General features: G+C 50.9%; 6 protein-coding genes across 9 annotated transcripts; 2 read left to right on the forward strand and 4 right to left on the reverse strand.

Moving 5' to 3' along the window:
- Nucleotides 1-19,782: 19,782 nt before the first annotated feature.
- Nucleotides 19,783-30,568, reverse strand: LOC310647454 (ras-related protein Rab-11A-like). The gene is made up of 5 exons (XM_083374754.1): nucleotides 30,393-30,568; nucleotides 24,119-24,314; nucleotides 23,388-23,581; nucleotides 22,210-22,290; nucleotides 19,783-21,076 (listed from the first exon to the last, which is right to left on the reverse strand). The coding sequence occupies exons 1-5, from the start codon at nucleotides 30,430-30,432 to the stop codon at nucleotides 20,934-20,936; spliced, it is 654 nt and encodes a 217-aa protein (XP_083230880.1). The 5' UTR covers nucleotides 30,433-30,568; the 3' UTR covers nucleotides 19,783-20,933.
- Nucleotides 30,569-33,002: 2,434 nt separating this feature from the next.
- Nucleotides 33,003-42,154, reverse strand: RAB25 (RAB25, member RAS oncogene family). Its single transcript, XM_083374137.1, has 5 exons — nucleotides 42,066-42,154; nucleotides 36,791-36,986; nucleotides 35,159-35,352; nucleotides 34,554-34,634; nucleotides 33,003-33,557 (listed from the first exon to the last, which is right to left on the reverse strand). Exons 1-5 carry the CDS (start codon nucleotides 42,112-42,114, stop codon nucleotides 33,421-33,423), a joined length of 657 nt encoding a protein of 218 aa, XP_083230263.1. The 5' UTR covers nucleotides 42,115-42,154; the 3' UTR covers nucleotides 33,003-33,420.
- A 4,407-nt stretch (nucleotides 42,155-46,561) lies between these two features.
- Nucleotides 46,562-50,922, reverse strand: LAMTOR2 (late endosomal/lysosomal adaptor, MAPK and MTOR activator 2). Its single transcript, XM_083374345.1, has 4 exons — nucleotides 50,599-50,922; nucleotides 49,299-49,461; nucleotides 47,816-47,905; nucleotides 46,562-46,755 (listed from the first exon to the last, which is right to left on the reverse strand). The coding sequence occupies exons 1-4, from the start codon at nucleotides 50,664-50,666 to the stop codon at nucleotides 46,699-46,701; spliced, it is 378 nt and encodes a 125-aa protein (XP_083230471.1). The 5' UTR covers nucleotides 50,667-50,922; the 3' UTR covers nucleotides 46,562-46,698.
- Nucleotides 50,923-51,014: 92 nt separating this feature from the next.
- On the forward strand, nucleotides 51,015-62,793 carry UBQLN4 (ubiquilin 4). Of its 4 annotated transcripts, none has more exons than XM_083374416.1 (11): nucleotides 51,015-51,224; nucleotides 51,319-51,470; nucleotides 52,299-52,543; nucleotides 55,357-55,619; nucleotides 56,953-57,111; nucleotides 58,043-58,265; nucleotides 58,953-59,092; nucleotides 60,514-60,597; nucleotides 60,826-60,941; nucleotides 61,071-61,248; nucleotides 62,073-62,793. In XM_083374416.1, the coding sequence occupies exons 1-11, from the start codon at nucleotides 51,048-51,050 to the stop codon at nucleotides 62,226-62,228; spliced, it is 1,893 nt and encodes a 630-aa protein (XP_083230542.1). In that variant the 5' UTR covers nucleotides 51,015-51,047; the 3' UTR covers nucleotides 62,229-62,793. The 4 variants fall into 4 exon arrangements, with proteins under 4 accessions (XP_083230542.1, XP_083230545.1, XP_083230544.1 ...); XM_083374419.1 differs by having other exon boundaries at nucleotides 58,163-58,265; nucleotides 62,073-62,635; XM_083374417.1 differs by having other exon boundaries at nucleotides 51,016-51,224; nucleotides 62,076-62,635.
- Nucleotides 62,677-70,051, reverse strand: NAXE (NAD(P)HX epimerase). The gene is made up of 6 exons (XM_083374426.1): nucleotides 69,844-70,051; nucleotides 69,043-69,151; nucleotides 66,128-66,238; nucleotides 65,758-65,871; nucleotides 65,193-65,340; nucleotides 62,677-64,154 (listed from the first exon to the last, which is right to left on the reverse strand). The coding sequence occupies exons 1-6, from the start codon at nucleotides 69,978-69,980 to the stop codon at nucleotides 63,952-63,954; spliced, it is 822 nt and encodes a 273-aa protein (XP_083230552.1). The 5' UTR covers nucleotides 69,981-70,051; the 3' UTR covers nucleotides 62,677-63,951.
- Nucleotides 70,052-71,398: 1,347 nt separating this feature from the next.
- IQGAP3 (IQ motif containing GTPase activating protein 3) lies at nucleotides 71,399-98,451 on the forward strand. Its single transcript, XM_083374087.1, has 37 exons — nucleotides 71,399-71,481; nucleotides 72,410-72,566; nucleotides 72,959-73,036; nucleotides 73,121-73,197; nucleotides 73,984-74,051; nucleotides 74,515-74,628; nucleotides 74,712-74,890; nucleotides 75,293-75,380; nucleotides 76,485-76,648; nucleotides 77,730-77,817; nucleotides 77,983-78,146; nucleotides 78,523-78,683; nucleotides 79,225-79,349; nucleotides 79,909-80,072; nucleotides 81,429-81,523; nucleotides 81,651-81,817; nucleotides 81,929-82,074; nucleotides 82,430-82,600; nucleotides 83,173-83,256; nucleotides 83,369-83,440; nucleotides 84,138-84,207; nucleotides 84,500-84,708; nucleotides 85,642-85,794; nucleotides 86,466-86,629; nucleotides 87,410-87,634; nucleotides 88,097-88,237; nucleotides 88,889-88,973; nucleotides 89,612-89,844; nucleotides 90,647-90,779; nucleotides 91,345-91,447; nucleotides 92,771-92,921; nucleotides 93,894-93,981; nucleotides 94,500-94,751; nucleotides 95,111-95,277; nucleotides 95,871-95,963; nucleotides 96,224-96,332; nucleotides 97,502-98,451. Exons 1-37 carry the CDS (start codon nucleotides 71,417-71,419, stop codon nucleotides 97,613-97,615), a joined length of 4,917 nt encoding a protein of 1,638 aa, XP_083230213.1. The 5' UTR covers nucleotides 71,399-71,416; the 3' UTR covers nucleotides 97,616-98,451.
- Nucleotides 98,452-105,928: the final 7,477 nt, after the last annotated feature.

Consider the following 105,928-nt stretch of genomic DNA (forward strand, 5'->3'; position numbering starts at 1 on the left):
AGCTCCGGCAGCCTTTTTTAACCAAAAAGAGAGAGAAAGAGAAAAGGAATAGCTAAGTATATATAAAAAAGAAGAATCTTTCTAAAAGTATAAACTTTCTAATGTATTTCTTATAATCCTATAGAAAATGATAAAAAATGAATAGTAGATACTATCCGTATAAAATATAAGAAAATTGGTAATCCCAGACTGAGTGGAATGTAAAATAAACTCATAATTACAGCAAGGTTTTTGTTCTTTGTTTGCTTCGGTTTAATTTCCCAGCTGATCTTTTACTCTTTGGCTGAAATTTGATCCCCACTATTGCAACTTTCTGTCAGTCTAGCTATAATGTTATTTTTTTACAGAATGGGAAAATTATGAGATCTGATAATATGTATTTTTTAAAAAAAAGAAACCTTTTTTTTATTGTTGATCTTTTAAAGTGTATCCGTGGAACAGAATACCAGACAAATGCTAGTCTTTATACTTTTAAATTTAGACTTCCTGTACTATGCTAGGAAGCTCTCTCTTTTTTAAAAAATGCAACTGAAATAGGAGAATGAGATTGAAAGATAATTCTTGAAAGATAATTCATTGTTTTCCTTGGAAGAAAAAAAAAGTTAAGGAAGGATATTCTCGAAACTACCAAAAGAGGTTTGGAAGATTTATTAAAATGATTTCCACATATAAATCAAATAAATAAGTGTAAAGCAACATGGTAGATAGGACACGCTAGAGGAAGCCAGTTTTTGGACAGGGCTGTCTCTGGAGTAGGTGAAAGAAATCAAGTTGGCGACTTTACGGCTCACATACTTTGTATGTGTGAAATGGAAGGGCCTTTGATCATCCTATCCTGGACACTAACAGGTGGAACTTTTATACCATCTTGACTTTTTTGCCATATCCTGTGGATTTCTTGCCTCTGAATGAAAGGTTGGGCTAGTATTCTCCACCCGCTTCTGCCTGTTTTCATTCTCACTGAATATGCAGCAGCCAAAACAAATTCCCCTGGATTTAAGAGAATAATCTGGAATGAAACTGGCTCATCCCAAGTGTAACCGCATGGAAAGTCAGCTGGGCCAATAAAACCTGGAGGGCAGAGGGCAGCATGCTTAGTGTTCATTCCTCCATGCAGCAAGGGGTCTTGAATGGGCAGCTGCCTCCCCCCCATCCTTCTGGTCACTCTTTTTCCCAAATACTCTTAGCCAGGTCTCTAGAGCAAAACTGAGAAGACCTGGAAACCGGTCATCATCTATAGAAATAAAACAGGATCCCACCTGCAGAAATTCAGCACTTTTCCTTCTCTCTGATCCCATCCATCTTTTGTTCCAGATCTTTGATCATCCACATCCTTGGGAAGGAAACCTTTCTAGCCAGCCAACGGAAGCCTAACTGGCAGAGAGAGGAAGAGGCAGCATTTGGACGTGTTTAAGGGATTAGTGGGGAGGTTCAGCTGGGTGGTTGCTGGTTAAGCTCCTGCCCTGCAAAGGCCTGTAGATTAAATCTTCCAGAAAGGGAGGGTTGGGCCTCTAGCCATGGGGGGGAGGGGGCATTGCCCTTTCTCCATTTCCTCCGTCTTTCTGAGCTGGAGAGTCATAGAGTAGCTGCATCTGCTGCCTCTGCACCACAAAAGGAAGAATAAGAATTCATCACTGTCTTACATTTTTACAACAAATGATAACGTGCATAAAACAAATAGGTGTTCCTCTTGTTAGAATGATTTTGAACTAACATTTCTGTGCCCTTTTCTCATTCTGCCTGAAAACAATCCTTCCAAAATTGATGGGGAACCTGCATCTCAAGGGGGCACCTGTCCCTTTTCAGTTCTTTCCCACCCTGGATGTGGTGAGTCCATCTGAGCTTCTTTTGCCTTTGATGTTGCTGTTTGGTCACCAACTGCTCCTTTCTTGTATGTCGGATCCCTTTTCGCCTGGACTCCGACTTCTCCTGGTAATGGGCCTTTGTGAGCCTGGAGCCCTGGTACCCCCAGTACAGCCCCCCTTTTCTTAACACCGAGAGTCCCTTGCCCCTCTCTTTCTCTCTCTCTTCCGGGGGCATGTGGTGAATCCTCCCCTCTTAAAAGGGGCTTGCAAGATGAAGGTCAGCAAGCCCCCTCCCCACCAAGCCACCCTTTATTTCCATTTATTTTTACCTCATTTTGTTATTTCTGTTTGATACTTGAGCGGTAATAACAATAATGCCAGGACTGACTTTCAGGTGCTCTTTATAGTTACCTCACAAATCTCTACTGGTTTCAAGCCACTTAATCACTAGCATTTTTCCTCAAAAGGGTCTCATTTCAAGGGTGCTGAGAATTTTCTTCCAAATCTTGAACGGTGGTTCTAAAGCTGCCTTTCCCAGAACTGCACTTGAGGAAAAGTCGTGTTATGGGAAACTGGTGCATCTGTATAGAATTATTTCTAACAGCAATTCTTGCTTTGGGTCAAGGCAACATGGAAGGTTTTCTTCTCTTTCCATAGAAGCAGACAGAGAGAATATTCGCTTTTCAAGAAGTAGATCAAAGATCTTGCGGAAGACTTGAGCATTGATTTCACTGTTTAATACCATTAGGATCCATTTTCTTTGAGCACTTGTAGAGAATCTTACTGGCTTCTCTTCCATTCCAACATGCAACTATCTGGAGTTTTGTCCAGCTGTGGAAAGAAAAAGAGATTTTCAAAATCTCAAAGCAATATTTCACCTTCCAGTACAACAGGGAAAACTCAGATTCCTTGTCTGTTGGGATCTCTGTGTGGTGTAAACTGACCAGGTCCAGATTCAGTGGAGGAATTAGAAATTGAGGCGAGGCAGTTTCTGAGCCAAACTGGAGCAGACAGGATTTGCTTGGGGCATTAAGCAATCAAAGTAGAAAGAGTCAAAGTCCTTCTGTTTGGAGTAAAGCTGAATAACTCAGATTTGGAAGTTACTTTTGAAATGATAGTGGCATTCAGTTCCTAGGTTAGAGGAAAGCAAGCATCTTCCTCCTGGTCACCAAGGAGAACGTTTTGTAGTGTTCTTTCAGGTCCAGGTTGACCACACAAATGGAGAGCCCTACACACTACCTCTTGTCTTCTAGAGCAGCTGATCCAACACACTTGGGGGGCAGGGAGGGGACTCTGCGCTCCGAGTGTCCTGGAACCCTTGGAGCAGAGATCTAGTTCTCCTTCCAAATGGAAGGATGATTGAACTTATCCCATGATCCCTCAGAAACAATCTTCAAAAAACATTTCTCAGGACATTTCGCTGAGAGACACACAAGAGGGATACAAAACCCATCATCTTTGGTGGACTGGAGAATAGACAGGGTCTCCCCAGTCCAGACTGGAGTCAGCCCTTTCCAAGACTTGAGATCTTGCAGGATGAGCCATCCAGACCTCTTCAAGAGATCTGGAACACACCAGGTAGGGAAGAAAGCAGCCTGACAGAGTAAATCAGTTTTCCACACTCTTCCCCCTAAATATCTGATTGTAAGCAGAAAATCTAATACTGCCATAAAAATTGAATTCTTACCAACCTCCTGAGGGGAAGGGGATCTAAGCTTCAGGTAAGCCATCTTCTCTAGGTGTCCAGGGAGGAAAGGCCTCTGCGCCTGAAGTCACATTTTCATAGGAGAAATGGGAAGTTTGCTGTTCAGTTTAGGGTGTCAAATTCACTGGTTAGGAGCGGGCTCAAATCTTGAAATTCTTTAGATTATGGGGTTTGGGCATTGATTCCATCCAGCGAGATGGAAGGTATTTCCCATAATTCCCAGCCAGAAGTTGATTGGCTGTGGATTTTGGGAGTTGTAGCCCAACATCTGAAGAACCAGAGCTGTTGTAGGTTAAATAATATTATGGACTTAAACTTTTTTTCTGTTAATATGATGTTGAAATGTTTTTCTAATTCACCAATGTATTTAATATTCATGGTTCACTTTGTATTCCTATGATCCTGGGTGATTCTAGCCCATTCTTTGTTAAAATATTGGAATTTCTTTAACATAGGAAACTTGTGGTCAATTTTGGACACTGATCATACATTCCTGGCAGGATTCACATTTTATTTTGTATTTGATTCCATCTCTCCTCTCTCTATATAAAAATCCAAAAGAAAAAAAGATAGAACGAGAAGAAGACAAAGAAGAAGAAGAAGAAGAAAAAGAAGAGAATTGTTGTTGTTGAGGCATATAGTGAAAAAAGATTTTTAAAAAGTTAAAATTTTAAAAAGAGAATAATGATGTTGCACAACTTGTAGGAAAACAAAGAAGGGAAAGGTTATTGTATTAAATGTGCTAAATTACATTAAGAACTTAATTTTATTAAAGTATTGTTACTTAAGAAACTCACAGCCGTGGACTCAGTTCATTCCTGGAGGAACTGGACATGTTTGTAAAAATAAAGCCGATTTCTGACTTTCCCTCCTGTGAGAGACACCCCTCCCCATTCCTACAGTTGACCCAATGCTAAAGAGGCCCATCTGCCTGCCGTATTCACTGCCTGCTTCCCTATAAACACACCTGGATTTTGCCCGTCAAAGGGTGGGATAACTTCTGGAACATCAGGCTCTTTGCTTCTGACTGGTTCCAAGCAGCCACTCAGCCAGACTTTTGGGCCAGTCTGGCCTTTGGGAGTGGGACTTGCAGGCCGAAGAAGGGATGGAGGGCACCAGGTTGGAGAAGTCTGTCCTCCTGTAAGGGTTCAAGGCTGCTGCAGCCCCCGAATCCCGCACTGCAGCCACGTTGGATGAAGTAACTCAGGAGGAGGATTACTGAGGGTGAAGGTTCATTATCCGAGCTTGTGGGTTGGTTTCCAAATGTTTCATTACCAGGCTAGGTAATATCTTCAGCGGAGTTTAGGGCGTGTCAGTGTTTGTGTTCTTCTGTTCATAAGGGTTTCAGATGTGGGTGTGTCAAGTGAGGGTCTTGTGTTGGGGAGGTTACATCAGACCAGGCTCATTGGAAGGCGAACTGGGGGGGGCTTGCGTGGGTTGGTTGAGGGTTGGTGCTGCCTCTGGTTGGCTGGGCGGTTGATTTGGATTCTGAGAGGTTCATGGGCTGTTTGTGGGTCGATGTGTCTGTTGATGGAATTGCTTGCCAGGCTTCGATAAGCTCGTGAGCGTGGTGGGTGGTAGTGCGGGTGATGCTTTAGGTGTTGCTCCAATCGAACCGGTGCCGTTTGATGTTGGTGTGGGTGGAGATCAGGGATTTGGGGTTGTGGCGTTTGACTGCCAGCCGGGGTTCGTGGATCCTGGTTTTTAACTGATACGATGTTTGTCCCATGTAAAAGAGGTTGCAATGGAGGGTTACTTCCTAGCTCTTCCTGCTTGGTTGCTTCAGATGGCTTCATCTTCAGCTAGGGGCATCTCCAGGACAGGTGGAGGCCTCATCGCCACTCGTTTCCTGGGCCAAATTACAGAATCCTCGGTGGGAAGGGACCTTGGAATCTTTTAGTCCAACTGCCTGCCTGTTTGCTCCCTACGGAGTCTGACCTTCTGAATGAAATTTGTTTATTATTTTATCTGCGTCTTTTATCACCATCTAAATCTGGCTGGTTTGCAGATTTATTCATTTTTTTAAAAAAGAGAGTGCTAATGCTACAAAAGCAGACAACAGTAAATCACAATAACAACAGTGGAGATTAGTTCTGCAACTGATCGCAATGGTCTTCCAGAAGATCCAGGTTTCACCAGCTGGGTTTCCTTGAGGAGAGCTTAAAGTCCAGGAGATTTCTTAAGATGTGAGTCTCCTCTCTCCCCTTAAGAGTCTAATTCAGGGGTCCCCCAACCTCCGGTCCATGGACCGGTAACAGGCCGCGGCATGCCAGCAACCACTCCACACAAACAAGCAAAGCTCCCATCCGTGGGATGCAGGCAGCACACAAAACCACGCGTACTCTCCAGTCTACAGAAAAACCTCCCTCCACGGAAACGGTCCCTGGTGCCCAAAAGGTTGGGGACCTCTGGTCTAATTAATAACTACTCTATTTTGCTTTGGTTGAGTCTGTTTTTAACCCATCTAGACCCAAACAGCCAGCAGACACCATAAGAAATTCCATCTCCTCCCCCGGGCCCAGAATGGAGATGCACCACTGAGTAACCTCATCGTGTTGATGATACCTGCCCCAAAGGTTTCCTGGTTAAATAAAATGGGGGTGGGGGGAGAGAACTAAATTGCCAGTTGCTCCTTAATGGGGCAGCTAAACACCTGACCTCTCCACCAGTTGCTCCCACCTTCTCAGGCAGGAATAAAAACACTGGAATGGTGACCCCAATTCCTAACTCTAGCAGGGATCCAAAAGGCTAGTCAACCACAGTCTACCTTCTTGAGAGCTGCTGAGAGATCTAGGACGACAAGGATGGTGGCTCTAGGGCAGGGGTCTCCAAACCTGACAACTTTAAGACTTGTGGACTTTAACTCCCAGAATTCTCCAGCTAGCATGGTTGAAGTCCACAAGTCTTGAAGTTGCCAAGTCTGGAGAAACCTGCTCTAGGGTGTTCTGGTTGATCTGTTCAATTGTTCTCTCAAATCCTTCTGCACTGAGCAGAATCCCTAGACAGCCATCTCCTTTTCTCCAGATCCCATCACAGGTCATTCATGAGAATGCCAAGCTTCCATGGGTCCCGGTAAGCCATATCCACTCCAGAAAGGGGTGTTTGGATTGCTGTTCTCCAGTTGCCCAGGATCCAAGAGGGTTGGTGGACCAGGGCCTGATTCAGGCTTCTAGAACCTTCCCCCCCATCACAAAAGCACAGGTATTTGAGGAGCGGGATCTCATCCTCCTCAGCCTTCTCTTAAGCTAATTGTCTCAGCCCTCTTTGGACAACGTGTCCTCAGCTAAAGCTACTCCATTCTCTTCTGATGAATGCAGCGGTCTCCTCAAGTTCTGCTCACCACAGCAGAACTGTGATCAAAGCTCATTCCTGCAGAAGGCTGACTTGTCTCATCCCCAGCCCTTTGGGGAGGGATAGTATAGTATAGTATTTAGTAGTAGTATGAAGAATCTTCCATGCCTCATTGACAGTGATGGTTCCTGCTGGCTACAGTCGTGGCCTCCTCCCTTTGGGGAGCTACAAACTGCTGCCTGTGGTTCTTGCACTTGGGCTGTCCAAGAAATTGGATGCCAGGCTGCACAGAGGTGATCCACAAACCCTTTCCTGCCTAACCCAACACCCTCTCCTCATACCTGTCAGCTGGAATATATGGAGTATTAGACCATGTTCAGAGGCAGCCTGAGTGACAAGACACCAGCACGAGGCACCTCAGTTCTGGGGACTGCTCACTTGGTCTTGCAGCTAGATCTTTGTTCCAGGCATCAATTGACCCTCACTCAACTTTATTTTGAACATAGGGCGGCCATGTGGGACACCAGCAAATAGTCCCAGCGCACCTTTCTGCCTGCTCCAAGACTAGAGCAGAGGTCATTAACAGACTGGAGAGGAACTGCCCTGTTAACTTTCTTGTCCTTTCTGGACCAGTTCTACTTTGGCCTGGATCAATTCCAAAGATAGAGAAGGTGATACTCAGTTTCCAAAAAGGAGACCTCCTGAAGGTTTTAGGCATCAAAGGTGATCCCAATTAGTACAAGGCAGAGCTTCATGGCAAGGAGACCCTGGTTCTCCAAAATTAGATTGAAGTCCCATCCATGGTATTTTTGGAAAAGGCTGAGGAGATTTGTGAAGGAACAGAGGGGTGGCAGGACCTTTCTCATCCAACAGAGCATGGATGCCTCTCAGCGTTTCTCTCTTGGTCAAAGTCAGTAACAACACAAAGCACTGGAGTGTGTTTCAAGACATGGCTAGCAAGTATTTCCTCTGGATAGACAAGTTCAGTTCCTTGAAGAAGCTGGTGGACCATCACAGATCCAGCTCTGTCTCCATGACCCAGTAAGCATCCTTGAGAAGGTGCTTCTGCAACCTAGATACCCTCTTTGACTTTGTCCCTCAAGAGTAAAGGAAGATGCAATTGCAGTTGCCTGGAGAATTCTGAGCATTGAACTCCACACATTTTAAACTTGCCAAGGTTGGGAAACACTGTCTTTAAAGCACTGGAGAACTGGACACAATACTCAGTGTAGGGTCTGGCCCAAACACAAACAAATTCCAAATATTTGGAAGTTGTACATTGGTTAATGCCGGCTAAAATTGCCTTTCCTTATTTTTACATTACGTTGCTGATTCATATTTGTCCGGCATTCAGCTGCCAGGCAAAATTCCCAGAATGATGTAGAATTTCTGCAAGATGGATTGCAAAATTATTTGTAAAGTAAAAGTAAAATGTGAGGCCCCCAAAATATTTTCCCAGGTTGGCCAAACATTCTGAAATGACTATTAGGATATATCTGGAGGGCATCAGTCTTGAAAAGACTGCCTCAGCAGTGGGATTGGCAGAGAGGAGTGTCGTTAAAAAAGTAAAGATGGTGGCTACAACCATGCAATTGGACCCCCACCGCCATATTTTACTTTTGTTCCAACTTTGATCGCATAGCCACCATAGTTGTAGCCACTATCTTGACTTTTTTTTTACCTCGTCCCTATAGACACCCCTCCAACCCAAACCTAACATTCCCCCCTACACTGGTGCCTCAGGAATCTTCAGCAACATTCTGAAGAATTCCTCCACCAAGGAAAAGCAGAATTACCTGCCAACATAATAGTTCATGAATGACCTTTCCTTGGCTAGTTGAGGAACATCTGATGGAAGAGTGGAGTTTTGCCAAAATCTCTCCTGCCATAGCATGACTTGACTTGACTTGGCAGAAGCCTCAACAAGACGGTTGAGCTAAAGAATTGTCATGCAGGCAAGAATGAAGCTGCGCACAACAGTCATGGCTGTCTAAACTCATCATTTCTACCTCCAGCCCTTCCCTCAAATTAGCAGAAGCTTCGTGGTCTTGAAACTGAACAACTGATGTCTGCTTAGAAATCTGATGTCTCTGGCGTGAGAGTCATGGACTCTATCTCAAAACGTACACAAGGAAACATCAAAGTGACCCACTTGGAGAACTCACAAAAAGACCCACTTGGAGACAAAAGAAGTAGCAAGGAAGGCTGATTTGCTGCTGCAAATTCACTTTTGAAATCTGGTCTCTGTTTCTGCCTGCAGGAGGCGTGAGAAGATCACTTGATGGCCCAAGTGATCTCTTTGAAGTCTTTCCCTTCTGTTCCAAGCTTCATGTTATTATTATGTTATTTAAGCCTCCAGGGGCAGCTTTAGCAGCTTGATCTACAGTTCTGATGGCTGCTTCTCAGTAGTCCTGGCTGATTAAGCCAGCTTGAGAAGGAAGTGACTGCCCATCTCCTTCTGGAGGGATGTTTCCTAGTAGTCGAAAATGTCTCCACTGATTCTATTGATCTCTGTGGCCTTGAACTCAAGCTCAAGGGCCATTCCAACAGGTATAATTCCTAATTTCTTTTTTAGAATGTTTAAATTACACATCCCTTGCCTGCATGTACCTTGTTAAAGACCCTGAGAGACACAGCAGGACCACCCCTAGCACCCTGGTCCCGTCACAGCTGGTCATCAAGAGTGATCAATGCAATGTTGGTCACAAATCCAAGATGGAGCCATCCAGTCCTATTATCCTCTCAAAAATATTCTCTAGAAACAAAATGTGGGAGGCAGGTCAATTATTATGCAAGCTGAGTGATGGTTTCTTGAGGGGGTGGCAGAAAAACCCTCCTCGCCACTGGCTGGCCCCCACCCCCACCCTAGCCAAGTATGAGAGGGTCCAATTTGCTGGCACCTAGCAGAGCTAACAACAGAGACCAGCGGCCCATTTCTTCAGGATGCACAAGTTCAAAGTAACACCAGGGAATATTGCAAGATGCGACTTCTGTCATCTTCACTGGACTTGACAGCTAGCATCTCACTCCGAGGGATTCCTATGCTCCAGACGCTTTGCAGAGAATCAGAGCAGCCACCATCTCCCACCCTCAGCGCAGGCGGAAACGGTCCCGGGACAGCTGGAAGCGGGCCCTCGCCCGGCCGCTGCTGCTCTGAAACCCTCAACCATCCGGCCACACGGAGAAGCAGGAGGAGGCGGCGGCGGCGGCAGCGATCCCTCCATCACCAGGCCTGGCTGGCAACACGCCATCTCCCTTCCGCAGCACGGCATCTGTCGGGACCGCACCGCTTCCAGAGCCGCTGCCGGCCAGGCGGGGATCGCCGGCGCCGCCGCCTGCTTCTCTGCGTGGCCGGCGGGGCAAGAGGCTCAGCGCAGCAGCGGCAGGAGCCGCCCTCGTCAGAGCTGCCGAGCAGACGGGGCCCGGGCCGGCCGTCCCGCTGCTGCCTCCACCCACACCGATGGGGCTCCGTGGCTGGTTCTCCACGATGCAGGGCCGCGCCTCTTACGATTCCACGCGGGACCTTCCTCGACCGCGCGGCCGGCCTGAAAGCGATCAGTTCGAACACCGGACACCGTTGGCAGTTGGCGAAAAAAATAACAGGTCGCCATCGGATCCCTGCCTTCTTCCGATGGAACCAAAGTCAGAGGGCGGTGGCTGAAGAGAGACGCTTTATTACGGGCCAGGCTGTTAACATTGATTTGTGCTTCAGATTGTAAGCCGCCCTGAGTCTTCGGAGAAGGGCGGGATATAAATGGGATTTTAAAAAAACAAAACAGGCAGCCTGCTCCATATTGTAAAAATAAAACAACCCCTATTTTTAAAATATTTTTAATGAAATGGAGCGGGCTGCCTGTTAATAGCCTGCCCCGTGATAAAGCGGGCAGAAGCGCAACCGTCCCGCTCTTCAACCAGCCGCCCACTAACTGGCCGAAGTTCCACGTGGTCAGAGACATCCCAGCTGGCTGCTTTCCCTCCCCCCCTCCCTCCCCATCCAGCCGCCCTTGCTCTGCTTTTCCCGGGCACGACTCACTGCAGCGCCTGCTCAGCTGGTGGCCGGCCGGCCTTCGCTGAACTGCTGGCGGCGGGCGAGGCAGGGGCTGCTTTTCACCTTCTGTGGACGGCTGTGGCAGACCCCCCCTCACCTGCCCACCCATCCTCTTCCCGCTCACTCCCCTTCGCAGTTCTGCTCACAGCCACCGAAGCGGCAGTCCGAGCGCCGGAGCTGGAAGGCATTTCTCTGCCGCCGCAGAGTTGGAGATCTTGCCCCCCCCGCCCCCCAGACGCCCCCGCTTCCCTAACCGTTTCTTTTCTAACCTTCTTTCCAGCTCCTCCGTCACTTCCCCTGCCGCCATGTGCAGTCCCAGAAGCAAAAGTTTGTGGGACTAAAAAAAAAAAAGTTCAAGCAATCATATCCAACTTATCGTGGGGGAAAAAATCTCGCAAAGTTGGAATTGATTGATTGAACTTTTTTTTTAGTCCCATAAACTTATTTTGTTTGTGGGACTGCTGGCAGGGGCAGAGGAAGCGATGGAGGACCACATTGGAGCTGGAAAGTAGGCGTCGTCGCGTGGGTCCGGTCAGGGGCGGGAGGGGGTGGCATTTCTGCCACACATCAACTGGTTCTCCAAACTTAAAAGAAATTAGCTACCGGTTCTACCGAACCGCTCTGAACCGGCTGAATCCCACCACTCACTTCAACTCCCAAATTTCCCACCCAGCCATTCCAGTCGGGAATTCAGGGAGTTGCAGTCCACAAGTCTTAAATTTGTCAAGGTTGGAGACCCATGATTTGGAATAACAGTAAAATGTTATCAATGGCTACACTTAATTATTTTTGTCAATATGGAAACCAAGTTTATTTAAGCTCCCCACCCACTAGCAGCTAATGACATTGAATAAGCAGGACCAGGCTGGGGTGGAGGACATTAAACACAAATTCCAGACCTGCTGGTGGCCACCCAGGAGGGTAGCCAAGGACCAATGTGTCCGTTGCTCTACGTCTAGTTGTCTCAAGACCAGGGATGCTGCTGCCTACCAACCAGAGGGGCAAAGAGTTGGGAAACTCCACAAGAACCTCAAGGGACTGTTCAGCAGCCCCCTGCATGCTTTCTTCCCCCCCACCCCAAAATCTATTAGTGGCTGAAGACCAGCCTCTAAGGACTGGGCAGCCTCAGCTGGAACCACAGGGTAGCTTCACGCAGCGTAGAGAAATGGGTGTGCAGGACAGAGGCCAAGTAGGCCGGGCAGCTGGTGGAGCTGGCCCACCTCCTTTGCCAGGGAAAGACCTGGTGGCTCCTCACTTTCTGACAGTTTCCCAACACAGGTTAGATGTTCTGGCAACAAGGGGGTCTCTCTCGCTTCCTGTTGGGTGGGCAAGACTTTGATGGACTTGATGGTGGTCCCGAGGCTGAACTCCGTCTCAGGCTGCTTTTCTGCATTGCTGGGATACGATCCGGTAGATTTCTGGAGGAGAAGAAAAGAGAGAGGAGCCCAAGTGGAGTTGGAGGTCCACCTCAGTCCAGAGCAGAAGCAGTCATAGGAGGAGAAGACAATCAAGGCTAAAAAATAACTCAGGTCCAGAGATCCCAGGAGATCGACCTGCACACCACTGATTTCCCTTCTGAAGGACTTACTGCATCGTTACAATTAGCTTCTGTTTTGCCCGGCATCCTGTCATCTTTTCACTGCAAAGGGAGTTGTTAAACACGGATGTCATGCCGAAGTTCTTCTCATTTCAGTCAGAATTTATTTTTTTTAATTTTTATTTTAATCCCATTTATATCCCGCCTTTCTCCGAAGACTCAAGGTGGCTTACAATTTAAGCACAAACCAATGTGCTTAGCAGTAGCCTTCATTCTATGTATATGCCTGCTTATTAGGGCTTTCACACACACCCCAAGCGGCATTATTACAAAGTCAGCTTATTGCCCCCAACAATCTGGGTCCTCATTTTACCTACCTGGGAAGGATGGAAGGCTGAGTCAACCTTGAGCCTGGTGGGACTCGAACCTGCACTAATTGCAGGCAGCTGGTGTTACTTAAGGAGGCATTAGCCCACTGCTCCACCAAGGGCTTTTCCAAAAGCTTTGATCTGGCATCCATCCAAGGGCCAAAAACCTTGAAGATCTGGCAGGGAGCTCAACCACGTTGACCAACAGCAACGCTCTGAGGCTCTCCTCCTTCACCCAAGGATGCCAGCGGTGATGCCAAGGGCTTAGCTAATGAGTGCATTCAGCAGCTTGAATTAGTCATGTGCCGAAGTCACTTCCCTTGGCCCTGCTGACTTTGGGGACTTGCAGAGTCATGGATGCAGGTCATGAAAGGACAGCTAGGGAAACATCCCATCTCCTAACCCAACGGGAATGTGCAATGTCTTTAAGGAAACACCCAAAAGGGAACATTTTTAGCTACTTCTGCTTTCTCCCTTCTTATGTACAGTGTGCCAGACTGACTGGGTGAAATCTTTATCTTGTCTGTGCCAGCTTTGCCGGGTGGATTGCTTATGTCGTCAGAAGGAATAAATACAAGGATTTCTTGTCATTCGGGCCTTCTCTCTTTTAGAGGAGCCCGCCTTTGTTCAGCTGAATAAAAACATAAAGCTTAAAGGCAACTTCTGGTTTCCTGTATTTTTTATCAAGCAGAATCTCCGAACCTGCACAGCATTTTTGGTGAGCCAGCCAGGAGAGGTGCTTAGTCGTAGGGAGGTTCAGGAAAGGGGAAGGCACCTAGTGCGCTCTGGGATTTCCTGGAGGTGTGCCCCTTCTTGGCTTTTCATTGTGGTTTTTAACAAGAACCAGTTTTTTTCTTCTTTTTGGTTGCCTTTTACTTGGTTCCTGCATACTCAGGAGGGCTGAAGTTAAGGTAAGATACAAAGATACACATTGCTTTCTTGTACAGGCTTGCCTAGGAGAGTATGTGTGTGTGTGTGTGTGTAAAAATGTGCTTGTTTCCTTGAATCATTTGACCAGAACTGGGAGGAAGGGTTTGCCTCAGCCGCACCTAGACCTCCCCTCATGTCAGGTGGACATTTAGAAAGCAAGGGGGCTTAACCTTGTACTCTCGGGCTCCTAGTGCGCTCTGGGATTTCCTGGAGGTGTGCCCCTTCTTGGCTTTTCATTGTGGTTTTTAACAAGAACCAGTTTTTTTCTTCTTTTTGGTTGCCTTTTACTTGGTTCCTGCATACTCAGGAGGGCTGAAGTTAAGGTAAGATACAAAGATACACATTGCTTTCTTGTACAGGCTTGCCTAGGAGAGTATGTGTGTGTGTGTGTGTAAAAATGTGCTTGTTTCCTTGAATCATTTGACCAGAACTGGGAGGAAGGGTTTGCCTCAGCCGCACCTAGACCTCCCCTCATGTCAGGTGGACATTTAGAAAGCAAGGGGGCTTAACCTTGTACTCTCGGGCTCCAACGGGTTGTGAGTGTTGAACTTGTGGTTGCTCTGAGGTTTGTGATTGCTCCTTATATATATTTCCCGCTGTTGACCAGGCCTAGGCATGATACTGATCTTAGCCAAAGGTCAGTGGATCTGTTGTGGTCCAACAGCTGTGCAAATGGTGTGAGTGACTTGAACACATGGGCTCAGCCCCAGGAAGACCTGTTAGAATGAATAAAAAGAAGGAATGTGCCCTGAGCCCCCTTGAGTGTGTCATAAGCTTAAAACCCATCAGGATATGAAATTGAAACTCTAATTAAGTACAATGCCCTCTGTTACCAGGACATACCCACTGTTTGGCCGACAGCAGGATCCATAAATTTGGGAGTTTTTGAAACCTTGCGAGACTATTCTTAAAGAGACATGGATCATGGTCAGCAAGGTTAATATGCACTTTTTTGGACCTTACACAAGAACAAGCAGGTGCTTAAAGACAGTGGGTTGTGGTGACCTTCCGCAGCACCAACTTTTCCTTCTTTAGCTTCTGCTCCACCACCCTATAAGGGGATCTACTCCCTCACAGGGCAGGTAGCCATTGGAAGGGGGGGCACTAATAAGGTACTGGTTCATACTGCTTCTCCACATCTAACCTTTATGCATGAGAGGACTGATTGGGTTCTTACACTGAAACCCTACACAAATATTCTGAATTGGTTCTGTCCATTATTTGAACTTATACTACTAACTGGGCAGATCTCCAAGCCATGCTGGATGTCTTTTTAACAACAAAGGAAAGGCGTCTGGTAGGAAATGCTGCTAAAAAGAAAGGAAGGTCCTTTGTCCTGCAACTTAAAAGGTTTCCAAGACATTATTGTCACTGCATTGCAGATTGCCCTCCCTAAATAGAAAATTTGGGCAAAATTTATGATGTTCATCAGTTGCCAGCTGAAAGTCCCAGTGAGTTCCTTGAGTGCCCCAGATGTTAAGTGCGAATTACAGAAGATAGAAAACTTGTTGGAAGGAGCTTATAAAGCCTACATGACGTAACCAGAAGTGATAACCAGGGGGGTTAAAAAGGATGAAAAACAAAGTATTGTCTTGCTGGCTTAAGCTCTGTAACAGTGGAAGGGGGAAGAAGTGGAACTTGTGGAAGAGGATGGTAAGGAGTGGTTGGGCCCCCTCAAGAGAGAAATGGGACAATGTCACCCAGATTCCAGGCACACACACACACCAGACCACCCACTGCAGTCTTTTGCCCTAAGACAGGACAAGTGTTGTATATGCATGACATTTGGCCACTGGAGCAGGGAATGTCTTTTATGTTCCCTTCCTAACTGTCCTATAGGGTGCTGTTCCATAACCATGCTCCAGATATAAGGGTGTGTGTGTGATTGGCTGGGGTCCTTTGTCTCCCTGCCCATATGGATGATTCTTCCTCTTCACCCCTGGTAAAGTTCAAAGCCAGAGTAAAACAATACCCTTTTTGATTGATACAGGAGCATCACATTCAGTATTAAACAAGCCCCTTGGGAACCCTTCCTCACAAACGTTTCAGCTCTTTGGGGCCAACGGCCATTCTGTGATAACTGCAATATTCAACCCTTTGGAATGCTTTATGGGTGGTACTCGCCTTACTCATCAATTTCTTTACCTTCCAGACTGCCCTATGCCCCTTTCAGTTTGTGATTTGCTTGCTAAGTTACAAGCCACCATCTTTGCTCTAATGGCTAAGCCCTTGTATCAGGCTACCACAGGAAACCGTTCACCTTATACTGTATGTGGCTGAAAGCAAAGGGGTGGCTGCTGGAGTCCATACTCAGACCCTTGGTACTTGGTCTCACCCAGTGGCCTGTTTCTCCAAACAACTTGATCTTATTGCTCAAAGATGAACGGCATGCTTTTGGGCTGCAGCAGCTGCCGTTCTCCTTTTGGAGGCTGCTGAACGATTAACTTGTGGGGCTCCTGTCACAGTGGAAACACCTCATTCCATCCAGGACTTGTTAGCATCTAAGGGGAGCCATTGGCTTATATCCTCCTGTCTGGAGCAGTATCTAATTGCTCCCCTTGACAACCCACAAGTTCATATCAAGTGCAGTGGCAGGTTCAATCCAGCAACCTTTCTTTCCCAACTGGAACAGGATGGTGATCATGATTGTGTGCAAACTATTACTGTAGTGTTTACTGGCCAGTCGGATTTAACTGACCAGCCACTAGAGGATGTGGTCCCTACATAAGACAGCAGCAGTTTTATGAGACAGGGAGAAAGGCTAGCTGGCTATGCCATGGTCACATTGGATCAGGTAGTGGAAGCAGCCGTTCTCCTTGCAGGTACTTCAGCTCAGAAAGTGGAACTCATTGCCTTGACGAGGACCTTGGAAAAGCCAGATAGAGCAGTTAATATATTTACACACAGTAAAAAAAATGGGGGTGGGTTGTGTTATACATGCACATGGGGCCTTGTGGACGGAGTGTGGTCTGCTCACTGCTCCTATTAAATATGGACAGGACATTTTAAGGCTATTGGATGCTGTTTTGCCCCCGCATTAGGTGGCTGTCATGCATGTGAGGGCCCATGTTAGGGTTCATACTAAACATGGAAGGGGAAATGCCTTGGCCAACCGTACCGCAAAGTCTGCCACTTCAGGTCCCGTCCCCTTGGTATATGGGTGGGCTTCTACCCTCACATTTGCCTGTGCTGGCTCCAACGTATATTTCACAGGATGGGCACAGAGCTTATAGACTGGGTGTTGTTTATCGTCAACGTAGGCTGGAGAAGGACAGGAAATGCCTTATCCCAAAACATGAATTATGGGCCCTCTTACGAAAATTGCATGCCAGCACTCATTGGGGTTGCAAGGCCATGGCTGAGTTTCTTATAAAGGAGTATATTTGTCCTAGGATCTATAACAAGGCTCTCACAATGATCGAGCGATGTGTGATTTGTTGATGTAATGATCCTGTGGAAATGATTAAGGTCCCCTTGGGGAGGCTTGGGGCTGGCCAGGATCCTGCTAGTTTTTGAGAGGTTGATTTTACTGAGTTGTTATGGACACAGGGTTTTAGGTACTTGCACGTTTTTGTGGGTGCTTTCTCTGGATAGAACGAGACCTTTCCCTGTCATACTAACAAGGCATGTGAGGTGGCTGAGGCCTTCCTGAAGGAAATTATTCCACTTTTTCTCCTTCCCATACCAAGGCTGTGGCTCTGACGATGGCCCCACTTTATCTCTGGCATTACCCAGCAGGTGTCTAAGGCCCTGGGGATTGTTTGGCAGCTTCATTTGGCCTACAGGCCCCAGTCTTCAACACACATGAAAAAGGCCTGTCCCTCTTTGTGATCACATATGGTCGGCCCTTTCTTTACTATTCTTCCTTATCCACTTCCCTCCCTGTTTTTGTTGTTGTTGTTGTTGTTTTGGGAGGGAGGGACCAGGCCCTCAGGGAATATATGCACTCTCTTGCTTATGATGTTTCTTCCATTTCTCAAGCTGTTCCGGCCCTCCATTATCCAGGATTGGATCATCCACTCCATCCTTTCCTTCCTGATGATTGTGTGCTTGTCACGTCCTGGTCTGATTCTGGCCCTTTGGTTGAATGCTGAAGAGGCTCCTTTGTTATTCTTCTCGCTACTCACACAGCGGTTGAGATTACTAGGCTTCGTACTGAGATTCATCACGCTTGCCTTCGCTCTTCTTCCCCAATGCCAATACTGAGGACCACTGAGTTGCTTGGAGTGTTGCCCCTGGTGCTGAGGATGACCATGGGCTGGAGCATTTGTTTCACAGACTACGTTGACCTTCTCCAGTATCCCAACCTGAAAAGATAGCTCTAAGATTTCAGCCAGATGCTCCCCAAAACACTGATGCTGGACCTAAGTTCATGCCTGAAAAGCCTAAGGAGGTACAGATGTCCTTCCCCATCTATCCTAGTATCATGGAGGGGCAGAATAGTTCCCAATTTCCAGCCCCTCTTTAGGAATTTAGGGTTCCAACACCCATATGCAGAATGCACCGGCTTTGGCTAAACTCTTGAATGTAATGGACTGTTGGATTTCCACCCACATACCCACAACTGGCACCCATGGATTGGTTATGGAAACTACACCTCTGGGAGCCTCTACGTTCAGCTTGATCCTTGTCACAAGGGGCTGGGCACTTCCTGGGTTTGGGGGCAGGAAAGCTGCAGATTGCTCAACTATTCAGCACCCTGCAGCAGCTTGCCTTAGTCATTTTAATTCTTCTTCCAGATAAGTTAGGGATTTATGCACCTTGCATGGTCACATGGAAAGTGAGTACTAGCATGTGGGATGGATGGCATAAATGTCATCAGACCTTTGGTCTTGACTACAAAAAAGACCCCTCTGCTGTTGGTAGCCTGTTTGCAGCAATGGAACTTATAGCTTATATGTCTGGTGTTTGAGCTTCTACGCCTGAGCGGTTAGAAGGCAAACAAGGCATTTATCTGGCTAACCACCCAGACTGGTGGTTCCTTTGTGGTCTGTTTGCCTACAAGTCATTGCCAGCTTACTAGTCAGGTACATGTACTGTAGGAATGATCTTTTCCTCAGTTTGTATCATCTGACATAATGACTGGAACTGTCGCATCCAGAGTCAACGGGACGAGGACCACCTTGAGCATAAAGAACATATTGAACACCATCCTGTAGCTCACGGCCTAGCAAATGCCATTGCACGAGCAGTAATCTCGGCCATGGGGGTTGGTTTCAATTGTAAATCGTTTATAGAATTAGGTGACTGGACAGAGGAAATCTTTAACCACACCATACAGGCATTTACACAATTCAATAAGAAACAGGGAGAAATAAGGGAAGTAGTGTTACAGGAGCAGTGTGTGCTTTGGTCCACTTAGATTTTTTTCACTGATTATCAAGTTAATATTAGTCACACTATCCATGTCACCCTCCTGTGGTCATGTGACCTGGTGCTTGGTAACCAGGCTGCATTTAAAGCTCTTTGTAGCGTCCTGCAGTCATGTGACCACATTTTATGACAGTTTTGCAAAAAAGCCTGCATTTACTTATGATGTCAAGTAATATTCCCCTGGCCTGGTCCTGCTTGTCCAGTGCCATTAGCTGCTGCTGGGTGGGGAGCTTAAATAAACTTGGTTTCCATATCGACAAAAATAAAGAAAATTAAGTCTGGCTATTGATGACATTTTACCATTCTAAATCACGGCTCTCCAACTCTGGCAACTTTAAGACTTGTGGACTTGCTGTGCAGGTTACATGACCACAGGAGGGTGACTGTGGGAACTTTGAATCTGGGCCATAAGTACCCCCCTTCCTGATACTGATGTAGTAACCTCAAATGGTCAGTAAGCAACCAATCATAAGTCAAGGACTACCAGTATCCCACTCTCCCCTCCCCCAGGTGTTTCTTCTGAGGATGCCTAAACATGGACCAGCTTCCTCCTCACCATCTCCAACATCCAAACATCAGGAAAAGTGTTTGCTTCAAAAGGGTGATGAGGAGAGCCCTGATTCAATTATCATCAGAACATTGTTATTGGATACCTTTTAAACACAAACGCAAAATCTGAAAGATGACATTAAAAACAAATTCCAGACCCCCACATTGTACACATTAAAATTCCTGTGTTTTATTATTTACACAAGTGGAGCAAGACCACCATAAATCTCTGGTGGGAAGGCTTTGGAGAACATCCATTAATGTCCTCTGAGGGTCATGACCATTTGTGGATTCTCACAAGGCAGCCATCAAAATGGGCTCTCTGCTGGACCATACAAGAATCTGTTTGTCCAGACACAAGTTCTGTAAGAATTCCAGAAGAGTAACGCTCCCTTTCTAGAACTGCCGCAGAGAATATTGGTAAGGCAGAAAGATAAGAAGAACCCAATTCTAGAAGAGGGAAAAGGAGGAGAGGTAGATTGTTGGGAATGTCTGATAGTGAGACTCAAGTCCACGTCAGCAACTGGCAATGAGGACCTGATTTCCTGGGACAGTCCTACGTCCAAGAGGATATTCCTCAACCTTAAATACCAGCAGTTAGAAGTCAAGTTGCATTTTTACAACAGGCACACACACAATCACCAAGGAAACCTCACTTCTTACAGGCTCAGGGGAGTGTCCAGTTGAGGCAGACCTGCAGGACAGGTTCTTCCTTGGTGGGTGCTGGTAGCTAAACCCACCTGCACGGTTTGCCCTGGGAATCAGAAGACTCCCTTGGCAGCCCCAGGGACTTTTAAAGTCATCCAAAGGACTTGGGATCATGTGGGAAAGTGGACTGTTTTAAAGATGCATCCGTCCCCCAAAATAGCCTTGGCAGAAGCCATAAGAGCGGAGACGCCTTGGTCTGTTGGTGGCCACCCAGGAGTGAGAACCCTCAAGGACCAACGTGTCCGTGGCTCTCCCTCAAGTTGTCTCAAGACCAGGGATGCTGCTGCCTACCAACCAGAGGGGCAAAGAGTTGGGAAACTCCACAAGAACCTCAAGGGACTGTTCAGCAGCCCCCTTCATGCTTTCTCCCCTCCACCCCAAACTCTGCCAGTCGCTTCCTAGGAGACTGAAGACTAGCTTCTAAGGGGAATCCAGGACTGGGCAGCCTCCGGGGGGCTCAGCTGGAACCAAGGGGTTGCTTCAAGCCCTGTGGAGAAATGGGTGTGCAGGACGGAAGGCAAGTAGGCTGGGCACCTGGTGGAGGGGGCCCCCCTCTCCTTCACCAGGGAAAGACCTGGTGGTTTCTGGGTGGCCTCCTCACTTTCTAACCCACCAGAGGTTAGATGTTCTGGCAACAAGGGGTCTCTCTCGTTTCTTGTTGGGTGGGCAAGACTTTGATGGGCTCAATGGTGGTCCCGTGGCTAAACTCTGTCTCAGGTTGCCCTCCTGCAAGTTGTCGCTGGGATACAATCCGGTAGATTTCTGGAGGAGAAGAAAAGAGAGAGGAGCCCAAGTGGAGTTGGAGGTCCACCTCAGTCCAGAGCAGAAGCAGTCATAGGGGGAGAAGACAATCAAGGCTAAAAAATAACTCAGGTCCAGAAATCCCAGGAGATCGACCTGCACACCAGTGATTTCCTTTCTGAAGGACACTAAGTCTGCATCGTTATAATTAGCTTCTCCATTGCCCTGCATCCTGTCATCTTCTCACTGCAAAGGGAGTCGTTAAAGACGAATGTCATGCCGAAGTGATTTCTTCTCATTTCAGTCAGAACATGGGCATTTCCAAAAGCTTTGGTCTGGCACCCATCCAAGGGTGGGGTTCAGATGACCTCCACATCTGCTGGTCTATAAAACCTCCCAGTATTGCGGTGGCCTTCCTAAAGAGAAAGTCTGAGTACTGCAGAATTAGGGAAGGGACCACCTCTCCTGAAGCCTGCAGAGGTTATGAGACCCACCTACACAGCAGGAGGAGAGGCTGCTTGCCCAGGGACACCTTCTGGCCTTGTGTGACATTTTGAAGCACAAAACAGCCTCATGAAATGCAGTCATGGAACACACAAAGGACAAAAATACAAACCAACCTGTACAAAGTTAGAGTAAGGCCAGCTTCAGGTGACCTGTTTGCACCTGCTGGGTGAATACACCCTGGGTCAAAGGCTGTCCAAGCACTCCCAAAGCTATTCTTGCCCTACTCTTAGGCACAACTTCCTCTAAAACGGTGTTTCCTGACCTCAGGAGCTTTAGGATGGATGGACTTCAACTCCCAGAGTTTCCCCCAGCCAGCATGTGGACTGGGGAATTCTGGGAGTTCAAATCCACCCGTCTTAAAGCTCCTGAGGTCGAGAAACACTGCTTTAAAGTGAAGCCTTTATGTCTGCCCAGGCATTCCTAGGAGGAGGAACGAGGTTTGTCTTGGAGCCTGCCTCCACAGCCAGGTGTTGACTTTAATATCCCCCCTGCAGGGAACTTTTGGTTAAGCTTTCTTGGTGCTCATGGCATCCAAGGTGCGTTGTAGGCCCTGTCAGCCAGGGCTGGGTCTGCCTGCCTTTTGCCACTCCCAAAGCAGAGCATAACCTGTGTCCACCCGGGTAGGTATGAAGAGAAACCATACATACCTGCCAGGATGTTTTGAAAGGCTGCCTCCACGTTGGTGGAATCCAGAGCTGATGTCTCAATGAAAGACAAGCCGTTTTTTTCTATGGCAGATGAAGACACAGAAAAAGGCATCCTCAGTCAGTGATGGTCCACACATACTCTCTGTGAAACGTTCCAGCCGGCCCTCATGTGCTCCTCAGACCTCAGCTGCCTCATCACCACCAGAAGGGCTGGGGCTCAAATCAATCTCATCCCATCTCCCACCTGTCCAAGGATGGTGCCCTCTTTGAGCAATACCAGGTTTAGGCACCAACCTCAGAGCATCAGCAGGTGGCACCTGATGATCGTCTCTTCCCAGAGCCACTGAAGCGGATTGCCTCCCTTTCAGTTAAATACTTTTTTAAAAATGCTTTTCAGATCCATTTTATGCTTTAATGTATATCATTTATCTTCTGGTTTGTTGGTCAGTCCCTTTGGGAAAGTCTCTTTTTAGCTGTAGCTTACAAATTCATAAATAAATAAAGTTAAGCTGAATGTCCTAGAATAGCCCATCATTTTGGGCTATAGTGAGGGCTGTGTGTCCGGAAGACACTGTCAACGTTCAGAATGAGGATCCAGGAATCTTAGGTGTCATTCTTTAATTAAAAAATACACATGTTTAGCTCCCTGAATCATGTTGCTGGAAATTTAGTGTCCAAATGAGGGTTTTTAAGTGAATTAATTTTGCCCCTCGCCCTAATTTAAAAATAAATGAAAAAAATCAGTGACATCTTAACCCCTCTGGGTTTCCCGCACGCTTCCAACGGCCAGCGGAAAAGGCAGCCAGACTTAAACACACTGCTCCTTCTGTACAGCAGTAACACAACACCCAAGGGAGGGGCTGCGGCCTCTGGCCGAGTCTCTGTGAACCCACTGAGAGCTGCAGGCCCAGGAAACGCCTGGCCAAAAACCTTGAAGATCCGGCAGGGAGCTCAACCACGTGGACCAACAGCAACGCTCGAGGCTCTCCTCCTTCACCCAAGGATGCAGCAGCGGTGCCAAGGGCTTAGCTAATGAGCGCATTCAGTAGCATGAATTACTCATGTGCTGAAGTCACTTCCTGTGGCGAAGCAGAACGGATGAAGGGCTCTGAGCTGGCCAGAATCTCCTTGAGTGAAGGAGAGGCTCCGGAGCCCTCTCCCTGGGCCAGGAGCCTTACCTGCAAAGCTCTTGGCCTCGTCAGTGGGCACGGCCCGCAGGTGTCGCAAGTCGCTCTTGTTGCCCACAAGCATAATGACGATGTTGCTGTCCGCGTGGTCCTGCAGCTCCTTCAGCCATTGCTCTGTGTTTTCATAGGTCAAGTGCTTGGCAATGTCATAAACTAGAAGGGCACCGACGGCCCCTCGGTAGTAGCTGCAGGGGGTGGGGGATATGAGGAGGGGGAAGAGTCACTTGCCAGCAGAACCAGACCCTCAGCAATGTCTCCCTCCCACCACCAATGGGGGGGGTGGTACTGATCCCAACATGGCCCCCATTCTGTTCCAGGCTTTGCACAGAAATCGGGGCCATTGCCAGAACAAACCTTGCAGAACCACCTTGCCAAGGCCAGAAAATTGTATCTGATTCAAGTGCCATTTCCAGCATGTCATGGACAGGTGATCCCAATTCATGATGTTTTTGCAGAAAACTTCCAGTTTCTAGTATGGCTGGCTGGGGAATTCTGGGAGTTGAAGTCCACCTGGCTTAAAGTTGCCAAGGTTGGGAAATACTAACATAGATGGATTTGTTATGTTTGCTTCAGCTCCGAAGCAGAAGCACTGAGCGCCAGGGAACCTTCGCAAGCTAATACAGATCAAGGAACCCGATTAGAGGGCGATATCCACCTGCCTAGCCAAGCTGTCCTCTCCCCTTCCCTCTTGGGCACCCAGGGGCAGCAACCAAGTCTCTTACGCGGAAGTGATGGCCCGGTAGCGCTCCTGCCCAGCTGTGTCCCAGATCTGGGCCTTCACGGTCTTGTTATCCACCTGGATGCTGCGCGTGGCAAACTCCACCCCAATGGTGCTTTTGCTCTCCAGGCTGAACTCGTTCCGGGTGAAGCGCGAAAGAAGGTTGCTCTTCCCCACACCGGAGTCCCCGATGAGGACGACTGCAAAGAGGCAAACGACTCTGTGATTAAAATACCTCAGGAGAACCCGGTGAAAAACGATGTTTCGTGCTTGCTTGGTTTTCGTTTCTGTAAGGAAGTTCATCCCATCCACATTTCTGAATTGTTTTGAGCCAAAGAACAGGCCAGGCTTTGCACCAAGCAATCTGACCTCAAAATATGCTGAGGGAGATGAAAGTTTCTACATATGATTGATGGATGGATGGACGGACGGACGGATGGATGGATGATTGGATGCTAGAGAGAGGGTAGATACATAGAAGATAGATAGATAGATAGATAGATAGATAGATAGATAGATAGATAGATAGATAGATAGATAGACAAACAGATAGATAGATAGACAGACAGACAGACAGACAGAGACAGACTTACTGATCTCAAAACGGCCATTTTAGAATAAAATAGTTCACCAGCCCAACAGAAGAGAGGGCAGCTGGGTTTATGTTCATCAATAAGTTTCAGGCTGTTTCAGAAAATATCAACAAACAACCCTGGGTTTTTAACACCTATTATTGTTACATGATGCAAAAGTTCCTTCTAGCTCAGGGGTAAGCAACCTTGGCTGTCTTATGACTTGTAGACTTCAACTCCCAGAATTCCTGAGTCAGCATGGCTGGTTCAGGAATCTGGGTACTGAAGTCCACTAGTCATAAAAGAGCCAAGGTTGCTTACCCCTGAGCTAGACAGATTTGCCCACTTGAAGACCCTGCCTCCCCTTCATCCTACACCAGTTAAGCCACACCATTTATCCAAAGAAAAGTTGCAGTTCTCACCAGCTTTATAATCAAATGTACTCGGCTTAAAGGATGCTAGCAGACTTGTCCTGAATGTTGCCCCGCCTGAAGGCAGAGACAGAACAGTAAAGGCAGCTTCACAAAGCAACTCCAGGCCTCTTTATGTAGAGAGGAGACTCTGCTCTTCCTTTTATGTTTTTTAATGTTTCATTATATGTTTCATTATAAAATAAAAATGTACACTTTTCCAACTTTTTTCAGTGCAGTAAAATATAAGAAAAACCCAGACTTCCAGTTTGCCGACGTGGCTGCCATGGATGTCTGGAAGGCGAGCTCCATCTTCCATGTCCAGTTTCGCTTCACTGGGGGACCCTGGAAAGGGCTGAAAGTCACCCAGTAGGGGTGACCAACAAGGAGAGGATCCCCGTTGGATCACGGGAGGGGGTAGTCCTTCCACTCGATCCAGGGCAGCCCTCCAAACCAGCGGACAAAAGACCGGCCATAGCAATATGGCTTGTCACTAGGCTGCAGACAGCCAAAGTCACACTTACCTCCAGGCAAATTTAAAGCAGCACGGATGAGACTGGGAGAGATCTAGTTCTCTTAAATCCTAACAATTTTTTTTACCTGTACAGGTGAAACTCAAAAAATTAGAATATCGTGCAAAAGTTCATTTATTTCAGTAATGCAACTTAAAAGGGGAAACTAATATATGAGATAGACTCATTACATGCAAAGCAAGATAGTTCAAACCGTGATTTGTCATAATTGTTATGATTATGGCGTACAGCTCATGAAAACCCCAAACCCACAATCTCAGAAAATTAGAATATTGTGAAAAGGTGCAATATTCTAGGCTCAAAGTGTCCCATTCTAATTAGCTAATTAAGCCATAACACCTGCAAAGGGTTCCTGAGCCTTTAAATGGTCTCTCAGTCTGGTTCAGTAGGAATCACAATCATGGGGAAGACTGCTGACCTGACAGTTGTGCAGAAAACTATCATTGACACCCTCCATAAGGAGGGAAAGCCTCAAATGGTAATTGCAAAAGACGTTGGATGTTCCCAAAGTGCTGTATCAAAGCACGTTAATAGAAAGTTATGTGGAAGGGAAAAGTGTGGAAGAAAAAGGTGCACAAGCAGCAGGGATGACCGCAGCCTGGAGAGGATTGTCAGGAAAAGGCCATTCAAAAGTGTTGGGGACTTTCACAAGGAGTGGACTGAGGCTGGAGTCAGTGCATCAAGAGCCACCACACACAGACGGATCCTGGACATGGGCTTCAAATGTCGTATTCCTCTTGTCAAGCCTCTCCTGAACAACAAACAACGTCAGAAGTGTCTTACCTGGGCTAAAGAAAAACAGACCTGGTCTGTTGCTCAGTGGTCCAAAGTCCTCTTTTCTGATGAGAGCAACTTTTGCATCTCATTTGGAAACCAAGGACCCAGAGTCTGGAGGAAGAATGGAGAGGCACACACTGCAAGATGCTTGAAGTCCAGTGTGAAGTTTCCACAGTCTGGGTTGATTTGGGGAGCCATGTCATCGGCTGGTGTTGGTCCACTGTGCTTCATTAAGTCCAGGGTCAACGCAGTTGTCTACCAGGAGATTTTGGAACACTTCATGCTTCCTTCCGCAGACGAGCTTTATGGAGATGCTGACTTCATTTTCCAGCAGGACTTGGCACCTGCCCACATTGCCAAAAGCACCAAAACCTGGTTCAATGACCATGGGATTACTGTGCTTGATTGGCCAGCAAACTCGCCTGACCTGAACCCCATAGAGAATCTATGGGGCATTGCCAAGAGAAAGATGAGAGACATGAGACCGAACAATGTAGAAGAGCTGAAGGCTGCTATTGAAGCATCCTGGTCTTCCATAACACCTCAGCAGTGCCACAGGCTGATAGCTTCCATGCCATACCACATTGAGGCAGTAATTGCTTCAAAAGGGGCCCAAACCAAGTACTGCATGCTTATACTTATACTTTTCAGAGGTCCAATATTGTTCTATGTACACTCCTTGTTTTACTGATTGCATGTTATATTCTAATTTTCTGAGATTGTGGATTTGGGGTTTTTCATGAGCTGTACACCATAATCATCACAATTATGACAAATTACGGCTTGAACTATCTTGCTTTGCATGTAATGAGTCTATCTCATATATTAGTTTCCCCTTTTAAGTTGCATTACTGAAATAAATGAACTTTTGCACGATATTCTAATTTTTTGAGTTTCACCTGTATAAGCTGCTTAAAGTACTTTCCTCCTGTGGAGAGAGAAGGGAGATTTTATCTCTCCCTCTAGAAACAGCGGCAACTGACTATCCAGGGGAGTTTAAAACGTTGAAAGAATAACTTGATCCTAACTGGAATTCTATTTTTTAAAGTTTGTGGATTAAAACATTTTCTATGCTTACTGAAGATCGGGGTTTTTACTTATAAAAAAGAAGCAAAACTGAAAAGATTATAAAAACATTGGATTTAAAAGAAAAGTTTAAATAGTAGGGGTGACATCCTGTGGCTAAACCTGATACTACAATTTGTTGTTGCTTAAGAGAGACTTGGCCAGCCCAGACAATAGATAAGACTTATGTAACCTTGAGACATCAGCTGTGAGAAGCCCAGCTGTGTTCCTTATCCAGTGACAAAATCTTTTTTTTTTCATTCTCTGATTGTAAAGCATTTAACCTAATACACTACTAACAGAATATGGATGAAGATCAGGAACAGATTTTCTCTATGTTGAAAGCAATTCATCAAAATATTCTTACAGCTATCGATGAAATAAGAGGTTACAGAAAAGAACAAGATGTCAGCCCAGATATACAAACTCAAACTTTGATTACAACTAAAGAATCAACTACACAAAATATAACAGAAAAGGTGGAACAATTTAAAATTATGACAGAAGATTCAATTGATCAACAAATAAAGTCAATGGAAAACCCAGAAAAGGGACTGACAATATCGAAAAAGGAAAAGACTTTCTACATAAATCAGAAGGAACCTGAGGATCAAGAAAAACAACAGATTGAAGAGAAGATAAACAGTTCAGGACAACTACATCAAGATGGAAAAATAGAGAGACGATTTGTTAGTCGTCTCAAAAAAAGGGCGATCTGGTTGTTGTTTTTTTACATCAATCTCCATAACAACACAGGGAGATTTGTTTGATGACTCAAAAGCACAGACATGTAAGATGATTTGGCAAAGAAAGAAAGCCAGAATAAGACTCAAGAAAATTGGGGTTTTGACTTACTCATGAGTAAGAATAGAATATACTCAGATGTGTACTTTGAATACTAGATATTGTTATGAGCTGAGATAAAGAAAACTTTGGTCATTTATAACTTAGAAGTATAAATATTAATAGTTAAATGTGAACATTGATTTGCTTATAAAGGTTAAATGTAAAGGTAATTAAGATATATATAAGCTAAAAATCTATCAATGAATGTAATAAATATGTTTTTATTTAGCAGTAATAATAAAAATTATTAGCATATGAGACAGTAGAGATTAAGAAAAAAAGACAGGAAGTATTAAATGTTGAAATAGAAGGAATTTTGGCTACTAAATTTAAGATATCTAGAAATTAGCAGAAAATAAGATTATATTGTATTAGTAATTAGTTGATGTAAGATGGTGAGAATTCAAATAGATAAGACGTGTATCCTGAACATTAGATCTTGTGATGAATTGTGATAAAGGGAATTGGGGTTATTTAAAACTTGGTAATTATAAATATCAAACGTTAAATATAAATATTAATGGGAAACTAAAAATTGGGAAAATTAACCAGGACATTGTCTAAAAACATTGAATGTTAAAACAACTAGGATATGTATAAATTAAAAATTATTGATAAATATAAGAAAGTTATTTTATATTTAATTGATATAAGAATTGTATTAACTTAAATATGAGACAGTAAATACGAAGGGGAAAAGAGAGGAAACATTTAATGTAATAGTTTGAGATCTGTATTAAAGATGTTTGTATGTTATTGAAGGCCCAGAGGAACGTTGTCCATGGGGTCACGATGGGTCAGACACGACTTCGCAACTAACAATGTTATTGAATTATTGACCAACTCAGCCGCCACATTGCTTTTCAAATATTTAAATGTAAAACTAGAAAACATATCTTTATCTACATCTATATCTATCTATATCTATATCTATCTATCTATATAAGAAAAACCCCACCTTAACCTTTTGTTTTCCACTTCACATTTCAAGCCATTTCTATTAACACCAAGATCATTCTACAAACTTAAAATCAAATCATTTTTTTTCAGTTTCAAGCACAAATGCAGAAGCATTTTCCAAGGAGAAACAAACTAGATAAATTCTTCTCTTTAATTAAAACCATCTCCGCTAGCTCTGTCACTTTTACAATCCACTCTTCCATTCGGCGAACAAGTGTATCTTTCCATTTTTGTGCATGCAAGACGTTCCTAAGTGACGCAGACCCTGCTCTTCCCAGGGACCTACAAAAGGGCATCTCCTCACCAAATCCCCAGGATCCTGAGCCACGGGCAGGTGAGGTGTGTGGCACGTGGCCCGTCCCACACCTGGAGCCGCCCCGAGTCCCAGCCCTGACTCACCCTCTTTGGGCAACACGAGCTCAGTTCCCAAGACCAAAGGCCTGCCTGGCTGGGGAATTCTCGGAGCTGAAACCCGCCTATCTTACAGTTGCCAAGGTGGAGAAACACTGGTATAAACAGACAAACGGGTACCAAAGGCTTTTAAACCTCAGGATAGCCGGACATGTGAAAGCAGCATCTAACTCGGGGGGGAGGGGGTGTCCAACCTGGGAACTTGAAGACCTGTGGACTCCCAGAATTCCCCAGCTAGAAAAGCTTAATCCCAGTAGTTTTCCTTCCCCCTTTCCACTCCGAACTGAACGAAAGCTGAAAGCCGATTCCCCAGCTGGCTGAGGAATTTGGGGAACTGAAGTCCACAGGTCAAGTTCCCGAGGTTGGACGCCCCTAGGTCGGCTCGGAGTTTGGGAAGGGGGTCTCCTCCCAGCCCACCTGGAGCGGTCAGCGGAGTCCCCGCGAAGGCTCCTCCGCGGGAGCGGTGCCGCTTTGAGGGCTGGTTCAATCCGGAGTGGGAAGCGGGATTCCCACGAACGGGCAGCCAGAGAAAGTTCGCCGGCTCTGCGGAACTGCCCCGGCGAAACCGGCGAATCTCTTCCGGGCCTCTGACGGCCTCGGAGCCGGGAAATGAGAAAGGAGCCGCGTTTCCACCCAGCAGGCGAGCCCGGGGGACGAAGCGCTGCTCCGGCGGGGGGGGGGCGAGCGTGCCGGCTCTCACTCACTCTTGAACAGGTAGTCGTACTCGTCGTCCTTGCCCCGCATCGCCCCGGACTTCTGCGCTGCCTCCCGACGGAGCAGGTCAGCCACACCTGCGCGTCTCTCCTCGCCCGGAAGCGCTGGCGCAGAGTTCCCGGCCCGCGAATTCCCGCGTCTGGCCGGCTTCAGGTGGGCGGTTGGAGCCAGGCTTTCCCGGCTGGGCTGGCGCCTCCCCCGTGGCGCCGATTGGCCCGGCCTCGCCCCGCAGCTTGATTGACTGCAGGCGGGTTATTGGGCTGCTCACCTGGGCAGGTAGGAGGAGGGGAGGCCGCAGAGAGAAACTTACTCAGAGGTCTGAAGCCTCCCCCATCAGCCCCAGTCTGGGCTCTCCCTGCCTGCCTTCCCCCCAGCTGCTCTTGGGAAAAGTCCTCCGTGGGGTTTACTGACAGCAAAGCTTTGCCCTTTGTGCCTTTCCAGATTCACAGGTAAAGGACCCTCGAAGGTGGAAGAACAGGTAGTCCTCAACAACCCTCTCTGTTGGAGGTACAGCAACATTGTAACAGGGATTTAGGAGCTGTCCTTGCACTTATGACAGAGGCAGCATCCTCATGGCCACACAAAATTCAGGTGCTTGGCAACAGGCATGTATTGACAACAGTTGTCGTTTCCCAGGGTCACGAGATCACCACTTGAACCTCCCTCCACTCCCCCCCCAGCTTCCAACAAGCAAAATCAATGAGGAAGCTGAATTCATTTAATGTCCATATGACTCTCTTAAGAACTGGTTGATTCACTTCACAATTGTGGCAAAAAGGTCATAAAATCAGGAGTGATTCACTCACCCAGCTTCTTTTGCTATGGCAATTCTGGTCCCAGTCGGTGACCTAAGCCGAGGGCTACCTACACTGCATTCTGTGGTGCTCAGCTGGAAGAGACCGATTATAGTTTGTGTGACTTTGACCCTTTCATGATGCATCTAATCTGTGCTTAAATCTGAGTTAAGGAAGCAACAGCTGTTTGGGGCTGGAAAAATCATTTGGGTCATTTTTCCCTAGCTCTGATAATTACACCAAATCTAATTTTTTAAACAGCAATTGATATTCACCATTCTTCTTAGGGCAGTTTGGCCTATCCTCGGAGAGTGCCTGGCTACATTAAAGGCAATCCATGGATCTTGCTGGGAGAGGATGGATTCCCGGTTAACCAATCCTTTCAAGGTCAGAACCAGAGTAAAAATCAGCACGCAACAGTTTCATGTTCTTTTCATTGCTGGGAAAATGTCTGCCTGAGTAACCTGGATTTTCCTTTGAGTGATTTTAGGGGTGCTGGCTGAGCCCTGATCTCCTGGCCTCTTGCATGATGCACATCTGAAAACAAGACTCCTTAAGAACTGGTTGCCTGCCAAATGTAAACTTACACCAACGAAACCAGTTCTAAGATACCACGTGAGGTTAATTTGATACCCAGGAGACGCATCAGACAGCTCATACTTAAGTAGTCTGCTCATTACACTGTCATGGGGCACTTTGTCAAAAGCATTCACAATCTTCCCACCATGTAATAAGGAAGTTCTTTGTGGGCAGTTGATCAGCAAGATTTCTTATTAATATTATTCCATGTTCTGGGTTTTATTATTTTTATTTTACTGGTTAAATTTGTTTGCTGCAAAGCGACGATCTTCTGGACATATCCGTGCCGACTCCTGGTGGTAACCTGCAGTGATTGTGGCACGTTTGTCCTCAGGAAGGAAGGAGCCCAACCTGGCGCACAGAGGCAGCCAGAGCACGGAGACAGTGATCCCCGGCGGAAGAAGTCAAAGGAGCAGAGCATTATGGCGTCGACCTTCAGCTGATGGGACAGGAGGAGGAATTGGCAGTCAAAATAGGCATTGCTGACTGAGGGGCTGAGAAATTTGAGGGCTTCTCTCTCCGCTGGGGTTATCAGTCTGAATTGTGTTCTTTGGGGCTGGGGGGGGGAGGACAGGGTAGGGAAGAGGTTGGAGAGGGAATGATGCTGGCCTGAGGTCCTACAGCCTCTTCCATCTGTCCTCCTGCATTGGGCAGGATGAGGTCCCCCTTTATACCTGCCTGGTACTCAGGGATGGAGGTCTTCTGGATCTGGTGGCCTCTCTGGGAGAACCCCCATTTCTTCTCATCTTGTTGAGGGGGGTCCAGGATGCCTTGCATGCCCCAGTTCCCTTCATTTTGCAAGACATGCTATTGTTTTCCCCTAAGAGAACCGTCATATTAAGCCATGTGATAAGCATATGCACTCCCTCATCCAGAGCAATTTATTTACAAATATGTTAATATATACACATTTATAAATGTACACACACAGTATGAGAGACTCCCATCCCACAAAGTCACGCGTCTTCTGGGTGGAAGATTTGGAAAAGAATCAAGTGATGTTCTCAGGCAAAAGGAATCACTGCAAGGAAGAACTCTGCCTGACGCCGAAGGCATTGAAGGAGGGCATGAGAAGCGCTTGCCGAGCCCAACCTGGTTCCCAAGTTACCACCTGGGAATGTCTACGAGGGGAGGGCTACCTGCCACTTTCAGCTTCACTTCTCTGCAAGCAAGCAAGCAAGCAAGCAAGCAATGTAGGCTTCTGACAAGGCCAATTGGTCTTGCTCAGGGGTAGGCAACCTCGGCTCTTTTATGACTCATGGACTTCAACTCCCAGAATTCCTGAGTGCTGACTCAGGAATTCTGGGAGTTGAAGTCCATGAGTCATAAAAGAGCCGAGGTTGCCTACCCCTGGTCTAGCTGCAGCCCCTAAGTGAGGAAGAAAGGGAAGAGACTAAAGGGAGATCGCCAAAGATATGCTGGTCTTCTCGTGGTCCATCCATCCTGGCCCCACTGAGCCGAAGTTGAGGTAGGCAAACCAGATCAAGAAATTCCAAAGCCCATCTATGGCTAAGTTGTTTTTAGCCTATCATGGCTTAATTTTGGCTTAATGTGAACCCAGCCATTGGGCAACCCAGGATTAAAATGCCCTCTTGGCTCAATGCAGTGCATGACCCCGACTGATGACTCCCACCCACCGGCCCCCTCAGAGGCTCACACAGCAGGCCTTCTTCTCCTCAGCAGCCGCCGAGGAGGATGCCGCGTTGGGATTTTCGGTAGAGAGCGAAATTTTGTTGTCTAGAGGGCTCTTCTGCTTCTGCTTCCGCACTTTATTGAAAATGTCTAGAAATAGGAAATGGAAAGAAAATGTGTTTTCTATCTTTTGCATCTGCAGTGAAGAGACACCATCAGTTTGCCCTCCAATAACTCAACGTAACATAAAATGCAAAACATAACAACATAACATACGTATGTAATAATACAATAATATAAATTCTGGGAGTTGAAGTCCACACAGCTTAAAGTTGCCAAGGCTGAGAAACTGGTTCAGAGGATCAGACGCTTCAGAAGGGCCTTCAGGGATGGGGGCGGGATAATCAGGTAAAGAATAAGAGGATTTGTGATCAGTGCTCTGTTTTCTATGTAGTTTGCTACATGCTGATGGGGATGGGGAACTATGAAGTGTGGACTTCAAGAATTCCTGAGCCGGCCTTAAGAATTCTTGAAGTCCACAGGTCATAAAGGGACCATAGTTCGCCACCCCGGTTTAGCCTGAGTTGTGTATCTAATCTGTTTCCTGGATTATCGAGTGAATGCTTCTCCAAGATGCATCTGACTAGAGGGGCATAAAATACATACATACATACATACATACATACATACATACATACATACATACCCTACCCCCTTGAAGAGCCTTGCAACAGGCCTGGCATTCTGAATTAAAACTCTGGGCCATCTCTGCCAATTTGTCTCTGATCCAGAAGACGTCCAGATGCCACCAAGTTCTGTTAAATAGCAGAACTCGCTTGTTTCAGCTGAGGCAGCTGAGAGAAGAAGTCTACTATGGACCAAACTCAAAACTAGGTAACATCTTGAATATTCAAACCGAGTTCCTGGCGAATTTAGGAAAGATTCCCTACAGAAGACCCCCCCCAAGACCATTGCAGTTACAGTGTCTTCTACTTCTTGCTGGGTAATCAGGTAGACATCTATCAAGCTCCATATTCTTCTTTCTGAGGCCAAGTAAATAAGACGTTGAAGACTTCCTTGTGTGGTGGCAGCCACCGTGCATCTGGTCCTCCCGAGGCACCTCTGCCCCAGATCACCCCCACCTACCTCTCAAAATGGTCTCGAATGCCAGTTCCACGTTGGTGGAGTCCAAGGCAGACGTCTCCATAAAGAGCAGCCCGTTGTTTTCTGTGACAAGGAAGACAGAAAAATCCCCTCAATGGCCAAAGAAGCAATGGAGTTTAACTGAACGGAGGTGTGAAAAGGCCACGAAAATGAAATTTGTTCCTATTTGCAGGAAGACACTGCGAAGGTGCCCGGCTCCTTCAGGGAATAGCCGCCATCTTAGAGAAGAAATGTCAACATCTCATTTTTTAAAAAAGGACTTGTATGCTTTTTTTCTTTGGATCTGTTTTTCTTCTAATGCCCATTTTAATGTGTTTTAAATCATTAAATCAGGGTGAATAAATTGCTGGGCACGTCACTTCCTTCCTCTTGCAGCTGGCAGCTGAAGACCAAGCCAACTAATTACTTCCAAACTATTTTGGGCTGATGGGGATTGTCATCCAAAGCATCCACAAGGCCTGGAGCAGCCCGTCTGGTTTTTCATCCAGAGTCAGAGCCGTGGGCCACATCCTGCCTTGAGCTCAGTGCTGCACTCACAGCCACTCAAGTCCCACTGCTCTGGGGAAGCCACAGCTGCTCCTTCCTACCAGCATACATCTTGGCCTCGTCCGTGGGCACCTCTCGGGCCTGGCCCAGATCCGTCTTGTTGCCCACCAGCATCACAACGATGGTCGCCTCTGCATGGTCATACAGCTCCTTCAACCAGCGCTCCACCACATCGTAGGTTTGGTGCTTGGTGATGTCGAACACCAAGAGGGCTCCCACCGCCCCACGATAGTATCTGTGGCAGACAATGTGGAGACAAAAGTGAGGGCAGAGGAGAAGATGAGAAGAAGGAGAACTTGGCCATTGTGGCAACGTGTCTGCTGGGAAGCTGATCCCTGGTGGGGCTCATCACCCAGAGCTTCGGCTTCTCCCTAGAGCCTCTAACTCTGCTTGGTCTCTCCAGCCACTGACTGCTCCCCAGATCAGGCCCCGAGGGCGATGTGTTGGCCAAGGCGATCGGAGGGGTGGTTGGTGGCCCTTTTTTGGCCAGGAGATGGCTTTTCCTCAGGGAGACCAAAGGCTTCAGCTGACAGCATCTGCTCCAGTGCGGAGGACAGCTGGCACAGCTGGGTCAGTGCTGTCAACAAGAGAGCCAAGGATTTGTGCGACAGCACTGAGCACGGGCGTTATTTCTGAGCATTTCTGGTGCCACAAAAGCATCACAGAGACTGAAGTAGCTGCTTACTGGGCTATTCCCATTCAGTTAAGGCACAGAAGAAGAGAAAAATACACGGACACAGAGACATCTTTGCTATCACTAAAGGAATTCTCCTTTAGTGATAGCAAAGATGTCTCTGTGTCCGTGTATTTTTCAAACATTCGTTTGCAGCTCAGGATTGAACTGTGGAGTCCTTGGCTGTTTTCTTGGAGCCGTTTCATTGCCCAACTGAGTAACATCATCAATGCTAGATAACACTGGTGATGTTATCCAGTTGGGTACATTTGCGAGAAAAGAGAACACCAAGGTCCCTACAGTTGTCCTCCTCCTCCTCCTCCTCCACTCTGCAAACCCTACTACCTTCTACCACTGGGGATGTTACCTAGTTGGATAATGAAATTTCTGCAAGAAAACCATCAAGTTCAGAGAGCACCAAGGTAACCTCTGTGCTATCTTTACTGCAATACATGGACTGAGTGTGCACACTATGCTTAACCAGGTTAGCAAAAGGCCCAAGGGTTACATGGATGTCATCCATCAAACCAGTTTATGAAAGTTCAGTATCAGATGGTGTAAACCCAGCTGCTTCAGTTTAGTTGAACTTAGAAAAAGGGCGACTCCAGTCATCCTGTATGACAGACACAGTTTCTCCTTCACACCTACAAGACGTTCCTCTATGGGTTAGATAGGGGTGGGGGAGGGGGGGATTAAAGTCAAAATGTATTGTAAAACTTTTTAAATAATAAAAAAAGACATTCCTCTAAGTTAAGACACGTCTAGATATGCCCTGATCCAACCCTGCCTGCATCCACATCCAGGCTGATCCTCCTATGACTCACTAATATACCCAACAGGTTCTGTGGGAATCACCTGTAAACACCTGATCAGGTCACTCAAAGCACCAATAAAAGTCAAAACCTGTGAGACTGAGAAAGGTGAAAGGAAGGAGACATTTGACCAGGTGAAGACCTTCCAAGCTCTCAGCCTCGGCCACCCACCCTTTGCCTCTACTTACGCCGATGTGATGGCCCGGTAGCGCTCCAGCCCGGCCGTGTCCCAGATCTGGGCCTTCACCAGGGCGTCTCCCACCAGGATGGTGCGTGTGGAGAACTCCACCCCAATCGTGGTGCGGCTGTCGTGGTTGAACTCATTGCGAGTGAAGCGTGAGAGCAGATTGGTTTTTCCCACTCCAGATTCTCCAATCAGAACCACTGGGAGGAGGAAGAAGACAACGCTGTTTAAGGCGCTGGGTGCGTTTCTCCATCACTACATGCACGTCCATTGGGTTAAGCCAGACTTGTTTTAATCGTAGATTTGGGTTTGGTTTTTTTTTAAGTCAATCACACTGGTTGACTTCAGACAGACTTCTTGATAGTTGAAGCTGGAGTGGTTGAGTTCAACCAAACAATTTGGCCAGCTGTGATTTGTACCTTCTGCAGCATCATGGCCAAATCCAGAAAACAACTGAGCCAAGGGAATGCGCGGATTCGGACAGTGAAAGAGGAAGGAGCTGTAAGAGTACCATGAGGAGCAGGGTTAGTTTCCCAGGACAGAGGAAGAATTCCCCAGAGGCAAACTGAGGTTCCCCTTGGCCTTGCAGGGGCCTCCCAAGACCCTTTGCCCAGCAGGGCTCGCAACTTGGGAGTCCTCCTAGATTCACAGCTTTCCCTAGAAGACCATATAGTAGCTGTGACTAGGGGGGCCTTCGCCCAGGTCTGCCTGGTGCGCCAGTTGCGGCCCTATCTAGACCGGGATGCCTTACGTACGGTCACTCACACGCTCGTGACCTCTCGTCTGGACTACTGCAACGCTCTCTACATGGGGCTACCCTTGAAGACCACTGAGAGGCTCCAACTGGTACAGAATGCAGCTGCGAGAGTTGTGTTGGGAGTTTCCCGACACTCCCATGTTACACCTCTGCTCCACGAGCTGCATTGGCTTCCAGTTGTCTTCCGGGTGAGATTCAGGGTGTTAGTAATGACCTACAAAGCCCTACATGGCATGGGTCCGGAATACCTTGGGGAGCACCTGCAGCCGGCGTCAACTTCCCTCCACCTAGTACGTTCCCACAGAGTGGGTGCCACCGGTCAGAGAATGCCGACTGGTGGCCCCCAGGGGGAGGGCGTTCTCTGTGGGCGTGCCAGATTTATGGAGCCATCTTCCGGCCGAGCTCCGGATGGCGCCTGACCTCTGCTCCTTCCGGCGCGATCTCAAAACCTACCTTTTTGAACAAGCTGGCCTGGCCTGATGGGATGGGGTTGGGTTTTATAAATTGGTTTTAACTTTTTAATGTGTACTAATTTATTTACAGGCATTGCTGTTTAATTACTTTTTAACTTTTGTATCCTGTTTTTTATGTATTGCCCTGTTCACCGCCCTGAGTCCTTCGGGAGAAGGGCGGTATACAAATTAAATAAATAATTAAATCAATAAATAAATCAATAAATCAATAAATAAATAAATCTTCCCCACCCACCACACTGGGGTTGAGATTGTGCAAGCGGCTAACCACATTTTAGCTAAGGGTGTGCAAATCCCGTGGATGTAGTCACTCTGTGGTTCCTGAATTGCACTATTCTGCTCCCTCGGGAAATGGGGTTGAGAAACCAAGGTTCAGTTAACCATAGGGAAGGCATTTGTGAAATGAATACACACGCACCCCCCCCCCCCAAATATTTATCTTTATAAGAGAATCTGCTGCACGCTCCTGAACAGATCTGGGTGACTCAGACATTAGTCTGAAGTTATTCTGTGGCCTCAGAAGGGCCCTGTCCTTTCAAGATTTCACGTCTAGCAACCGGGGAGGATGTGCTGAAAACCGAGTACCCCCCTCCCACTCCAACGCACATGCTAATTAGGGAAAACAAAACCTTCCCCATCTCTTTGATGAAGCAGCAACGCAAAATGGGTGAAGCTGCTTTGCTTACCCTGCTGCAGCCTTCCTCCACTGAACCCGTTGGAGATGCTGGACTACAACTCCCATCCTTCCCAGCCACCCTGGAAGCATCCGGCTGAGAAAACGGGCACATTGGGATCCCACCCTATTGCTCCCCCAGCCAGACCAGCACTGTCTGTGGGAAAGGAGCCCGTCCCGGAAGGCGAGCGCTGGCAGAGACCAGCCTGGCTGCTAAAGGCATCCCCGAGCCCGGATCCTTGTCCTTTGCAAAGGGCCACTTGCTTTTCCCAAAGGCCTCCTCCGCCAGAAACACGGACAGGCGTTCTGCTCTGGGCAAAGCTCTCCAGAGCTCATTTGGCAGCGGAGATTTCACGCCCTGAAGGCTTTGCAACTTAATTGTGGCAGGAAGGGCAAATGCAACAGGCCATAATGAGGTGACGTGCACTACCAGGCAGGGCACTCAAGGAAATGCCCTGAAGACAGCAGCCAGGGGAGACGCCATCCTCTGGTCATCCAGGGACTCGTGATTGGACTTTCTAGATCCTGATGGAGGAGGTCTGATCCAGCAGAGCCAATGCGGCTTGCTTCATCAGCAGGAGGTAGGGCCAGGAGCGGCCTTCCTGCTGGCACACAGCGGGAAGCAGCCTCCCCCGGGGGCTCCTGTGCAGTTGCTCCTCCCAACACTTTATAGGGTCCCAGGCAGGAGCACCAGCTTGCTGGAACAGGTGACTCAATCAGTCTCTCTCTCTCTCACACACACACACAGACACACACACACACACACACACACACACACACACACACAGGGAGAGAGAGAGAGAGAGAGAGAGAGAGAGAGAGAGAGAGTAGTATCTGAAAGGAAGGCAACCTACAGGATAGTCACCGTCTTCTTCCCCAGTGCTGAGGGTCTATAAGGGCTGCCCCTCCTCCACTCCTCCAAGCAGGGGGGCTGGAGCCTGCTAGGATTAGCCCAAAGCAGGGAATGACCAGCAAGGGAGGGGGGCAAAGGGGCCCTGGCCTGACTGGCAGGAACCCCAGACTGCAGTGGCCATCCGACCTCCAGGACTTTCCGGGGCTGGAGTCCTTCCAAGCGAGGTGAACCCTGAGCTGGGCCAGCAGCCGCACCCCAGGCGGCATTTCCTGGAGGAACCGGCTCCAGGGCCCCTCCTTGGGCTGAACCGCGCTTGCTTCTCCTGGCAGTTTGTTTGCCTGCCTGCTCAACGCCCAGCCTTGGGCTTGGCAGGTTTTGCTCACTTCCCTCCTGCTGAAGGCGGATGTGGGGGCTGTTCCCCTCAGATGCTGCCTGTGACCTCAGGGTTCACCGCGGGGGCTGCCAGTTGCCAGCCAGGTGAGAGTTTTTCCTTGCCCCAATGTCTGATTTAGGCCCTGGTGTGTCTCTCCAAGTCTCATCAACACTAAAAATCTCCACTGGTCAATAAAAGTACTGTAATAACAACCCAGTCAAAGGAAGTTTGCCAATAGCAAAAGGGAGATGCTCCTGAAATGTCAGCCCTTAAGAGACTTGACAAAAGAATTGTAAAATGTTAAATGGAAAACATTTGAACTGATTATCCGTTTGGGTCTAAAGACTGCTTTGACTTTTATAACACTACACCTTGGCACTGCATGGGCCAAGAGCTAAATTGCCCTGAGCCAGAATCATGGAAGACATCGAACAAAGTCATCAAATGAACACCCAGATTAAAGGAAAATTTGTCCAGATTGAAGTTGATGAAAGTGCACATCCAGCCTGTTCCTAGAAGAAAAACTTCTTTGACATCTGTTACCGCTTTTCAGTTGGCATCACCATATTTATATACACCTTTCTGCTTACGGTACATAAAAGCACTCAAGACCATGTGCAACAATAAGAGTTGAGGAAACTCCGAGTGGGGCCCAAATAAGTTGTTTCTTCTCAAGCTGGTTTCTGTTTTCATAATGGAAATGATGACTTCTTGTTCACGTCAGGAAGCTGAGGGGAGAATTCTCTTACTTCTAGAGTTGTCTCATTTGGCCCTGCTTGTCTTCTCTCTCTCTCTTTCCCCCTTCTCGCTTCCTTGAAAAACAATAATAATTGTGACTGTGTGTGGGGGGGGAGGGGACGGGGGTTACCCACCAATATCCACATCTCCTTTTTAACTTTCTAATACTGACGCTGATGCTTCCATCATGTCACTGGTGTACTCTGCAATTAATAGCACATTTTATGAGGTGGTGCAGTTAATGCAATCAGAAACTATGTACAGAGAGCAAACCCACAGATCTACTAGGTTAATGGCTGCAGTTTGTGCTTCTCTCTCTCTCCCCCTCCCCCTCCCTCTGTGTGTGTGTGTGTGTGTGTGTGTAAGAAGGCGCCTTGCAGAAAAATGCCTGGCCTCTGTGCACACAGAGGAAAAGCTCCTTTGGCTGTGGAGGGAGAAGGGGAAGGCTGGGCAGGCGTTCAAATGCCTGACTCTGCTAAGGAAGGGCTGCTCAGGGCACAAGTGGGGGGAGGAACTGCTCCCTCGCATCCTCCAAAATGTTGTGAGTGGAGCTTTCTAAAACATTCACACCTTCGGAGAGTAATGCTTCTATTCTGGGCATTTTTAATCTAAAAAAATAAATACAACTCTTCAGAAAGAAGTAGGCCAAGCCGCAAAGGCTGACAATGTGCTCAGAAGCTCAACGGAATGGGCCGAGCACATCTGGGGGTCCCAGAAGCCGCAAGGAGAAGAGGGGTCCCTTCTGGGCCCTGGCAAAGGTCGGGTCCTTCCAGGAGGAGGAGCCGCACCGGGCCCCAAGGAGGCTCCTCCTGGGGCTGCAGAGCTGCAAGGTTTCGGCCTGCGCCAAGCACCCCCACCCTGGCCAAGTCCAGCTTTTTTTCACCCCTTTTATTGGCAAAGCAATTCAGCTCAATAGGAGTTCTTACGGGGAGGAGTGAACGGGGTGAATTAATCAAAGGCCCTGAAAGTTAAGAGAGCTACAGGACACCTGAACCCCGCCGAGTTTCGCTCCTGATCAGGAAGTTTGGAAAAGCTGAAGCGGCGGGGCGGGGGCGGGGGCCCGCGGCAGGTGCGCCCGCAAATGAAACTCGCTCATTCGTCTTCCAGGGATCGGGAGGCTGAAATCCTGCAGGGGAATCTAGCGGATCCCACCTCGGGGGCCGTTTCTTGGGCGCCTGGAGAAGGCCGCCCGCGGAAGGAAGGAAGGGCGAGCGGGGCTCCGGGGCTCGTCGCGCCCGCGGGAAAGGCAGCCGCCCCCGAAGCCCCGGCGAGGCTTTCCTCCGCGCCTCCCCCGCCCGCCCGCCCGCCCCGCTTCCCGGCAACTCTCGCTAAGCGAGCCCCCCCGCCGCCCCCGCCCCGGCCGTGCCCTGCGCGGAGACCCCCCCCGCCCCCCGCGCTGCCGCCCCCCTCGCCTTTGAAGACGAAGTTGTAGTCGTCGTCCGGCGCCGCCGCCTTCGCCATGGCTGGACGCGCGCTGCGGCGGCTGCTCTGCGGGCGAGGCGAGGCGAGGCGGCGGCGGGCGGGGCGGCGCTCACCTGGGGGGGCGGGGCGGGCGGGCGCAGGTGAGGCGGGCGGGCTCCGGGGGCGCCGCGCTTGGGCGCCCAGCGCTGCCCTACCGGGCCGGGCCGAGCCCGCGGCCTCGGGGGTCGGGGAGACGGGCGGCGGCCGCCGCTTCCACGGCTCCGCCGGCGGGCTTTCGCCGGCAGCGGCTCGGGCGCCGCTAAGCGGAGCATCGCGGCCGAGGCTGGTCGGCGGCGCCTCGGCCTCCAAAGCCGGGTGGGCGAGGCGGGCTGTGGCCGAAGGAGCCCCGGCGCTCTCCGCGTGGCCGAGCCCCGTTTTCAGCCTGGCCGAGACGGCGGGGCCGGGCGGAGAGGAGTCCCGACTCGCTCCGGGCGGCCGCGGGCGGCGGGAGTGCCGAGCGGCGAGGAGGGCGAGGAGGCAGCTGAGCTCCTCCTGCGACCCGCGCCGCGGGGCTGGGTGAAGCCCCGGGCGGGGAGCGAAGCCTTCGTCGCGGGACTCGTCAGACCCAAAGGGCGCCTATGGTCGTGGTTACAACAAGCCTGCCCGGTAGGCCGGTGGGCTGACTCGGCCGCCCCGTCTCCGGCTGGGTGGGCTTCCTGTATCAGTGTGGGAACCCGGCAGAATCGTTTTACCGATTACATTGTTGTACAGATTGAATTTATAGAAAAATGTTATAAGGGGAGAAGGCATGGAAAACTCTTGTCATACCCAAAGTAACTCCCAAATAATCGGTCAGATTATCTCCTTTCGTGTCCCTTGGCTGAAGAAATGACCAATTGTCTTTCATCTCTGCCAATCTATATCCATGCTTCTCATGCCTGGCAACTTTAAGGTTTGTGGACCTCAGCTCCCAGAATGCCCCAGCCAGCCATGTTGGCGGAGAAGATTCGCTGACATCCTAGCGGTGCTAGGTGTGGCCACATCCTCCCGGGGGAAACCATTTGAGCATGATGGCCTTTCCTCTGGAAAGCAGGAATGTCCTCCTTTGCCTCAGGGGCCCTTGGAGGCCACAGGAAGCCAACTCTGAAGGGCCTCCTCTGGCAGTGGTGCCCCACGCAGGCTGGGTGCTGAGCCTCCCCGTCCATCTGGCCAGACCAGAAGGGAGGAATGCCGAGGTGGTGACCTCAGCTTGGCTGCAATGTGGAAAGGCAAGCTGAGGCCGGGCGGGCAGGCCTCCAGAGTCACCTTGTTTATTTTTCAGCTCAAAACACTTGGAGACGCTTCGGGGTGTCACAAGGTGTTGGCCGGGGACGGCATGATTAAAGCGCGACCTGCTTTATGTACAGCCTGTGGCAAAATGCATTTTAAAAAGTGGAACTTTGATTATACTGTTGTCAAGAACTGAGACGGGACTCGCCCCAAGAAGATCCCTGAACGGCAGGCGAGAGGAGACTGGCTTTCTAGGCGGGCAGACCTGCCACCCTCTTCCCCAACCTGACGCTGTCTCTGCTCTCCCGGTCGGTCCCTGGCCAGTAGAGAATGTCTTCAGCTATGGCATGGCTTTGTTCTCTTCCACGCCCAGGCTCCGTTTTCATCTAGCCTGCTGGTGGTGAACAAAAGGCAATGAAAGCATCCACGGTAATATATAGAAAAACAAAACATTCAGATTCATAGGAGTGATAAGCTAAACACTGCGTCCTCATTTGATCAGCCCAGTTGGTGGCTTCTCAAGAGTGGGAAGGGGCGAAGATCAAGTGTCTGAGCCGGTCCTTTTTAGGGTGATGCCAAGGAGAGAAGAGTTTGGATTTTGCCTGGGAAGTGGCTTGACCACGCAAGGTGAGAGGATTCAGCTGCTACTGGATAAGCTGTGCCTGATTCCGAGCAGGCCTCTCCCGGGACAGCCCTTCCACGCCCAGGAAATCCTTGGAGGGTGATCCCAGCTTACAACCCTCTGGGAACATCCAAACTTTGAGGGATTTAAATGCATCCTGGATTTAATATGGAAATCTCTGGCAAGTCGGTGCAGTTTGCCCAATCAGGAGCCGCGTGTGGCCTTTTTAAAAAAACTTTGGCAAGCACTGGAGAGTTGGGGTTCCTGCCCCCAAGCTAAGGAATTGTTGCCTACTTTGATTTTTTTCCTCAGCCTGAAATACGGATTGGTACTTGGTGTGATTGGTAAGAAGAGGGCAGGCTGGCACACCTCGTATGATTCCGTTTTTTGCCACAGCCCATGCCACCTGTGGCTGATGGGAACTAACACCCCGAGTGGCTTGGTGTACCCTAGTGAGGGCGAATGTGACCCCTGGCATCAACAGGCCACGGGGTGGCCATTCCTGAAACGCCCTCTTTGGAGACCAAGGGTTCCCAAGGATGCCATCTCGTTGCACAAAGCCCCGTTGTGGGCAAAAGGCACATTTAGCACTCCAGCTGGAAACTCTGGAAGACCTGCAAGGTCTGGAGTTAACCCTGCTTGCTGTTAGGGGGTGATGTGCCCACAGCCAAGTTTCCTTGAGCTGAGTTGTGGCGAGGTCTCTGCACCGGCAGGTTCTGCCAGTCATTTGCAGAGGTGCTCTGGGAAGCTAGAACGCAGCCTGTTGCCCGCTGCCTCTGTGCCCGGTGCTATCGCTCTTGGGGATCTCGGAATGTCACACGCAAGCTGGCGACAGTCAGCCACGTCTCTGCCCCCACTAAAGCGGGTGTGGCTGTGCATGACTGACCAAGGCTGGAAGAGATCCAGTTGACCGAGAAGCTGATCTTGGTATGACTGGGGCTGTTCGAATGGTCCCCGTTCCAGGGCTGGGCATCGTGCGCTGGCCTTGCAGAACAGGCAGTGGGCAAAGCCGTTTCCCTGAAAAGCTGACTTTGCTGGCCAAGAACACCAGTGAGCAGCTTCAGCTGGAGTGACAGCCAGTCTCCTGATCAACGCCAGCAGTTGTGCGTGCTTCTGGATGCCCCCCCCCATCGGCCAAGGCCAGGCTGAGCATCGAGAGGGGTGCCAGGCTGTTCCTGAGCTTCAGCAGATGACTGCGGGAGAGGATTTTCAGGTTTTTATTTTCCACCGTTACTGTCCTATCTTTTATGGCATTACTGTAAAGCACTTTGAGATCCAGTGTGAAAACAGAAGGCCGGTCACCCGGATTTTTAAGAAATTCTATTCGTAATCCTACATTGGAAAGTTTGAAAACTTTCGTTGCCAATAGATAAGAAGGACAATTCTCTGCTCCTTATCTCCCTTGATGGTTTAAGGGCTTATCTGAATTACCTCAGTTCTCTCCTTCTGGTCCCTGTGATGATTTCACTGCTTTGCTTCTTGTTTCAGGGGCTGGAAGAGGTTTCCGGGTAGTGAGGGAGACACCCGGAAAGCTCTTCCTATTTCTCGGTCAGCCAGAAGCTCCAGCGGAGACTTTTTGCATGGCTAGAAGCCTTTCCCAGCTTCTGGAATTGGCAGTCAAGGCTTCCGAGTGATAGGAGAGGCCCCGGTGAGGTGACTCAGGACTGCCTCGACTGGCACAACAGAACTAAGGAGGAAGGGGTGGCAGGTGCAGCTTCCCACCCAGTCTTGGCACTGGAAACCCCGTGAAACTCCCCCCTCCCCCAGGCCTCTCCCTGCAACAGACAGAAGCCAAGCCCACACCCTACCCGGGGAGGGGCCATTCACGCTCCAAGGAGCTCTGCAGGGGAACCAAGAGAGAATTGGGGAAGGGAGAATTCATCTCCTTCCAGCCATCTCCGCTCGGGGTGGTTGGTTGAAGCGGCCCAATTTGCAAGTCCAACTTTAGGACCCCTCCCACTCCCCCCTACTTGAAGGCTCCCTTCTGGTCTTTCCCAAGGCACAGCGTCGGCCAGTCCCTGGGAAAAGGGTCCTTTAGAGCAGAGATGTGCCCAGCAAGTGAGGAGGCAGATCTGAAATCAAGCGGGAGGAGCAAGGAGAAAGGAGTGGAATCATCTTCCCGAGTCTTGGGTGACACCAAGTGGTGGCCTTCGGTACTGCCTTCAAACTTAGGAACCTCATCTAAAGAGGGGCGCCTGCCCTTCCCCAGGATATATAGTCCTCAACTTATGACCAAAATTGGGACCAGAATTTCCATTGCTAAGCAAGTCGCACCTGAGTTTGTGGCCTTTTTTGGCCAGGGCTGTTAAGCAAATCCCCAGTTCTTATCTCGTATTTCTCAGAGAGGAGATCTGGGCGGTGATCATGTGCTTGTCAGAAGCCGGCTGGGAAGGTGGCAAATAGTGGGGGTGCTGCAAGGATCGTCACCTTTTCAGCCACGCTGCAACAGCGGCTGAATGAATGGCTGTAAGTCGAGGACTACCTGGGCTCCCATGTAAATGGGAGCCTGCCCCGCCAGGCTGCAGTTCCTTCTTTCTGGAACGATGGTTCCAATTCTCTCCCCTTCGGTCCGCCCTGAGGTCACCCCAGCCCCATCCATCCATCCTCAGGCGGAGAAAAGCTGCTAAGAACATCCTTTATTTCCTTTGTCGGGTCCCTCTCGTGTCTGAAAGAAGCACCCAGTCGGCGCTTGGCGCCCTTCAGGGTCTGCTGGGAGGCAGGACTCGCCAGACTGAGAGGCCGACCAGGTCCCGTCAGGAAGCAGCCACCTGGGCCAGGGGGTCTTCGAGGTACTGCACCAAGGCTTGAGCCTGCAGAGAGAAGGGAAAATGCTGGCCTGTCAAGAGAGCCCGGCTTCCACTCGGCTGCAGATCTCTGCTACAGTCCTGCTGCTGGGAAGAGAGAGAGAACGCCTATTCTAAACTTTCCTGGAGGGATTTGCCCAATTTTAAAACATGGAACGGCTACCTCCCTTTTAGTCTTATGGTGAGGGCCATGGCGGTGCAGCTGTCAGAATCCATTTATATTCCATTCCTAAATCCCTATCTGTGCAACCCTAAATCTCCCCCCTTTACTGGATTCTGCCATTCCCAAGGAGGAGAAGAGAATATGTTAATTGGCCATCCCTATCCATTAGATGCAGGGTTGTTTATTCAGCCTGCCTGGAGGCCATCATCAAAGACCAGGGAAAGAACCTTTGAACTGAGAAGAACAAAGAAAGGGGGGAGAGATTCTGGTTTGTATCTCCGGGGAGGAAGTAAATGTTGTAAAGGCATGGAAGATCCCTGTTCCCATGGAAGGTTGACACCTGATCCTTAATTGATCCGGGACTGACCAAATGGACTGAGGGGAAGGGGTTTTATTTGGGGACATTTTAAAAGTACCAATCTGCAACACAATTTCCAGATCCTGTCTAGATTTTCCACTGACAATCATGTTTTAGTAAAAGTTCCTGCTTGGACAATCCTGGCTCCAAGAGTTCTTCTTTCCTAAGACGTGGATTTTTGACAAGTGTATCGTGAGAATCCAGGAAATAGGATTAATTCCATAATCCAGTACTTAAAATAACCATGTATAAGCCTGTCGTGGAATATTACTGAAAATATTACTCCAAAGACTCTTTGAAGTCCAATTCCACATGCAGGAATAAGCCCCTCACAAAGAAGATGGGTCTAATTTATTGAACAGGAAGCCTCTTATGGACTATTTGTGTAGAAATGAACAAAATGAATCTGTGATCTACAATTTTGATGAGACAAACTATAGAAAGAGAAATAGAAGTATATTTTTACTTATAATTGCGGTGAAGAATATCAGAATCCATTTCTTTATATTTTTCCCCCCGTCTTTTCCATTTTTCTTCCCCCTTACCTTTGCTTTCAACATGCCAAAGCCCACCGTCTCCTTCGCATACATGCACAGCAGCAGGTTAGAAACTCTGGTGATTGCCACACGGCCCTCCTGGATTTTGGAAAAGAAAGGGAGCTAAGAGAAGCAATTCCCAAATGGAAAGGGGTCACCCCTGAGCACCCCTCCACTTTAGCCACTTGGGACAACTTTCACCCTGTCTCCAGTGTTTCTTTTATAAGGTGGGTTGTTGAGAAAGTGGTCACACTGCTACTTGACAGAACTCTGCAGGAAGCAGATTACTGGATCCCTTGCAGTTGCATTTCAGATCTGGGTACAGGACTGAAACAGGCATGATCACCCTCCAGCCTTCCAGAGCAGGGGTGAAATAATAATAATAAACCTTTATTGTCAAAGTACAACATGTGTACATTGAGATTAGCTGAGCCTCCCCCCCTGCTCTCTCCCCCCAACACACAGGGACAACAAACCCTCCATCCCACCACACTACGTGAACCAACTACACCACACACCGGCCTCCCAAGTCAATTCTGCATAAGATTATGTCCCATTTAAAAGCCTAACAGCCCACGGAGAAAAGCTATTTTTCAGCCTGTTGGTACGGCTGGCTATATTCCTATATCTCCTACCGGATGGTAGGAGAGTAGAGATACCGACCAGGGTGTGAGTCATCCCTGAGAATCTTCCTCACTCTTCCAAGGCAACGAGCCCTGGCGAGGTCATCCAGTGGTGTCAGGGGACAGCCCACGATGCCTTGTGCTGTGCTCACTACCCTCTGTAATACTTTCCTGTCCGCGGCTGTCAGACCAGCATACCAAACCACAATACCATACGAGAGGACGCTCTCTATAGTAGACCGGTAAAAGAGGGTCATTAGCCGTTGTTCTATCCTGTTCTTCCGCAAGACCCTGAGAAAGTGAAGCCTCTGTTGGGCCTTTCTAGCCACCTGGGTTGTGTTAACTTTCCAGGTCAGATCTTCACAGAGGTAGACTCCCAGAAATTTAAAGGAGGAAACTCTCTCTACACAGTCCTCCCCGATGTAAAGTGGGGCAGGTTCCTCCTTTTTTCTCTGGAAGTCTAACACCATCTCTTTCGTCTTGCCAATGTTTAGGTGCAAGTTGTTGTTACTACACCATATGGATAGTTTTTGTACCTCCGCCCTATATGCTGTCTCATCCCCACCTGTAATAAGACCCACCACAGTTGTATCATCTGCAAACTTGATTATCGCAGTGGATGGGTCAAATGATACACAATCATAAGTGTATAAAGAGTACATGTAGGGGCTAAGCACACAGCCCTGTGGCGTGCCGGTGCAAAGCTTCAGGGGAGTGGACAAAGCAGACCTGACCCTCACTGGGTGGCCAACTAGAGCCCTAGAATTCTGGGAGTCCACAGGTCGTTAAGGGGCCATAGTTGCTCAGCCCTGTTGCAGAGGCTTCTGAGAAGAACAGCCGGAGAGAAAATCAAATTGTAGGGCGCCTACCATGCAGTCCATCAGGATGAACTTTAAATTGTCCTCGTTGAATGCTTGGTGCCCATTCTTGTCGTAGGCCACCCATATATTGCTGGCTATGGCAGCTGTGACTCTGGCATCCGTGTCTCCGTAACCGGAATAAGCGAGAAGAGAACCCTCATTGTTCAGAAGGCTGGAGGAGGAGACAAGAATGGCAAAACAAACAGATTAGGCAATGTACAGTGTACAATGCTGCTACAGAAACGCCATGCAGTACTGTATAACTTTAACCCAGAATGCAGTGCAAGAGTGATGATGATAACTTTATTGTCACTTTGAACGTACACCAATCGGCATACATCAAAATGAAATTTCGTTGCATACAGCTCTCAAAGGGTCACCACCTCCGATATATACTCCTTGTTCGGGGCCCGCTCAAATTTCACATTGTCCATTTTAGTCTCTAGGGAGTGAACGATGGCAAACAGGACAGATGGAAATGGGGCTTTGTGTGGATTAGCCCTCAGATTCGCTTCTATTCCGACAACCTCGCCTTCTTTCCTTTTTCTGATGCTGACTCTTCCACCCCTTTCCTTAAAGAGGCCTTGCTTCTTTTTGCCCCTGGAGCACTACACTTCAGTGGGGATTCTGGGAGTGGAAGTCTACACATCTTAAAAGTTGTCTAGATTGAGAAACACCGATCCAGAGAAAAAAATGCCAATCATGAAATCTCTTTCAGAATTACAGCTAGTCCTCGACTTACAACAACCATTTAGTGACCATTCAAAGTTACAACAGCACCGGAAAAGGTGACTTATGATCTTTTTTCACATTTATGACCATTGCAGCATCCCCACGGTCACGAGATCAAAATTCAGCCCCTTGGCAACTGGTTCCTATTTACGACGGTTGCCGTTTGATCACTTTTGGTGACCTTCTGTCCAGCAAACTGAACGCAGAAGGTAGGCTTACTTAGCAACTGCCGTCATTCACTCGACAATTGGGGCAAGAACGTGAAATGGGTCAAAACTCACTTAACAAAAGTCTCACTTAGCAAAGGAAAGGTTGGGCTTCCACTGGGGGGGGGGGTAAGCCGAGGGCTACCTGTACGGCATTTACAAAAACTCTGAAGAACATAAAATGCAGAATAACTCCGACTTGCAGCCGCCTCTTCCTCTGTCGGCTCCTCGGCTGCGCCTGCCGTCCTTCCGCGTACACACGTGCAGCGCAGACCCCTTTTATCCGCCCCCCACCGCCCCGCGGCAAAGGGGCGTCTCCGCGGGGCCCAGCCAGCGCCGGTCCGGGCGGGAAGAGCAGGCCGGGGACTCACAGGGTGCTCTGGACGCCTCCCGTGTTGGCCTGGCTCAGCACCTGCGTCAAGGCCTTGGGGCGCAGCATGCTCCGCGCTCGGGAGGGCGGACGGGCAACGCTCCGGCGCCCGGCTTCCTCAGCTGACCGGGCCCGCACCCTCGCTGCACGCCGGGAGTTGTAGTTCCGGCTCTTCCCGTTCCGGTTATTCCCGCCTTTCCCCGGCGCCGCTCTATCCGCGCGCCTCTGTCCTCCGGGACAGCTGGGGCGTTCTGGGAGCTCGTCTCGCTGCTCGTCCCTCAGGCGGCCCCGGGCCCTGCGCGTAGCAGGCGGAGGAGGGACGCGGCGCTCCGGGAATAACCCCGCCCGTGAACTATGAACTCCGCCGGCGGCCCTCCGAGAGTTCCGGAGCGGCGCCCAGAGCGCCGGAAGTGCCCCGCCGGCACCGCTCTGCGCTCCCCCTCGGCCAAGATGGCGGAGCCGAGCGGCGGCGGCGCCTCCTCCTCCTCCTCGCAGCCGGGCCCGGGCGGGGGGCAAGGCGAGCCCGCGGCCACGGCCGCCGCCACGGGCGCCCTGATCCGCGTGACGGTGAAGACGCCGAAGGACAAGGAGGAGATCGTGACCGGCGAGCGCGTCTCCGTCAGGGAGGTCCGGCCGGCGGGGCGGGCGGGCGGCGGCGGGGGCGGGGGGGGGGGGGTCGCTGCGGCCTGCCTGACCCGGCCTCTCCCCTCCCCCCGCCCAGTTCAAGGAGGAGATCTCGCGGCGCTTCAAGGCCAAGCAGGAGCAGCTGGTGCTGATCTTCGCGGGGAAGATCCTGAAGGACGGCGACTCGCTGCTGCAGCACGGCGTCAAGGACGGGCTGACGGTGCACCTGGTCATCAAGACCCCGCAGAAGTGAGAGCCCCGGCCGGCCTCCCCTCCCGCCGCCAGGCGGGGCGTTCCTGCCCGGCCTCCTCCGCCCGGTTGTGCGAATCGGGTCGCGTGTTCAGCTGACACGCATCGGCGGGTGGGGGCGGGGGAGCGGGGGTGTGTGCGCGTCCTTGCCTCTGCTTCGGGCCAGGCGGAGGATGCGGCATTCGGGCTGCACTGAAAGGGCGGAAGGTCCTTTGCGGGGAGGGCCAACCTGAGCAGAGCCTCCGCCTTCCCTGCCCGGGGCTCAAGCAGCAGAACAGCCGCTGGAATGGCTCCGGTGGGCTTCTTTCTGGTTGATGACCACTTCACAAGAGTAACAGAAGAACAGAGTTGGAAGGGACCTTGGAGGTCTTCTAGTCCATCCCCCTGCTCAAGCAGGAGACCCCGTACCCTTCCGGGCAAATGGCTGTCCGGTCTCTTCTTAAAAGCCTCCAGTGATGGAGCAGCCACGGCCTCTGGAGGGAAACCCTTCCGCTGGTTAATTGTCCTGTCCGTTAGGAAGTTTCTCCTTAGTTTTAGGTTGATTGTTTTCCGTCCGTTGCTTCGGCTGTTTTCCCCTGGGAAATGATAAATACAAACCTAAGATGATGTTACCTACTTAGGGTAATGAAATGTCTGCAAGGAAACAACCAAGTTCAGAAAAGCACCAAGGATCTTTCAGAAACCTGAGTTTGACACTCCCCCCCCCGAACAGACCCCTAATTTGGAATATCTTTTACGTCCCCCATCCTGCCCCCGTTTGGGACCTCCTCTCCTTCAGCCAGGGGTTGCCTCCCCAGTGGTGATTTTCGTGTCTTGCTTGATTTGTAGGGTGCAAGAACCTCCTGGGGTGACAGCGGCTTCCCCTCCTGTCCCCTCCGCCACTGCTTTGCCTGCCCCTGGGGTAGTTCTGGCCCCTTCTGCAGCTCCTGCTTCACCTGCGACCCCCTCGCAGCCATCCACCTCCAGCAGCAGCCTTTCAGACGTGGGAAACAGCAGCTGGAGGAGCAGCCCTTTGGGAGGCCCGCCGGGCTCAGCTGGGGAAGGAACGCCCAGCGGCGCCACCTCCATCTTGTGTAAGTAGGAGATCGCTTGACTGGCAGAGCTCTTAGAAAGCAGCTCAGGGGTAGATGCTCCTTCTTGGGGTGTCTGAGTTGCCGATGTCGTCTCAGTGGCTCTACGGCGGCGTCATCCATCCAAAGACAATGATGAGGGACCGCCTTTCAAGTACCTACAGGCAGGAATGATGGATAGACGGCCAGATGTTTAGGAGATGGTTTGCCTGCTTCTCCTTAAGCTCTGCTCCAGACCAGATCTGGCTAGTCAGCCCCCAGCCTGCTGTCAGACCTGCCTCTGTCAGATCCCTTAGGCAAGAGAGACCCTCGACTCCACTTGGGTGAAGTGATGGGTTCTTTTACTAAAAGTTGCTGTCTGTAGTAAAGTCAGGCTAGAACAGGGGTCGGCAACCTGAAAAAGCAAAAGAGCCACTGGGAACCGGTTCCATCACACATAAAAAAGTGGGAGCCGCACGCGTGCATCCATACACGCGCATGCGCATAAAACACAATGTTTTGTGCATGCACAAAACGTTTTTGGCGCATGCGCGCGCATACACACGCACGGCTCCCACTTTTTTTAATGTGGACGCACCTGCACGCCAGCGGCGATGGGTCTCCGTGGTGACGGGCGCTGGGTTGTGGCGCCGCCTTCAGCCCGGGCGTCACCGGAGCCACCCCCGGGACCTCCAAACTGCCGCCCGACCTCCGCCCGAACACCAGCAGGTCTCAACACGGGTGTTCGGGCGGAGCTGCGCACGCACCTCTCCAAAGGTTTGGAGAGGTGCGCGCGCAGCTCCACCTGAACAGCGGTTTGGAGACCTGCTGGTGTTCGGGCGGAGGTCAGGCGGCAGTTTGGAGGTCCCGGGGGTGACTCCAGAGGAAAATACAGTAAATGCGTTATGCACGTTTGTTCAGTGAATCAAACCGTGACACTAAAAAAATGAGAGGTTGCGGGAGCCGAACACCCACCCCCTCCCTTAAATGCCATGTTTAAAATATATGAAACCATTAGCAGAAGCGGAGTGGTGGGAAGATATTGTAATTGCGGGATTGGCGAATTTCCCTCCGTGTAAATTGGAACTGACGTAATGTCCCCCCCCCACTCCCCTTCTCCAACTTTGCCGTCTGAACAGACGGAAGGAACCGCACGGGTCAGGCAACGGTCTGATTCTCGCGGTACTTAACCCCCCCACCTCCTGTCCCGAGTTAAGCCAACATGCTTCATCTTGTAGCTGGGCTCTTTTAAGTTAGCAGATCACGTGTATCCCAAAGCGCGGCGAAGTAGATCCCAGCAGATTTGGGATAGGATTGAGGATGGGATGATGGTAGGGGTTTTTATAAGAATCGCCGTTTCTCCCCCTCCCCCCCAGTAGACTCGCAGAAAGGATTTGAGGGGCTTATTCAACCCAGCAATGAGTTATTCGAAGCGGGAGCTGCATCGATCTCAGAGGAAGCGGAAGGGGAACAAGATTTGAGCCACCTGGCCACTACGTGAGCGGCCGAAAAGGGGAAAAAAACTCGCTCTCTCTCCGGCGGGCCAGGGAGTGGCTGGTGGTGAGGACTCCACCAATGGAGAGAGGCCGCCAACCTGACTGTAATAATCCAAGAAGTGGCGCCTGAGGAGATTCCTCAAGCGGGCCGCAAGGCTATTGACACAAACTTTCTCAACGGTGTTTATAAGCGCTTCAGGCAGAGAAATCCCGGCGCCTGAAGCATTTTATATTCTCTCTTCCTTCCACTCCGCCCGCCCCCCCCCCACACCCTCCCGACGATTTCCCCTTTTCTTATTTTTCCGTTTTTGTTAAATTAGCGATCCTTAGGACTGCTTAGGAAGCGAAGCATTGAGGTTTCCCCCTCGCCTCCCCACGTTTATGCTGCGTCTTGGGAAGAGCTGCTCTACCTCCTCTTCGGTTTAGCGCCGCTGTTTGACAGTCTTGCCCTCCCCCCCGCAAAAGCCGTTAGCCAGCGCATAAAACAAAAACGTTTTGTTTTTTGCGCGTGCGCGTGCGTGGATACACACGCGCGGTTCCACTTTTTTTTATGTGGACGCACCTGCATGCCAGCGGCGACGGGTCTCCGTGGTGACGGGCGCTGGGTTGCGGCGCCACCTTCAGCCCGGGCGCCGCCGGAACCACCCCCGGGACCTCCAAACTGCCGCCCGAACACCCGTTTGGAGACCTGCTGGTGCAGCACCAGCAGGTCTCCAAACGGGTGTTCGGGCGGAGGTGCACACGCACCTCTCCAAAGGTTTGGAGAGCGCGTGCAGCTCTCCAAACCTTTGGAGTGGTGTGCGCGCACCTCCTCCCGTTCGGAGTGGTGTGTGCGCACCGGGCGACTGGGAGCCACAGGAGATGGCTCAAAGAGCCGCATGCGGCTCCGGAGCCGTGGGTTGCCGACCCATGGTTTAGAACTAAGATTCCCACACGAAAGGTTAGGAATTTTCCCCCTCATCCCGGCCCTCCCCCCTCCCCTCCCCTTGACCAGTTCGTCTTCAGCCAATGAAGAGCTGCATGGCTGTTCTGAGAATCACTGAGAGGTCTGGGGCAATCCACATTCCACTCGGAGGGGGGCTGGCCTTGAGTGCTGGCACAAACTGGTTCTGCCTGTCTGGTCTTCCTCAACCTGCCACTCACTCCCCTCTCCCAGTTCCCCCTCACATAATCCTCTTGCCTGTTTATTGCCTGTTTGTGCCCCCTTGCCCCCTCCCTCCTAGCTTTTGATGGGAGGATGCCGGCAAGGCACCAAGCCGAAGATGGCAGAGCTGAGACCTGCTTCCTTCCTTGGAGGTCGTTGTCTGAGCTGCTGTTCCTTTCCTCCTTGCCTTCTCCCAGCCGGCTTTGGGGGCATTGCTGGGCTTGGCCACCTGGGGATGGGCTCGGCAAACTTCATGGAGCTTCAGCAGCAGATGCAGCGGCAGCTGATGTCCAATCCAGAGATGCTGTCCCAGATCATGGAGAACCCCTTGGTCCAGAGCATGATGTCCAACCCAGACTTCATGAGGCGGACGATCACGGCCAACCCCCAGATGCAGCAGCTGATGGAACGGAACCCGGAGATCAGCCACATGCTGAACAACCCTGAGCTGATGCGCCAGGTGGGCACCTTCTCCTTGGTTTCGTGGGATTGGCTGCCCTTGCAGGTGAGACCAAGGCAGGGGTGAGCAGCACGGCCTGTGAGCATCCTTCAGCTGCAACAGTTGGCAGTTCCCAACCAGTACGGGAGCTTCTCTGCGCCGTTGACTGGTTTGTGGCTCGCGGGTGGTCACATGATGCCTGCTCCTGATATGCGGAGCGTCTTTGGGGGATAACTGAAGCAGAGAGGAAGGAGGGAACATTTTCAGTAGGGCTTGCCCAGCTGATCCACCAGTCACTCCCTTGCTGGGGAGGAGGGGGGAGGGGCAGCAGAGCCTCAAGCTCACCCTTTGGCAGCCCTCAGGGTTGGAAGGCCGGTGCTGCAGACGCCCTGGCGATTCAGGTCGGCCCCGATGCCAGGCTTCCCTCCGCAGTGGGGAATTTCACCCCCTAGGAAAGTCTGGGTGATGCTGAGTCCATCTCTGGGCTGGAAGCCCTTGAGAGCCAGAGAGATCCGATTGGTTGCTGTGCCATGTGATGTGGGACAGACTGGGCGCTGGCTCAGAGTGGCGGTGATGGTTTTGTTTGTCTCTTGGACGACTTCTGCCAGGTGGACTTAGTTGGTCAGGCGGTGGGAGAAATAGGTGGTGGGGAATGTGCAGCCAAGCACTGCTTTGCGTCTCGGGGCAGAGCTTTTGTGTGGAAGCCTTCCGCGGCCTCACCCTCCTGTGTCTGGCTGGGCTTCTGCGCCTCGGGGAGTGGGATGGATGGATCAGGCTGGGTGAAGGAATTCTGCCCTGTAGGCCTCAGCCATGTTGATTGTTCCTCTTTCTTGATCTGGCTGTCCTCTGCATACTGGAAGCCTTTTCCATCTTCCCTGCTTTCTCTTCATTCCCCTCCCTCGCTGGGCAGTCCAAGATTCATGTCCTCCTGCAGACTGCTGCGGTGTGTGTTAATGAATTGTTGTTTAAGACCCTGACCAGCCATTTTTCTGTCCAGCCTATTTCCAGAAGCAGAGCAACAGGTGCAACTGCTTTTCCAAACAGGATTGTGTACCTATCCTGTCAGCTTGGACCCTAGTCTCTGAGTTTCGCTCTCCCTTGCTTGCTCATTTTTCAGTTGCTCTGCCGCCAACTCCAGAAGGTGGTTCAGTGATGTTCAATCCTTGCTTCTTGCAAGAAGTGAAGGCTGCATTTAATTAATTAAATAGCGTAATATTTATGCCACCCACCTCCCCTACCAGGTGACTCTACTTCGGCACTGCTGGCTGGCTGTTGTGCCTCATGCCACAAAAAAGGCGATGCCGAGCAAGGTGGCTCCCCGTGGTTGGCTTAGGTCCTCTGTCTCTCTCCTCAGACCATGGAGTTGGCGCGCAACCCAGCCATGATGCAAGAGATGATGCGCAACCAGGACCGGGCCCTGAGCAACTTGGAGAGTGTTCCCGGAGGGTACAGTGCTTTGCGGCGCATGTACACGGATATCCAGGAACCGATGTTCAGCGCTGCCAGGGATCAGGTGTGCATGGCTGTGCTTTGTGGAGTGCTGTTTTCAGCTGCTAATTAGAACAACAGAGTCTTAATCGTGACCAGCAGGGACTCACGACTTGGGTGAATTTTAAAGTTACACACAGTTGTTCCTTGGAGAGGATTGTATATTTGTGTATCCTTAAGAATTCAGGTGGGTGGAAATTTGGGCCGTTCTAAGAGACCTTGTTGGCTCAAATATTGGTTGTAATGAAGACCCAGTTTGTTGTAGCCTAGAATGGCCTTCCTAATGGCAAATTCACGTGTAGCCGAGCTTAGCTGCTTTCCTCGGTGGTGGTTCTCGTGATCCAGGGGAGGGCCAAGGCCTGTTTCACCTGATATTAGTTGATCTGCAAGCCTGCTCAGAAAATGGATTCTGCTTCTGCTTTACAGGGTCCGATTGCAAACAGAGATTAGCCAGATCCCACAGATTTGTAGATTTCTATAAAGAGAAAAAGGGATGCTGTGGCTCAGTGGGTTAGGATACTGAGCTTGTCGATCAGAAGGTCGGCAGTTTGGCGGGTCGAATCCCGAGTGCCGCATAATGGAGTGAGCGCCTGTTACTCGTCCCAGCTTCCGCCAACCTAGCAGTTCGAAAGCACGTAAAAATGCAAGTAGAAAAATAGGGACCGCTCTGGTGGGAAGGTAACAGCGTTCCGTGCGCCTTTGGCATCTAGTCATGCCGGCCACATGACCACAGAGACTTCCTCGGACAAGCGCTGGCTCTTCGGCTTTGAAACGGAGATGAGCACCGGCCCCTAGAGTCGGAAACGACTAGCACGCATGTGCGGGGGAACCTTTGCCGTTACCTTTATAAAGAGAAAACTTTCTGATCAGTCCTTCACCTGCTGCTCTCCCATCACAATTGCGAGGAGGCAGCACTGAGGGAGGATGCACGAGTCCTGTGCCGTTCTCTTCTCTAGTTTGGCAGCAATCCCTTCTCCGCGCTCTCTGGGAGCTCAGACACCCCAAACGCCCAGCCTGTGCGGACGGAGAACCGGGAGCCGTTGCCCAACCCTTGGAATCCTGTTCCTGCTTCTCAGGGCCAGGAGCCGGAGAACGAAGGAGGCCCTGAGCCCGTCCCAGGCCGGACCACGCCCACCGTCTCCAACCCTTTGGGGGTCAACGCAGCTGCTTTGGGATCAGGTATGGCCCTCGCCAGGAGGCAGTTGGGCAGCCTCGCCGGCCTTTCCGGCCCAGTGCCATCGCCTTTCCTTCCGAGGGGCCCCCGTGCAGCATCGTGCCTCTTGCGCTGGGGCGCTCTGCGGTTTTAGGAAAGGTGAATGGGTGACATCTGGAATACTCCTCAAGCGAAACGTCTCTTTCTCACGCAACCCAGTGTAGTTTGGGCAAAGCAGCATTCATAGACAGGCGGAAAGGTGAACCAGCTGCTGAACCAACTCTGGCCATGGCTGCTGGGACTGAAGGCCGCTGGGGGGGGCGGGGGTTGCATGGACGTGAAAACGAGTGAAACCCCTCACATGCCCCCCCCCCATTTCTAGAGAAACACTCTCCCTCCTCACAGAGCCCAGCCCCTAATGCTGCCTCAGTCCTGCTCCTCTTTCGGTATTCTGCCTCTGCCTCTGCCTGAGATTGTACGGTTTCCCGTGGCGCCCTTTATTCCGGGGGGGGGGGGGGGCTGGTAATGGTCTGTAAATGGCAGTAATGGCATTTTCTTCAGCACCTTCTGTGTGTTTCCCAGATGGGCATGACATAAACATCCATTTCCATCTCTCTTCCCCCAAATACCCTGCCCCCTCTCTGGCTTTTGTGGGGGGAATTCTTGCTCTGGCGTGACTCCCCATAGAAGACTCTCCTCTCCCAACCCCACAGGAATGTTCAGCAGCCCGGAGATGCAGGGGCTCCTCCAGCAGGTCTCAGAGAATCCTCAGCTGATGCAGAGCGCCATTTCGGCACCTTACATGCGCACAATGTTGCAGACGCTCGCCCAGAACCCGGAGGTCGCCGCTCAGGTGAGTGCAGCTCTTTCCCCCCATGGCTGGGCTGTCGAGGGAGCACCGGAGCTAGTCGGATGCTCTAAATCTCCAACACAGTTGTCCCTCTGTTGCGTTACATTTGAGATTGAGATTTATTAAATTTATATGCCACCCTTCTCCCCAAGGACTCAGGGCGGCTCACAACAATAAAAATTACAAAACATAAAGTACAAAATTTAAAAAAGAAACGATGTAATAAATAAATGACAATTTAACCCAATAAAAGCCAAATTTAAAAGCGTAGTCAGTCCAGGCCTGCTTGTTGGAACAACCAGGTCTTCAGGTCACGGCGGAAGGATTGAAGGTCAGGGGCCGTCGGCAGCTCCGGAGGCAGTTCATTCCAGAGGGTCGGCGCGCCCACAGAGAAGGCTCTCCCCCTGGGGGTCGCCAGCCGGCATTGCCTGGCTGACGGAACCCTGAGGAGGCCGACTCTGTGGGAGCGAACCAGGCGATGGGAGGTTGACATTGGCAGCAGGTGGTCTCTCAAGTACCCCGGGCCTAAGCCATGTAGGGCTTTAAAGGTAATTACCAGCATGTTGAATCACACCCGGAGGGCAACCGGAAGCCAATGCAGCTCGCGCATGAAAAGTGTAACATGGGAGTATCGAGATACTCCCATAAGCACCCGCACGGCCGCATTTTGCACCAGCTGAAGCCTCCGGGTGCACTTCAAGGGCAGCCCCATGTAGAGAGCATTACAGTAATCCAGGCGGGAAGTGACAAGGGCATGGGTGACCGTGCATAGGGCATCTCGGTCCAAAAAGGGGCACAACTGGCGCACCAGGCGAACCTGTGCGAAGGCCCCCCTGGTCGCAGCAGTTAGATGGTCTTCCAAGTTAAGCCGTGAATCCAGGAGGACACCCAAGTTGCGGGCCCTTTCTGAGGAGGGCAATAGCCCTCCCCCCATCAAAAGACATGGAACATGTTGGACAATACGAGATGCCGGTATCCACAGCCACTTGGTCTTGGAGGGGTTCAGCCTGAGTCTGTTCCTTCCCATCCAGACCCGCACCGCAGTGCAAAGTGGTTTCCTTAAGGTAAATACAGGTGGTCCTGTTTAGTGACCATTTGCAGTTACGATGGTGATAAAAACCTAACTTTGTGGCCAAGCCTCACCTTGACGACCTTCGAAGGTCTACGAAGCAAAGGAAATCTGAAGTCAGAGCGTAACACAGTTGCAGTTTCACTCAGCTTCACTTAATGACCAAGTGGCAGGTCCCAGTTACTAAACGAGGAGGCCCTGTCATAATATATTATCAGCTGTGGAATGTGAGGCTGCCATGAAGTTGGGGAGACAGCTCCACGTGCCGTGGTCCCCGCTGGTGTGTTCCTGCGAGGGTAGTTAGGGAGGAGCTTGGGCTCCACCCACTAGGCCAGACTCCTCTCTTTCCTTCCAGATGATGGTCAACGCTCCGCTCTTTTCTGGCAACCCTTCCCTCCAGGAGCAGCTGCGCCTTCAGCTGCCCGCCTTCCTACAGCAGGTGTGCCTGGGGTGAAAGCTGGTGGGGGCTGCAGATTTGAGTCTGGAGGAGAGGCCGGAATCGTAGCCCTCTGTTTCAGCCCCACTCCTCTCCCCCCTTCCCCCCCCCCCCCCCCCGTTGCAGCTCTGGGTCCAAGCACTGGACGCACAAGGAGACCTAGCCTCCTTGCCTTGGCGGCGGCCCTGAAAACACTAGCAGTTCGCTTATGGCTCTTTATTGCGCCCCCAGATGCAGAACCCCGACTCGCTCTCGATCCTGACGAACCCTCGTGCCATGCAGGCTTTGCTTCAGATCCAGCAGGGCCTCCAGACGCTGCAGACGGAGGCCCCAGGCCTCGTGCCCAGGTGGGCCTGGTTGCGGGATTCAACCCTGGGGGACAGCGTCAAAGTGGCGTCTTTCTGGCGGCGGCTGCAGACGGGCCTCCAGCTCTCTGCCTTGCTTCTTTGCTGAAGAAACGCGCTCTTGCCTTGCAGTCTGGGATCCCTTGGGCCCCCGCAGCCCCCTGCACCTTCTCCCGGAGGAACAACAGTCCCGGAGCCCCCCGTATCCGGCATCTTGGCCCCTGCCAGCGCCTCCCCAGCTGGGGACAGTAACCCCTCCCAGCAGCTCATGCAGCACATGGTCCAGCTCCTGGCCAGCGCCAACTCTCAGGTAGGCGGTGGTGGTGGCCCCTCGTGCCCCACCCGCATTTGCCCTCTTTCTCAGCCCCCACTCTTCAAGGGGGCCGGGAAGTTCCTTTCCATTTGAAGCTTGGAACGAGAGTCAGGCAGGGCACTTCACAAGCTCTTTGGCTGGCTCCCAAATCTCCTCCAGAGAGCATTTGGCCCTTCATCCCAACTTGGCTTGGTTATAGTCTGGTTTCATGTTTATGTTTCTCATGAGTTTGTGGGCTTTTAATCTGTGTTCTTATCTGTAAACTGCCAGTGTCCTTAGTGATTTGGTGGTTTGCAAATATAACAACTAGATCACCTGTGACTTCTTGGGCCTTTGGTTCAGGCATATTTCCTTCCCAGCTTCAACCATGGCCACGCTTCTGATGTAACAGAAAAGTTCCCAAAAATTCAGGGAGATATTCAGAGATGGACCTGCCTTGAAAGTAGCTCATGTTGAACTGTGTAACGTCAGCAGTTGACCACAGGAAATGTTTTGTGACATTTTCTATTATGTCATACTATTGTGATAATTTTTATTCCATAAAATGTTACATAAGGTTTACCAAATTTCAATTCCACAAGAGTTGTGGGCTCTGGATTTTGGACTCACTTTGTAAATTAGCCATTTGACCTACTTTGGTTTAAAGATGGTTCCCCGCGGTGCACCGTTTTGCCCAGTTAAAGGTTACAGATGCCGGAGTAATGTATAAATAAGAGCTTGGACAGCTGGAAGGTGATGCCACTTGGACAGCGGTTAGGAAGGATGATACACTGACACCCACCCCTGTTTGTGAACCACTCGCGAGGGTTTTCTTTTCCCAGCAGGCGCAAAGCCCAGAAGTCCGGTTCCAACAACAGCTGGAGCAGCTGAGCGCTATGGGCTTCATCAACCGCGAGGCCAACCTCCAGGCCCTCATTGCCACGGGAGGAGACATCAACGCCGCCATTGAAAGACTGTTGGGCTTCCAGGCTTCCTAACGCCACGCCAGGCGCCTCTGATGTGCTCCAGGCTCTTGGGGACCTGTCCAGGGGCGAGCCACGTTCATAGCCAGCCCTGGTCGCTGCCCATCCCTGAAGGACTGGAACCCAAATTGCTCCGATTCTGTACAGCCAGCCCAGTCTTGCATCAAATGCTTTAGACCAGGGCTGTCCAACCTTGGCCACTTAAGACTTGTGGACTGCAACTCCCAGAATTCTGGGAGTTGGACTCCAGAGGTCTTAAGGTTGTACGCCCGCTTTAGATGCTGCCTTGTGCATGGATTCCAGGCCCCATGACTGTTTTGAAGCTGTTTCTCCCCCTCCCCTTATTCCTGCCCCCACTTTGTTCTCAAAATTAGGTTCCTCCTCCTTTTAGTTCATATTAATATAACTTTAGGTAACCCAAACTCTTGTGTTCAATTAGTTTGCCCTTTGCTTAGATTTCCCCCCCCTTCCTACCCAAAGCTAAACCACAAGGAGATGCCAGCGGTGGTCCTCCTGTCCAGCGTGGGTCTCATGGAAGAGAGAAAGATGGGACAATATTATTAAATGCTAGTAAAAATAACCAGGTCTCCTGTCCTTCACAGTGACTCTCCTCTCTCAGTAGGAAGTATCCGCTGGTGTGTTTGGCAGTGGGGAACCTCACTTTGCCCTTGCCAAGATGGGTGCTGGAAGGGCCTGAAGATGGAGTTCTCCCAACACAAAGGGGTGCTTGGAAGGGCCGGACCCCACCGGGTACAATGTTCTCCTTGGTGTGTCTGAGGGGGTCAGTCTGGGCTCCTTGCTCTCTCTGATCTAGTGGCCTCTTGCTCCTCCCATCCAAAGTCCTTAGAGGCTGTTTTTGGAGGTACAGAAATGAAGAAAGGAGGAAAGCAACCTACTTTGGGGTGTCCGTCTCCTGTTTGGTTCAAGCTGCTTGAAATCGCCAAGTCTTGAAAGTTCAGCAGCCCAAACTTGCAGCTGTTTTTATCTGAACGTTTCAGTCCGGGCCTGTGGTGCCCAACGTTCATTCGGACTCACTCTGCTGCCCGTTCCCCCCTCGCAGACCGCTCGACTACCTGCTGAGCTCAGCCTGTGCTCCCTGGGCTTTGAAGAAGCAGGATGTACAAAGCTCTGTTCCACTCGGCAGAACCTGTTCTGAGTCCTCTCTTCAAAGAGATGAGAATTTGACTGCTGTTATTTTCCAATCCATCCCACTTTTGGCTGAGCCTCAGGACCGCGTTGCCTTCCTCAAAAAAGCCCATTCAGGCCTATTCAGCCGTGTCTGCTCGCCAGCATGAAGGTGGCCAGAGGCTCCTCACCCCAAGGGTCCTCGAGACGGCATTTCCTATCCCTGCCACAACCTTCTCGTGAAGAGCCCCCTCTCCACATCCTTGTAGGGCCTTCGCTTCCGCCTCTCCATCACCTTAGCAAAGACCGCTGATTTCAAAGAAGATGGAACGAGCTTTTCCCCCATCTTATTTTTATTCAAGGAAGACCAAATCCAGTTTATACAAAGCATCGACTAAGCCTCCTTGAGACACTAAGAGCTGCTCCCTTGCACATATCCGAAACGCAATCAAATTAAGCGAGCCTCTCGCTGGCTCTGGGAGCGAGATCTAATCTGTCCTCAAAGGGGGGGGGGGGAATGTCAGGATGTGGACCTGCAGAACTGCCCCCTCCAGCCACAGCCCCCCTTCCCCAGCAGATGGGCCTTGGAGTCTGGCGGTCTGCAGGGCCGGCTCTAGGGGAGGCGCAGGACAGAGTCCGTCTCTGGGTAGGGCGGCAGGTTGAGCGCGTACTTCTTCTGCAGGGCCTCGGGCACAAACCTGCCCCCCAGGAAATGGTAGCGCCCCTGGAAGTGGCGGGCCGCCTTCTTGGGTGCTGTGAGTGAAATCAGCATGTCCGGCTGCAGCCCCTCAGGATTCCCCTTCTCCACGTCCCAGCCTGGCAACCAGAGGAAAGGGCCGTGAGCGAAAGGCAGGCAGTCTGCGGGGAGCCGGCCCGACCTCCCCCCTTTGCAAAATCCCTCCCGTTTTCTCCAGATTTCAGGGGGAGGCAAAGCAGAACCAGAGAAAATGAAAAATTCAAACAACACTCGAGTGAGGTCAGAAGAGTTAAACCGCCCCCCCTTCCCCACGTTTGTTTTGGGGGGGGAGGTCTGTGGACCCCCCCTGCACAACCCAGAGCCTCTGAGGAGAAAGAGGATGCTGGTGGTCAGTACAGGATTCCATTTTGCACTTTCAAATTTGCCTAAAGCAGGGGGTCACCACCTCTTCGGCTCATCAGCTCTTCATGAAGCTTCACACTAAGATTTATTACGTGAAAATAATGAATACAACTTTAAGTAATTGTACCATGAATAATAACAGGAAATAGTCTCATTAGCCCATGAGGGGTTGATATTGACCACTTTGGAGAATCCTGCTTTAATTACCAATGTCCACTCTGAATAGTTAACCATTTGTAGTATTGGGGGGGGGGGAATAAACTGCAGCTATGAAAAAAATCCAGGCTAATGGTATTCTGACAGGCAGTTTGGTGTAGTGAAGGCAAAAGGCTAGAAACCAAGAGTTCTAGTCCCGTCTTGGCACAAAGCCAGTGGGTGACCTTGGGCCAGCCACTTTCTCTCAGCCCTAGGAAGGAGGCAGTGGCAACCCCCCTACCCCCCAAAAAAAACTTGCCAAGAATATTACAGGCAGCCTCAGAATCAGATACAATTGAATGGAAGGGGAAAAACTATTTTATCTCTTCCAAATTACAAGTCTAGAATCTGTTAAAAGCTAAATTTCTCAGCACTGGCCCAAATTCTGACTTGAATTCTCCAAAACTGCTCTCCGGCAAAATTATTTCTGGGGCTCAGCAGGGCTTATTTCTGGGAGGGAAATTTGGGTGGGGAACAGAAGAACAAAGGGCAGGAGGATGAGGTGCGACCCCCAAGAATGGACTAGCCCAGGCCTTTCGCCCCAGCTGGGCCAAACTTACCGGAAGGAATATCGATGCTGGCCACAGGGATGGTCACCTTCTGCAAGGTGCTCAGGATTGTACCGAAAGGCTCCCGCACGGCTCCCTGGAAGCTGAATCCGAAGATGGCATCCACCACCAGGCCGTAAACCTCGTCGATGAGGGCAGCCTGCGATGGAAGTCAAACGTGTGAACACAACTCAAGGCTGCAGAAGGAGAGGAGATGCTTCAGCCTAGCCGTCCCCAACTGGGGGCTCTCAATCCTGGCAGTTGAAGATGGGTGGATTTCAACTCCCAGAATCCCCCACCAGCCTTAACCAGGAGCTGTGGTGGCCCAGTGGTTAGAACGCACAGTATTGCCAGCACTTGGATTCCCACTGGCTCAAGGTTGGCTCAGCCTTCTGAGGTCGGTAAAACGAGGACCCAGATTGTTGGGGGAAAAGATGACGACTCTGGGGGATGTAAAGCGCTGTGGTCTATCAGTCTAAGTGCTGCTGCTATTAACCCTAACACACCCTTGCAGAACTGTTTCTCCACCTTGGCAGCGTGAAGATGGGTGGAACTCAACTCTTCCTTTTTGACTTACTTCAGATGGAAACTCTGTGAGGAACGGGATCTCCATCTTCTTACACTGGGTGGTCAAACCTTCAAAAAGTGGCTTGTTGGGGCGTTTGGGATAATGGAGGGTTGGTTCGTAGCCCTGCAAAGACAAGGAGGTTGATCTGTTGGTGCTGGAAGGGGTCAGTTTCGTTCCTTGATGCCTTTTGTGCAACCACAGTGTGAGAAGACTTCCTCAATGGGCAGAAGGCCATCCATCCAAACATGGCACAAACACTCCTCCATGGACAGAGCCTGGCAAGCCTGAGGGTCAGCTGCCGGGGGTGTGTGTGTGCATTGCAAGTTTTCCCTGCCAGCAGCACTTACAAACTCAACCGGGATAGGTGCAAATCACTCACAAACATTTTCAGATGACGGGCACAGACTAATCCATCTCCACCGTTGTTCCCAGGGCCGCACACGATCAGCACCGCTGGCTGGCTGATGGTGAAAGTACTGGTCGGGTATGCCTTGGGGGAAAAGAGGTTCATCCTGAGAATGACAAATTTCTTGGGAGACCCACAAACACAAAAGGGATAGCGGGAAACAGTGTCAAGATTCCTAATCTAATGACATGCAAGGGTTCTAGTCCTCATGCGTCTATACATAAGCTCCTTGAAATAGATAAAATTGTACCTAAATGCAGTTTTACGACTCCTGGACTTTGTGACCTTCAACAATAAATGGAGTTTTATACATTTGCTTCATATTCCCAGTCCCCTCACTGATGTCTACTTAAAAGGAAGGTAGTTATGCCCTCCCCCAAAAAGGATAGAAAAAAATATCAAGAAATGAAAGATGATTGAAGTTTTGGACCCCTGAAGAACTGTAACAAAACATTGCTTTCATCTTGGAACCTATTGGATTATAACGGCCACATACAAAGACTATAAAAATTATGTGAGACATTGCTGTATTGACTCTAAGATTGGTCATGTTAGATAAAGCCAATACTTGGGTAATACAATAGTTTTGACAGAATATTTAGAGGGGGGAAACAAAATGGGTGCTAAAAGTGGTAAAAAAAACATCTCCAATACTTTCCTCTGAAGCCCCCAGCCCAGTATATCAAGGAGCTGTAGGAGTGATGCTCCAACAAGAAAAAGCTAATAACTTCCAGAAGGAAATGCAATCCATGCTACAATGAATTCTAGAAGCAATTGTTTCACATAAAGATTCAAGAAGAAACTATGATGAGATTAAAAGCAATTTAGACAACATAAATGAGCAAGTCTTTAACCTAAACTTACAACTGGAAAGCCTTCAGAAAATGACTACAAACAATGAACAAGCAATTCAGAAAACAGAAGACAAATCAGAGGAAATTGATCCAAAGACGGAGGATATAAAGGAAGGAAATTACAGACTGACACAGGGAAATAAAAACCTGGAAGGCTTAGTCATAATACCGGAAATGGAACAGGCATCTTGCTTGTCAGGATTTCAGAATATACTTGAGGATAAGGAAGAAGATCTTATGGAACAGATTATAGAGCTGTTAAAAGAAATGTTAGAAATTGGGAAACAAGAAATGAAAAGAGAAGCCGAGGGAGAAGGAAAGTGGGAGTTGTTTAATGAATATAAATGGGTTGAACTCCCCTCTAAGAATAGGTAAAGGTAAAGGTTCCCCCGCACATGCGTGCTAGTCGTTTCCGACTCTAGGGCCGGTGCTCATCTCCGTTTCATAGCCGAAGAGCCAGCGCTTGTCCGAGGACGTCTCCGTGGTCATGTGGCCGGCATGACTAGACACCAAAGGCGCACGGAACGCTGTTACCTTCCCACCGTAGTGGTCCCTATTTTTCTACTTGCATTTTTACGTGCTTTCGAACTGCTAGGTGGGCAGAAGCTGGGACGAGTAACAGGCGCTCACTCTGCTACGCGGCACTCGGGATTCGACCCGCCAAACTGCCGACCTTCCGATCGACAAGTTCAGCGTCCTAACCCACTGAGCCACCGCGTCCCTCTAAGAATACTTTACCTAAATTCCCTCTCCTAATTTCAAACAATATCTATAAAAATAGAAGAAGAATTCTTTGGCGATCTAAATACACTGACTTGGAAAGCTACCTGGCAAAGGAAGAAAGCTAGAGTTAGACCAGGGGGTAGGCAACCTGACTCTTTTATGACTCATGGACTTCAACTCCCAGAATTCCTGAGTCAGCTGACTCAGGAATTCTGGGAGTTGAAGTCCATGAGTCATAAAAGAGCCAAGGTTGCCTACCCCTGAGTTAGACTGAAGAAAATAGAGGATCTGACCTATCAGATGGGGCATTATACCATCAAACTTGCGTTTGAATATGGCTAAAAGAACAGATAATCCTTAGATACAAAAAGATTATTATAACTAGAAGATGATTTATAATTAGGATAGCACACTTTTCTATGATGTGGGAAATATGAAAACATTAGGATAGCTTATATAAGGGAAGTTTTGGGTCACCCAAATGTAACTAACTTTGAGAAAACTAGAACTGATAGATATTTTGAATACTAATGGGAAACTAAAATTGAAATAAGATAGGATATTGATTTAATAAGGGGACCTTAATTGCAAATACAATTGAGATACGAGCCGGCTAGAAAAGATGTTATAAACTGATATTATTTTTATTATGTATAAAACTAGAAAGATATGATGATACTTAATCTTGCATGTATTAATAGTAGTAAGAATTGTATTTTCTCAGTGTTGGGAAAATGAAGAAATATTACTGGAATAAGAGAGGATCAAAAAAGCACTGGTCTGTGTAAGATAGATCTATATCCAGGAAGTAAACATGTATTCACTTCCAATCTCAATGTATACGTGGTTGTACTTTGACAATAAAGGTTCGTTCATTATTATTGAGTAACAAATGGACCCAGACAACACGCTGTTTACTAAGCACTTATGATTTGCAAAAACGGAAAATTAATAAAATATTTTATTAAAAAAAAGAAATGAAAGATGACTCTTTTATTTCATCCCATTGGAAACATAAATTATTTGGAGAACTTTCTTTTCAAGGAAACACTGCCCATGCACACACACACACACACACACACACAGGCCAAAAGCTCTGTAATTCCTATGCAACCCTGTGTTTGCATAGTAATATAAATACTGCATTTTTATATCATGCCATGCTGCACACAACCCTCTCCTTCACGTGAACATGGGAAGGTGCTCGGATACCAGCATCCTTCACTCCCAGCTCTGCTCTCTCACCAGACCGATGTACAAACCCAGCTTTACTGCTCAAGACTCCACAGCTGAGGCGAGCCCCCCCCTTACCTTGGCAATGGCTGTGGCACAGCTGAGACCGGCCAGCTCCATCAGCTGGTCCACGCTGAATTTGTACTCCTCAAAGAGCTCCTGGTCGATGGCCTGGGCTTCTTTCTGCCTGGAGGGGGCAGGAGGGAACTGCTGAGCCCAGGCCTCACTCCTGTTGCATCCACGTGGACGGTTCCCTGCCCACTACCCGGAGAGGCAGCTCCACGGTCCGCAAATGGACCCTGAACCCCCTTCCCCCCCCCCCCCTGGCTGCGCTGCTTGGCGCACTCTGTGCCACCTGGGCGGGCGAGGACGGGGCTGTCCGCAGCCTTCGCCCTTGTTGGGAGGTGAAAACCCAGCACGAGCTGATCCTGGCTCCAGAGGAGACTGGACGGATCGGACCTGCCCGCCTGCTCGACCAGGTCTCGGCAAGGAAACGGCTGAGAGAAAAGCCGCTGCGTCTCTCAGGATCCGGGGCGCCCTCGAAGGAGGCCCGGGGGCGCCCGGCTGGCGTTGCTCTCCTCCTCTCTGTGCGGCCCCTCCGGGCGCTAACCGGCTCCTTACGCCTTTTGCCCGCCGCCCCGAACTCCGGCCCGGGCTCGGGGCAGCGCTTCCGCGGGGAGGGGCCGCTGAGCCCCGCTCCTTTCTCGGGGGGCGTTTTCGTGCCACCGGGCTCCAGAGCCCAAACCCGCCTCTGCGACGGGGCCTTTCCCAGCCGCCGGCCCCGCTTCCTCCCTCCGCGGCTCGCCTTCCCTTCGGCGCCCTTCCCCGCCGCCCCCCGCCGGCTCCCGGGGGCCAGAGCGCCTCCTGCCCGCCGCCTACCCCAGGAACTTGAGGCCGGGCGCGGCGGCGCTCTGCATGGCGCGGGGAGGCGGCCAGAGCGCGGCGGCCGGACAGTGCCCCGCGGCCGCCGCCCTGGACAGCAGCAGCCCCAGGCCCAGCAGCCGCGGCCCGGACATGCGGCAGGCCCGCGCAGGCTCCCTGCTTCGGCCGGCGGCGGGCGTGGCTCCCGAGGGCGGCTGGAGTCTCGGGCCCGCCTGCGCCGCCGGAGAGCCCGCCCGGCCCGCCACGCCCGTCGGGAGGAGCTCCGCGGCCGGCCCAGCCAGCGCCGGGCGGCGGCGCGGGAGATTCAAACTTCGCAGGCGGCGCGAGCGGCGATGGCGCAGCGCGGCCGGGCTCCCTCCGGCTGTGAGTCTGCGGGCGGGCGGGCGGGCGGGCGGGTCTCCGCCAGGGCCGAGAGGGAGCCGGCTGCGGGAGGCGGAGGCGGCGGCGGCGGCGGCGGCGGCGGAGCCGAGCGCGGAGCTGTGCGCGCCGGTCCCTCCGCGCCAGGCTGGCTGGCGGCGCTGGGCCTGGCCGTTGCGCTCCCGGGGAGGGGGGGGGTGGAAGAAACCCGACGGAGCCTCGTTCCCCTGGCCGCGCAGGGCGGACGTTAAGCGGGCAGCCTCGTTCCCTCTCGGCCCCGGGAGGAGCGCAGCCTCTCCTGCCCTCGAGGCGCCGTTGGCGGGGAAGGGTCGGAGAGCGGACGGGGAGGTCCTCCCGGGGCTGCTGGGGGTCAGCTGGGCCCCGTACGAGAGCAGCGAAGAGGAATTCTCTTGGGCCCCGTACAAAACGCGTAGTCTAGTTAAGGCGTATAAATAACAAACTTCCTTTATTTTTTTGTATTACATTTGCAGTCTTATGGGGCCCTTGCCCCTGGTTTAGAGCAAGGTTTCTCAGCCTTGGCAAGTTTTAGAGGTGTGGACTTCAACTCCCAGAATTCCCTAGCCAGCATATAAAGAACAAATACATCTGGCTGGGGAATTCTGGGAGTTGAAGTCCACACCTCTAAAACTTGCCAAGGCTGAGAAACAATACTTTAGAAGTTGGCAGACTAAAAATAAATAAGCATGTTCTAAAGCTCAGAGTCTGGAGAAAGCTAAGATGCAAATTGTTGCATAGGCTGATGTGGCGTGAATAGTCTGTATGAAGCCTCCCGAGTCCCTGGAGGCAAGGAGAAAATGAATAGGTCCAGACACTTGCTGTGCTGTGTTTATTTGTGGCTCCCTCGGCTGTGTCTCCCTGACTGACAAAGGTTGGATTCACAAACTGTACTGGGCTAAACCCTCATCCCTCAGTTCAGAAGACCAGCCGGGCTGCCCATCCAAGGCTGAAAGCAAATTCCAAAATGGGAGCGGGATGTGGGGGAGGCATCTTGGGCCCTTCCACTTTGGTGCTCTGCCCCTGGGATGCCGTTCTTGGGGAGATCAAAGAGAACCAGCAGGATGGTTATTACATTCCTATTCTCACCAAGGAGGCGACTGGGTGACTTACAACAATTGGCCAGGGACTCCTGGAGGTTTGTCTTGGGGTGAAATTCTTTCTGGTTCCCCCAGATGAGCGTCTCACGGCGGATGAGATGGACGAGAGGCGGCGGCAGAACGTGGCCTACCAGTATCTCTGCTACTTGGAGGAAGCCAAGCGGTGAGACAGTTTTGGGGGGGGGAAGAAAAAACACCCGACTCGCTTTCTCAGGGAAGCCCTTTGTGTTTGAAAGGCTCCCCCCCCTCTCCAAAAGATCCTGAGAAGTGGTAATTTCCCTTGCAGTACGTGTGATCAATTATCATGGATTAAAATCAATCCATGTGCTTGCTAGAAGCCAGAAACAACTTTGAGGCCATAATTATAACAGGTGATCAGCTGGAGAGGTGCAAAGAGCTGAAAGGACCTCAGAGGTCATCTTGACCAACCCCTATTCAGCGCAGGATCCACCAGAGCAGTGTTTCTCAACCTTGGCCACTTGAAAAACTCCCGCAGAATTCTGGGAGTTGAAGTCCACCCATCTTCGAGTGGCCAAGGTTGAGAAACTCTGCCCCAGCCATTTAGCTGTTCCTCATAAGGTTTAGTTCCCATGTCTGAACTTGCTTTTGTTTTGAAGCAGGGGAAGGGAAGGGGCTGGAGGAACCCAAGTAGGTCTGAATGTTGTGGGTGTGTTTGCGTGCACGCTTTCATTTGGATTCCCTAAAGGAATTTGAACTTCATGACCCTCGAGGTGCCTCCCAGCACTGCCCCTCTGGAAAAACGGGGGCTCTTCCTGTAAAAGGCATGGCCAGCCCTGCCTTATTTCACTGAGGGATGCAGCTAGAGAGACGAGGGGCTAGAGGGCAGGTATCTGAACATCCAGAAGGAAACTGGGTAGAGATGCTTCTTCCTCCGCCCCTTGGCCACAGGACTTGGAGGGTCAGCCACTTAATTTAAAACAAGACGCTTCTGCCCAGTGGCAGGAGGGGGCTTTGCTGGCACCCCTGCCCCAAATCCTAGGTTGGACTAGGTGTCTCCTGAAGGGCTGCTGACAAAATCCGATGGACGCCTGGAGTCGAGAGGGGTAACCCTGCCCCACTGTCCCCCTCAGCTGGATGGAGGCTTGCCTGAAGGAGCCGCTGCCCCCTCCGACGGAGTTGGAGGAGAGTCTGCGCAACGGCGTCACCCTGGCCAAGCTCGGGCATTTCTTTGCTCCTGACGTCTGTCCCCTGGGGAAGATCTACGACCTCGACCAGGCCCGTTTCCAGGTGAGGGGCCCTGGAGCCCTCTTGGTCTGCAGGTCAGGCCGGGGCTCCCCTCTGGTCTGGCTGGCCTCTGCTACTCCCCATCCCCTCCGTGGCTGGCTAGGCAATTCTGGGACTTGAAGTCTTAAAGTTGCCAGGGTTGGACACCTCTGATCTAGAAGAAAGACTACTCCATCTTCATATCTGGCAGAGGAGAAGCTACATCTTGGGCCTTTCCAGTGCCTAGTAAAGGGGGTGCCAGCCTTTGGTGAGGGTCTTGGCACAGCTGCCAAGTCTTCCTTCTGACTCCAAAATTGGGGGCTGCTCAATTCTGGAGCAGTCCTGGCCCCCAAGGTCTCATGATGGGTCTAGTAGGGGTGACAACGTTCTCTGTCTTCTCCTCTTCCTCTCTGAAGGCCTGTGGGCTCCATTTTCGACACACGGACAACATCAACCGCTGGCGGGATGCCATGAGCCGTGTTGGGCTGCCTGTGGTAAGACCCTCGACCCTCCCCACCTTCGCTGGGGGTCTGGGAAAGGGTCCCCTTCATCCTTTGACATCTGCTCCCTTCTCCCAGATTTTTCAGCCTGAAACCACCGATATCTATGACAAGAAAAACATGCCTCGTGTGGTGTATTGCATCCATGCCTTAAGGTGAGCCTTCAGGGGTGTGGGGGGGGAGAAAAGACCCTCCCCCAATAGACATCACTTTGGTCTCAGTTCAGAAGGAGTGGGGTAAACTTTGCCACTTCAGACCAAGCAGCTTTCTGAGGTCTTGGGGGGGTGGGGGGGGAGTTCCAGCTTCCTAGCCTTGCCGGTAGCTGGGGGATTCCTTTGTGGTGCCCCATCCAAAGGTTAGCCAACCATGCTTAGCTTTTCCAAGGACAATAAGATAGTTGTCAGATTAGGCGAGAATGTAGTTGGGGCTGTTTCTATCCACTCTTCCTCTAATTTAGGCTTCTTTTCAGTACTATAGAAGCTGATCCTGCAACAGTTTTAAGGGAGAGCTTAGGCCAAGACCGAGTTACAATTGCATTAAAGATCAGCGATTGATTAAGGAATAAAGATTCCTACCTGTCTTGCAAAGGAAGCAGCATAAACTGCTACACAAATAGACATATTTTATTCTCTCATTAACCCTGTCAGCGCAGTGGCCTAGAGGTGGAGCTCTCGCCTCACAATCAGGAGGCTGTGAGTTCAATTCTAGGTAGTGGCAGATCTTTCTCTCTCTGGGCGCAGTGAGTAATTGTGCAAACTCTGTGTAGGTGTCAGGAAGGGCATCCGGCCAGTAAACGCTCAAGCTCCATTCAGTTGCCCCGACTCCACCCCGATGTGAGGGATTACAGGGTCATTAAAAGAAAAGAGCATTCCCACGTGCCATTCGTGTCTGATCCATGTTCAACCAAGTTCTCTTGTTTATTTTTCTGATCTATCTTCCAGCTTATACCTGTTTAAATGTGGGCTGGCTCCCCAGATTCAGGATCTGTATGGAAAAGTTGACTTTACGGGTAAGGCAGACAAAAGGAGACTTGGAATTCTTTGGAGCTTTTTGACAGAATCCTAGAGCTTGAAGGCAGTTATAAAAAATACAATCTCTCACTGCCCTGGTTCTCTTCTTTGCATGGCACTTCATTTATTTGGCACTTTGATTTTGAATTATGTTAACTCTGTTGCTGTGGGACAGGAGTTTCCAACCTTAAGATTTGTGGATTTCAGCTCCCACTGCTGGCTGGGGAATTCTGGGAGTTGAAGTTCACAGGTCTTAAAGTTGCCAGTGTTGGACACCCCTGCTGTAGGAGAACGATGGATCTTGGAGAATGAATGAATGTATGGAGAAACTCAGCGTCTTATGGCCTAAGAATTCTGCTCATTAAACATTGATCACCAGGGCTGAAGACCCTGACAGATTGGGAGGGAGAGAATGGCAGCCCTTAGACCCTCTCACCTGACCTTTCTCTTGCTTCCTTCCAGATGAGGAAATAAACCACATGAAGGGGGAGCTAGAGAAATACGGCTTGCAGCTACCCTCCTTCAGCAAAATTGGCGGCATCCTGGCTAAGGAGCTCTCGGTTGACGAGGCAGCAGGTACCGTACGCGCTGACCACTGTCTGATCCGCGGGATCTGCTGCTCTCCTCTCCCCCACGTTAACACAGCTGCTCCCCTTCAGTGCATGCTGCCATCCTGGCTATCAACAAAGCGATAGAAGTGGGGATTGTGGCAGAGACCATGGCGGCTTTGTGCAACCCCAGCGCCATGCTGGTGGGTCTGCAGGAGGGTTTGGGAGGCCCCTACCAGGAAGAGCTCTGCCGGGCCAAAGAAGAGAAGGCAGAGAACGCAAAGAATCGGGTAAGCAGAAGCACAATAAGATTTCTTTCCCCCCCTCTCTCTCTCTCTCACACACACACACTCACGCTGGGGGGTTTGGCTGATTGCAGAAGGGAAACCAAACCTTGGCTGGGTGATCCGGGGCACGTGAGCAAGCCTCTCAGTGCTCTGGCGTGGAAAACTCTGCTCAACTGATTTCAGTTCCCATCCCTGATTATGCAAATGTGCAATTAGAGAATACACATTAGCTTTCATTTGCATTATTATTATTTTTCCTCCCTGGTAAGTTCCAAGAGAGGTGCAGTCACTGGTGGTGGGATGAATCCCGCCTCCCTCCGGGCAATTTCTCTTTTATTCATTTGGAGCTATTCTGGAGGTGGCAAAAAGCCGCTTTGGACCGTTTGGCTTTCTCTTTGTTCTCAGCATCTGCAGAAGATACCCGATGGGGAAGACATTTACGACCACTGTTTGACCCAAGCTGAAATCCAAGGCAGCATCAATTTGGTGAACAGTGAGTAGACAGGGCCCACCTTCATGTCTGCTGCTTCAGAAGTGGGAAAGTCCATTGTCTTGATTGAACATTGCTGCAAATCCGGGCAACGATGGGTGGACTTCAACTCCCAGAATTCCCGAGCCAGCATGTGGGATGAAACCATAAATTGTGCTGACTAGGGAATTCTGGGGATTGAAGTCCATCCATCTTCAAGTTGCCCAGGCTGAGGAACACTGGTCAGATCATGTTTTGGGGTTCCTGAGGGCCCTACCCGTGCCTGGTTTTCCTTTCCCATTCTGTTTTGGGGTGGACTTGGAGGAATGTTGACTATTACTGGCATTGTCCATGTGTAGTATGGTTGTAGTAGTGGTATTCTTTTTACTACCCCATCTTATTGATATTATTATTACGATTATCATTATTCTGTTGCTTTGCATGTACACTGAGAGCTTCTGCACCAGAGACAAATTCCTCGTGTGTCTAAGTATTCGATTTAATTCATCTAGTCAGTCTTGGCAAAAATCCCTGTTTTCAAACCATAGTTTGTCAATGAAGCGATCCTGTCAAATCAGAGTTAGCCTTCTCTGGAAAAGTCCTGGGTGGCCCACTGCCGTCTCCCTGTCACCATCTCTGGTGGGGATGGCAAGAGCAACAGCTTTCTGACTGCCTTCAAGACACTCTATAGAATTCCCATCTGGCCCTCTGCTTCCTGTTGTGGGTGCAGGGCAGGTGCTAAAGCTGATCCCAGGGAGGAAACGCCCAGATCCGAGCCTGGAAATATTTCCCATAGGAGGAGGGTGGGTGGGTCTGGTGGCCTTCAGTGGAGCCAGGCCTCAGTCTTGGCTGAAGTGAAGCAGAACTTGGGGTCTTGGGCAAAAACCACACGCTTTCCAACATTCCTGACCTGAGTGGGTGGGTGGGGTCTGGCCATTCTGGAGGGTTCTGAGAGGGGCTCTAGCTGGGGGTCCTAACCCTGAGCGCCTGTTGGATTGGTTGCTTGTCGAGTAGACCAAATCTGCCCCCTGTCCTGCTTGGGAAAGAGGCCTTCTTCTCCCCCTGCCTATAGTCCAGGAAAGTTTTTGCATGAGATCCTTTGTGACCCTTTCCTTGTCTCTAAATCAGCCAGGAGTGCCCTTGAGATGGTGGAGGACGCTCTGGAGGCCCAGGACCCTCAGACCTTGTACCACGTTTTGCAAGATCCTATCCTAGCCCTGAAGAGCCTGCGGCGAGACAACGCCGGCTGGTACCTGGATCAACTCTCTGCTGACCGGGAAGAGAAGGCACTGGTATGCCGATGGGGAGCAGAATTGGGGCAGGAAGGGAAGAAGGGGCCCTGCTTGGGCGTCACAAGGCTGGGAACTTTCTGGATTGCGCTCCGCTTGCCTCGGCCTTCTGTAAGACAATGAGAAGAGGCACTGTCTCGGAAGAGAAGGGCTCTTCAGGTGGATTCTGCAATGGAGCTGCCTGCGAAATCAACACACACACACACACACGATGCCACCAAACCCAACGGGAGCATTTTGTGCGCCCCCCTGAAGTCATCTCTCTGTCCCGGGTTGTTGGGCAACCATTTTGTTCAGTCTTATCTGAATAGTGTCTTTGGGGCTAGGAAGCATCCAGAGAACTCTGAGATGGGGGGGACCTCCTGGGTCTTCCCCCTCCAGTAACACCAATAGGGGAACCCAGATCTTGTTTAAAAGCTCCTTTTTATTATGATTAATTGGAGAACATTGCAAGAGGCCCACTGATGTTCCAGTTGGATGCTGCATCAGCTTTCCTGCTTACAGTATCTAACCTCTTCCATCAAGGCTGTTCCTAACCTTGATCATCTCTGCCAACTCTCTTCCTAGTGGTTTATTAAGAACACCTTTTTCTTTCCCCCTTCCTTCCTTTCTTTCTTTCTTTCTTTCTTTCTTTCTTTCTTTCTTTCTTTCTTTCTTTCTTTCTTTCTTTTTTCTTTCTTTCTTTCTTTCTTTCTTTCTTTCTTCTTTCTTTCTTTCTTTCTTTCTTTTTCTTTCTTTCTTTCTTTCTTTCTTCCTTCCTTCCTTCCTTCCTTCCTTCCTTCCTTCCTTCCTTCCTTCCTTCCTTTCTCTCTCTCTCTCTCTCTCTCTTTCTTTCTTTCTTTCTTTCTTTCTTTCTTTCTTTCTTTCTTTCTTTTTTTCTTTCTTTCTTTCTTTCTTTCTTTCTTCTTTCTTTCTTTCTTTCTTTCTTCTTTCTTTCTTTCTTTCTCTTTCTTTCTTTCTTTCTTTCTTTCTTTCTTTCTTTCTTCCTTCCTTCCTTCCTTCCTTCCTTTCTCTCTTTCTTTCTTTCTTTCTTTCTTTCTTTCTTTCTTTCTTTCTTTCTTTCTTTCTTTCTTTCTTTCTTCAGGAATTGGGACACGTTGACATGCTTGAGCAAGGAGAAATTCAAGCTGGACTTTATGTGGCTAACCAGAGAAGTGATCAGGAGCGGGCTGGTGAGTGTTGTTGTGCTCCAGGACAAGCCTTGGCTGGTTGGGTGCTGCCTTCCTTTTGGGGGACAAAGAACCCCTGGGGAAAGGTCTCCTGCAGGGGAGTCCTGCATCTTCTGCCCCAACGTCACCTTTCCCAAACACCTGAGAATGCCCCTTGCACCTGTCCAGCCGCGCACGCTGTGAGCCACATCAACACCTCCTTGCGAAGAGGAATCACGGAAGAGACGATGCGCGCCCTGGCGCAGCCCGAGGCTCAGCTCCCGGAGGTGTTCCCCTTTGCCGCTGAGCTCTACCAGCAAGAACTGTCTGCCCTGCAGCGGCAGCAGCCCCAGGTGAGGGGGTCCCCGAAGGCTTCCTGCGGGCTCAAATGGCTGCTGCCTTTCTCCTTTGCAGGGCAGTCCCTCTTTCCCATCCCATCTCATCTTCAGCCCATCAGCCCTGAGCTTTTCAAATCTTTCTTTTAAAGATCAAAAGGATGGGTCCTCCTTGCCCTTTCCACTCTTTACAAAATATTTAGACTAAGAACAGTTCCAAAGTCCATTTGCAGAGTCAGATGCGTGTCCTGGGCTGCAGGTGGGTGTCTCCTCCCTGTAGGCGTTGGGGGGCATTGCGATGGGGAAGCCTTCAGCTGGCTCGGAAGCCTCTGCTTGGGCTTCCTTGGGGTGTACCTGGCTTGGGACAAAGCTGGTACCTGGCCTCCTTTGGCAGGGGAAGCTGGCCCAGGAAGAGCTCTTTGTGGCTGTGGAGATGCTGTCTGCAGTGGCGCTGGTCAACCAGGCCCTCGAGGGTGGAGACAGCGTCAGCTTCTGGAGGAGCCTCCTCAGCTCCGCCCTGGGCCTCTGTGGCATCGAAGAGAGCCACGCACAGCGGTAAGACGCCCGGCTCCGCACGGGGCCCTGCCCTCCTCCGCCTCCTCCACCGCAGCGTCTGGCGCTGGGTGCAGAGCAGCCGATGGTCCTGAAATTGGTCACCTATGGAGGGTACGGGTAGTCCTCAGCTTACCATCACGATTGGGACCAGAATTTCCGTTTTAAATTATCATGTTGGACACAATTTAATGACAGATTTTATGGCAGTTAAGTGAATCACCATGGTTGTTAAGCAAATCACATGATAAACTGAATCCAGCTTCCTCAGTGGACATTTTTTGCTGAAAATTTGCAAAAAAAAAAAAAAAGTTGCATATCACAACTGCTGCAACAGATGGTAAATACGAGAAGGTTGCCAGGCTCCAGTCTCTTGACTCGGTGGTGTGACGGGTGAAAGTGCAGGTCGTAAGTCACTTTTTCCAAGAAAGTTACAACTTTGTTTGTTAAACGAATGGCTGTAAGTCAAGGACCACCTGTAGACCCTGATTGATTTCTGCCTTCTAACTCCGACCTGGCGTTCTCGTTTGTTTCCATTCTGCAGTTATTTCGAGGACCTGTCCAAACAGAAGTGCCTCTTCCGGGAAACCCAGCGCAACTTCCTGAGTTGGAACGATATCCAGGCCTCGGTGAACAGCGTGAATGCCTTCGTCCAAGAAGAGCAGGAAAGTAAGGCTCTTTGGCCAAAGGAGATTCTGGGTCAGCTGTGGTGGACAACGTGTGTGGGGCTGCGACTGACAGCCGAAGAGCCCTTCTGGGCCGCTTGGGTGGGCCGCAAAGAGGCTGCAGACCTGTCTGGGCCTCTGTGGCAGAGAGCAAGGCTTCGTTGGAGCCAGTGGGGAGACTCTGGGTCAGCCCCACTCTCTCAGCCCAGCCCACTTCCAAGGATTGTTGTTGTGGGGGAAATAGGAGAAGGAAATAATGTCTATTTTTCATATTATTTAATTGCCCATCTCCCTTGGAAATGTATGTTTGCCACCTAATAACAAAGGCAGGATAAAAATCTAAGAAATAAGAATAAATACAGGACTCATTCCAGAACTACAAACCGCTAAAGATTCCTTTTCCAGAGTTTAAAACCTGAACATTAAAATGCACAAGTCACAAACAGCAAATAGCCAGGCGATTCCTCAAACTGAGGCGCCCCATTGGGATAATTCCACCAAACCCTTAAAAAGCGTTTCTCTCCGGCCCTGGGTTCAGCCAAAGCCGCCCTCTCCCCTTTCAGAAATCCTTGCTGTCCGGCTGATCAACGAGGCCTTGCAGGGCGACTGTCCAGAGAAGACCCTCAGGGCTCTGCTCCTGCCGTCAGCCAACCTCGCCAGTGTGATGCTCCCCAGAGCCAAGCGGTACCATTTTGTTCTGGCCCAGATGTTGAGGCAGAAGGCCCAGGTAGGAAAAGAAGGGGGGGATGTTCGGGGTGGGGGTCTCCTGAGCTAATGCAGAAACACCATCAGGCACCTGGACCAAAAGTTTTAGGTGCTCCCCAAACTGGGTGTGGCTGAGCCTCTCCAGAATCTGCACTCAGGACTACACAGAAGCAGGAAGTGGTTTTATGAAGTGACAAACCAGACCAATCGCATTTTATTGCCTCCTTTTTCTGAATAGCATCGCTGCCTTCTCCAGTCAGTTGTCGGTGCTACAACTCCCAGAATTGGGAACTTGGGGAATCGCAGTGCACACGTATGGATGATAGTGTGGTTTTGGGTGGTTGAAGCAGAAAGCTGCACTGGTGATTCTACAGTTTGTACCAAATTTGGGAGGACCAGCGAGGGCACCACAGTCCCAAAAGAGGGGAGGTTTGAACCACAAGCTGCTGGCCCTGATCCGCCATTCTAGGCCAGCTTGTCTTCTGTTGTGCCACCAGTTAGACCAGCATTTCTCAGCCTTGCGAACTTTAAGATGGGATTTCAACTTCCAGAATTCTGGGACTTGAAGCCCCACCCTCCACCCCCCTTCTTAAAGTTCTCAAGGTTGAGAAACGCTGAGATAGGCACTGCAGGAGGAGTCTGTCTATGGCAGGGGTAGGCAACCTCGGCTCTTTTATGACTCATGGACTTCAACTCCCAGAATTCCTGAGTCATAAAAGAGCCAAGGTTGCCTACCCCTGGTCTATGGGATCCAAAAATTGGAAGGAATCTGGAACCCCCTTTTCTGGTGTACATAATTGGAGTTTGTGGTGTTGGATTTTTCAAAAAATCTGTGAACTAGGCTTTTCTACTTTTAGCTAGCCCAGGGGTCCCAACCCTCCTGACTGTGGACTGGTATCGGTCCGCGGCCTGTTAGGAACCAGTTCATGGAAGTGGGTGAAGCTTCATCTGTGCATGTGCGGGAACTAGGTAAAACGCGAAACCACCCCTGCCGCCCAGTCTGTGGAAAAATTGTCTCCCACGAAACCGGTGCCAAAAAGGTTCGGAACGGCTGAGCTAGTTCCTAATCTCCTGGAGTGGTTTGGTCAGGTGCTGTTCTGCGCTGTGGAGGGTGACAGCAACCACTCTTGGTGTGAGGCTTACAAGGACTCTGCCCATGCCGGCCTTCTCTGTCTGACCTGCCTCACAGGGTTGTTGTGGGAAATATACGGCCATCCCACGCGCAGACCTTTGATTCGCTTTATCAACGTACAGGAGATTTGGCTTCCGTGAAGCTGGCAATCGTAGCTTCTCCAGAGCCTGTCTGGGGAAGAACGGCTGCGTCGCCAGCTTCTGGGGGCTCCGCTCAGAATGGGGCCCTCTTGTTTCCTCTGAGCAGGTGACAGGAGACGCCGGAGCGCTCTTGTGCTGGGAAGAAATCCGAGAGGGGGTCTGCAAAGCTGACCAAGACAGCAAAGCTGCCCAGCTGAGCAGGTGACAGGAGACGCCGGAGCGCTCTTGTGCTGGGAAGAAATCCGAGAGGGGGTCTGCAAAGCTGACCAAGACAGCAAAGCTGCCCAGCAAAGTAAGGCTGGGGGCTGCTCTCTGGGCCTCCTTCCAGAAGGGGAGGGGCTGATGGGCTTGGGAGATGTTCCCCTCCCCCGGGACCCATGGCTACTCTGCGCGTCCTGCGCAATCCGAACGTGGGCCTCAGTGGCCTGGTGGCAGAGTGCGCCGCGGCTTATCAGGCGCAGCTCTCTGCTGTCCTGGCAGCACGAAGGCCGGCAGGTAAAGGCGGGAGGGATCATGCTGCAGCCCAACCCAGGAGACCCCCCCCCCACCGCCTTCTACGTCGTTCATCCTGACCTTCATCAGTCATGTTTTCTTGGGGGGGCGCAGGGGGCCCCTCAGAGGCGCTCTGGGCCCGGCACAGACTGAGAGATGGCTCAGAGTACTACTTCCACCTGCGGTCCTTTGAGGGGTCCTGGGAGCAGCCCCAGCCCCCCACCCTCAACACAGCCCATCTCAGCCAAGAGGAGATCCAGGTGGGTGCGGCAGAAGCAGATCTCTGGGCCAAACACTCAGCCACTGGATCCCACAGTTGGGGGGTGGGGGTTGAAGGGGAAACGGGCTGCAGTGGGTAGAGAGGCGTCTTCTGGGCATCTGGGGGGGGGGCTCTGGGCTTGCCAGGGCCTTCCTGCTGCCACCTCATGTGCACCAGCTGACGGAGGGCCCCAGTCTTTGCCCAGGCTGCCCCCTTTTCCTGCCTCCTCTCTGGACATTTCCTTTCCCATCAGCAGGGCAGGCGGGCACCCTGGGAGGACTCCCCCTGCAGGGAATTCTCGCTCCTTCCTTGGAGCTGAGACGACCCAATGGGCCTTTTGCACGTCTCTCCTGCAGGCGGCCATCAACAGCGTGTCTTCCACACACGACCGAGACCGCCTCTGGCAATCCTGCACCTGGCTTGTTGTCCAGCTGCAGGCCCGGATGAGGGGCTTCCTAGTCCGCCAGCACTGGGCAACTCGGCAACAGTTCCTATCCCAGCAGGTGCCGGCAGCTACCAAAATCCAGGTGGGTGCAGCTGCACCTTTGCAGACAGAGTGCCTTCCTCAGCCTGGCGTGCTTTAAACAGGTTTCCTTCCCTGAATACGGGGAGTCCTCTCACCCCCCTAGAGCAGGGTCCCCAGCCCCTGGTCCTTGGACTGGCACCGGTCCGCAGCATGCCAAAAACTGGTCTGCGTAAACGAGCGAAGCCCCATCTGTGGGATGCAGGCAGCGCCTGAAACCAGGCCCCCTCCGGTCCACAGAAAAGCCTTTCTCCCTGGTGCCCCAAAGGTTGGGGGCTGCTGCCCCAGAGGAGCAGTAACGCTCGATCCTAGCAGTAGCTCCGTCAGAAGCCCCCAGACAGACTTGGCATTAGCTGCCTCCTCTGCCCAGCTGGAAGGCCTGGGGTGGAGCTGGGAAAAGCTGCGAAGAGGCCAGTTTTGGAGGGGACATCTGCTGCTGCTGCTCCATAGGAAGACCCCCCCCCCCTCCAATCTGTGAACGAGGCTGAGAAAACCCATGGAAGAGGGGAGGGCTGTGCTCAGTGGGCCAAGGGGAGATTCTCCCATGGGAGGGTCACCGTTGCCCTCTGCCCTCAGGCCACCTGGCGTGGGCACCTGCAACGCAGAAGCTACTTGGAGAGACTGCGCTACTTGCGGAGGAACACAGCTGCTGTGGTCAAAGTGAGTTGTGGGGCGTCAACTGTGTGGTGGGCTTGGGGGGGCTGTTGGGCTTCTCTGGGAGCTGCCAGTGGTGGCACTGATTGCTTTCCTTCTACAATTGGGGCTGTGGCAGATCCAATCCTGGGTGCGGATGTGGCTTGCCCGAAAACAGTACCTGGAGCGTCTGCGCTACTTCAGGAGGAATGTGAGTGTTTCTGCCCCGATTGTTATGAAGTTGCTTGGTTGGGGGCGGGGTCTTCCCCCGGGGGGGGTCGGGGTGAGCAGCCAAATGCTTCCAGCAAGCCCTTTTGCAGGCATTTCCGTCCCCAGGCTGCTCCTGAATGTGGAGGCTCCATTCTGAGTGCTGCTTTCCCAATTAATGTGTCTCTAAATAAAGTGCTTTTTGTTATCACTCATCATCCCCAACCTGCGCCCTCCAGATGTGCAGGGATGCCAGTCACATCGGGGAAAAGAAATGGATTGGACCGGTCGACTTTTTAGCAGGCCAGCTTTTTACAGTCAGCTTTTTATGGTCATTTTTTTACTGCCCTCTGTTCTCCTCAATTCTTCCCTCTGTGGGTGACTCTGCAGCCTGTTGGAGGTCTTGAGAGTGGCAGAAAATTGCTGTGACCATTTTCATTCCCAGTTCCTGGGCAGATAATTCTTGGAAAGTTGACATCGGCTGCTGCAGGCTGGCGAATCCTGGGAGTTATACTCTCGGCCCATCTGGACAGCTGTCTTCTCCTGAAAAATCCTTGAAAAAAATCACTAAATTAACCCAAACAGGTTCACAAAAACTAATCTGAGGGGAAACTGAGGTGATTTGCCCTCTTTTGTGAGCTGGTAAAGGTGCCCCGGCCAGGCTCAAAGCAGGCGGCCTCTTTCCCTGCGTCTCTTGGCAGGTTGCAGCCGTGATCAGGATCCAGGCCTTCGTTCGAGGGAACAAGGCGAGAGAGGCTTATAGGGTGCTGGGTGAGTGTCCGGATCTTGGCTCGGGGTGGGGTGTGTGTGTGCTCCTCCTTCCCAAACTTTGTGGGGATTTGTGTGCACTTCAAGATGTGTATGTGAGCACTGGTGAAATGCCCGGTCTGTGGGTCTGGTTTCGCCTGGACGGCTCTGGAGGGTCTTCTGTAGCGCAGCTGATGGTGGATCAACGCAGAACCCTCCTTTGCCCTGAGGATGGGGGCAGTTTTGGGGGGCTCCCGATGGCAGTGAGCCCCCCCCCCCCGTGTGACGGCTGGTCCTGCACTTTCTCTGCTGCCAGTGCACGGCAGGGACCCCCCCCTCAGCATCCTCCGACGTTTCGCCCACCTGCTGGAGCAGAGCCAGCGCGACTACCAGGAGGAGAGGGAGCTGCAAGTGCTGCAGGAGAAGCTGGTGAGGGGGATCCGCTCCAACCAGCAGCTAGAGAACGACCTCAACCTCATGGACATCAAAATTGGATTGCTGGTCAAGAACAGGATCACCCTGCAGGTCAGGAGGGGGTGGACCAGATCTCTGCTGGAGGGGCTTCTGGTTGGGGGTCTGGCTCTGGGCATCCTCAGAGCTGATGGAGGCTGCTCCGCTGCTACACAGAAGTTCCAGCCCTCCCATCAAGGCAGGGGCGGCAATTCGGGTGCCTGGTCTTCTTCGGTTCAGAAACGGTCTTTCCCCAGTTTGTGGGAAAAGTTGCTGCTTTGTCGTATAAAAATAAAGTCACGCAGTAGCAATAAGTAAATATTCCATGCTGTAGGAATTAAGCTGAAGATGCTTTAGCCTCTGAAGGAAGAGGTGACCAGTACTTAACCCTCCTCCTAGCCCAGGGGTAGGCAACCTCTGCTCTTTTGTGACTCGTGGACTTCAACTCCCAGAATTCCTGAGCCAGCCATGCTGAGGGGGAAAGGAGAGGTTTCCAAGCAGAGCCAGGCTGGCTCAGGAATTCTGGGATTTGAAGTCCGCGAGTCATAAAAGAGCCAAGGTTGCCTACCCCTGTCGTAGACCATATTTCCCCAAATTTGGCCACTAAGACACATGGGCTTCAACTCCCAGAATTCCATGGCCAGCCACACAGAATTCTGGGAGTTGAAGTCCATGATTTTGAAAGGGACCAAGGTTGGGAAATCCTGTCCTTTCCACCCAAAGGCAGAAGTGGCCCTTACTGTGCAGCTGGTCACCCACATTTCTTGGGTAGTGACAGAGATGTTCTTGCAGGCATCACCTCTGTCTGCCTCTTCCAAGGCTGCTTCTCAGCTTGTTCTCTCTTGCCGTGGGGGGCGGGTGCCTGTTGAAATAGTGCCTCATGCGTCCTCCCTGCTGCACCCTCACCCCTGCCTGTGGGGCCCTGACCCCCCCACCCCTCCCCATTCTGAGGCAGCCCGTTTCCTGCCTCGTGGATCGTTGCCATTGTCCGGCTTCTCCCCTTGACAGGAGGTGGTGTCGCATTGCAAGACGTTGACCAAGAAGAACAAGGAGCAGCTCTCCAGCCGGATGGAGGAGAGCAAGGAGAACGGGCTGAAGGCGCTTAGCAAGGAGAAGCGGAAGACGCTGGAGGCCTATCAGCACCTCTTCTACCATCTGCAGGTGGGCAGCACCTGTCGGCCTCAGACTAACACACCTTGTGCAGAGGAAAAGCTTTTGCGAGCTGCGGCTCTCTTCACTCGGAGCGTTGCGCCTGACAAGGTGCTGCAGGCCTCTCGGTCGGGGCCACTGCAGAGTAACACTAGGCAGCGTCTGCTTTAGGAGGAGCGCCCGACCCTTGCTGCAGTCGGGACCCCTTGCTTGTTATTTGGGCAGCACCTTTGTTTTAAAAACATATTAGCACAGCCAGGAAGAAAAAAAGGAATAAAGAAATGTATAGCTTGTGTAAAATTGAACAAGAACCCTCAAAGTCATATTGTATCAAAGAGGCAATCCTGAGACATTTCACCCTTGTTTTTTTTAATCCCATTTATATCCCGCCCTTCTCCGAAGACTCAGGGCGGCTTACAATCTAAGCACAAATCAATGTGCTTTTATTAAGGATTAAGTCTTGTAATCTATATAAATTGTTCTCTCTCCGCTGATCAAGGTACAACCAAGCTTGGATAAATGCACCCCCAAGGGTGGGCCTTTGCCCTGGGAATCTGGTTCTCTGCCCTGCCGGATCTCCTGGGCGGGTCAGCGGCTGGTAGCAGCCCTTGGCCCGGGCAGGTGGATGTGGCACCCAGTCCAGGAAAGCCATTGGTGCCTAGGCAGCCCTTCCCTCCTTCCAGACTCAGCCGGTGTACCTGGCCAGGCTGCTCATGCAGATGCCACCCAACAAGTCGACCAAGTTCATGGAGTCGGTGGTCTTCAGCCTCTACAGCTACGCCTCCAGCCCCAGAGAGGGTTACCTCCTCCTCCAGCTCTTCCGGCGCGCCCTGCAAGAGGAGATCGCGTAAGTCCTGGGCGCTCCCTGCCTGCTTCTGCCCCATGAGTACAGCCAGCGTGCCTGGGTGGCTCTGGACAGGGATGACCCCAGCGGAGGGCACTGGGTGGCATTTGGGGGAAGGCCTTTCATGGGTCCCCTCCATGGGCAAGAGCAGCGTTAGCAGACCGGCGGGCCGTTTGCCAAGCAGGTTTACACGTCTTGCATCACCTTTTCCTGCAGACCTGATTAGGAGAAGCAACAGCTGGGGACAGCTGTGCCCTTTGTCCTACAGTTTGGACAACCGGAGGGGGCCTGCTCTGTGCTCCTCGATGTTTTCATGCCACTTACCTGCTATTGTGAAGGCTTCCAGCTTAGTCTGTTATTCATTTAAATATGATTTTGTTTATGTCTGCAGAGGTTTACTGATTTCAGGGCCCAGTACTGAATCTTCCAGGTAGTCCTCAGCTTACAATTATTTGTTTAGCAACCATTCAAAGTTACAACGGCACTGAAAAATGTGACAACCGGTCCTCGCACTTATAACCATCACAGCACCCCCACGATCACATGATCAAAATCCAGGTGCTTGGCAACCAGCATGTATTTGCAGTGGCTGCAGCATCCCAGGATCATGTGATCACTGCTTACGACCTCTGTAGCTGGATTCCAGGAAGCAAAGTCAAAGGACCCATTTAACTTTGCGTCTCCTTCCACGTGCCAAGAGGTTATTCTGGAATAAAAGGGTGCTGGCCACGGAACGGTCGCCCTCTGCCCAGATCCGAGGTGCTGCCTCTGTCTTCCTCCCAGGTCCAGAGTGACTCAGCCGCGGGAGATCCTCACGGGGAACCCCACTGTGATCCGCATGGTGGTGAGTTTCTATCGCAATGCCCGTGGGCAGAACGCCCTGCGCCAGATCCTGGCAGAGCCGGTACAGGAGGTTCTGCAGAACAGGAGCCTGAGCATTCGCACCAGCCCCGTGGAGATCTACAGGGGATGGATCAACGAGACGGAGTCCCAGAGTGGACAGCAGAGGTGGGTGGCCATAAGAGGCATTCTCCACGGCTTGGCTCTGCTCGGAGTGGGTGGGGCTGCGAATCCCGGAGGCGGATCTCACGGCTTGTGACTCGGAGAGCCTGCAGTACCCACGTAGACCACCGGGTGGCTGGAGCAACAGGACCCCCAACACACAAATTATAAGATGGATCGTATTTTATGTCTTTTGTACTGAAAGGCAAAGAAGCAAGCAGGGTGTTTCTATCTCCCTTTGTGAATCTTGGGGAAACCCCAGGCCGGTTCATGGCATGGAATGGAGAGGAAGGATAGGAAGAAAGGGAGGGAAAAGAAACGTGGCCTTGGCAGGCACGCACAGCTTGTCTTCTGCATGAGGCAAAATAACACCGGCCCTCAAGTGTGGGAGGGAGAAAGGGCAAACATGATGAAAATGTTGTTTTTCCCATCAGCTTTAGCTGCTGCCCCTGTTTCTTCTCTCCCCAGCCATCTGCCATACAGTGTCACCCCGCAACAAGCCCTCGGTCACCCAGAGGTCCAGAGGCGACTGGACGTCTCCCTCGGCCATCTCCTTGTGCTGGCAGACAAGTTTCTCTCGGCCATCCTCTCCTCGGTGGAGAAGATCCCGTACGGATTTAGTGCCACGGGTCTCTTTTCTTCTGCTGCCCCCCTCTGGGGTCGGCTCCTGGCTTCCAACCTGCCCCCCCCAACAAGAAATAAAATTGTTGCATTAGGAAATGGCCTTCACAATGAGTTGGCCTTGGCCTGAGCTCTTGCGAAGTTTCAGGCAGGGGCTTCCTCAGGGCTGGCAGCCGAAAAGTCGGGCTGAGATTTTAGAATTTAGACAATACAGCAAATGCCCCCGTTGGGTTTAAGCAACAATAAGATCCTTGTTACTCTGCAGGGCATTGCACTAAAATATAAAATCAATATCCAGGACAGTCCCCTCCCCACATAGCGATAACAGGTCCTGGGATGTAATCGTGTACGTTTCCTCCAAAGAGGGTAGAGATGACTTCTGTAGATGCCGTATGCCAAATAAATAAATAACAGCAACAGAGAGAGAGAGAGAGAGAGAGGAGTTTTCAGCACATCAAATTAATGTGTGCCAAAACCACCGTCCCACCGAATTGCTCCAGACTGGAGAGGGGTCACAGATGGGCCCCATTTTGCAGGGTGTCCATTTTCTCCAGCATTTTCTCTTGGCGTACATGGGAGTTGTGTCTTTGGGGAGGGAATTCCTGCCTACCCAGAAATGAAATCTGGCTTTCCTTTCAGGTATGGAATGCGCTACATGGCCAAAGTCTTGAAGGCAACCTTGACTGAGAAGTTTCCAGATGCCTCCAAGGAAGAGATCTACAAGGTGGGGTGAGCCAGGGCGCAGAAGCAGGACCATCTTCTGGCCCTCACTCTTGGGGTCTGCTCTTTTCCCTCCATTTAAGGTTATTTTGGCTCCCGAGTTTCTGAGTCAACATGGGATGGGCTACAGGACAGGGATTCGTAGCCGTTTCTATCTGTCCCTGGTCTCTGAAAAGATTACTTTTGATGAAATGAAAGCTCCGTGTGAAGATAGCACCCTCTTGATTGATTGGCCTTGAAAACTAACCTTAACCGGTTGGTCCTCAAATGGGAACCACCAGGAACAATCCAGAGGATGTTAGTCCAGTTGCCATGGTTCAGTCTTCAGACATCCCAGAGGGCACTTCTCTGCTACTCCATGGCTGCCAAGAGAAGCATCTCTGTGGAGTTACAGGGAGTTGATTTTAGAGGCTCACCTAAGGAAAATGAGTGTGTCCCCTGGGCTGGCCCCTGTGTCACTGGCCAGCCACGTCACAGCAACTCGCAAGAGTGCCCATATTTTGGCTCGGTGGTCTCCAAGTTCCTAAGCCCTGGGCATGGGTGGTTCAATTCAAGGAATGGGTGGGTCAGCACACTTCCTCCTTCCCCCACGCCAGAAACGACGGGCTCCCCATCTACCAGCCTTGCTCCCTCCTGTCTCAGGTGGTGGGCAACCTGCTCTACTATCGCTTCATGAACCCAGCGGTGGTGGCACCAGATGGCTTTGACGTTGTGGACCTCTCTGCTGGAGCACCCCTGCACCCCGACCAGAGGCGCAATTTGGCCTCGGTGGCCAAGATCCTGCAGCACGCGGCTGCCAACCAGCTTTTCGAGGGAGAAAACAGCCACTTGAACGTGGTAAATCAGTACTTAGAGGATGCACACCAGAAATTCAGGTTGGTCAGGAGATGAAAGGCCGGTCTTGTCTGCTGTTACCTTCAGCTCTTTCCCTCCCTAACCCTGAAGAAGGAGCCAGGTGCTTGTCCTTCCCCCTCTGAGAGTGATGGGACCGCTGCCCCATTCTCAGCTCTTGGCAGCTTTGGTGTCTGCGTTGGCACCCTTGACCCGTTAACTGGGAGTCACCTAGTACCCACCTTATGCGGGAAGCTACTCCCCCTGCTTAGCCTGTGGCATGCTTGGGCTTTTGGCCAAAGGAAAAGGTATGGCTGGAAGGGTGAAGGGTCTGCTCAAAATGGCAGCTCGTTCTGAAGAGTCCCATGGAGCTGGGCAGTTAACAAATTCAAATAAATATTTGAAATATATGTTAAGAGAGCATTGCTCTCCCGTCAAAGATCTTGGCCTTGGCTGTTTGGGAGGGAGGGAAGGGGCCCACCATGTCTAGTCTAGTGAAAAGGGACCAGGGGGTACATGACAGCAATGTTCCAATATTTGAGGGGCTGCCACAAAGAAAAGGGGATCAACCTGTTCTCCAAAGCGCCCGAAGGGAGGATAAGAAGCAAAGGATGGAAACTGATCAAGGAGAGAAGCAACCTGGAACTAAGGAGAAACTTCCTGACAGTGAGGACAATTAATCTGTGGGACGGCTTTTGCCTTCAGACATTGTGGGTGCTCCATCACTGGGGTTTTTAAGGGCATATGGTCTCCTGCTTGAACAGGGGATTGAACTAGAAGACCTCCAAGGTGCCTTCCGCTCCCATGATTCCATGTTCTTCTCTTTTTTCCTTCTGTCTCTTCCAGAGCGTTCATCAACACAGCCTGTTCGGTCTCTGAACCCGAAGAGAGATTTAATATGGACAAATATTCTGAGCTGGTGGCTATCACCAAACCAGTGGTCTACATAACAGTTGGGGAGCTGGTGAACACCCATAAGGTGCAAACCTCAAATGTCAGAAAAAAAATCTGTTTTAAGGGGAGAGAAATAATTGTTTTTGTGCATAGGCCAACCCAATATCTGGCTTGCTTGTTTGTGATTTTGTGTGTTTGCAAGCCATGCTCTATGGCTTGACGTGTGAAAATCCAACAATCTACCGTATGGCTTTTTTTTTAATAAGCTCATTGTTTTTTATGGACCTGAACCATGAACCCACTTTTGCCCCCCAGTTTCCCCTTGGCTGTATCTCTTTTTCACAAAGCCATTTGGTTTACAGCAAGGATGTCGAACCTTGGACACGTTAAGACTTATGCAGCTGTAAAGTGGCCATGGTTGGGATGCCTGGTTTAGAGTAACTGCCTAGGGCTTTCTTGCTGCTTTCTTTCTTCATTTTTGTTGTCTTATTTCTGTTTATCCCTTCATTGATTCATCATTTTAAGACTGTATTTTGATTATTCAAATGCTTTTGGTTTTACACAATTTGAAAAGACCATTTTGAGAGGCAAGTGGGATAAATAATGCATCGCGAATGTCCTTAATCTCTGCTTGTTCCTCTTTGCCACAGTTGCTGCTGGAGCACCGGCATTCCCTGGCTCCCGATCCCCACGATGTTCTGCACAAACTTTTGCAAGACCTTGCAGAGGTGCCAACTGTTGCCTCGTTGACAGGTAAACTGAGGACTGTACTTTAACAGCATGGGATTGGGCACTGTTCCTGCCCAAACGAGGAGGGCTCTGCTACCACCTTTTCCAATATGCTTCTTTTATAAAAGGCTGCAGCTCACCAGAACGTCTAATAATAAGAAAAGGTGCTAGCAGGCTCTTCCGAATTTTGGCTTGCCAGAGACTAGCATCTCTCTCCTTCTACAATGTCTCAGGTTTTGCATTTCATTCAGTCAATTTCTATAGCCACCCAGCTCAACCAAGTGACTCTGGGTGGCTTACAGTTCTAAAATTATAAAGCAATTAAAAACATTGAAGCAGTAAATACATCCACAAAAATAAATAAATACGAACAGCAGCCATGATGATTAATCAATTAATAGCAAAGCCAAGAAACAGAACGCTTAACATTTATAATACTAAACCAGGTTGTTCAAGAGAGTGGTGGGACCACTGTATTCAGCCCAACTCCCGGGTTGGGGGACCTGCTTCTGAGAGGCGTGGGCCATGAGACCGCCATAACCAGCTGGCGCAAAAATAGGGCTGAAACACCTTCAGGGACCCACAATTAATTACTCTGAGGTTGAGTCTTCTCAGCACACCTTCAGCCTGGCAAATGTCCTTGAGACCCAGGCCAGTGTGACCTCTGGCTGGCTCCCATTACTTCACACCCTCGGCTGCCCCACTCGCCAGGTTTCCTCATCTGGTGCCCAAGCAAACTGCTTGAAACTGGCAGCTCAGCCAGCCTTGTGCTGATGCCAGGATCAGCTTTCTGTTGGCCGCAGTGGTTTGGTTTTTTTAAATTATTGGGTTGTTTCTCTAACTTGGTAGTTCTCGAGTACTTCAACAGCCTAATCAAAGAACTACCAAGAAAAAAAACCATATTCCCACCAACACTGATAGGGCAAACCACAGTATATAAAAAGAGAGAAAACCCTATCTCCGTCTAGCACTGATGATGTTACCTAGTTGGGTCATGAAACATCTGCAAGAAAATCAATCTTGGAGAGCACCAAGGACTCCACAGCTATTTTCCTTCTCCTCGTCTCCACAAACCCTACCCCCTTCTGATGTTATCTAGTTAGGTACTGAAACGTCTTCAAGAAAACAACCAAGCTCAGAGAGTACCAAGAACTTCACGATTCAGTCCTGAGCTACAGATATCCTCTTCTATCGGCATCTCTCCCTGTCCTTCAGCTGGTAGGGCTGGCATCCCATACTTTAGGCTCTTCCAATCCATGCAGGCATCTTCCTCAAAAGACTGTTAGGCTTCTGGTTTGCTTTCTTCCTTTACTCCTCTGAACCTGTTGGACTGCTGTCTATTTGCAGGCCACAGCCTGGGACAAGGGGCGAACGGGACCTGGGAAGATGCTTTGTCTCAGCTCTCCAGAACGGAGCTCTCGCTTGTCCTCAGCAGCAAATACGGCGGGGTGGAAGCCGAAGCCAAGGGGGAAACAGATGCCAAAGGCCTGTGGCTGAGGTGGGTGGCTGCATCCCCTTGCGAGGGGAGGTGGTGGGGCCTGGCTCCCTCCCTGCCCCCCCCCCGGAGATCTCATGAATAGCATGTGGGTGATGATCAGGAGCACAAAGAGAATCTTAGATCAGCGATGCAGGAAGCCAGTGGGAAGGGGAAAGTACAGAATTACAGGTAACCTTTGGTTAATGATGGTAACTGGGACTGGAATTACCATCCCCAAGTGTTGTGACCATAAAGCATGACGTCACTTGACTGCATTGCTTAGCAATGGCAGTTCTGTGACCACAATTAAGCGATGATCGTGGTTGTTAAGCAAGGATCTCTTTGCAACTTCACGCCAGCTTCCCAAAAGTAAAGTCACTGGGGAAGCCAGAGGGAAGTGGCAAGTCCGAGGTAGCGCGCAAGCAGGTTGAAGGGCAGGAAGCAGCTGTTGTCAGGTTGCAGGGATGGCTGGCTGGGGCATGTCGGGCCTGGTGGTGGAGTCATCACAGAGCAGCTTGCAACTTTCTCTGCTGATTTTCTCCTGGACTTTGGTGTGGGAAGAGGGCAGGGAAGGTCGCAGGTGGCGATCATGTGACTACACGGTGCCACTGCTGTTCCACTGCAGTTGCCAAATGGTTGTGTTTTGCATGAGCATTGTGATGAAGATGCCTTAGGAGAATTACAATTAGGGTAGCTCAGCGTGGAATTCGGACCTGCCCCTTTTTGTTCCCTCAGGGTCACACTTTGGTTAATAAGGGCCACTGGCATAAAACTCACTCTTCTCCCAATTTACTTGGTAGCAAAAGGACTAAGTAAAAATTTTCTGGAATCACAGCAGGCCGTGTGACCTCCTGCTGGGCAGCTTCTCAGTGACCCTTTGAGCCGCTGAGCCGTGAGCGCTGCTGAGTGGGGCTGGGAGGAGGGGACACCTGCGCTCTGCCCTCTGCCCAGAGTGACCAGCTGCCCTCTTGTATTTCTCCTTTGGCGATGAAGCACCAAACAGATGCTGGTGGATGTGATCCAGTGCCATCCCGGAGAGTCCCTGGCTGAGGTCCTGCACTCAAAGGCATCGGAAGAGGAGGTGGGTGGAGCGATGAGCGAGGGGACCGCTTGCCTGGAGAGCGGGCGATGCCCTTTCTGGGTGCCTCCAGGCAGAGTCTGGATGGCCCTCCTCCAGGCAGTGCATGTGGCCTTGAGGGCTCCTTCCCCCTCCTGCGGGATGAAGCTGTGGGAGAAGGGGGGCCCGGACCAGAGGCTCTGAGCCATTGGCAAGAGTCACCAAGGATTATGGGAAGGTCGCCTTGGAGGCGGTGGGAGAAATGCAGAGCCATTTGCAGAGTTTCTGGAACCGGAAGAGAATAAGAAGAATCCTTCACATTTTCTCTTGTGGGGAATGGGCTTTTCCCTCTCCCCCAGCACAGGGGGCCCCAACCACAGTTGGCCTTCAGAAGGCCAGTCAAAACGGAGCTCTGCGGCTGCCTGTCTGCAGAGGGACACAAACGTGCTCACCTGGTTGGGCATGAGTGTTTGGACTGTAGCCGAGTCGGTTTCCGGGCTCCACTTGCAACCTGGTCACAGTTGTGGCTTCCTCTTTCGCAGGAGCAGCTCCACCGATGGCTACTGCAGAGAAGGGCCACCGGCCACCCCCAGGCCGGCAGCGGCCATCTTTCCCTGGAGGAGAAGAAGAAGAAAGTCCTGGAGCGCCTGGAGCACCTGGCTTTGGTGGGCTCGGCCAGCCCGTCCCGGGCTCTGCTCAGCGAGATTGCCCAGGTGACCCAGGCAGCAGAGGAGGTGCCCATGGGGGAGGCAGGACCGGGTCTCTTTCGTTCTCGGGCCTACCTGGCAGGGCTGGTGTGCATCCTGGTTGACAGTCACTGTAAAATTGCGGGGAAGCCATTTTTAGGCTGGCTGTAAGGAAAAGTCGGTGCCTTTAGCTCAGGGCCTGTGGACTTCAACTCCCAGAATTCCTCAGCCGGCACAGCTGGGAGTTGAAGTTCAGAGGCCTTAAAGTTCCCAAGGGGGAGAGCCTTGCTTTGGCTCCTGCCCTGCCTCATCCTTCTTCTCCCGCAAAGTGGGAGAGGCTGGGGATGGTGGAAGTTGAAGTCCAGTCCCTTTAAAATTGCCAAGAGTGAGGAAGGTGGTCCGGGGAACGGGGGGCAGGGGTCCATGCAGAGCGCCTGGGGCATTGGGCCGGTCTCGGCTTCCCGCAGGACATCCGCTCTCAGAGGCATCACCGGCAGCGCCGCAGGGGGCAGCTGGCCAAGCTGCAGCAGGCCCTGCGAGGCCTGACCGCCAAGCGCCGCTTCTACCAGGAGCAGGTGGACTACTACCAGAAGTACCTCTGCACCTGCCTGGACAACCTGGCCGCCGCAGACAAGTACGGGGCCCGGCCGGCTCGGGTATCGAGGGGACCCGGCCACTGTGGGGCAGGGGCCGGAGGGAGCGCAGCTCTGGGCCCTCTGCCTCGGGGGGCCGGGCTGGAGACGCCACACCTTGCCTGAAAAGAATCTGTTCCGGTTATGGGGCAGCTTCTCTTTTGGAGAAGCAGGGGAGCTTCTGGCCGTGTCTTTCATCTCGAAACCCCCCATGGCCTTGAGGCCTCCTCGGTGGGGAGGCTGCGGACCCCACCTCACCTTCTTTTGTGGCTTTCCGGGGGGGCACTAAAAGAACATTGCAGGTGCTCCCCCCCCCGACCGGAAAGGGCTTGCAACGCTGGCGCCTCCCCCATTTCCCTTCCCCAAGCAGGTCCCCCTCCCCTGGCGTTTCTTGGCTGGTAGCTGTGCCCAGGTCCACGGGGGAGGCTGGCGGAGCCCACCGGAGCCCACTGGGGCTTTGGAGCCTGGTCTGCTCCTTCCAGGCTGAGCACGCTGGGGCCCAGGTGGAAGCAAGCCAATGTGGGGGCGGGCAAGGGTCGGCGTCCCCCCACCACACCCTCCCGTATCCAGGCTGCCCCCTTTTTCTTCCCTTCAGGCCCAGCAAGAAACAGGCTGTGCTGCATTACACAGCGGCCCGTCTGTTTGAGAAGGGGGTCTTGCTGGGGATTGAGGACCTCCCGCCAAACCAGTAAGTCTGGATCTCCCCCTCCTCCCTCCTGGCTCCTGCTGCCGCTCATTCTTCCGTGTGGATGCTCCCATCTGGGCATCATCCGGGTCTGTCTGGGTGGCTGACAGAGAGTCCTCAGTGAGAGGAAAAACCCTGAAATCTCAGCTTGGTGTACTGGACTTTTTTTGTCATGCTGTGGGAAAAAATAAATCTTTCATCCCCAATTACATTTTCTCAGCTTCGTGGCTTTAATTCCTCCCCTTCTCCCTCTTTTTTTTCAGACTTAGAAATGTCATTTTTGACATTATCCCTTCCCGGGAAGCTGGCAAGTTTCAGGTCAAGGCGAAGTTTATGGGGATCGACATGGAAAACTTTCAGCTTAGTTACCAGGTAAGGGGGCAGCTGACGAGGGCTCCCGCCAAACGGTTTGACTGTTTAATTATTTACCAGCTCTCCAATGGAAGTAGACTGAGTGAGGCACAAACACAGTTCTGTACACCCAGCGCTTGTATAAATCACATCTAGAATATTTTAAGCCCTGTTAGCAATAGTTCACATGGGGACGTTCTGCTGCAGCTGTGTGTGTGTGTGTGTGTGTGTGTGTGTTTGTGTGTGTGTGTGTGTGTGTGTGTGTGTGTGTGTGTGTGTGTGTGTTTTAAGGGCAGCCTCCCCTAAGCCGCCCTGATGAGAGAGCCTGGAGGCCAGGCAGAGGATGGAGCTGGGCAGAGGCGCTTCTGGCCCCAGAACGGAAAATGAAATTTCCTTGGAATCGGAAGGCTCTCCCCACCAGATCCTAAATGCCTTCAGGGAACAGGAGAGGGATCTGTCCGAGAAGAAGGCCTGAGCAAGAGCAGCCTCCTCACAGTGGCTCACTCCAGATGGCATCCCCTGGCAGGGTCTTCTCGGTGATAAAGGGGAGAAAAAGAAGAGAGGAGGAGGCCAAATGGATCTCAAGGCTTTCCACTCCCTGCCCTTGGAGGGAGGGATCCCGGGACATCAGAGGGATCACTGGGAGATCGGGAAGTTGCCCTTCCTCTATGAGTGATCGGCTTGGACCGAGTCCCACACCCGGGCCTGATCCCAGCCTGGAAAGGGCTCAGTTCATCTGCAGGTTCAGAACTGGTGCCTGGCAGCCTAAAATTAGTTACCAGGCAGAGAAAGTTGAGACAGAGAAAAAGACACATAGCAGGAAAAGTTCTCAGGCTGCTCATTTGCACCCTGCGAGGGCCTTCATCTTTCTGAAAGACTCGCACACGGGCTTAACTGGGTTGCTGAACTGGCGTGGTTAATGCTGGGTTTGCACAACATGCAAAGCTGCAAACAATGCAAAGTTATAACCTGATAAGTTACAAAGGAACTAAGCAAGGTTAAAGCCAGCCAAGCTCATCATTGCTCAGTCTTTCCCTGATCTGGTCAGCCCAAGTTTAGATTGCCCCGTTTTCCATTTGGAAATATCCTTTGAAAGCGCAGAATCCCAGAAGGGATGAAAGGGGCCTTGGAGTTCTTGCAGCTCAGGAGGGAGACCCCGTGCCATTCTGGACCTCTTTCTCTTCTTTCAGGACCTCCTCCAGCTCCAGTATGAAGGTGTGGCTGTCATGAAAATGTTTGACAAAGCCAAAATCAACGTCAACCTTCTAATCTTCCTTCTGAACAAGAAGTTTTTCAAAAAATAATGTGCTTCAGGCAACAGCTGTGGATTATTGGGGTCCTTGTTGGAAAGAGGCCAAAGAGATATATAGTGCTGCTTGCTTTACTCCAGAAACCCAGAAGACCCCCTCAGAGGGGCCCTCAGGGCAGATTCTCGCATGGCAGAAGGCTTCCTTGGCATATAAACCTCTTGCCTGTAGAACACTAGATCCATCTATCAAGGATAGGCTGCTTTTCTAAGTGCAAAGCATTTCACCCACAGTCCAGCCCTCTTCAGACACAAACACTCTCGCACACCCCGGTCATTCAGCCCAGATAGCCTGAAGTTTCAGGGTTCAGGAAGAACTGAACGTTGCAAGTCTGGAGACCCCATCTCTAGAGTCAAACATCTTCCTCTCTCAGTAGCTGGACTCTGAGGAAGCCAAGGACTTCCCCATTTCCCTCCACCTTTTGGCACCCACACAGCCCCACAAGTTCTTGGCGCTGGTCTCCTGGAGGGGCAGTTTGTTCTCCCACCAACCTGGCAGCTGGCAAGAATCAGGCTGGGCGTCTGGAGCTGCCCATTCTTTCAAGAGAGGCGGTGGTGTGCAGCCCTGAGAGAGGGCAGGGGGGTGGGTTGCTTTTTAATACTTGTCACTCCCAGTCCTAAGAGTTTACATAAAATCAAGTTTCCTCAAATGGAGAGCTTTAGAAATTCAGATTTCTGGATTACCCTTCCGCTCAGTGCTAGTTTGAAACTGCCAAGTTATCAAAGAGCTCAGTTGTTTGTATACCAGCATTTGGAAGGCTACTGAAAACTGAATTCTTTGGATCTTCCCTGGTAATTTTAAGTATTCAATCAAAAGAATAAGATAAAAAGTTTGCACAGATTGTTAATATAATCAGACATTTTATTAAGATCTATAATAAACTCTTATTCATTTTTTTTAGTATGGTTACTGAATGTTATCCGCTAGAAATTGCTATGTGTGTAACTCTGAAGGAGTTCTCTTATGTTTTGCATAGCACGATTCTCATCGTTCATACAATTCAGAATTAAATGTAGAACTTAAACCTAATCATTGAGAACTGAGAAAAATCTAACTGAAATAACCAAATCTGGGGGGGAGTTAATTAAAGAATGATAGAGAAATGAATTTCATCTGACTAAAAATATGAAAGGATTTTCTGAATAATATTCTTGTTATTGAGAGACACTGGTAACTTTACTGGGACCCAACAGATTCCATCCCAGAGTTCTGAAGGAGCTGGCAGATGTTGTCTCAGAACCATTGCACCACGTCTTTCAAAACTCCTGGAGCACCGGGGAACAGCCAGAGGATTGGGAAAGGGCGGATGTGGTTCCCGTCTTCAAGAAAGGGGGAGGGGAAACAGACCCAGGAAACTACAGACCAATCAGCCTGACATCCATACCTGGGAAGATACTGGAAAATATACCGGTAATCAAAAAATAGATCTGCAAACGTAGAAATGAATAAATTTATAACTAATAGCCAGCACGGGTTTGTTAAAAAACAGAGCGTGCCAAACCAATCTTATTTCATTCTTTGACAAAGTGACTAAATTAGTAGACCAGCAAAATGCTGTGGACGTAGTATTCTTAGCCTTCAGCAAGGCATTCGACAAAGTAGACCACAACCTACTTCTTGGTAAGCTAGAAAAAGTGGGATAGACAATATCACCACCAGATGGATTTGTAACTGGCTAAAGTTAGGTTCTCCTGCTTGAGCAGGGGGTTGGACTAGAAGACCTCCAAGATCCCTTCCAGCTCTATTCTGATTCTGATTTTTTAAAAAGGCTTGGTAAAAATTACCCAATACAGTCAGGAAACAGAGGAGACCGGTAGGGAGGGCAAATTATGCCTGTTCCCTTCCCCTCTTTCTCTCTTAATTTCCTAGCAATATCAAAAGGCCATAGCATTAAATAAGCCAAGTTGTATCACCGAATACTCCCAAGCTTTGAATGTAGAAAGCGGCCTCAGCCTGGGAAAAACGGTGCCGCAGGCGATCTGCCCATTAGGTGGCGCTGTTTTCAAGGAAAGCCAGAACGCAGCGAGTCCGAGGTGGCGGCCGCAGGTGAGGAGGAAAGAAAGGGCGGGGCCTGCCTGCCCACCTGCTCTTGGCTCTGGCCCATCCTCGCTGGCGTCCAGGAAAACTCCCCGTGGTGCCCAAGAAGTGCCATCTGGGCTGCTCGGAAGGACACCGTGCCCACTGGCCAGAGAGGCCTCCACCACTTACTTAGCCTGATCCCATTTTAAAGCCTTTGGAGCAGACGGCCACTTCTGGTGGCAGTGAGTTTCATAGGCTAATACTGAAAGCCTTTCGTTTCGGTTTTTGTTTTTTGCTTGGTATTTATAGGGAATTGTGGACAAACGATATAAGAGTTGGAGAAGCATCACAGTTGCCATGCGACACCCCCCCCCCAGCCAGCTTGATTTGCCTGCACTGTAGACAGCCGAGCATGAAGGGGAGGCACTGAAGAAGCCCCACAAATGCAAGGAGGGGCTGGGCCAGTTGGATGGGGCCACGGGTGAGGCTTAGGATGGCCGGAGCATGGCTCCTGTCCATCTCCCTCTGCCCATCTATTTGGTCAAGTTCCCCTGACGCAAGGGGCCCGGCCCCCTTCTCTGGGGCAGGTTCCTCCCCTCTCCTCCCTTGGTGTCTCCAGGAGCAGGTAGTTGGTGTGTGTGTGTGTGTGTGTGTGTGAATGGATGCCTAGAATGGCAAGTATCTCACTCTGGAGAGAAGCCTCTTCCCGCAGGGGCCGCTGTTGGGACCTGCTGGTTGCAGTTGGGGGGTCCGGCTTTGGGCTGGGCAAAAGCGTCCCCAAACTTCTGCTGATGGGAAGAAAGTCTAAAACCGGAACTGCTCCCCTGCCTTGGTGTCCTGTCAACCTACCAATGTTTGCTCTGTGATGTTCTTCTCTTGAGGGAAGCAAGAGGCTGCTTTTATGGGCTTGGTGCCCTCGGCTGTGCATCCTGCAGCTTTGGAAATTGGGAGAAGGCAGAAGATTGTTTCTAAATTCCTATTTTTTTAAAGAGATGTGAGATAGGGGTTTACCTCCAAAAGAATGGAATTGAGGGAAACAGGTGTGGGTTTTTTTCTTTTTAAAGGAAAAGAGGGTAGTTCTAAGAAATGTCAGTCGGCTGCACTAGTTAGAGCTCCCTGTTCAGAGGCAGTCTATTTGTTCATTCTGGCCAAGATTTCTCTAAGAGGCCCCGGAGAAACTCCGTGGAGAGCTGGCTTTCTCCACACTGATGCTGGGCCCAGGACTAAGCTGAGACCTTCCATGCCAGGTACCCCCCATCCCGCCCCTGGGTGTTGAGTGCTGCTTCTCAGATGAAGAGTTTTGCATCCAAGACCCTTGACGAAGGGCACGGAGGGGGTCTTCTCAGGAAGAGGGCTGGGCTTGGGAAGCTTCCCGTCCAAAGGAGGCCCAGAAGAGCCAGGGTGCCTTCAGGCCTTTCCTGGGGACCAGAGGTTGGCACGGGCCTTTCCTGCTTAGGAGTGTCCGCTGGCTGCCCTGGCTGGGCTGAGGGCTTCACTGGGCCCTTCAACAAAGACCAGCTTGGCTTCCCGGTCCTTGTCCTGTCTTTTGGCTCAGACGTTTCTCTCCTGCCCCAGGAGCTGGGCAGCGGCAGAGGAGGCTCTGCCCATGCAGCAAGAGGGACGTTCTGGGTGGAGGAAGCGCTGAGCCAGGCGGCCCCAGCCCTCCTGCTTCATGGAGGGCTCCCACGCACTCTCTTACTGATGGGCAGGGCCTGGGCAGGAGCCAGGCTGGGCAACAGAGGCACCCGTCAACCCCCGGCTGGCTGGCTGCACCCGCACCTGAGCCCTGGCAGGAGGACGGGGCATCTACGGCCATGTGGCTCAGCCAGGCCAAAGCAGAAGGGGCAGAGGAAGGCGGCGAGTGCCTCCCCTGAAGTGGGGGAGAAAGAGTGGGGCCCAGCAAAGCTTGGAGTCCCAAATGGGGGGTGATGAAGCCCACTGATGCTCTGCTCAGTTCAGTAACCCCAGGGGTGGCCTGCAAGGGCAGCCTTGTGAGTGGTGGTCAAGGCGTTGATCGCGGGAAGACTGGCCATTGAGAATGAAATTCAATGGTGAAAAAAGTAAGGTTCTACACTTAGGGAAGAAAAAACAAATGCACAGGTATAGTACTATAGGTGGTACCTTGCTCAATAGTAGTAACTGTGAGAGGAATCTCAGAGTCCTAGTGGACAATCACTTAGATATGATCCAGCAGTGTGCTGCAGCTGCCAAAAAAGCCAACACAGTGCTAGGCTGCATTAACAGACAGAATCAAGATCACCTGAAGTGTTAATATCACTTTACAAGGCCTTGGTAAGGCCACACTTGGAGTGCTGCATCCAGTTTTGGTCACCACGATGTAAAAAAGATGCTGAGACTCTAGAAAAAGTACAGAGAAGAGCAACAAAGATGATCAGGGGGCTGGAGGCTAAAACATATAGGGAATGGTTGCTGGAATTGGGTATGTGTAATTTAATGAAGAAAAGGACGAAGGGTGACATGATAGCAGTGATCCAGTATCTCAGGGGCTGTCCCAAAGAAGAGGGAGTCAATCTATTCTCCAAAGTGCCCGAAGGCAGGACAAGAAGCAACGGATGGAAACCAATCAAGGGGAGAAGCAACCTGAAACTTAGGAGAAACTTCCTGACAGTGAGAACAATTAACCAGTGGAACTACTGGCCTCCAGAAGCTGTGAATGCTCCAACACTGGAAGCCTTTTGTCCGAAATGGTATAGGGTTTTCTGCCTGAGCAGCGGGTTGGACTAGATGACCTCCAAGGTCCCTTCCAACTTTACTATTATGATTATGATTAAGGTCAACCAGCCAGCTGGCCAGTGAGATGGCACAGCATCTTCCGAGTGAGGATCATCCAGAGAAGCAGCTCCACACGTCTGGTGCTGATCCTGGTAGCCCCAATCAAAATTCAGCATTATACGAGGGCAATTCAGAAATAAACCTCTGTTTGGTTATCAATGACAGACACTCGCAGATACAGAACTTTTATTATACACATTAGAAAACTACAGCATGACATGACTTTTTGACATAAACGCCATTCCAGTTGAGGCCCTTGTCATAACAACTTACAAGGTTTGAAGTGCCTTTGAAGTGTCACTTGTGCCAGATCTGGGCTATGGGGTTGGGTGATCCAAAACATCCCAAGGGAACTGCTTCAAAAGTTCTTGGGTGCATCTAGCGGTGTGCGGGCGAGCATTATCGTGAACCGATACCACCCTCCAATGCTTGTTATGGATGCTCGTCTGACTTTTCGTAACGTTTCACAGCAGACGTCTGAACTGAGGATCAAACCATGCTCCATGAACTTCACTAGCAGTTACTCCTTTGGCGGGATTTTCCATGGCACCACTTCCAGTGTGGTGTTCATTCACAATAATGCTCGCCCGTGCACTGCTAGACGCAGCCAGGAACTTTTCAAGTAGTTCCTTTGGAATGTTTTGGATCACACACACACACACACACACACACACAGAGAGAGAGAGAGAGAGAGAGAGATTTGGCGCCAAGTGACAACAACTACGGAATTTCAAACCTTGTAAGACGTTATGACAAGTGGCTCAATTTGAATGATGATTTTGTCAAAAAGTAATCTAATGTTGTAGTTTTCTAATGTGTATAATAAAAATTTTGTATCTGCGAGTGTCATTGATAACCAAACGGAGGCTTACTTCCGAATTGCCCTTGTACCATCGAGTTATCATTGCAGGACATTTGGCTGGTATTTCATCAGCTCCTTCCCCGTGGTCTTCTGCATAGTGCCTGAGGTCTCTTACCTCTTTAAGTGACCCTGACAGGGTGAGACCCCCCTCTTTGTAGGAGGGAAGCCTCTACAGGGCGGGAGGCCAGAGGGCAAGGACCCCCCCCCCCAATGACTGGTGAAATAAAAAGGCCACGGTGGACTATTCAGCTTCATCCCTGGCAGATCTGGCTGCAGGCCAACTGCAAGTCCACCATTGGCACAGGGAGCCACTATCCTGCTGGGGGAATAAATGGGTGCTGGGACCCCCTTCTCTGGAAACAGCTGTGCTTGCTCCTAGTGCTTTCATGGTTGTGGACATTTATGTTGCAAGAGGGAGCTAATTTGCAGTTGGCTTCCATCGTGGCTTCTGGTGTTGGGGTGAGGGGGCCTGGTTTACTTATATTCGGCTGGGGTGGAGCTGTCCGTGGGGTCTTTCCTAAAAGAAGGCAAGCAAAAGGATTTCTTCTCCTCTTGGAGCCGAGCTGCTGGCGACTGAGGAGTGGGTCCACTCAGTTGGAGGTCCTTCTTTCCTAGAGAGGGCCAGAAGGACGCCGGGCAGCAGCCTGGCTTTTGATTCAAATGCTGCGGCCTTGCAAGTCTCACACACACAACTCCCACGGCAATGGTTCCCTTCTGAACCGTGGCCTTCTGAACCGTGGCCTCATTGTGGCCGTTTGCCAAAAGCTCTTCCAAGGCTTCCAGTCTTGCTCCACCTCCCTCTCCTTGGTTGGAGGCTGCGTGGGCAGAGGAGGTGCCATATTGCACAGGCATTGGCACCCCCCAGCCCCTCTCTGGTCCCCTACTGGAAATGCCCGTCTCTTGCACAAAGAACCTGAAACTGGCCAAAGCAGAGCCATATCGGACCTTTGCCCCAGGGTCATTGTGGTGATGGGTCCCAGTCCCCCCCTTTCTACGCTGGCACAACTGTCCAAAATTTATTTGTTAGACAGTGAACCTTCTTCAAATTAATGAACATAAGGTGGTTATGGTTGCCAGGGCGACATCTGATTGCCTTGGCAACCACAGCCGGGTAAAGCCAGCTGAGTTTTATCAAGGGTCATGTTGCAAACAGAGGGAGAAGTGGGGGTTTTCAAGAAGGGGGGGCATAGGATACCACCCCCAGGCAAGTGCAGGGTTCAAGGCCGGGAGCTGCTGCCCACCATTCCCTCCCTCCCTCCCCCTCTCTCTTGGCCCCTCCCAGGGGGCTACTTTACACAGGGGCATCACAGGGAGGAGCAGAAGAGGTGGGGGCATTTTCCTGCCCCTCCTTCACTTCAGTGATGTTGTATGGGGTTGCCTCCCCAGCAGGGCCTGACTGGCTCCCCAAATGCCCTTCTACCTCTAGGGGATTAAAGGTCTAACATTCATTCCCAGCTAACTCTGGCTAAGAAAGACCCCGGGGGACCCCCTGCCAGCCAGGGCTTCTGTGGGACCTCAAGCTAACCAGCCAAGGGTGTCAGACACGTTCAACCTGGGTGATTCATTAATGGCTCTGTGTGTCCTCAACGCCCCAAATTTGGGCTTAGAGGTTACTTAAGCCCCCCCCCCCTTCCTGCCTAATGAGAATTCAGGCACTGGCATTCTGGCTTATTCTGGACATTAGAGATCCTGGCTTGCTTAGAACAGAGTGAGGGGGCTTGCACCTTGCTGGCTTTTTTGAAATTGTGGTCAAATTGTGCTGCTCTTAATACAGGCAAGGAATCCTGCATAGCGCAGATGTGACTGGCCAGTAAACCAATTTCGACATTCTCCATGTTATTAAGAGGCATGAAGTGGAAACCTTGACTGAAGAAAGCCATGATGAAGGTCAGTGTCCATTGTGATTTCCCACGAAAGAGGAGCGAAGAGGAAGAGCTGGGAAAAGTATATTGTCTTGCCGGTGAAAACAAGAGCCGTTCCTTACGGCTTGCCTCTAAATGCAGTGTAAAGGGGCCAAGATGAAACCTTCATTTTGTGCAGTTTGCCTAACTGCTCTAGCATTCATGCAGACCACGATACAATTTAGTCACAGCTACAAGACCCCCAGCTGATATAAAGATCAGAGGGAACCTTGGAGGCCATCCAGTCTGCCCAGAGCAGGAATCCACCCCACCCACCGTGGAGATTTAAGCACCTCCTTGGAAGGAGACCCACCCTAACCTGAGTGCTCTACCCTGGACAGCTGATGTCCAGCCAGGTGCTTCTTTGCTTCTAGTCCTGGCTTCTGGAATAAATATGAACAACAGTGCCCCGTTTTCTAGGTGTCAGTTCTTCAGTGGCAGCTTTGATGTCTCCCTAAAGTATTTCTTATCACTTGGCTGCTCTGCTCTGGACCTGCTCCAGGGTGGCCTGGCACTTCAGCCTCGTGCAATCCTTGCCCTCCCTTGTCGTCCCTCCCCAGCCTCTGGGGTCTCTCAGCCAAGGTTCTTCTGCTTCAGGTTCTCTCTGCCCCCTGCATGGGCCAGTCTCTAAGCTGACCCTGACCCAAATGAGATTAAACAGAGATTTGTCCAGCAAAAGCAGGGGGCGGGGGGGGGGGTTAGAACTTTGTTGGTTGCACATGTAGAAGGGTGGAC

The sequence above is a fragment of the Vipera ursinii genome (genome assembly GCF_947247035.1).
Source record: "Vipera ursinii genome assembly, chromosome: 15".
NCBI classification, from domain to species: domain Eukaryota; kingdom Metazoa; phylum Chordata; class Lepidosauria; order Squamata; family Viperidae; genus Vipera; species Vipera ursinii.

Excerpts from the sequence above, each read along its gene's own strand:
- LOC310647454 (XM_083374754.1), bottom strand. The coding sequence starts at position 30,432 with ATGCGGGGCAAGGACGACGAGTACGACTACCTGTTCAAGA. Across the intron at positions 22,291-23,387 it reads CGAGGCCAAGAGCTTTGCAG|AAAAAAACGGCTTGTCTTTC; the intron begins GTAAGGCTCCTG and ends CATCTGCCATAG. Across the intron at positions 21,077-22,209 it reads CTTTCAAAACATCCTGGCAG|AAATCTACCGGATTGTATCC; the intron begins GTATGTATGGTT and ends CTTCTCCTCCAG.
- RAB25 (XM_083374137.1), bottom strand. The coding sequence starts at position 42,114 with ATGGCGAAGGCGGCGGCGCCGGACGACGACTACAACTTCGTCTTCAAA. Across the intron at positions 36,987-42,065 it reads CTACAACTTCGTCTTCAAAG|TGGTTCTGATTGGAGAATCT; the intron begins GCGAGGGGGGCG and ends TCCTCCTCCCAG. Across the intron at positions 34,635-35,158 it reads CGAGGCCAAGATGTATGCTG|AAAACAACGGGCTGCTCTTT; the intron begins GTAGGAAGGAGC and ends TCCTTGTCACAG.
- LAMTOR2 (XM_083374345.1), bottom strand. The coding sequence starts at position 50,666 with ATGCTGCGCCCCAAGGCCTTGACGCAGGTGCTGAGCCAGGCCAACACG. Across the intron at positions 49,462-50,598 it reads GGAGGCGTCCAGAGCACCCT|CCTTCTGAACAATGAGGGTT; the intron begins GTGAGTCCCCGG and ends CTCCTCCTCCAG. Across the intron at positions 46,756-47,815 it reads TTGGCATGTTGAAAGCAAAG|GCTCAAGCCTTGGTGCAGTA; the intron begins GTAAGGGGGAAG and ends TTCTCTCTGCAG.
- UBQLN4 (XM_083374416.1), top strand. The coding sequence starts at position 51,048 with ATGGCGGAGCCGAGCGGCGGCGGCGCCTCCTCCTCCTCCTCGCAGCCG. Across the intron at positions 51,225-51,318 it reads AGCGCGTCTCCGTCAGGGAG|TTCAAGGAGGAGATCTCGCG; the intron begins GTCCGGCCGGCG and ends CCCCCCGCCCAG. Across the intron at positions 60,598-60,825 it reads TGCCCGCCTTCCTACAGCAG|ATGCAGAACCCCGACTCGCT; the intron begins GTGTGCCTGGGG and ends TTGCGCCCCCAG.
- NAXE (XM_083374426.1), bottom strand. The coding sequence starts at position 69,980 with ATGTCCGGGCCGCGGCTGCTGGGCCTGGGGCTGCTGCTGTCCAGGGCG. Across the intron at positions 69,152-69,843 it reads CCCGGCCTCAAGTTCCTGGG|GCAGAAAGAAGCCCAGGCCA; the intron begins GTAGGCGGCGGG and ends TGCCCCCTCCAG. Across the intron at positions 66,239-69,042 it reads GTGCCACAGCCATTGCCAAG|GCATACCCGACCAGTACTTT; the intron begins GTAAGGGGGGGG and ends TTTTCCCCCAAG.
- IQGAP3 (XM_083374087.1), top strand. The coding sequence starts at position 71,417 with ATGGACGAGAGGCGGCGGCAGAACGTGGCCTACCAGTATCTCTGCTAC. Across the intron at positions 79,350-79,908 it reads CGTCCAAGAAGAGCAGGAAA|AAATCCTTGCTGTCCGGCTG; the intron begins GTAAGGCTCTTT and ends CTCCCCTTTCAG. Across the intron at positions 96,333-97,501 it reads ACTTTCAGCTTAGTTACCAG|GACCTCCTCCAGCTCCAGTA; the intron begins GTAAGGGGGCAG and ends CTCTTCTTTCAG.